The sequence below is a fragment of the Kogia breviceps genome, chromosome 9 (genome assembly GCF_026419965.1).
Source record: "Kogia breviceps isolate mKogBre1 chromosome 9, mKogBre1 haplotype 1, whole genome shotgun sequence".
Lineage (NCBI taxonomy): Eukaryota > Metazoa > Chordata > Mammalia > Artiodactyla > Physeteridae > Kogia > Kogia breviceps.
In genome coordinates this window covers 26,591,280-26,719,559 of record NC_081318.1, presented here as the reverse complement: position 1 = coordinate 26,719,559, position 128,280 = coordinate 26,591,280, and the positions used below count along the sequence as shown (strand labels likewise).

Sequence of the window (128,280 nt, the reverse complement as noted above, 5' to 3'; positions counted from 1 at the left end):
GAAATTCTTTTAATTTCAGGTACCATTTTGAAAAAGCAATTCAGAGTTTTGTTTTTTGAAGATATTGCTGTTCTGTAACTACTTATAAAATTGCTATAATTTTTAATTATTAATGGGAAATATATTTAAAAGTATTAGAAATCTGCCATTTTATTAGAAGGAAGTACATTTAGGAAAATACATACCCTCCGACCATTACAGCATACTGTTCACCTAGATCATGAAGACTAGACTTTTCACCAATATATATTACAATATGGAGAAGAGATCTGTGTTTTAATTCTGACTCTACCATTAATTACCTATCAGGGTAATCTTGGGAGTGTCTCTAATGTTACCCATGTATCTTCATTTGTAAATGGTTAAGGCACTGTTTAAAGAATATAATATTCAAAAAAGTAATGTGTTTTAAATGTTTATATAATTTTCATATTAATGATTCACATCCTTTATATTGTTTATAAAAAATCTTTCTTTTGTATAGGGTGTTTATGGAAGAGAAGGAAATCTAGAAACTCTGATTTTAGGTCCAACATCACTACTAATATTTATGAGTTATGACAGGCTCATTGTAAGTACATATTGTTATATCTTAGGGTATATTCATACATGTACTATTAGCTAAATGGACTATTTTTTAAAGCTATTGTATTGTATGTGACCCATACATAAAAGAACTTTATGGATTTAGCATGACTGAAGAAATGATGGAAAATATTTATAGTGATTTTCCAAGTGGTACATTGTGTTTGTGTGGTTTTTATTTTCATATTTTTAAAAAATTTCTATAATTAGCATGTTATCTTTAAAGTCAGGAAAAGTCATTTTTTAAAAGAAAATGGTTTGATTAGAATTAACCAAAGTTGGGTTCACTAATGCTCTTCATTCCACCTGTAACACACAGGCTGCAGATGACCTGTCCAATCGCTGAAAGACTATCGTCTGGGTAACATGGGCTCTTCTGCCATCCTTGCTCCTGGACCTATGTTGCTTACCAAAGTCAAAATCAGTTGTGCTTGTTTCTTTCCCCGTGAAAGCCAGTTGTTCTCGTCCCTGTAATTACATAAATTAACATTATATAAAAATGGTGAAGGGGGCTTCCCTGGTGGCACAGTGGTTGAGAGTCCGCCTGCTGATGCAGGGGACGCGGGTTCGTGCCCCGGTCCGGGAAGATCCCACATGCCGCGGAGCGGCTGGGCCCGTGAGCCATGGCCGCTGAGCCTGCGCGTCCGGAGCCTGTGCTCCGCAGCGGGAGAGGCCGCAGCAGTGAGAGGCCCGCGTACCGCAAAAAAAAAAAAAAAAAAAATGGTGAAAAAAAAAAGGTGAGATGTTTCTATGAAATAAAGATGTTTCTTGGAATATTTTATAAAGAATTGATTAAAATGCTATTAAATTAAGTGCGAGTGAGACAACTGTAAAATATTATGATAAAAACTTAAAATGCTTACACTTTTAGATTGCTTTACAAGTGTTAACTTCTTTTTTTTACTATGATGAAACTCAAACTGGAAATGTGAATGATGCATTATGGGTGTGGTTTGTGTAAAAGTGATGAGGACCTTCAGTCAGAAGACACCACTCAAATTCGTGGCCTCATCTCAAAAGATTGGTGACTAAACAATAAATGTGCATGTTTTAGATTAAAATACAAGATTTAAGGTATGTATTAATCACTTTTTAATGCTTCCTCACGTTCACTGCTTTTCAGTGATGTAACGAACAACAGGTTCTACTCATCAGATAAGAGAATTCCTATCACAACTATTTATTTAGATGCCAGTGTATTCAGTAATCATTCTGTGGCTCCTTTCTTACTATGTCTTACACTTGAACCTCTAATGTTTTCATTCCTTTCAAGTCCTTCTTTAATTATCAACGAAGCATAGATACACCCTGAAAGAAAAGATCTTGAAGATAATTATCTCAGAAGTACCCCTCAACAATCTGCTTTTAATCTTGACTAGTATTCTCATTACTGTTATTTTCAAGGGAATTCATCCCTGGTCAAATCAGTCCATTCACCCAACTTCGTTGCCCCATACAGAGCAAAGGATTGTTCCTCTAGTTGATAGTTTTGAATAGTAAAAGACATTTTTGTCTTGACCAAATTAAATGAAATGTTACTGTTTCTCAGAATGACTTATTAGAGGAGAAGTGTAAAGATTATGCAACTATTTTAAGAGCTTACTAATTCAACAAATATTCACAGACGGTTATGCGCAACAACAGTGCAGTGTGCTTGCACGTACATTTAATAAAAGAAGAAAAAGGAGATCTTATCTCAGGAAGCTCCATATGCCTATTGTCCTAGCTTTAGGGAAGGTTTCTTTTGATGATTTTAAAACAAGAAATATGAAATAGACTATGTAAAAAGTGAAGTGAAATAGTAAAGCTAAAAAATTCTCTGATGAAAGCATCTTTCCCTGAAAAATATAGGGACAAATGCATTAATTTTTTTAAATTGGCAAGAAAAATAAGAAAATAAAAATGACAAGAGGAACTCTCAGGATTTAAGTTAAAGGTTATTGTTGTTTTAATCTGTAATCAATATCCTGAAAATTCTTCGTGGTTTTCTGCGAAAACCTGTACGTTGAAACAATGCCTGACATATTTTCTCACTGCATGTCTTCAGCACTGCATGGCTGCTAATGACAGCATTTGCTCAGTCTTCCCTGCAGGAGATCTACAGCCTTTGGGGTGGAGAATTTTCTATAACAGCAGACCTGCCATAGCTGATCTGTCAGGGGGAGTCAGACAGGCATTCCACTCCCCGAGGACAACAAGAATACAAACAAAAATTAAGCAAGATGCAAATATTTTCATCCAAGGCACTCAGCAAATGATTCCCTAAGGAATCAAAAGCAGGGGCAGGAACAAATCACACTTCATTCACTGAAATCTTTACATTTCAATACTCCAAACAGATAAATTAAACCATCTATTATGTCTTCTGACATTCAATTGCACTAATATATGAGCCGGAAATTTGGCCAACATTACATGCTTTCACACACGGCTCATATTCACCTTTCACCCTTTCTACAAATATTTATCAAGCTTCTCCAAAGCACAGTGCTGGGCTCTGGGGGAATGTAATGGTGAGTAGAAACTGACAAGGACTCTCCCCTACAAACTCCACAGGGGGAGTTTGTACGGGGATGGGGAAGCTGGCACAGAAAGTGTTTGCACAAGCAAATGTGCAATTGCAATGGAGACAAATTTGATGGTGAGCTATGTGATGCTTAGACTCTATGAAATCCTGAAGGTCAAAGACAACTTCTATAACGAGGTTCTGAAGAATTCTTAGAAGTTAACTACTCAACAGGGGAAGGGAGGATGCACCAGGTAGAAGAAGAACATCCATGTCTTAAAGGTATGGTGGCAGGAGAGGGTATGATCAGTTGAGAGACTGAAAGGAGGTCACTGTGGCTGAAGCAGAGAGTGCCAAGGAATTGCAGAATGCAGTGGGGCTAAGAGCAGTGATGGAGCCAGATCATGAAAGACCTCATAGGCATGGTAAAGGGTTTTGACTCTATCCCGAGACATATATGAAGTCAACAGAGTATTTCAGGTGTGTGTGTGTACATGATGGTGTGTGTTTGTGTGAGGTGTCATGCTATTTGAGTGGCGTGGCATGATGAAGTTTGCATTCATACTCTATACTTTAATCATTTCTTAATTTTACTGACAGACAGCAGTCCTTATTAACAGTTTCTTCATATTGTAAGAGTAATTGGAGTTGAATATAAAGTGGTTTTATATCTAGATTGCGGAAAACATAAATATGGCATCCTATATAAAGAAAGTATCGGGATTCCCTGGTGGCGCAGCGGTTGGGAGTCCACCTGCCAATGCAGGGGACACGGGTTCGAGCCCTGGTCTGGGAGGATCCCACATGCCTCAGAACTGCTGGACCCATGTGCCACAACTACTGGGACTGCGCTCTGGAACCCGCAAGCCGCAACAACTGAAGCCTGTGCACCTGGAGCCTGTGCTCTGCAACAAGAGAAGCCATCGCAATGAGAAGCCCGTGCACTGCAAAGAAGAGTGGCCCCCGCTCACCACAACCAGAGAGAGCCCGTGCACAGCAACGAAGACCCCATGCAGCCAAAAAGTAAAATAAATTTATTTTAGAAAAAGTATTAAAACCGTATATATAAAAACACAATCCAAGTTTTGCATGTTTTCATTTGTAATGTAAGGCAACTGAATGGCTTTTTAAAACATATGATTTGCATTCAAAAATAGTATAGTTTGCTATTCTTAACATGAAGAAAATCAAGAGAAAACTCATTCTGACCAAAACCAATTAAATATTTGAATAATCATCTTTAAGCATACACACTGTTGTTCCTGAGAAAAATAATGAATAAAATATTATGCAACCACCAGTATTAGTTACATTCAAAGATGAAGGATTGCTTCATTGTACGAGGTTGGAAAAATCCGAATATACTCTAAGTATAGAATATGGTATATTAAATAATAATAATATATTAATAATAATAATATACAGAATAACAAATAATAATAAAAATAACAATAATAACTTGCTGTTAGGAGTGACTTTAGCAACAAAGAGAACCCAGTTCATAGAATATTATCTTTTCTTGTCGTTTTAGTAATATAGTAATATGAACAATATTATTCGTGTCACGGAATTCTAGTTTTGAATTGATTGGGTGCCCGTTATGGGTCGGGTGTTTTAAACGTTTCCATATCGAATCTCTGTGAGCTAGTTGTTTGCAGTAGGGACTCTCCTAGAGCTTGAAGCCCAGGCCTGCTGAAGCCTGATCATGGGTAATAGAACCTCGCTTCATCCCACCTCCATGTAAACACTCAGGAAGGTGCTAATTTTGTTTTGTGCTAGTTATTTGCACCTAGTCAGGAGGCAGGCATATAGCCAGAGTCTCCAGGACAGCCGGACTGATACCAGTAATAGGGTATTAAAAAACTCTTGAAAATGGCAAAGCAAGTTTCCCCCAGCTAGCAGGATCCTCACTCCATTCAGGCAGCATCACCCGAAGCTGCATAATCTCATTGGAATGTGGGGCAATATGAGAAGCCATGGGGTCTCTGAAACCTCACCGTGTAAACCTTTGCTTTACGTAACTATTCTGTTTTCCCCGTTGCTGTACATTTCCTTGCCATTTGCCACTAAAACCTTATGTCTCTCTGTCAATCACATTACCATTCCATTGTGACAACATAGAAATGTTCGCACTCACTTTAGAAATGAAGACACAGAGGCTCTGAGCATTTAGAGTAATTCATCCAAACTAACGAGCGACAGTGTTGACGTCCTGATAACACAGCTGAGGTCTTTGAGGATATATCTCTTTAAAAAGGTCAGGGAAGCTGACGGAACAGTTATAGGATAAGCGTTGTGAATGAAAGAAGAAATCAGTTTCATAAATGTGTACCTGTGACGCTGAGTGGAGAAAATTTCAATTGTTTCTTTTCATGCTGCACATCAAAACCATATGATCTCATGAATATGTTTATTTTAAAATCAAACTAAGTTCTAGGAATATGGGAAATCTATGTCATTCATCTGTGTGAGGCCAGTATCAAGCAAAGAGCCATGCATGTCATAGTCATGTAATAGGTACTTAAATTCTTAAATTTTCAAAATGTATTTGATCTGAAATATTTCATTATTTAATTAAGGTGTAAAGCTGTCATTTGTCATCTGGGGGATATATTAAATGTGATGTTTCTGTGAGGGTGATTTTGGATGAGATTTCCATGTAAATTGGTGAACTTTGAGTAAACCAGACTGTCCTCCATACACTGGGTGGGCCTCATCCAATCATTTGAAGGCCTGAATAGAATCAAAGACTGAGCTCCCCCAGGCAAGAGGGAATTTTGCTGCGGACTTCAACTCCAACTGGTGGACCATGCTGGTAGCTAATTAGTATGCTCCTATCTGGAAATACCTGAACCTGTTGCTCCCACATATACTCCAGCAGAACATCTATTAGAAAGTATTCTAAGGAGATAAAGCAACGGCTTACAATGCTTGGAATGTGACATTTACATTGAGTTTGTGCTAGATTTTATCGAGTATCGAATGAAAAAAAAGATAAGTTCAATCAACGTCGGCCACCCACAATGGTGGAAAAACATGTCCAAACTAAATTTTCATCTCCATGAGGTCAGAGGCTGTGACTGTTTTTTGCCAACTACTTATATCCTTGAAGCTCAGTGCCAAGCCTGACCTTAGTGGGCACTGAACAAATATTTGCTAAATGAATGAATACATGAGTGAAGGTTGCTGTGTCCACCAGGTTTCCAACAGGCTACCTATGACACACTTGAACTAGGATAATTTGAGGAGGGTTTATATATCAAAAATCTGATTAAAAGGGGAAGTGAAAGGACAGGGCAGAAAACCAAGCTAAAGAGATGGTGGGAAGTAAAGTTACCAAAACTCAGAAGGAAAGAGTGGGTCAAGCGGCACAGAGCAGTGGCCTTCATCCTGCATCCTCCCAGAATTCCCATTTGCTAAACCTGACTTGAGGGAACAGGATCTCTGTTGACTTCGTTCAGGCAGATTAGCCTCAAGGGGGTGTGACCAGGGGAGAGGAGGGTGGAGTGTGGATCCTGAAGAGCAAACAGAGACACTGCATTGTTGTCTTAAGGGAAGGGACTGCACTGCTCTCCCGAACAGATATCCAATTAACAACACAAGCGCAGTGTGCGCGCTCACACGCTCACGTGCGTGTGCACACCCACGCGTTGCACAGAGCCTTCTTTTAATTACTGTGGTTTGATTGCTGTTTTACCCTATTTTGAAATTAGAACAGGAAACAATTTTATTCATTTATTTTTAAACTATAGGTCCATTTTACATCGTCCTCAGTGAAGAAACAAGAAAGGAGATAGACAAAGGGAAAGGGAGAGAAAAAAATAGAAAAGGCAGAGAGACAAACTAAGAAACAGATCAAGAAAGATGGTAAAGGAGACTCATGGATCAGGGGACTTCCAGGAAAAGAACAGTGTGGACCTAAGGAGAGATGGTCGGGGGAGGGGAGTGAGCCAGGGAAAGAGAGGGTAAGGATGAGGGGGACACGGGGAGGAGGGGGAGGAGGGGGAGGAGGGGGAGGAGGAAGGGAAGGGGAGGGGCCGTAAGACATACCCTTGGACCAAGGAAATAAATGGGTCAGTTGTTAGGAGCTGTGCAAAAGTGTAGGACTGCAGGCAAAGCTTCAGCCTTTTAAGCTTGAAAAGATGTTGGGGCAAAAGTGCTTTGTAAAATTTATGTATTCGTTTCCAGAAAAAAAATATCCTTGACATTTTGACTTAAGTAATTAAGTCAATGTAATTCATTCAATTTGGAAATGAAACAAAACGCACTTCCATGGGACGAAAATAATGCTTACATAATTTTTTCTCCTTTTTAACTCAAGAAACTTGGAAGCAACTTTGCCAGGAAATAATAGAAGAGCAATATTACCCACAAATTGTTTTTCTCCTTCCTTTCTTACCCTTTACTTCCTGTTTCACCATATTGCCTTACTGGCCACGTGTGTGTATCTATATCTATCTAAATCTATCATATAGGCTTTAGTTTCTTTATAGCTATATAAATATAGATACATATATATATGTTTTTATTTGTTCTAATACATACCATATAAGTGTGAATAATTTTAACTCCTCAGATGACTTTTCCATCTGCAATGCCCCATCCTGCACATTTGACAGCTCTGTAGCCTGAGACTCAGCGCTGGAAATAAACATCACAGGGATACAGCTAATTAATGGATACAACTAATTAATACAGCTAATTAATTAATTAATTAATGGTGAGGAACCCAGGGTTCCTCACTTTCCTGCTTTTTCCTCTAGGGCACAAACTGCCTCCCTAGCTAAAGATTTTAGTTGAAGAATAGCTAGAGGTCAGTTTTCCAATAAATGCCTTTTCATTCCATTTTACTTACTTTTCTTTGAAAACATACATAACCCTTCAATTATTTTCTGAATGCTAGAAACCTATTGAAAGATGTATCATTTCAACATGATAACCTATGTTTATAGATGATTGTTTTCCATTTATTCCTGAGAACAAATTTAATGTGAACTATTTACCTCATCCTATCACAATTAAGTGTCAACCCTGTTTTTATTTTCAGCCTATAGCTGAAACTAAGAATTGGCCACTGATTTGCTAAAATCAAGAACATAGTGCTGCTCTTTGGGCATTAATAACAGTGAGTGAGATAAAAGGATGAGCATCTCAAAACCTCTATAATGTATAGTTACATAAAACTAATTCAGAGGACAGGATTAAAGGTAATAGTTCAGTTAAAAATAGACCTAGGGGCTTCCCTGGTGGCGCAGTGGTTGAGAGTCCGCCTGCCGATGCAGGGGACGCGGGTTCGTGCCCCGGTCCAGGAGGATCCCACATGCCGCGGAGCGGCTGGGCCCGTGAGCCATGGCCGCTGAGCCTGCGCGTCCGGAGCCTCTGCTCCGCAACGGGAGAGGCCACCGCAGTGAGAGGCCCGCGTACCGGAAAAAAAAAAAAAAAGACCTAAAAGTTATTGGTAGAGTCACTCACTCTTAAGGCTGGGAGTATGCGAATCTCCCTCTCATTGTTAACTAAAATAAACAAATGTTTCCATGCTATCAATACTACTTTAAGAAATGAGTCTCATGACAATCATAGTGCAATTTAAAGGAGGATAAAAATAATGCGGGAGAATTCTAGCTGTTGAGGGTCCCAAAACATAGAGCCAGAACCATTCTTTAAAGGGCAGAGATAGTTCAAAGCTTCAGCCCTCCAGAGATCATGAACTTTAATGTTGTATTTCAAACTGTTCAAGGAAATGTGAAGGAAGGGATCCAGAATTCAATGTCTACTGCATTTTCAGAGTTGTGAATTCCTCCACCTTCTAGAACCCTACTCAGGAGTAAATGCTGCCCTAATTACCTAGGGAAATCTAGTCAGAAAGCATTCATCGAGTTAGTATAGTTTGCCTCCAGAACACTTAAGATTGCTGGCTGGGAATGCGCTTGGATGCACTTATGGGTTGAAACCCTCCTTTTTTTAGTTCTGAGTGGACACTGTAACTTCAGTATTCCTCCAAAGCCATTTGGAATCTCTGAGAACCTCAACAGAACTGAGAAAGGTCCTCCCACCCGGAGCTGTGACAGGTCTAATTTAGTTTCTCGAGGTCTCCAGTAGGACTACGCCAAGATGCTGCTTGAACTTGTGCGGTGTTTCCTCTGACTGGGCTGGCTTCTCACACCTGATTTGCTCCTGGAGTTTTAAACCAAAATACTGTGGGGAAGAGCGCCCTCTCCTGCCTTACAGTAGGAAATGCACTGCGTCGGATTGCCAGGGTGGATCCATTTACCACGTCCCGCTGCCAAACTGTTGAATTTGATCGCAAGAGGTTTGCGTTTTAGTTTGGCTAGATCTTTTTTATATTTATAGTACTTGATTTGGAAACCCAAGTTTTATGTATAAACAAATGCATAATTAAAACATCAACTATATAAACAAAATGTATAATTTGCACACTGGCTACAGATTTTCTTCAGAAAAACAACAATTATTTCATATGAAGTTTTGGAATTAATAGAAATCTGTTCAGTTGTGACTTACATGCAATTCCAATCTGAGATTGTTACAGAGGAGATTGTGACAGTTAACCAACATGAAAATGACATGTTTATGGATGAGTTAAAATGAATTCTGACAGATGTACTAGTGGCAAATATTAAAATTTAAAGCCTTAATTTTGTAGTGAAAATGACACAAACCACAGAAAGATCTGCTTACCTGTAGACGTACTGAAGATCAAGAGAGTTTAATTAATACGTGTCAGATAATTTTTCATTTATTGATAAAAAGTGAAATATACAGTATAAATACTCAAAATGCTGAAAGTAAGAAAACACTCTAGTATTCAAAAACCTCACCTGCCACCTCCGTCACAATTGTTATAAGATTCACTCCAGTAAATAGAGGTTTTGGACTTGTCTGCAGAATTAAAGTGACTATATTTAAGTGGCCATTCTGTGACAGAATTATTTTTTTCAGTTCATAAATATTTGAAAATGTACTACTGTTTCTGAATCTTAATCATGAAAGTTCAACTTTCATTAGGAACATTACAAGATTCTGAATAAAGAAGGGAATTGTTCTGGGAAAGTATGAGATTAAAAGATAAACACAAAAGTAATTAATGTTCACCAGTGTCACTCATCTGTTCTTTATTTAATTCTCATCACTTGTGGAAGATCCTCAAATTAATATGAATTAACACTGAGTGCTCCATAAATATTAGCTGCTATTACGTACTAGGCACTGCGCTCATTGCATTACATTCATTATCTCCTTTAAACCTCAGGATTTCAAGAAAATTTAAGCAAACTGAGATCAAGTGAATGAAATAACTTGGCCAAGCTCACACTTCAAGGAAGTAGTGAAGCTGTGTTTTCAAGCAAGGCCTGGCTCCAGACCCCATGCACTTAACCACTACATCGTACATTTCAGACTGAAAAATGTGCTAACAACTGTGTTTTCTCCCACAATCCTTTGCCATTCATTCATACTGGTTAAAGAATTTGGTGTGGAACTAAAGTTGGAGGTAAGGTCCAGGATAGCATCTACAATGCCAAGAAAGGGTTCAAGATGGAGAAATACTAGCTTTTGATGTGAAAGACAAGAGAAAGTCAAAAGTGGATAACTAGAAAGAAAATAAGTGTATCTGGGCAGAGATGAACTTAAATGATAGGGCTTCAGTGAGATAACAAGATATGAAGTAGAGAATAGAATGGGTATTAAAAATGCAAAATGTCAAAGGTCAAATGTATATTAAAGAAATGTAACTCTAAAGTGAAGAAGAAAAATGAACCAATAATTGGAAAGGGGTGATTGGAAAGAACAAAGAGAGAAAGTAAAGGATGGGAAACTAAAATGTATCTAGAATTCCTCACGAGATAGGCATTTTTAATATCTTCACTCCATTTAATTTTCATATTAACTGTTCCAAGAACAAAATATCTTAAAATATTTTTCTTCATTTTTGTAGGTGGAGGTACTAAACAACATTTTGGAGAACACCTAGCTGATAGAATTTAAAGAGCTAAAACTTGAACCAACACCTTTTGATTCCAAATGCGTTACATATGTTTAAGCACAAGGAGAAAGGGAGTTAATAAGAGAGATGTTGTATATGATCTTGAATAGATATCATTTGGTTGCTATATTGGAAATAGTCTCTGTGTTATTTCTAATTGTAACCATTGTACATATTTATTTAAAGAAATGGGAAAAAAAATTTTCTAAAATTTCCTACTGCTCATTGCATTCTTTTCGAGAAGAAAATATTTGTACTTTTCTTTATATGAATTGGAATGCATTTTTATAAGTCAGGTGATGACCTTTTTCGTTTCTGTTTACTCCATCTTTTTAAAGGAAGGTCTGTTGAAATGGGGTCTATCAGATGTTCGTATAGCGCTGTCTCAATCTTTTGGGTCCAGAGGAAGAGGAGAGGAGTAAATCTAGGCTGTACGTTTACTTGACCAGCTAAGAGCTTCAACAGACTGGAGGAGGTGAAGAGGTGCAGACTTTTTCTTTGAAGATGTTATTTCCCTTGTTACGATTGGCCATGGGATGTTAATCAGGATAGGGCACTAGTTTCTGTGCACGATAAACCAGGACACGGTACATCTGGCAGATGCATCATATGCACTGTGACTTCAGCACCAAGAAGACCCCAGGTTCCCCAGATGGTAATCATCAAATATTTCTTTGCGATCACCACTTATTCCCAGGTAAGCTCTGGTATAACGTGGCCCCCTAGGTTTGCCCTTGATTCTTCTACTTGCCCTACATGGAGTAGAAATCTCCGTTTCTGAACAGTGGCTATCACTATTCCATATTCAGCTGCACTAATGAAAGGTTTCTTTCTTTCTTTTCCTCCCTTTTTGGTTAAATAATCCATTGGTCATTTTAATGGCAATGTCCATAGCGGGAGTTAGACATGTGGAAACGCTGCCATCGTAAATCTAAGTCCTTTTTGAGAGGACCATCCTCATACTTTTTTTTTTTTTTTTTTTTTTTTTTTTTTTTTTTTGCGGTACGCGGGCCTCTCACTGTTGTGGCCTCTCCCGTTGCGGAGCACAGGCTCCGGACCCGCAGGCTCAGCGGCCATGGCTCACGGGCCCAGCCGCTCCGCGGCATGTGGGATCTTCCCGGACCGGGGCACGAACCCGTGTCCCCTGCATCGGCAGGCGGACTCTCAACCACTGCGTCACCAGGGAAGCCCGGGTGACGCCCCTCATACATTTTTAATGAAGTAAACTTTAAACTAACAAATGTCTGTGGGAAATCATCCAAGTAATTATGTTTTTGCATATTTGCAAACTTACAGTATATCTGAAAATACTTTTAAGTACATTGTACAAATGAGAGAATCAGATTGTAAATGTTTTCTTTTCAAATAAATGGATCGAATGTTTTTGTCTGACATGTAATTATGTATCACAGACTAAAATCTTATGGGGCCTGCCTATTTAGGGATCCAAACATAGTGGGTCCTCAATACCTGTTTTTGCAGGAGTCTATGAAAGAGTAGGAAAACATTTTTTTCCTTTATTTATTCAAATTACATATTATTTAAAAGATTCCTTTTTAAAAAGCAGTTTAAAGAATTTTAAGAAGGAATTCAGTTCCTATAAAAAAGAAAAAATTCTAAGCAAATATTATTTTTGAAAGTGTGTTTCACTGCCCATGGGAAGGTTACTGTTCACTTCCTATCCATTTTGTTCCCGGCTACTAAGAAAAAAACACTTGAATTCCCTGTGGATGGATGATCAGTAAGTTCCCCCAAAGGCTGGGAATCATGTTGTTTGGAGGCATGCATAAACATTGTCACAACTCATCCAAAAGCCACGGACACACACTTACTGATTACAATTCCTTTCCTTCCTCAGGATTTCCATGTCTCATCTTTCCTCTGAATTCTTTTCCTTTTTAAATTTTCTGTTCCTCCACCTCTATATGTTTTTTGGTCTATCAGTTTTTTTCTTCAGGCAGTCTCTTAGTTTTTCCGGCATCTTCACTGTGTGTTTCTCCTAGTCTTCTTTCCTTTTGTATTATCTGACATTTATCCTTTTGTTCTCTTTTTTGCTCATGATATTACCTGCCATTTCTATCTTTTTAAAATGTTATTGAAATACAGTTGACATACAATATTATGTTAGTTTCAAGTGTACTACACAGTGATTTGACATTTGCATACATTATGGAATGATCACCATGATAGGTCTAGTAACCATCTGCCCCTATACAAAGTTATAATATTATTGACCATATTCCTTTTGCTGGATACTCCATCCCCATGGCTTAATTATTTTATGACTGGAGGTTTATACCTCTAATCCCCTTCCCCTATTTTGCTCCTTCCCAGCCACCTCTCCTCTGGCAACCACCCGTTAATTCTCTGTATCCATGGGTCTGTTTTCCTTTTAGTTTGTTTTGTGTTTTAGATTCCACGTATAAGTGATATCATACAGTACTTGTCTTTCTCTGTCCTATTTATTTCACTTAGTATAATACCTTCTAGATCCATCTACGTTTTCACAAATGGCAAGACTTCACATATTTTTAATGGCTGAGTAATATTCCATTGTGTGTGTATGTATATATATATTCATATATATGTGTATATATATATATATATATATAGATATATATATATATATACACATACACACACACCACATCTTCTTTGTTCATTCATCTATGAACAGACACTTAGGTTGCTTCCATATCTTGGCTCTTGTAAATAATGCTGCAGTGAACAAAGGGGTGCATATATCTTTTGTGAAAAGGTGAAATTGCTGGATCGTATGGCAGTTCTAGTTTTAATTTTTTTGAGGAGCCTCTGTATTGTTTTCCATAGTGGCTGCACCAATTTACATTCCCACCAACAGTGCAGGAGTGCCCCTTTTCTCCATATTCTCGCCAACACTTGTTTGTTGTCTTTTTGTTAATAGGCATTTTGATAAGTATGAGATGATATATCACTGTGGGTTTTTTTTTTTTTTTTTCTGTACGCGGGCCTTTCACCGTTGTGGCCTCTCCTGTTGCGGAGCACAGGTTCTGGACGTGCAGGCTCAGCGGCCATGGCTCATGGGCCCAGCCGCTCTGTGGCATGTGGGATCTTCCTGGACCGGGACACGAACCCGTGTCCCCTGCATCGGCAGGTGGACTCTCAACCACTGCGCCACCACGGAAGCCTTATCACTGTGGTTTTGATTTGCATTTCCCTGATTATCAGTGTTGAGCATCTTTTCATGTGTCTGTTCACCATTTCTATCTTCTTTCCTTATCGTTCATACTCCCCATTTTCTCCTTCAGAACCACAACCACTCCCTTTATCTCTCTTTTTTTCCCACAAAGATGAAGCAGTACTATCATTTTACTTTACGTCCCATGTTAAGTTTAATTTTCACTCTAGTTTCTTCTGCTTTTAGAGCACTTTTTCCTTTCTAAGGAATAAACATTAAATTCAAAGAAAAGATTCAAATTTATTATTTACTTTCATATTAATTATGATTAGCATATTATCTCCTGTTTAATAAAAGAAGGATATTTTACTGAATCATATAAAATGCACTCAATTTAGATCTCTGTCTAGATCAGATCTCTCAAACACTCGTTGATGAGAGGCAATTTTTTCTCCATGATAATATAAAATGCACTCTTTCTGCGAGGCACATTTCATGTGTCCTTGACACAAGCCAGCCTTTTTAAAAAATTTTATATTGGAGTAGAGTTGAATTACAAGGCTGTGAGGCCAGCCTTTTCTTACCACCCTTGTCTTAGTCCCTGATCATACCTCCACTCATCAAAGACTAGATTCCTGCCTTATCCTGAGTGAATTCGGTAGCTATGCCACACCCCTCTCATATCACTCCCAGTAGCATTTACCATCCGGCTCTGAGGAGGTCCGCGTCTTTTTTTCTCTCTCAGAAGCTGACTTCCTGCTGCTCAACGGTGAACTCAAAGGCTTTCAAGTCAGGTACCCTGAATGGTCCTCCTACTGGAACAACAGAAATACTAGACATAACATCAAAAAATCTTTTAGGGCTTCCCAGGTGGCGCAGTGCAGGGGACGCAGGTTCGTGCCCCGGTCTGGGAAGATCCCACATGCCGCGGAGCGGCTGGACCCGTGAGCCGTGGCCACTGCGCCTGCGCGTCCGGAGCCTGTGCTCCGCAACGGGAGAGGCCACAGCAAGTGAGAGGCCCGCGTACCGCAAAAAAAAAACAAGCAAACAAAAAAATTCTTTTAAAAACCTAGCAGGGCTTCCCTGGTGGCGCAGTGGTTGAGGGTCCGCCTGCCGATGCAGGGAACGCAGGTTCGTGCCCGGGTCTGGGAGGATCCCACATGACGCGGAGCGGCTGGGCCCGTGAGCCATGGCCACTGAGCCTGCGCGTCAGCTCCGCAACGGGAGCGGCCACAACAGTGAGAGGCCCGCGTACCGCAAACAAAAAAAAATCTTTTAAAAACCTAGCAGGGCTTACCTGGTGGCGAAGTGGTTTTGAGGGTCCGCCTGCCGATGCAGGGTACGTGGGTTCGTGCCCCAGTCTGGGAGGATCCCACGTGACGCGGAGCGGCCGGGCCCGTGAGCCGTGGCCACTGAGCCTGCGCGTCAGCTCCGCAACGGGAGCGGCCACAACAGTGAGAGGCCCGCGTACCGCAAAAAAAAAAAAAAAACAACCCCACAAAAAAACCCCCTAGCAGATCTGGCCCAAACTTGAGGAACAGAGAGTCAAATCTGAAGTGAAAGCAAGAACTGTGGGAGGTAAGTGACAAAATTAGCTTTGTTATTAGTGGTTTCTGACAACACCATGGCAGGACGGGGGAATAAGCAGGCAGGAGGTAAAGGCTAAAGTTTGAAAACGGCTCGGACCCCAGGACACGAAACCCTCAGAGTAAAGGTGGATAAGGACTAAATCCTCTCTTTAGAAGAGAATAACAAAGAAGTTTGCCTGTCTAGAACCTGATGCCTCCTCTGAGGATTTATAATCATGAGTAAGCTTTCACCTGAGCTTTAGTCCCAATCATCACCGCTTTGATTGTCTGAAGAAAGTTTGAGTGGAAATTTTAATTGAAAGTAGTCCTGAATTTAATTTTGAAAAAATAGAACTTTAAGAAACTGAAAACACAAACATTAAAGTTAGGAAACCCAGTGAAAAGATTATATGGCAGATTTGCATAGCTGAAGAGAGAATGATCAAGTCTGCGGGGAAAAGAAATTATCCAGAAAGTGAAAGCAAGAGTAGGTAGAGGGTAAGACGAAAAGGAATATGCAGCCGTTCAAATTCCAAAAAAGGATATCAGAGATATTTGAAGAGATGATGGCTAAAGATTTTACAGAACTGTTAAAGGACATTAATATTTAGATTCAAAACTCAATGGATCCCAAGCAGAAAATGCTAAGTAAATTCACACCTCAAAACATTATAATAAAATTGCAGAAACCTCTAAAGGCAAAGAAAAGACAATAAGGCACATTTTTTGCTCTCAGTGATCTCACAGTCTGGACACATGTAAAAGGCTCTGCTTTCCCCATTTTACAGCAGTTACTGTTGGAATAAGAGGCCCTCATGACGATCGTTTCTATAAATACTGTTTTTCCCTTCCATCCCACTTTCATTTCTCGCATGCCCTATCAACAGAAAGAGTGACTCCTGCAGACATGATTTCATTCTGGCTCCAGTGAAGTCCTGAGAATCCAGAATCTCAAATACAGCAACTGATCTAGAACAAAGTAGAGAATGACCATCTCTCCTCTCAGGACTGCTCTTCATGACTCTCTAACTTCTCACACGCTCAACCTTTAGAGCTTATCTGTTTATCTATATCTATATCTCTATGTCTATAAGTATAATACTGATTTTGTACACTTAGCTGACCTCTCAGACAATGACTCATTTCTTTTCTCTTCTGGACCCAGAGGATCATCATTTCTATGAGCCAAAAACTAAACACAAAAACTGTACAGGTAGAATGACCATCACCTCCCCTTAACACACACACACACACACACACACACACACACACGACACATGCTTGCACACATTTCCGAGGAGCTGTAAATGTTAGAAAAGGAAGCCATTAGAGTAGGACACCAGGAGAACTGGGACTTGAAGGGATGAGACAGTTGTGAGAGAGCAGAGGCTAGGTGGGGTTGAAGTGTCAAGACGTAACTAGGAAATAAGAGCAGCTACTGCGCTCATCAACTTCCGTCCACGAGATCTGGCACGCAAAGGAAGAGTGTTACTGAAGGAAATTTTTCTCTGCTTGTTTCTCCTGAGAAATACAGGCTGGCTTACTTACCATGATGTCATCTGGTCTGTGCTAGCCTCTACTCCTCCTTCCCTGTGTCACCTCCTAACTTCCTGGTACCTCCCTCTCATTCACTGAAGCGTTTATGCCTGATTCATGATTTTCATCACAGCCTCAATTCTCATTTAAAAAGAACTTTTTTTTTTTAGTGTGGGAAACTCATCCAGTGCCGTGCCTACTGCCTCTCCAGTGATCTTCACATCCCTCACCTTCAGTCACACGCTCCCAAATGCCACATCCTGGACTTTATCATCACCTGACAATTCTCCACCTCTGAAATCTTTTTTTTTTTTTTAACATCTTTATTGGAGTATAATTGTTTTACAATAGTGTGTTAGTTTTTCCTTTACAACAAACTGAATCAGTTATACATATACATATGTTCCCATATCTCTTCCCTCTTGCATCACCCTCTCTCCCACCCTCCCTATCCCACCCCTCTAGGTGGTCACAAAGCACAGAGGTGATCTCCCTGTGCTATGCAGCAGCTTCCCACTAGCTATCTATTTTACATTTGATAGTGTGTATATGTCCCTGCCACTCTCTCACTTCGTCACAGCCCACCCTTCCCCCTCCCCATATCCTCAAGTCCATGCTCGAGTAAGTCTGTGTTTTATTCCCGTCCTACCACTAATCTCTTCATGACATTTTTTTCCCTTAGAATCCATATATATGTGTTAGCATACGGCATTTGTTTTTCTCCTTCTGACTTACTTCACTCTGTATGACAGACTCCAGGTCCATCCACCTCATTATAAATAACTCAGTTTCATTTCTTTTTATGGCCGAGTAATATTCCATTGTATATATGTGCCACATCTTTTTTTTTTTTTTTTTTTTTTTTTTTTTTTTTTTTTTTTTGTGGTACGCGGGCCTCTCACTGCTGTGGCCTCTCCCATTGCGGAGCGCAGGCTCCGGACGCGCAGGCTCAGTGGCCATGGCTCACGGGTCCAGCCGCTCTGCGGCATGTGGGATCTTCCCGGACCGGGGCACGAACCCGTATCCCCTGCATCGGCAGGCGGATTCTCAACCACTGCGCCACCAGGGAAGCCCGCCACATCTTCTTTATCCATTCATCTGTGGATGGACACTTAGGTTGCTTCCATGTCCTTCCACCTCTGAAATCTTAACCTCGAAGTCCTACCCTGTGTACAAACTGTTTCTCTTCCAGCTCTCTCACTGTGTTACTTCCCTTAACATTGTTTTACTTCATAGTGGTTTCCATTCTATTGAAACCACTTTTTCTACATGAACTCCTGTTGATATCCACGTCGTTTATAACTCAGTTTAGATTCCAATGACCCTTCTCTTATATTGCAAGTCCTGCAATTCTGCCACTTAAATTTTCAGGAATCTGTACTCTTCTATCCCCTTGTCATCACACTAGTTCAAGTCACCATTGCCTCTTGTGTGGATTACCTAACAATATCCACGCTGACCTTCCTGACCCTGGTCCTTCCAAATTTACTTCCAGTCCATTCTCTGTACTGCAGCCAGAGTGATCTTTCTACAGGACAAGTCTGACCATGCCATTCTGCCTTTAAAACACTGTAAGCACTCTGGTCATTACAACAAGTTCCTAATATCACTTAAACATTTCCCATGATCTGGCATCTACTTTCCTCACAAGCCTCTCTCTCTCTCTCTCTCTCACTAATTAACCTTCTTGCTTTACCTAACCTCTTACTTCAGATAGCCTGAGTTTTGGGAGGCTTACTAAATTTTCTATGCTCTCTCTATGTCTAGGGTTTTGCACATACTGGTTCCCCTTCCTGGAACATTCTTCTGTACTCCTCCTCTTTCCCCATTAATCTTAGTCATTCTTTAAGTCTCAACTTAAAGATGACATCAACTTAAAGATGTCAACTTAAAGATGACGACTTCACTGGAGCCAGAATGAAATCATGTCTGCAGGAGTCACTCTTTTATTGATGGGGCATGGGAGAAATGAAAGTGGGGTGGAAGGGAAAAATCGTATTTATAGAAACGATCGTCATGAGGGCCTCTTATTCCAACAGTAACTGCTGTAAATTCATTCTTTTTTCTTTCTCTGACATCCCAAGTCTGAGTTACGTACACTTTCCTATGTGCTTGTAGTTCTCTATCACGGTACTTAACACAGTATCTCATAACTGTCTCTAACTGTGGGCATCCCTGATTGGACTGAGAGATGTGAGGTAGGAGACAGCACCCCAGCTGCCTAGCACAGAGTCTGAAACACATTAGCTACTCAATAAATATTGAGTGGTGGGACAAAATCCCAACTCAGAGAGTCAGATGTAGAAAAATTAAATTAAGTAGACATAACCCTAAATCAGGATATTAAATTAAGAACCTAGAGGATTCCTATGAGATTATATACTTGGACATATGGAAACTTACCTGCCATCCTAGAAGGCTACTGGGAAAAAAAATCAGTATTTCCAAAATGATTATAAAATTTTCTTTGTATTACATTAAATAAGCATTTATGATCCAAAAATTCCACTTAAAAAAAATCCAGGTTGAGATTTGTACATTTAATCTCCACACTTAGCACATGAACATTACCACTATAAATTATTTTCCTGATTTTAAATCAACATATTTTCTGAAGAGTTTCCTTTTTTGCCTCAATGTGATGGAAAGTGACATCTCAAGGCACCAGAAACAGGTATATATTCAATCCCTCGTGACTTGCCTTATTACACACTGCTGACCCCAGTGGACCAGCATTTCTGACAGATTGTCATCTTCCACGCAGCTTTGACTTTATATAAATACAGAAAGTGCCACAGACTTGTGTCCTTAAAACCTCAAGGCCAAACTTGCTCAGGCCACAAATGTGTGAGTCGACAGAGAATACTGATATACCCCTGCAGGTCTCCCTTTCCTGTAAAAATGGAAGTGTCAGATTATGATAAGTCTGTCTCCATCAAATGCCTATAAAAGGAAGACAAATTGAGGGAAGATAAAAGTTAGCAAGAGGTATGTAAGAATAAAAGAGGAAATAGCAAGCTGTTAAACTCTCCAAGGCCTTCATAACTGCTGTCATTTTGATAACATAGTTTGTGCAGACCATTAGGCCATAGCCAGCTTCTTCCAGCTGACAAGTCTGAGGTTCCTGATGCTCTTACAATTGAGTGATGTGTCTGTAGGAAGGAGCAAATAGCCTTGTGAGAGGCTTTGTGCTTTCATAACCACAGGAAGGGCGGTAAGGTCTATCTACACCAGTAGTTTCGAACGTGGATGAGCAACATAATTAGCGGGGCCAGGGGGGCATGGGCAGCGGTTGTTATCAAATATAAATTCCTGAATCCTACTCCCAATATTCTGATCCACCAGATCTATTGTTTTTCATTTTATTTATATTTTTTTCTTATGTTTTATTAAAGTTTTATATAGAATAAAAAGCATGATCTCTTTCCCTATTTTGGGTTAGTTAATACTAGTTAGATTCCATTTTAATTTGTTTTGGCTTTTAACTACACCTCTTTGCTGATTTTTTAGAAGTAATTTATATATAATTATCAGAAGCATCTTTAATTTATTACCATCTATTTAGAGTTAATATTTTTCCACTCGATCTAAAATGCTAGAGCCTAATAACAGCACGATCCTATCTACCCCATCTTCTGTGCTATTGTTAACATATTTCAAATTTACATACATTATAAACCCTACAATACAACCTTATATATAATATTTGCATTAAAAGGCAATGGCCTTTTTAAAAAGTTAAGGGGGAAAAAAAAGATATTCTTTTACATGTATCTGCTTATTTATCTTTCCTTCTGCTTTCCAATCCTTCCTGAAGATTTGAGTTCCCCAATCATTATTTTCCCTTAACCTGAAGAAGATCCTTCAGCATTTCTTGTAGTACAAGTCTGCTGGTGGTAAATTATTAACTTTTATTTATTTGAAAAGTCTTCATTTTGCCTTTCTTTTTGAAATATATTCTTTCCGGAGATAGAATTCTGAGAGAATTTTCTTTCAGCACTTTAAAGATTTTGTTCCATTATCTTCTGGCCTTCACTGTTTTTGATGAGAAGTCAGTCATCTTTGAATCATTGTTTCCCTGTATATAATATTTCACTACACACACACCATGCTTCTGGTTGCATTCAAGATGCTCTCATTACTTTATATTATCAGTCAGATTATGATATGTACACTTATGATTTTCTATGTATTAATCTTACTCAGGATTCTCTGAGATTTTAAACCTGAAATTTATGTTTTTCACTAAATTTGGGAAATTTCAGACATATTTTTAGTAGAGACTCTTTCCCATTTTCTTTTTTCTTGTTAGCAGGGGATTCCAGTATACGTACATTTGACAGCCTAATGTTATCCCACATCTGAATATCTGTTCCTTGTTTTTAATCTTTTTTTCTTTGTTCTTCAAATGGGATAATTTCTATTGATCTGTCTTCAAGTTCAATCAACTATTTCTTTTGCCATCTCTAATCTACTGTTTATCCTATCGTGTGATATTTTTATTTCAGATATTTTAATTTTCAATTCTAGAATTTGCATTATATTCTGTTTTATAATCTGCATTTCTCTGCTAAGATTCTCGACATGTTTGTTCAGTATAACCATTTTTTCCTTTCAGTCCTTGAAAACATTGATAAAAGCGGTTTTCAACTTGTTTTCTGATAATTCTGGCATTTCATCCATCTCTGGGTCTGTTGGTCCATTTCTGTTGATTGCTTTTCCTCTTGATGTAGTGTCATAATTTTATTTTGCATATTTAGTGATGTTTGTTATTATCTAGACATTGTAGATGATACATTGGTGAGAAGCTGGATATTGTTCTCTAAGAACCATTGATTTTTTTCCTAGCAGGTATTTACACTATTGGCTGCTCACCTTGAACTTGTGAAGGCTTGCTTTTACATATTCTTAGAGCAGGACTAATTTTGGATGGTCAGTATCTCAGGGAAAATCCCATAGGGCAAATCCCTGTGATACAGTTTTTAGTCTGAAAGCATGGGCTTTCAGTGGAAAACGTAAGGTATTTATCAGGCCATTTAACTTGCCGTGAGCTACTGAGCCTTTTAAACTTCCAAGCTATTGCTTTCCACTGAGTTACTTGGATTTTCCCTTACACTTACACAGTCACCAAGGGTTTGAGGAAAGTTTATATTTATACTGTGGTGCTCCTTCCTCCATGACTTTTCCCTTACTAGGGAGAAATTCTCAGCCTTTTAGGCAGCTCCAGATTCTGTCCCTTGACAACTCAATCCCCCAATTCTGCAGCTCTCTGCTTGAGTTTTTGCTGCCCTATACTACACAAAGTTGGGTGGAAAAGAAGGGCAAATGCATAAGTTCCCTTATGTCAAAGCACGAATTCCACTTTTGGTCATTCTTCAGTGGCTTCATTTTTCCATTAAGATTTTGTCACTTCTAAGTATGTGAGGTGATGGATGGTAACTAAATTTATTGTGGTAATCATTTCACAGTATCTACATGTATCAAATCATTACATGTACACCTTAAATCTATATAATGTTCTAAGTCGATTATATCTTCAAAATTCTGGAAAAATGTTTTTTAATTATCTGTGGATTGATATTGGGATATATTTGAGGGAGTAGTAAGAAATCAAGCAGACAATATTTGAAGCCAAGGCACCTTGTATATAATGGATGTCTATACCAAATCTTTTCCTGATAATCAGGCTTCAGCAGGGCTATCCCATGCCCCTGTTGTTAATATCGTCGATGTGGTAACAATTTTGGTTTCTTTGCGATTTATATAATTACTCTTGTATAGCAGTGCAACTGCCGTGGTTCACTGACTTTTTTCTTTGATCTCCAAATTTTAAGTTCCTAACTCTCAGCATCATTTAACTAGTTTATTTTCACTTTAATTAGCTCAATAGCTTCATGTGTCTCATGTAAGTAAAATTATGAATACAAGAACCACTACGAAGAGAATAAATAAATAAATTTCTTCCTTACGGAGATCGTTTATACTACCCTATAGTCTAAAAGTATTCCCTGTGGCTATTGCTAAAGTGAAGTGGCAATGTAATGCTTTTGCCAAAAATAAGCTATGGAAAATAGATCACTTTCCACGAGACTTGTTCGACAGGATGCATTATTGGGTCAATGAGACAGTTGTCATTGATTTAAGCCCCATAGGAGCTCTGACATCACCACTGCATGGCTTCCTTTGGCTGTCCCACAGGATGAGAACAGTGAAAGCAAGGGACTGACAAGAGAAATAGCCTGGGCAGTTCAGTGCAAGTCCATCCCAGCTTCTGAAAACAACTTGAATTGCCCTCTGTCCCTGCTCTGTCACACGTGCCCTTGTTCATCTCAGTTCTGCTCTGGATCCTACATTTCCACGCTTCAGTCACCATCAACAGAGTAGAGGGCAGAAGGGAGACTCCAAGGTACCCCTTTTCTGTCTTTGGTGGTGGCTACCAACACCTTCAAGGTTCCAGCTCCTTCCAGAGAAGCCCACTAGCTTCAGTCTTCATTCAGAAACTCAAGACCATGGGTTACGATCATACCTGTTACTCGTTTGTCCTTCAGCCTGCAAGTGGTGGGGGCATTGGCTTTGCAAGCTGTGGAGAGCCTCACGGTGCTCTAGGTAGCCTCTCAGCTTCTTCCATCACCTGATAACCCATTTTCTACATTAAATTCCTGATTTTAAATACTGGTAATGGTTTCTCTAGTTTTTTGTTTGGGCTCTAAACAATTGTGCCCTACTAATGGAGGTGCAGTAACGCTGTCTTTTTAAAGTTTTTACTTGAAGAAAAGAGTTCCTTTTAAAATGTATCCATAAAAACCCATGTAGACATACACACACACACACCAAAGAGGAGATAAAATTTTTAAAGTCATTCTAACTAAAATGTTGCTTAACGTCAATGTGCTTTGCTCACACTGAATTCTTTAACTAGATGTATACAAAATGTATACAAGGAAGGAAACTGTAAGACCGCAAGTACTGTATGTGGTAGATGGAATAGACCCAGATCAAAAACAGGAAGATGATCCATAGATTCAAGCAGCTCAAACATAAAGTTTAGATTTGTGGCCAAATGATTATCCTAATCATTAAAGGAGATTAAAATTGCAAAAAAGCAGGACTGTTTTCTTGAGATATGCATGCTGCTTATATTTGAATACAATTCTTACATGTTAAAATAGATGTATAGTTTATAATTAATTAAATACAAAGAATTTCCAGGGGCAAACTATAGCATTTTAAGTGAATCAGTGAAGAGATACCAATGTTTAATTGCACAAACACAGTCTTGGAGGAGACTGGAACTGCTGTTATGTAATATGGTCATCTTTTCCTAAAAGATGTCGTGTTTTGTTTGCCTAAATGGATTATGAAATTGTATATTATTAACATTTGTTTCTTTGTAGAGTCAATCATACTATGCCTGCTGCATAGAAGATGCTAAAAGATACACTATTACTACCTGATTCAATACATGAACTGATGTGCCCTGCCAGATATATGTTCCATAAATGTTCACCTAAAATTGCCAACAGAAACATTGCAGACAGTTCAGAATTGCAGTAAAATTATGTAAGTGTTTTTAATAGCTTTCAAGTTAACCTAAACCCCAAACTTGACGTTACAAATGGGAAGAGGAAAAACAAATAGTCTCCTATACCCTCTCAAGCTTATTGATAAGAAATGATAAAGACAAGAAAGCCTCGTCTTTACTTATCTATATTTTTAACAAACATGTAGCCTTGGTCAAAATATTAACTCTAAGAAGCACAGCTTTTTAAAAATTTCTAATCATACAAGTAAAGTCAACATTGCATTAGAGAAAGTCTAACACATCTTAAAAATCTCTTCCCATTTTCCCATTTTATTTATTTATTTATTTTTAAGTGACCATACAGAACTTGGAAGTAATCATATCAAGAACTGTTTTAGGAAGAGAGCAGAATTCATTACAAGAGCAGAATTCATTACAAGAGCAGAATTACAAGAGCAGAATTGCAAGAGCAGAATTCATTACATGGAAAAGTCGCACAGCTTTATTTGAAAAGCCTCTCTTGGATCTTCAAAACCAGTGCATGAAAACTTGGCAGCACTAAGTTTTGCAGGACTAATTCTCTTGTTATTTGAGCCTGTGCTCCGCAACGGGAGAGGCCACAACAGTGAGAGGCCCACGTACCGCAAAAAAAAAAAAAAAAAAAAAGTTCACTACAGAAGACAGGTAGTACGTCAGAAGGTGGCAAATATATTTATACCTGAACTCGAAAAAAAAATATAGTCCAAGGAAGCAACTGTTCGTGGTAGATCACATGCTAAATTAATCCCCAAACCACTAAGACATTTGAGTCTGGCTGACTTTTCTCAGTTACAAGAACATTACTGGCTCACTGGATATTTCCATTCTTGTTCAGAATCTCACATATACAGAGTTATTCAATTTGTTCTTGATAATCACAGTGGATTATGAATTATTATTGTTACATGGCAGATTCATGCATATATGTTAAATGAATGGACAAAAGACTCACCTAAATGCACCAGGTAAACTATCCAGTAAAATTCATTGCCTTAACAAAGCTTTCATGAAGAAACAAAAAGTGTGAAATCAAAGGTTTCTAAACCCATCTAAATTCATTCATGGTTTTTAACTTTTAGACAGATATTGGCTTTCCAATAGACACAATTTTTTTAGCTTATTTGTTCTATGAGGATAAGACAGGACAACAAGGACAATTTGGTTTGGATTTGATGCAAGATTGATCTCATAGAACTTCTGATATTTTTACTCAGATTTGAGATCAAAAGATCTTTAAAGAGAAAACCAGTTAGTATTCTGACATTCTCCCTCATATTCAAGAAAGACTCGAATGTTATGTTTCTGATACAAAGTCAACATTTTAAGCTGTTGAAGTTGAAAGCACATATTTGTAATATGTGTAATAAGTTTCTTTAGCATTCACAAGCCCCAAATTCATCCCCTTCTCCTTTTGGAAAGCAGTTGCAAATGAATTTCTGATGGAGGAATAAGCAAATCCAAAGGACACAAACTGTATTTGCTCAAAGTGGGTGAAATAGAAAATTTTGAGTACTGCAGAAAAGATCTATCAAATGGATTATTTTCTGCCTATCAAATTCAAAATCACGCAAGTGAAGACAATGAAATGTATTAATTACCTTAATTTTATGAATAAGGCTTAAATGGTCTACTGCCAGCAGAAATGTGAATTTCCTTGGTTATTTAAAGTTTACTGTTATTTTCTCTGTTGCATGATTTTGGTGTCTATTTAAGGGTGTAGCAAAATTTAATCATTGAAATCATGGCCTAATTCACAACTTAAAAAGCTCCTGTCAAATCTTTTAATATTAATTTGAACATATATTCATCTACAAAGTCCTAACAAAAATTAACCTTCTCATCAAGGACATAAGAAATAATGAATTATGCTTAATGTGAAGCTTATGCAAAATGTAGAAGACTTATTTTACATGACGTTAACTTAAAATCAGCAAGGCTTTTTTTGAATTATGCATTACATCTAGAAACCTAGTGGAATCAAAAAAGTTTTTCCAATAATAATTATAAATTGATAAACTAGTGAGATCATTAAATGAGATTTTTTATCATAATTAAAAATGACAGACTGTATGTGGTGTTCTACTTTATTGAGAAATGTTAAATTAAGTGATTTTATACAAATTTTGAATAGCCAAAGCATTAATAATATAGTACTCTTCTTCCTTTTTTTGTATCAATTCTCCCTGGAGACATATGACAATTTTTAAAGAAAGCCTCTCTTAGTTGCAAATGAAAATACCAGAAAATAGTATGATCTTTCTTCCTTTTTTTTTTTTTGGCTGCGTTGGGTCTTCGTTGCTGTACTCAGGCTTTCTCTAGCTGCGACGAGCGGGGTCTACTCTTTGTACTCTTTGTTGCGGTGCGCGGACTTCTCATTTCAGTGGCTTCTCTTGTTGCAGAGCATGGGCTCTAGGCACGCAGGCTTTAGTAGTTGTGGCACGTGTTCTCAGTAGCTGTGGCTCACGGGCTCTAGAGCACAGGCTTCAGTAGTTGTGGCATGTGGGCTCAGTAGTGGTGGCTCGCAGGCTCTAGAACGCAGGCTCAGGAGTTGTGGCGCACGGGCTTCGCTGTTCTGCGGCATGTGGGATCTTCCTGGACCAGGGTTCGAACCCGTGTCCCCTGCATTGGCAGGTGGATTGTTAACCACTGCATCACCAGGGAAGTCCAGTATGCTCTTTTTATTGGTTTTTCTTCTTATTCTAGAGAGTAGCAACATGTGAAGACTATTATAACTGCTATGATGTAATGAGACTGCTTTCTTTCTGCTGGCATTTCTTCTCATCTAAGCATAAAATGATTAAAGTTACAAAAATGAGTTTATGCTTTAGTCCAAATAGGAGTCAATACATGATCTTCATGGGATTCTGAAAAGTGTAGACAGGTTCAAAAAAATCCCAAACTGTTAGCATTCTGGTTGGTTCTACCTGTAATTGTTGGCATGTGTGTGATTTTGAGGGAAGGGACTGTTTTGTTGAGAGCTGTATTGTCAGTTCTCATCACAGTGCTCTGAACAAAGTAAAGGCTCATGAAATGCACTCATTGAATGTATGCACAGACACACCTACTGAAATGCGGTCAGATTGTTAGTATATGCCTTTCTTTTTACCTATAACAGTACATATAAGAAGGTTCTTAAATATTCTTCTGAAACATGTTATTTGAGGGCTGCATTATATTACAATGTGGGGGTATGACTTATAATTTATCTAATGAGTATTCTGGGATGTTATGGTTGTTCCCACTTTTCCTAAATAGTATTTTTGGGATGTTATTATCATTCTCAATTTTTCATAGTTCATAAAAGTAGAATAACCTGGAGAGAGGTAGACACTAAATAAACATTGTAAAATCATATTTATCCCTTTATCTATTTAATTCATATTGCATACATGGAAACGTATTTGTGAGTTCTCTCTACAAATAGAGAAGATCAGATCAATTATTACTGCAAGTTTGGAGCGGGGACATAAGAGAATCCAGGACAAATCAATATTACCATCTATACTCCATGGACATGCATTATAATTTGTAAAGGGTTATTTGAATGTACATTATTATTTCTTTAAGTCTGTAAATTTCCATTAAAAATATCACCTATTTCCTAAATGAACTGCCAAGAATTTAAAGAATATTAATGATTCCATTTTGGTTTGCCAGAACACTAGTGTTCAACTTGTTACAGATTGAAATTAATAGTAAAAAAACCCCATTCCGATGAAGAAAGATCTCAGTAATTAATTTTCCTTTTTCTTAAAACACTGAAATGAACACAGATAATCTACAGTTCTCCAAGAAAGATCTTTAAGATGCCAAAGAGGAATTCTCATCTTGGAAGAGGAAAGAAACCCAACAGGAAAGGAATTGTGAAACGAATAAAGGTCAGTGATGAATCTGAACTGGTGGTAGTATTTTGGGGTTCTATTTACCTTTTCCGTTAGGCTGCGTTAGGGTTTGTTTGTTCTTAAATGATGCCTGGAAGGCAGCCCTCTATTGTTTCCTTCCCTCTCTCCACTGAAAATACTCATTAAATTAAGCCTTTTAGTTAGATACTTTAAGACATTTGTTACTGGATAGAGGGAAGCCCTATTTCAGGGCAGCTAACAATAGCTGAATACAACAGAAGTGTCTCTGGCAAAACTGAAACCAAGATTCATTAAATCCAAGAAATGTGGATTTAAAATGGGAGGGATTTTAAAGATCATCCTGGTTCACTGGTTTACCATCTGGACTTCTGAACTATTAGAGGACTTTAAAGGACCAATGGGTAGAAAGTGGGGTTCTTAAACCATTTTCAACTTTTCAAAAAGCTTAAAACGTTGGACAATTACTCATGAGAAATCTGCACTGATTCCTTGCTTTTGCTTAGGCTTATATGAATTTAGTTAGACAGCACTAATTATATTAATCAGACCAAAAACACGTATTTACTGTTGTTTTCAATAAATAAAAATGAGAAACAAATTCTTACGTAATAGGTGAAATTTCACAGGTATAACCTTTTCAAACTAATCAGTGGTGAAAACTTGGAAACAAATGGTCTATAGATGAGAGTCCAGAGAAGTTAAGAGCCTGGCTCAGGATTAAGTGAATTAGTGTGAAGGCAGGGACTGGCTTTCCAGTTTGCTGACTTCCAGCAGGTGAGATGCAGGGCTAGCAACTTCGTCTTCTAGTTCTGCCTCTTCTTCCAAACTTCTTAGAGGCTGGTGCCACCCCACTGCAGTCTGTGAGGGGCCCTCCCCAGATGTGGGCTTCTTACTTCTGTACCTGGGAACCCTGCACAGTCCTCTATTTCCAATAAAACATCACTGAAGATTTTATACTAATTTTTTTTTTTTTTTGGCCGCGTCGTGCAGCAAGTAGGATCTTAGTTCCCCAACCGGGGATGGAACCTGTGCCCCCGGCAGTGGAAGCGTGGAGTCTTAACCACTGGACTGCCAGGGAAGTCCCAGATTTTATACTGATTTTAAATATTCATAACAACAAAATGTTACCTTCTTTCTAGACTTATTTGCATTTTATGAATGTCTAAGGCCTTGAACCAAAGAACTGAAGCTCTTCCGAGAGAGGTTCAACCTCTCACTAGGTATTCTTTTGGCAGAGAGGAATTTCTGGTAAAGAGCCAGTGATTAAGGCAAGTATGAAGTGGATTTTAACTTTCCAAAAGAACATTGATCTATTTAGAGTGGATCTAAGGAAATCATGTTATGAATATTTGCAGTGTTGGCTTCCCTTATAAGGGAAGTAACTGAATTGTGCCATGGGGTTTATCCCCCTCTGCCATGATCCTGCAGGTATGGTCTGGTTCTGAAAGACTGATTTTATCACTATCTTACAATAAGCAAATGTTGTGTCAGAAAGACTGAGGGATACATGGAAGCCAGGTTTCAGTAAAGTTTAGGTACCTAATATGTGTCCTCTCTATAAGAACCAAAGCTTATTTTCTGAGGTAGATAAATTATATGTATCACATGCTCTTTTTGTGATCTTAGAGTAGAAAGCAATTTGCACAATCAATACTGAAAATTCAATGCTTTCAAATAGGTTTTAGTTTCAAATCAGTTTTAGTCTGTGGAATCATAAAATAAGCATTTAAAATATCTCACCAGGGGGCTTCCCTGGTGGCGCAGTGGTTGAGATTCTGCCTGCCGATGCAGGGGACACGGGTTCGTGCCCCAGTCCGGGAAGATCCCACATGCCGCGGAGCGGCTGGGCCCGTGAGCCATGGCCGCTGAGCCTGCGCGTCCGGAGCCTGTGCTCCGCAACGGGAGAGGCCACAACAGTGAGAGAGGCCCGCGTACCGGAAAAAAAAAAAAAAAAAAATCTCACCAAATACACTGGTATAAAACATGCATTTTGATTTGCATTTAGATTTAATAAAACCATAGGGACACAACATTAGTAGTGTATTACATCATTATTCTTTGCTCAAATCGCTATTACATGAAGAAGAGACAGGTATGTGGAGTCATATAAGCTCATTCCCAAATTAGATCCTATCCAATATTAAGAAAAAATTTCCTTGATGACTCCCTGAGCAACTAATGGCTAGTGAATGACTTATTAAATATAACTACTTCTGAATGATATAAGCATTGGGAAATCTGTAACTTTATTTGTATTTTAGTTTTAAGTGACTCAAATGCAGAAACTGAAGAGAATTCTATAAACTGACTACAATGCAAAAAAATTCTCCATAAAATTTACATATGATTGTTTCTTCCTTTTCCACCATTGTTTCAGAGTTGCGGATTTTAATCAGAAAAAATATTTTTAACTTTCTCAGTGATTGCACACTTGGACATTCAGATTCCTGCTCTTGTCACTTAGTCAAGCTATCCCTCTACTTAAACATAAAAATCAGCCCTACAGACCCATAATGACTGTTGTTTATCTTATGTTTCTTTGTTTCTGTGTATTTTTCACAATAAAAATGAGATATTGGGAAAATAGGACTTGAAATAATAAAGATAAATAAAGATAATCCTCTTAGGAGAGGATTCTTTGGTCAATTGGTCCAATGATATTCACTCCATTCCATTCCCATTTTTGTAGTAGCTTCACTAGACTGGGTCTGGAGTGACCCCCAAGTGTGTAGCTCTTTCCCTTTGGCACCACAGCAGCAGAGCTTGCGTGGATGTTAAGGAATCCAAAGTAGAAGGATAAATAAATTTCAAATCTTGTTTCTAAGAGAATAGCAATAAAGATTGGTTTTTGTCACCAAAGCTTAGTAATCATATCTAATCCTTTATGAGGATTTCCTATGTGCCAAATTCTAAGTGTTTTACATATATTATTTCATTTAATCCACACTGCCCCACCCTTCCACTTCCCCATGGTTTTCTGAGGTGGGCACTATTACTATTCCCAGTTTTCATGAGAGGCTAACCAATTTGCCTAAGGTCAAACAACTAGTTTGGGGGTGTAGACAGGGGTTGAATCCATGCAGTCCAGAGCAAGAGCCCAAGGATCCAGTGCTGCTAAAGCTCCGTCCCAGGTGATTATAATATGAAGCCAAGGCTAAGAACCACAGATTGGTTCAGATTCTAGTTCAAGGTGCTTCAACTCAAATGCTTTCAAGACCAGGCAGGTAAATTAAATGAAGCAAGCAGATACAGACTTCATACTCTAAATAATTTCTAAAGTAATGGTTCTGAATCTTTTACCTGAAATGTATCACCTGGGGAGATTGCTAAAAATGCAAATTACTGAGCTTCAGACCCATAGAATCTTTGTTCAATCTGCATCAAAGTTACCTAGGTTTTAATTTATTTATTTATTTTAACATCTCTTCAAATATTTTCTCAATTCCTTTCTTTTTCTCTTCTCCTTCTGGGACCCCTATAATTCGAATGTTGGTGCGTTTAATGTTATCCCAGAGGTCTCTGAGACTGTCTTCAATTCTTTTCATTCTTCTTACTTTATTCTGCTCTGTGGCAGTTATTTCCACTATTTTATCTTCCAGGTCACTTATCCGTTCTTCTGCCTCCATTACTCTGCTATTGATTCCTTCTATTTTTAATTTCATTTATTGTGTTGTTCATCATTGTTTGTTTACTCTTTAGTTCTTCTAGGTCCTTGTTAAACATTTCTTGTAGTTTCTCCATTCTATTTCCAAGATTTTGGATCATCTTTACTATCATTACTATGAATTCTTTTTCAGGTAGACTGCCTATTTCTTCTTCATTTTTTTGGCCTGGTGGGTTTTTACCTTGCTCCTTTATCTGCCACATATTTCTCTGTTTTCTCATTTTGTTTAACTTATTGTGTTTGGGGTCTCCTTTTCACAGGCTGCAGGTTCGTGGTTCCCATTATTTTTGCTGTCTGCCCCCCACGGCTAAGGTTGGTTCAGTGGGTTGTGTAGGCTTCCTGGTTGGGGGGACTGGTGCTTGTGTTCTGGTGGGTGGGGCTGGATCTTGTCCTTCCCATGGGCAGGGCCACATCCGGTGGTGTATTTTGAGGTGTCTGTGAACTTAGTATGACTTTAGGCAGCCTCTCTGCGAACGCGTGGGGTTATATTCCTGTCTTGCTAGTTGTTTGGCTTGGGGCGTCCAGCACTGGAGCTTGCTGGCTGTTGGGTGGAGCTGGGTCTTAGTGTTGAGGTGAAGATCTCTGGGAGAGCTCTTGCCAATTGATGTTATGTGGGGCTGGGAAGTCTCTGGTGGTCCAGTGTCCTGGACTTGGCCCTCCCCCCTTGGAGGCTCAGGCCTGACACCCGGCTGGAGCCCCCAGACCCTGCCAGCCACACAGCTCAGAAGAAAAGGAAGAAAGAAAAACAAAAACAAAAACAAAAAAACAGACAGAACCCTAGGACAAATAGTAGAAGCAAACCTACACAGACAAAATCACACAAAGAGGCAAACACATACACACTCACAAAAAGAGAAAAAGGAGAAAATATATACTTATATATACATTAAAACAAAAAAGGAAGAGAGCAACCAAACCAATAAACAAATCCACCAATGATAATAAGCACTAAATATTAAACTAAGATAAACATAAAACCAGAAACAAATTAGATGCAGAAAGCAAACCCCAAGTCTACAGTTGCTCCCAAAGTCCACCGCCTCAATTTGGGATGATTCATTGTCTATTCAGGTATTCCACAAATTTAGGTACATCAAGTTGATTGTGGAGCTTTAATCCGCTGCTCCTGAGGCTGCTGGGAGGGATTTCACTTTCTATTCTCTGTTCGCACAGCTCCTGGGGTTCAGTTTTGGATTTGGCCCCGCCTCTGCATGTAGGTCGCCTGAGGGCGTCTGTTCTTTGCTCAGACAGGACGGGGTTAAAGGGGCAGCTGATTCAGGGGCTCTGGCTCACTCAGGCCAGGGGGAGGGAGGGGTCCGGATGCAGGGCGAGCCTGCGGCGGCAGAGGCTGGCATGACGTTGCACAGCCTGAGGTGCGCTGTGCGTGCTCCTGGGTATGTTGTCCCTGGATCACGGGGCCCTGGCTGTAGCGAGATGCACAGGCTCCCGGGAGGGGAGGTGTGGAGAGTGACCTGTGCTCGCACACAGGCTTCTTGGTGGCGGCAGCAGCGGCCTTAGCGTCTCATGCCCGTCTCTGGGGTTCGCGGTGATCGCTGCGGCTCACGCCCGTCTCTGGAGCTCATTTAGTTGGTGCTCTGCCTTCTGTGGCCACACGGGGAAGGAATCCACTATCCTGGCGCACCCCAAAACAATGGTCTCTTGCCTCTTAGCCAGGTCCAGACTTCTTCCTGGACTCCCTCCCGGCTAGCCATGGCGCACTAACCCCTTCAGGCTGTGTTCACACAGCCAACCCCAGTCCTCTCCCAGGGATCTGACCTCCAAAGCCTGAACCTCAGCTCCCAGCCCTGACCCGCCCCGGCGGGTGAGCAGACAAGCCTCTTGGGCTGGTGAGTGCTGGTCGGCACCGATCCTCTGTGCGGAAATCTCTCCGCTTTGCCTTCCGCACCCCTGTGGCTGCGCTCTCCTCCGTGGCTCTGAAGCTTCCGCCCTGCCCACTCCCCATCCCTGCCAGTGAAAGGGCTTCCTAGTGTGTGGAAACTTTTCCTCCTTCACAGCTCCCTCCCAGAGTTGCAGGTCACTAAGTGTCTGTCTTTATTCTTTTGTCTCTGTTTTTTTCTTTTTTCTTTGGCCCTACCCAGGTACATGGGGATTTTCTTGCCTTTTGGGAAGTCTGAGGTCTTCTGCCAGCGTTCAGTGTGTGTTCTATAGGAGTTGTTCCACATGTAGATGTATTTTTGATGTATTTATGGGGAGGAAGTTGATCTCCACATCTTATTCCTCTGCCATCTTGAAGGTCCCTAGGTTTTATTTTTAAATACAAATTTCTGCGTGCCAGAAATCCCTTTAAATGCGAGTATCACTTTAGGTGCTAATAAATTCTAGTATTGTCAGATTTTGAGTCTAAAATATTTTGTTGGTTCTAGGAATATTACTAAGCAACTATTACATGCCAGGAACTTCTAGGCACTGGGTAAACAGCAGTGAACAAATCAAACTCCCTGTTTCTAAGGAGCTCATTTTTTTTAGGAAAGCAAAACAGTATGAACTAGTAAAACAATGTCAGATGGATAAGTGCAATAGAGAAAATTAAGTCAGGGGTGGGGAATGAAGCATGATGGGTAGAGTGGTCTTTACATGATCAGGGGAGGCCTTCCCATAAGGTTAGGAAGGCCTAACCTTATATGTTACAGAGGATCAGGGGTGGGGGGGGGATGGGAAACAAGGAACCTGGAAGTGTTCAACAATGTCCAGACTAAAGTAACAACATCAAGTTACAAAGTCCATGAAGGGAGAGAATGCCTGGTACGCAAACAAGGGGACCAGGGGAGAGGAGTGAGAGGAAAAATGTAATAGTAAAAGATGTCAGAGAGGTAGTAAGGAAATGGATCGCATTGGGTGGTGAAGGCCATGGTAAGCTCAGTGTGTGACATTAGAGAACACTGGAAAATGATGGTATTGGCCTTAGGTTTTAATCAATCAGTCTGGCTGCTATATGGAGAATATTCCATGTGCAGAAATTGTGGAAGCAGAAAGGCCAGTTGGGGAGATATGGCTGTGGTCAAGGCAGAAGATGGTTGCATGGCCAGCATGGTAACAGAGGAGGTGCTACGTAGTAGTCAAATTCTGGATGAACTTTAAAGGGCGATCTATGATGATTTTTCAAATGGATTGGTTGTGGGCTGTTAATGAAAGAGAGGAATCAAGATGACTAGATCTAATATTTGGGCAGTTAGTGCTTAGTAAATCTGGTGTAGATAAAATACTCTCCCAGCAAATTCCCAGTTGGGCACCAGTGTGAAGCTTGTTTTACTTATGACTAAAGCAATACCTTCCCTGGAACACTGAAGGTGAAATACTGGAGCATATCATCTTTCTAAGGACTGAGATTCATTAAAATCCATATTCTTCCTGACATGAAACGTTGAATGTAAGACATCTCTTTTATTTCATTCCCTGCAACTAGAAAAGAAAAAGGTAAAAAGAGCTAATTTTCTCAGTGATATTTGCATCTGAAGGGAATTGATTTTTTTTCTCCTGTGGTAATTCATTAATGCTTCTAATAATTCTTGAATATGCATAGGTATTTGAAACACTTTAATCATTAATAACAAAACCAAAAAAAAAAAGTGCCTCATATAAGAGCCAAAAGGTGGATAGCCAGTGGGAAATTCCCCTGCTTTATTTCTTCCATTTGCAGAGCTTACCTCTCACCATTTTGGATCAAGTTTCAAGTACTATTAATTCAAAAATTGTTGTTTCACATTTAAAAAAATCCACCTTGTCTTAAAATTGAGACTAATAAAAGGTTTTTATCTAATAACATCATTCTTGTTATTTAATAAGAACTATGTAACCTGCTGCATCTTCATGTAGAAGTATTGTTCAAAACCTGTAGTAGTCCATAGGTTAGAAATTTTGAATTAACGCTCTTCTCTTTATTTAGCTCCTGTCTTCTTGCTCTAATTCTATCGGTTGTGTCCCATGTCTGTCTTTTATTATAAACCACATCCAACTCTTTTTGGATAGACACAGTACGAATTATAAATGAATGTATGAGCTGACTTTTAAGTGCCTATTCTGTACGCTGTATTCTTTATATTAACCTCCATTTAAGCTTTGATCATTGTGCAGAAATATTTGTTAATGATTCCAAAATTTAAGGGCAAGTTTATCATTTGAGAACCCCATCTAATGGGGAGTAAGCACATAGGACTTCCTATCCAACCCAATTAATCCACAACCATGCCTATCTATCACAAGCAATATTTTCATCTGACTCCAACAATTGTGATTTTTAAATGTTACCTTTCCTATGAACTCTAACGGCAGCTTGGGACAGAAAATCATTTATGAGGTAGGTAAACTTGGCAAGAGAAATTCTAGAAGGACTTTGCCCTCTAACGGAGGACAAAAATCTGCTGAGGAATAGAGTTATATGTAAAGACAAATCGGCTTTTATCTGGGAGTTCATATTTCACAGAAGGGAAAAATCATTCTAAAGGTACAGGAAAAAACAAAAGGTATATACCAGGGCTTCAGGGTTGTATATGAAAAGATACCTGTTTAGAAACTGCAACAATATTTGCTGGAATCTTTTATTAATAGAGATAAGGCTTTCAATAAACACATGCTACACATCTCTAAAGTATTGTGAACAGACGAAATAAAAGGAACTTTCACACAAGTTGAAAATGTCTTTCTTTGGCAGTTGTGGACGAGGTTGTCAAGTAAATTCCAACACAGTGCCCTGCAAAGTGCACTCAAAGCAGAGAAGAAACGCGCACGTGCGCGCACACACACACACGAATACAAATGCGACTTTGCGGCCTAGATTTCAAGGGGAAAAAAACAGACATTCATCAGGATGTTGTTGTGGTCTAAAAATAGCAGAGGGGTCTCTGAACTATCCATGTTTCACCAATCAGCACATTGATGCATTATCCTTATCATTGTAATTGATGCCTAACAGTCCTCTACCCATCAAATGCAGTCCTGAATGGAAGGGCCATTAATCTCCATGTAAGATGATCATCACTTTGAAACCCTAAGTGATCTCAAACTTTCTAACAGCTTAAATCACAATACTGCAGGGAAAAATAATACATAGGGCTACTGATTCATTTCCTGACTGCCAAAAGAAATGATCTCACATACCTGAGCATGCTGGTGAGTTCCGATACTATTTCCAAGTACCCGAGGGAAGAGAAGAAAGATCACTCTGCCCAGATTTTACAAGCTGTCTAGTTCCCCCTCTTTCTAGAATGGGTGGGAGGCTTTGTCACTATCCAGAGACACTGAGGGACCAGCAGAGGAAGAAATTTTTTTTATTTCACCTAAAATGATGTTCTAGAACTTGAGTGTGACTCATCGTATCATTCATAGAACCTGAATTTCCTAATGAAAAGCACTACAGGAGGCGTTTTCCTTTTTTTATATTAACATAATTCTTTTCACAATGAGTTCTTTAAAACATAAAAGAATATTTCAAGACAGCTATGTCATGGCAGCGTCCTAACCTGTATTAGGAAGTCTGGACAGGCTTTCAAAATTCTGATCACTTGAAAAACTCTAGGAGATATATAGTGAAACCAGGTCCCAGGGGCTCCAGATTTATTTAAAGGGAAAATACACCAAATAAAATACAAACTGGGTAATAAAAATAATATTATAACTATAAGGTAATAAATTCAATAACAGAATACATTCTATAAAAATATAAAATTCCAAAATTGGCATAAGAAGAACACTTAGACCCCAAACCACTACAAAAATAGAAAGTGAAATGATCGGAGAATTCCCCACTAAAAAGTGACTTGTGCTGAATGATTACAAACAAGTTTCTCTATGTGTACTGACATAAAAAACCCAAATCCACTCTACAAAGTGACAGAGGCAAGTTGCAAAATATATTCATAGCATAATGCTATTTAAAAAAATGTATACATACACATACTTACATATTCTCCAGGAAAACAGTCTGGAAAATTATACACCAAATTGTTAAAAGTGGTTTCCTCTGGGGTACTAGTTAAAGCACGAATTAGTTCAATCTTACATACTTTATGCTGTTTCAAATTCTTACAAGTACATATCACTTTCATTAAAAAAAAAATCTAGATAAAAACAAAACTTGACGAAATGCATGGTCAAAATTCAAAATACTGAAAATAATCAGAAGAATGTAGCAGTTCCCCAGGTAGCAATGAAAGCTTCCAGAGTATAGAAGAGATTGGCTGGATTGAGTCACAATTAGTGACAAATGCATGCTTTGACTTCGGAAGCAAAAGAGCAGTCAGCTGGGGAACAGGCAGGAGGAAGATTCTGGCCCATTCCTGTGTGTGCACGTAGCTTGGGTACAGGATCTACAGCTTTGAAAACCGGGCAGCCAGTATTGTGCGGAGACTGCTTTCCCAGGTAGTCAAAGATGCGTTCAGCTCCTTCTGTTCCAGCAACACCAGCCCTTCTCTATTTATTTAGAAACAACACCCAATGTGCAACATGACCAGGGTAAAATGAAATGGGGAATGATGCGCTCCTTCTCGGCAGGTATAGTTCCCTCAAATAAAGCAGTATGAGGTGGCCACAGAAAGAGCCTGTGAGCAGTGCACTTTTCATTATCACATCTAGACAAAGAGGAATCAATCGGCTGCCTCAGATTTTCTAAGACACGCACTCTCTTCCTCATACAGAACAGCACGGGGGCCTCAAGAGAATTCAGTAGTGTCTGAAATAATGGATGCTGCGGAGACTGGAGACTGAGGAAGAGGCTGTACACATACTACGTCCTTAAATTTATGTAATTTAAAATCTGACAGGAAGATTCTACCAATATTCACACGGACTACAAAGGGGACAGGGCTCAAATTTGGGCACGATGAACTATTGTCCAGTTGTTGCTCCAGAAATGGAACTCCCCTTACACTTGGGTTCCCGATTAGGGTAAGGCACATACATCACCCCTGGATAAACACTAGGGGTTGACAAACGCTTGTTGTTCAAAACTGAGAAGTTAAAAACAAAAACAAAAATGATGACAATGTAGGGGTTTACTAAACAAAAGGTAAAGAGAAATCATGAAAATTCATAGTTTTACTTTATTAACTGGCAGACGGCACAGGCTGACACGTGTGGCACTCCCTGCACCTCCGACCCTTACCCTCCTAGACTGGGTGCTTCCCGAAGGAAGAGAAAATGCCTCTCTCACTTTTGTGTCCCTAGCATACCACCAATACCAAGAATTTCTTAAAAGTTTTCCCTTGAATATGTTTTGAAGCAAGAGTGTACATCTCCAAAACAGCAGCATCGGCCTCTTTCATTGTCCTGAACAGGCTGATTAATTCGGCGATGGGGCAGATGGGTAGTTAGGTCTGGAGATGTGCTAATATACTCAGGAATTCGAATTTAGAGTTATTATGAGCAGAGGAAATCAATATTCAATCCTTTTGGCCAATAAGGTGTGAAAGGCCTTTTGGTCCTATCTGCGATGTTACTTCAGATATTTAAGGGAGAACTCACTTGCAGAAAACCCCATACCAGCTTTTGCTCCAGAGTCCTGAAGTGGCTAACAGTGCAGCCCCTGAGCAGAGACTACCTGAATTTAAGTGCTGACTGGCATTTAATAACTGTATGCATTTGGTCAAGTCAGCTTATCAGTGAAACCTCAGTTTTCTTATCAGGAAGATGGGTTGTTTAGAAACTAAAATACATGTTAAGTGCTTACTTAGTATGGTATCTGGTGTGTAGACAGTCCTAAATATCTGCTATATTGACACACTTGCTTTGATTCTTCACCTCAAATCATGGCTCAGCTCAACATAGGGCAAATAAACGAAACAGCTGAAATGTGTACATTTATTTATTCTTCACTAATATTGAACTAGGCAGATCTGTATCTCTCAGTCTTCAGCAAATAACATACATAAATCTTTACATATATATAAATATACAGAAGCATTTGTATAAAACTGAATATTCATGATTTTAAATTTGACAAATATCACCAGGTAAAAAGCAGACTATCATACTGAGTTAATTTCTCATTCAATGTTCAACCTGAAATATAAGTATATTTTACATAAGACCCTAACCAAAAGGGTAAGGTACGTAAGTCGCTAACACTGCAGATCTGACCACTTGATTAGGTTGAGGAGGAATGGAATAACTTCTAATATCATGTAGAGAAACAAGCAATCAAAGCATATAATTCAGGTCTGAAAAAATGGATTTATGCTCAATTGGTCAAAGTCAGCACCCAAAGAAAGCAATTCTGCTACTTCCACTTAAAGCAAATCACTCTTTTCAAGCACACTGTAGCTCACTCAGACAAGCACTTCTTCAAGGAGTACTTGTTCAAGCAGATCCCTTTGCATAAAAACAAAACAGATCAAATCCTTGCGCTCAGTAAGAGTGGAAGATTTAAGGTAAAGACATTTCCTAATCCCATATACATGCTAAACTCATCCAAATTGCTGATATAAAAATCAGGGCAGAAAAAGAAGCTCAACCAGGCATGATGGATGGCAGAGATATCAGTGGCTGATACATGGAAAAACCAATAGGGAGAGTGATTTTTAGGGTAGGGTAACAAAATAGCTTCTCTGAGAGGAGGAGAGTAAAGAATAAATGAAAACACAGTCCTTATTTATTCAGTGTCTCTCTTTTATAGCCCTCACAGCCATCAGACTGAATATTTTGGGCAACAGGAAAATTTTTAACTTATAAGAGGGCATTAAGATAACACAATGCCTATTTGTCAAAAAAATTTTAAATACTGGTTAAAACGGAAAATAAACTACAGAGCTAAAATCTCATGTCTTTTATAGCAATCTCATAGAAAATAGTAATGTTTTCCAAAATTATAGCATTTTACATATGCTAAGTTGAATGTCAAAATTAGATAAGATCTTCTGCAACTGTGGTGTCAAAAATCTGATAGCAAATTTGCTGCTCCACTCCACTTGTGACATTATACGACTTGATGAAGCATTCCAACCATGGATATGCATCTACAAATCAAAAAAAGAAATGCTATTTAACCATTAAAACTAAACAAATAACTCTGAAATATGTATCTAAGCATAATGCTTAGCTAGTAAAATTAACCTACTTAATTTAGCTTGAAAAGTAAACAAACACACTCACCACATTTACCATTATCTGCTCTTCCAAATACACACTGGATTCATGTTATTGTTTTGTAGCAATTCTGACTAATTTGAATTTTTTCCCGACAACAGGAAAAAGTCATTAAATGTGGGGTTTTTCAAAATATTTGATAGCAAAGGTAGTAATCTACATCATTCCCAACTTTTATTCCGTTTTTTTCCTGCTGATCACTTACTGATCCGCCCGTTTTGTTTTTCTTGGTTGACTGCAAAGAAACCAGCTCACCCTTACATCTGTCTAGTTGAAATTCCTGTCAGGTACCAGATGTTGTGTCCAGGCAATGTTGGCAGCTGTAGATGCCATTTCCCAAGCTTTGGTCATGACCACAGTAAATCTGTTTATAACTTCTGTTTTTTTTGTTTGTTTTGTTTTTATTTTTGTTTTGTTTTTTTGCGGTACGTGGGCCTCTCCCTGTTGTGGCCTCTCCCGTTGCGGAGCACAGGCTCCGGATGCGCGGGGTCAGCGGCCATGGCTCACGGGCACAGCCGCATGTGGGATCTTCCTGGACGGGGGCACGAATCCGTGTCCCCTGCATCGGCAGGCGGACTCTCAACCACTGCGCCACCAGGGAAGCCCTGGAATTGTTATAAAATGCAAAGACTGACCGGGGAAAATAAAACCTGACTTAAAATAACCTACAAACATTAAACTGACAACAGCTAGATCTGCAGGTGGTAAAATTTGTTACTGATGAAAAACTGTTAGAAGTCAAGTTGTCTTAAAATGACTTAGATCTGCAAGTTTCAATGCAAAGAGAAATAATGGCCACAGAAGGAAAAATCAGTGGCAGTAGGTGTAATCAATACAATTTGACCTGAAGACTGGTTGATGAATCAAATGTAACACAGAAAACAACTAAAGCTGACAAAAATATTTAGTAAAATAAAAACTTGTAAAATCTGAAACTAGTTAATATTGAATAGACAATTCGTCAATGAATTAAACAGGCTAAATGAGTTTGTTATAGGAAATGTTTCTTGTCAAAATTTCATCCCTGTTGGTTTAATTTCAACTGTTTGTATGCATAAGCATCATATCAAATGTGCTTGTGATCAAAATTGCCTCCCCCTTGTTATACAATATTTCAAAATATTTTTAAAAACTTTTTTCATTTCAGGAATTATGATTCATACCTATTTTATCCCTGCCACTATCTTCATTAATAGGTAGATCATACAGTATAATCAATCACTACTTAGTAATTTATTTGCATTCAGATTTCAAAGTTTTTAATAACTCTAAAAGTCCATAGCTTAGCCATATGCTAGGTATTATTTCAAGAAAAAGAATGAATGGATTGTTAAATATTACTGCCTACCAATTTTTACTCCTGGAGGACAAAACATATCCATGGTCATATCCATACTTTGCTGAAGGCCATCACTGATTAGGACTTCTGATGCTGGAATCTGGAAGAATTTTTCCTTAAGAAAAATATGAAGAAACAAGGAAATGATCTTTATCTTCTTCAGAAGTTATAATTAATATAAAATTATTTGAATATTATCTAATTAAAATAATCTAGACTATTTCACCCTATCAATATCATAGAATTCATAAACTAAAGTGCTAGTCTAAACTCTAAAATCTGACTTACTACTTTAATCAAAAAACAGCTATGATACATATATATAAAATCAAGTTAAACCGCTCTGACTTAATGATAAGAATAATGATTAGAATACAGTGAGGCTTACAATTCTCTTGATAGCATATGTATTGAGCACCTACAATGTCTAAGTGTTAAGTTTAAAAGAGTTTAATATATAGTATATATTTGTTTAATTTTTTTTTCTCCTCTCCTATTTATAAGTTCCAGGAGGGAAAGGAGTTTGCTTGTTTCACTCATTGCTACATCCCCATCACAAAGAGTAGCACTTGGCATACAGTAAGTGCTCATTAAATACTTATTTAATAAATGGATAAATAATTTATTTAGGTAGGAGAAAAACTGTTCTCAACCTTACCCAGATTTTTCCCAATGTGTGTAGTAAAATATTTAACCTCATTGGCCTTTGCCCTCGGTTTCTGAGAGGTAATCTAAGCCCTTGGAATGTCACGCCTCATAGGAGTATTCTTTTTTGCCTGGAGACCCTGGGTCACTCTAACATTGTGATTTAGGGTGGGGAGTTTGGAGCATGTGGTTTTAACTTGACCACTGGAGGGGCTGAAGATTGAGATCAGTCACATGGGCAGCCAACCATGACTACATGATGAAGCTCCAAAAAAAAACTCTGGACGCTAAGGCTCAGTTGCGCTTCCCTGGTTGGCAATACCTCACATGTACTGTTACATATCATTTTCAGGAAAGTAACACTGTCCACTACTCCATGGGAAGAGAACAAATGGAAGCTCCATGTTAGAAACTTTCCTGGACTCTGCCCTATGCACCTCTTCCCTTGAGGATTTCAACCTATATCCTTTAGCTGTAATAAATTGTTAACAGTGAGCATAATAGCTTTCAATAAGTTCTGTCTTTCTAGTGAATTATCAAAACTAAGGGTGCTCTTGGGGACCTCTGAACTTTCAACTGGTGTCAGAAGTAAGGGTGGTCTTGGGAACCTCCAAACTTGGTACTGTCAGAAATGAAGGTGGTCTTGTGGACAGCGACCTAGCTTCACACATAATAACTATCTCCCTATCAAAGTAATTTCATTCTTTCTAATATGAAATGTGGAGGCTTAAAAAGCCCAGTGAAATGCTAATAGATAATGCCTGAGGGTGTGGCCATACCTCTGCCTTTGGCTCCTGGAACAGAACTTCCTCAATTTTTCATTATTCACATATTAAGATTTACAGTGTCAAATCAAAAGAGAGATAAATACATAGACAATTTAAGATTTATGTGCCTGTCTTTTATTTATTCTTCTGAGTTGCCTTTAATCTCCTCAGTAACAAAGTAGGCATGAATATATTAAAATTTTAAAAAGTACTAGTTTTTAATTAGAAATATCTTCACTACCTCTATTACTTACAGAATCCATGAGGTAAGCTTCCAATACTCCAGTTCCATCATCAAAAGTAAATGTCATCACAAACACATGTTGGAGAGGTACAATGCCCAGTACTAATGAAGGAAAAAAGTTGAAACCATATGAATCTCCTATGCCTTAATCAAAGTAAAGAAAAAATTGTTTTATGATATTAGATACCTGTTAGTCTTGTTTACTAAAATAACTCAAGAGATTAAATTAAGCTCATTTTAGAAGGGTAATTTTGGAACATTACACTACACCTGTATAGGGATAATGACTCATGAGCAGTACTATCTTTTTTTTTTTTTTTTTTTTTTGTGGTTCGCGGGCCTCTCACTGCTGTGGCCTCTCCCGTTGCGGAGCACAGGCTCCGGACGCGCAGGCTCAGCGGCCATGGGTCACGGGCCCAGCCGCTCCGCGGCATGTGGGATCTTCCCGGACCGGGGCACGAACCCGTATCCCCTGCATCGGCAGGCGGATTCTCAACTACTGCGCCACCAGGGAAGCCCAGTACTATCTTTTTTAAATTAAATATTAATACAGCATTATTTTTAAAATGAGTTGATCTTGATAAAAAAACATAAAAAACATAAAAACCAATTCATGAAAGGCAATTCAGAAATAGCATACAGTTCAATAGTTAGGATTTTTTAACATGTCTCTCTCCTTTGTATTTTAAGCATAGGGATCGATTAATTTTTAAGAGATATCATCTGGTTGAATGATGTGAGAATCTGAGATTTCATAATTTGGTAAGATGAGGAAAAAGGAAGAAATTAAAGAGATGCTAAATCATATGAAAATTTATAGGTTAAAATGAACATCTTACTTTGTGTCTGGAAATGGAAGACATTCAATATGCTTATATAATGGAATATTGTCTTCAATTTGTGGAATCCATATTCAGTAATAAAGGGAGCAAGTAAAGCAAATAAATTAGGGCATACAGACATGAGAGAAATTGCTAATACAGAGGAATTGATTTTTAAGATTCAGAAGTTCTCGACAGGCATAAACTGTGAGCTAAAAACAAGAAGGATGAACATAAAACCTACCCCGAGGGACCATACAAGCAAACAAAAAACTACATTTAGTACAGGATGAGGAGACCAAGCTTGAAGCACATAGTAAGAAGCTCATGCAAAAGTAACCTGGAATTTCACTGGACCACAAACAAAATATGAGTTAGCAGTATTATATAGCTGGATTAAAAGAGAAAGAAAACAAAACCAAGTACACAAATAAATATCTACACAATAAAATTTTCAGGCAAGTAGGAGCAGTATCCAATCTTAGGTAAATAAAGGTTTTCTTCACATTCTGAATTGGCCAACACCTGCAGCTCTATTTCTAGCTTTGAGGACCAAACTTTGAGAACAGCATTGGTAAAATGGAATGTTTACTGAAGAGGAGAAATAAAATAGTAAGGAATGTGGGAAAGTACCAAAGGAAGTGAGGGCACCTGCTTGGAGAAATAAAGACTCAATGAAGACTTGACAGATTATCTTCAAATGTACAGTTTGTTGATTTTATAGAAGAGGGAACAGATGTACTTTAATTCTAGTACACAGAATGTGGCCCATGTTAAAATTATATGTAAGCAGACTTTGCCTCACTGTTAAGTACTGCACCTAAAAAGTAAGATATGTTACCTTGCAGTGTAACGAGTCCCCAGTCACTGAAGAGTTTTAAGCCAAGGCTCGATGATCACAGTTAATAATGTGATATAAAAAGATTCTTGTTGTTCCAGCTAAAGACTTGTATTGGGTAAAAAGTTGTAATAGCTACCTCTACAACTCTTTTCAATCCCAAGATACTATAAACTGGAGAGATTTTTCACAAGTTGTATTTATGATTACTAAGTTACTGAAAATTAAAATGTAATAATTGAAAAACATTGGCAGATGCTTGAAAGTAACTTTTCAATTATTTTAAACATTTATAGTTTTATTATGACCACTGTGAATGGTTTTGCTTAAGGACAATTAAACTTTAGTTCAGCCTTTGCTCTGGTTTTACAATATCCACAAATATTGAAATATTCTCAGTGAGATCACCTTATACAAAGACAGTTACAATGACAGGACACAGAAACTTAGCTAACCTTCTGCCACAGAAAAAGGAATCCACGATGTTTTATCAACCAGGGAATTTAGATTCTGTATTGGTCTCAAACTAGAACACTGTTTACACCTGAAATTAATAAAAGAAAAAAATGATTTATTATAAGTAATTATTACAACTCATTTAATTATTATAACATTTTTGCCATTCAAGCATGCAGTTTAAAAAGTATATTATTAAACAAAAGAGCACTGCACTTCCTATATTGTAATGTGCATATTACAAACAGAGTTATTAAAAAAATAAGCTTCTTACAATAGAAGCAATCTAAAAGGATAATACAGTTCAGAATAAACAACTCTAAGTTGACAATGAGAGAGGTTCCAGGTTGCAGATTGTTAATTAATTTGGCTAATTTCCTTATCTGGTAAAATAAAAAGTCTAAAGAGACAAACTCTAAGGACTCTTTCATTTTATGGCTCTGTGAACAATATGGAATAGCCAAGGTCTTAATTTTATAAATATAGAAATAGGAGAAAATTATTCTAAGGAAGTCAGTACTAGCACATATTTAGAGGATCATAGTTTATGATGCCTAGTACTACAGTTATCCTTTGTATACAAATCAATCTAAAATTACATAATACACTAAAACTACATATTATCTAGTATAGGTATTCTGCTTTACTTACATATAAACATTTTAAGTACAAGCAATTTACTTTTTACTATATGTATTAATGTTTAGGAGATGTTGATGAGAAAATATGCTTGGATAAAAATATAAAAATCAACATTCAACAGGTTCATGCATATTCCCTTTCATTTACAATCTGGGGGAAAACAGAGGGTAACTATATTAAATGTTATCCCCTTCCACTCTTTAAATACATAGTTTTTTCTTTAACAGAAAAAGGTAATTGAATGACGAGTATTAGTTTCTTTAAAAAAAAAAAGGCTGTGATATTAAACTTTAGACATTGATAAAGTATACAAATTAAAAATTAAGAGTAATAAGCATAAATTAGAGAATTCATTACTTCCAAAGTAATAAAAGAGGAAAAAGGAGAAAAATGAGAACATTTTAATAAATTAATCCAATAGAAGACTGGAAAAAAAAATTAAGTAATAACAAAAAAAAGGCTGGGAAGAGAAACAATAATAGTATAAGTGGAAAACAACAAGAAATACAGTATAGAAATAAAACCTAAATGTTTCAGTAATTAACATATTTTAAACTCATCTATTAAAAAACAACTAAACTCTACTGATAAGTATTTATTTATGAGACCTACTAAAATGTAACAACAAAGAAACTTAAAAGCAACAGGATGAGAATAAGATACACCATGCAATTACCAACCAAAAAAACTCCGAAATAGTAATAAGAAAATGAGAAAAAAATAAACCATACAGTAAAAAAATCACAATTAAAGATGAAGTCATTACATAAGGATATACAGTACAATGAATTCAACAGAAGATGAAATACCGAACCTGAACGAGCAAGCAAAAAGGACTCAAAACATATAAAGCACACATTGACAGAATAGGTCCCAAACCTACAATCACAGAGGATGTTAAGCACAGTCTCTAAGAAGTGATTAAACAGATAAAGTTACAAAGGAAAGATAAGCTTTGGATACGATTGGCAAGCTTGTCTAATGGACATAACTAAACACTATTAAACACTAAACACAACTGTTAAAGAATACACATTCTTTTTAAAATCTATGTAATATGTACAAATTATGAACAAACACATTCTAGGATAAAGCAAAACTAAACAAATCTCAAAGAATCATTATGAAATGCATCACACTACTTGGTTTAAAAGTAATCTAACTAAAAATACAAGCAAAAACATAGCACCTAAAATGAGTGTGTGGAAAAATTTAAAATACACAGTGAAATAATTCATGGGCCAAAGAAATCATAATAGGAATTGCGAAACATTTAGAAGTGACAAGAAAAACACTATGTATCAAATCTTTGGTTAAAGCTATGGCTATTTTCTCAGGAAGTATATTACAGACTTAAATACAAATATTTACTTTTTTTTTTTTTTGGTGATACGCGGGCCTCTCACTGCTGTGGCCTCTCCCGTTGCGGAGCACAGGCTCCGGACACACAGGCCCAGTGGCCATGGCTCACGGGCCCAGCCGCTCCGCGGCATGTGGGATCTTCCCAGACCGGGGCATGAACCCGTGTCCCCTGCATCGGCAGGTGGACTCTCAACCACTGCGCCACCAGGGAAGCCCAAATACAAATATTTAAAAACATATTGAAAAATAATGAATTAAATGAGGTAAGCATTCAATTAAAAACATTACAAAAAAGAAATACCAAGGAAACCTATAGAAAGTAAAGGAAGAAAATAAAGTTAAGAACAATAATAAAAAAATAGAGAGCATCAACAAAAACAAAAGCTAGTTGCTTTGGCAAAAAAGTCCAAGGGAAAAAAAGGAGCAAATAATATGAAGTGGATTCAAGAACAGATGAAGAGGAGATTTTAAAATCATCAGAAAGTACTATGAATTATTTTATCTCAATAAATTTAAATTTAAAAGATAAATGAAATACTTCTCTAGAAAACTTTCATTAATAAAACAGATTCAAGAAGAAACAGAAATCCTTAAAAGATGTGTAACTAGTAAGAAACTGAAGCATTAGTTTCTGTTCCATTAAAAAGCATCAGGGGCTTTCCTGGTGGCGCAGTGGCTGAGAGTCCGCCTGCCGATGCAGGGGACGCGGGTTCGTGCCCCGGTCTGGGAAGATCCCACATGCCGCGGAGTGGCTGGGCCTGCGAGCCGTGGCCGCTGAGCCTGCGCGTCCGGAGCCTGTGCTCCGCAACGGGAGAGGCCGCGACAGTGAGAGGCCCGCAAAAAAAAAAAAAAAAAAGCATCAGATCCAGAAATCTAAGTAAAGTTTTATAAAAACTTTGTCTTGTCAAACATTTCGGTAAATATGACTATATTAATATTTGAAAAATCTGTAAAACAAAAGGAAGCATAGAGTTATAAAGTACAGGACAGACTAGAAGTTTGATGAAATGCACATAACTGAAAAATGTTTTGTATCTCTCATATAGAAAGAATTTTTACAATCACCTAAACACACACACAAGAACCAAAACAGAGACCAGTAATTGAATAGAAAAATGTAAATATGGAATTCACAGAAGAGAAAACCTAAATAGCCAATAAACATGAGACTTGTTTAACCTCCCTAGTCATCTAGGAAATGCAAACAAAAACAACATAGATACTATTTGATGCTCATCAGTCTAACAAAATTACAAGTTAGACTAATACCAAGAGCTAATTGTGGAAGAGAACCCGGGGTTAACAAATTTTTACACACTGCTGATTGGACCATAAAATGTTACAATCATTAGGAAAACAATTTGGTATTTTCCAATAAAGCAGAAAATATTCTATAATCCAAGGTTTCTTAAAGCAGAGCACTTCCAGGGTGATTGTCTCATCAAGTGTAAACAGATTCTTATCTATATTGCCTCCTTCCAAACCTAGACATCTGTTTCTAGCTCCTAATGTATTCTGATATCTTCCAGTTTCTAAGTGGCAACTCATTAATAATTTTGTGGCACAGAAATTCTGGAATTCAATCACTTAACTTTTACTGGGATACAGCTCTGAACTTTCTCTGTAACTAACATCTAAGTTGTTAGGAAAGAAAGCAAATGAATATTAGCTTTTGGGACAGCCTTAAACTGAGCATACTGTAGGCGCTCAATATATATGGTATCCAAAGAATAGATTATACTAAAAAATCTAGTACCTATAAATTGGTACTAAATAAGTATCCACTGAATATATAGTAACAAGTGGAATAAAATAATAAATAAATTTTAAAATTCCCCAAATTCCCATTACTGAAAACATACCCATAGTGATGTATTTTTCCTTGTATAAGGAATGGTGCTGAAAGGTCAAGGACTTCCAGGTCTTCATGGCCAGATCTCACAGGAATTACACTATGAAACTTGTTTGAGAGTTTGCAGATTTCATTAAGTGTACCTCCTATTAAAAGAGAACAAATAAACCCTTCAAGTAGTACAAATATAAAGTAAGCAAACTGGGGTACTTATTAAATAACACATGAGCAACAGTAAAGGACTAAAGGGATTGACAGAAAAAGACAAATACCATGAATTTAAGAGATTTACTGCACTTATACATTTATTGTTAAAAATAATAATTTGGGGCTTCCCTGGTGGCGCAGTGCTTGAGAGTCTGCCTGCCGATGCAGGGGACACGGGTTCGTGCCCCGGTCCGGGAAGAACCCACATGCCGTGCAGTGGCTAGGCCTATGAGTCATGGCCGCTGAGCCTGCGCGTCCGGAGCCTGTGCTCCGCAAAGGGAGACGCCACAACAGTGAGAGGCCCGCGTACCGCAATAAATAAATAAATTAATAATAATAATAATAATTTGTAAGCTTAGGATCCTATTCATTGATTAAAGAAAACACTGAGCAAAAATGCTGAGATTTGAGCAAAATATAAGGTTTGTGAAATATGAACCGTCTTTTAAAATTTATACAAATTGCTCTTTATGCCAGGAATACTTTGGTTCAGATGATCTAAAAAGAATGAACTTGAGAGTCAAAATATGACAGGATTCCCATTATTAAATTTGCTATATACTACTAAGGTCTAGGCAAATTTAGTCTTGAGTTTGAAATAAATCTTTTCAGTTTAACACTGAATTTAAATATAGATGCAAACAGTTTATGTGATAGGAATTCCTGTAGAGTGTTTATTCATTTTTCCTATGAAAACCATTACACTTACCCTAATGCTACGACAGGGTGGGTATTAAAACCATCATGTTGGCTGAGGAGAAAGAGTAAAGGCAGCATTCTCTCTGATTACTCAAACCTACCGGCACCTTTTCTGGTGTACTTTTCACTTAGATTGATAATTCTTCCTCTCCAGGGAAAGAGAATATGATTTATAAAAACACTTCTGAGTATTTCCTAAAATTTGTGTAAAATTTGTAATGTTAAAATTCAATTGTGAGGGGGAAGCATTTCTGGCATAGCAGAGTAAGAACGTCCCAAAATACACTTCTCCATAATAGCAAAAACAACTTTGGCAAAAATTGTCAAATTCAACTTTTTCAGAACTCTAGAAATTAACCAAAGGCTTGCAACAATGCAAGGAGTATTTATTCAAAAGAAGTGGATAAATCTGATAAGAACAGCAAGTTTCATGGTGTTTTAACTTGCCCAGCTCCCATACCTCTTCCCTCAGCTCTGTGAGAGCTGGAAACCACAGGTTTTCCATGCCATCCTACAGTTGGATCTTACCCTATGCTTAGAGTTATAATACTCAGAAATATGATAAAATAAAAATGGCTTACATTTTGATGAAACCCTTTTAAAGTGCTTTCACATACACTTTCATTTGACTTCATTAAAGGGCTCTGGTAAGGTAAACTGTTACTACTTTGGAATTACTTATATATTCAATAAATATTTACTGAGAGCCAGTTACATGCCAGGTTTACTACTCTAGGTGCTGAAGATACATAGATTAAAAGAACATGTATTCTGACCTTGGGGAACTTACATTCTAATAAAGAAACAAATCTATAAACAGACAGATAAAACACAAATATAATATAAGAAGTGCTCTACTAGAAGTTCATACAGTATGCAGTAAGAACCACTCAAATTCTGCCTGATAAATCAGAAAAGTGCTTGATGCACGTAGGTGTTCATTAAATATTTTCTATGAATTGCTGAATAAAGGGAATTATTGAGTTTACTTCTGAAGACGTATTAGAGCAGGTTTTCTCAGAACAGTGAAGGAATGGCAAAGAGGCACAGAGGAATATACTAGGTTTAGGAATTATCACCAGTTCAACATGGCTAGAGGGTGGGATGGGAATTGTGATAGGAGGTGAGACTGAAAGTTTGAGGGTTGACTGGTAATTAAAGATAGGATCAGGAACTAAGGGGACTTCTTTATTCAAGCTTCCTTTGGACCGTCAAGGCCAACACGGCTTCAGCATAGAATTCTGTGGGAGGCAGCAAAGCACAGAAGGAGCCGAAGGCATATTTGACATCCTCTTAGTTGGCCCTACAAGGACAGTTCTAATAAAGCCTGATAGGATCACAGCTTTATTTTATTTTTAGGCCATATAAATAGATTTACTCCATCTGTATGTGTGTGTGTGTCTGTGTCCTTCTGTTTTTACATCTATCTCCTGGTACAGATTAAAAAACTGCTAATGGAATAAGATGTCACATTTCACTCATCAAAGTGGCCAAATTTTTTAAAGCTCTAGTATATTATGAGTAGGATAGGTGAACAGATCATCTCACATGCTGCTAAAGCATGTGCACATCATGATAACTTTACTAGAAAGTAATTGGGCAACATTCACTTAATTCCTTGTGCCCAATTACACTTCAGGGGGGAGATAAAGTTCATCACAGAGTTGCTACGTAAAAAATGGAAGCAGGGCTTCCCTGGTGGCGCAGTGGTTGAGAATCCGCCTGCCGATGCAGGGGACACGGGTTCGTGCCCCGGTCTGGGAGGATCCCACATGCCGCGGAGCGGCTGGGCCCGTGAACCATGGCCGCTAAGACCGCGCGTCCGGAGCCTGTGCTCCGCAATGGGAGAGGCCACAACAGTGACAGGCCCACGTACCGGGGGGAAAAAAAAAAAACAAAAAAAAACAAACTGGAAGCAATTCAGTTTCACCACCCACTACCTGTACTAGGAAGACATTTATCTCCTCTGTGGTTCAGTTTTCTCATGTATAAAAAACAGCTTATAATAGTACCAACTTCACAGGATTGTTGTGATGATTAAATTAATTAAAATAGTTTCTGGTATGCTATAAATGTATTAAAACAAGTGATGTTCATAAAAATAATATCAATGTTTATATGCATGTGTATTTGCATATATACATTATTTTCTAAAATGATTGTGTTACTTTTATAAACAGAAAAATGCCAGGAATAAAAATGATCATAATCCGGGCTTCCCTGGTGGCGCAGTGGTTGAGAATCCGCCTGCCGATGCAGGAGACACGGGTTCGTGCCCCGGTCCGGAAAGATCCCACGTGCCGCAGAGCGGCTGGGCCCGTGAGCCATGGCCGCTGAGCCTGCGCGTCCGGAGCCTGTGCTCCGCAACGGGAGAGGCCACAGCAGTGAGAGGCCCGCATACCGCAAAAAAAAAAAAAAAAAAAAAAAATGATCATAATCCATTGTAAGAAAGATCAGTTCATTCACAAAATGAAAGATTTCTCTAATGCAAATTAAAGATGATGGTCCCCTTTTATTATGGATTATTAGATAAATATTAGATAAAAATAAGAAAAAAGTATAAAAGAAATGCAAGATTAAATTTGACTCAAAGTTTCATTCTCTTAAAATATGTCAGGTTATCTTTACTTGATTTAGCTATCAATAGATGACTTTCATTCTATTTTTATGAAACAAGAGTGACATCCAGAGGCCAAGATAATAGCAACTATATATAACAAGCAGCTTCTTGATTATTATTCAGCTCAGCCATCACCTTGGGTCTCATTAAGATGACATGTATGTAGGAATCCAACAAGATGGACAAATGCAAACAGTTGAGTTTAGTGTGTAATTTCAAAATGTCATTCAGATAAATTTACACATATATGTGTATATGTATATATTTGAATCTAGTTGCTATATATATTACATTATTTGAAATTTAAATTAACAGTATTTTGACTTTGTATGTCTCAGGTTGCCCCTAAAATATATTTAACGATAATCAATCAGAGAAACACATAAGCAAAAGCTATATTCTAATAGAACAGCAACTTAAATATCATACCTTCTATCAAAATTAGACAGTCATTTGAAAGTGGGAGAATACCATTATTTTTCACAAAATGAACAGCTACTTTTCGTTCTCCTTGATCTTTAGTGGTCCAGATTTTTGAATCATATAATGATGTATTTTGTAGTTTGCTATCTGGGGTTTTGGTTGCACCCTCTTGCAAAATTATATCCAAATCACCCTCATGTGGAACTTCTTGCCTAAAATCATTGACAATGAAATAATACAAAAACAACTGGTATAAGCTTAGAAATTCAAATTTAACAAACTATCCAATAAAAAAATTGTTTATATGCTTATGAACTAGCTACTTATTATAAAACATGGAGGTAATTCACTCTGCAGATTACATGACTCATTCAATAGAAAGATATTTGATGACATTTTATGGCTAATTAGATCCACATCATAATTACATTAACCACCAGCAATTCCCTTGCCTGGTTTTGTGACACCATTATTTCTAGCACCAAACTGTTCTCCTCTGTAAGGAATGCTAAACTTCCCAGCAGGAGCCCCATCTTCCCTCCAGCTAAATATCCACTTACCACTTAAGTAATATCACTTTCATAGGGTACCTACTTTACAAACCAATATTCCATTTGAGTCCTTTTAATCTAGAATATAATTTTCAAAAGTCATATGGTAAAACATGATACAGTAGAAATCGCATAATCTAGAATCAAAAGGTCTATTTCCTTGTCTTTGTTCTGTCACCAATCAGCTGTGTAAATTTAGGTAAAACCTCTTAACATTTCTAAGATGATTTCCCTATTTGTTTAAAAAATTATCATAGAAGGTGGTTTTGTTTGGCAAAGCTATATGGTTTTTACAGAATTTTACGACGTATAATTTGATAATACTTCAAGAACTATCTAAAATCTGTACTTATATTTTAATTCCAACTACCATTTCAAGCCCAAATGGGTAGAAGATGGTCCTCTGTTTTATATAAGGAGATCTGATGATCAAAAATCTCAACAGTATTATACTTAGATTATGGAAGGGACAATATATGTACATTAGTGTACACAGCACACACACATAAATATAATGGAGATGTATATACATGTCCATGTTACATATATAGAGGGAAGACAGTCAAATTGCATAAAAAAGAAGAGGGATTAAAAATAATTTTCAGAATATGTCTTGAGTTAGTAAGTACATATTCATTCTAATGTCTTATAAATTTACTTATTTATAAAATAATTGATGTTTAGAATAAAACTTTTGAGGAATTAAGAAATCCTTAATTACCAATGAAAGTTCAAATTATGTCCACTGTATGGTAGTTATTAAGCAGGACAGGAATATTTCCAACAAGGCTTTCTTTTAACACTTAATTAGGAATTTCAACTAACCAGAAATCTTTTCTATTTAAGGATTTTAGCTAATAATGGTTTACTTTCAAGATTTTTTTGTGACAAATGAGAAAGTCCCCCCAAATATTTTCTTTTTAAAAAATTATTATATTTATTTATTTATTTATTTATTGGAGTATAATTGCTTTACAAAGTTGTGTTAGTTTCTGCTGCACAGCGAAGTGAATCAGCCATACGCATACACACATCACCTCCCTCTTGGACCTCCCCGCAGCCCCATCCCACCCAACTAGGCCATCACAGAGAACCCAGCTGAGCTCCCTGTGCTGTACAGCTTTTTAGTTATTATTTGTTTGCATATATCAGAGCTACTAAATTGAATTTCAGATCTGAAAACAGCAACTACTCTTATTTATTATTACTAAGAAACATCAAAAGGATTTATTTTCTAAGAATTAGTGTTTTCTCTTAAAAAGATTACCATTCTTTCAAAATACAATACATTAATATCACAATTTACTCCTTGTCAGGACTTAAACTGACACTTAAGAAAACATACATACACAAATTTCATGAAATGAAAACTTTGGTTTTGTTATGGAAAATACTTACAGTGAATGACACTTAGGACAATAAAGTTTAACAGACTGAAAGAGTCTTCTGGGCTTATATGACCTCAATTTTGCTCGGATACGGTATTGTTGAGGAGCTTTTTGTTTCAAAATAGCACACAGTGGGGTTTTCTCCAAATACTGATGATCCGTAAGTACTATAAAGAATTTTTGAATTAAGTTAGAGAAATCTGCAAGGATATAAGTATATTCATGACTTGAATCCCCGTGAAACAAACATACACAATCAAACAATTAAGTTGTATTAATTGTCAATTTTGGTAACATTTTGCCACATTTATCATCATCTCTATCTGTCATTATCTCCATCTCTCCATATATACATAAACCTTGCAGATACGTGATAGTAACTTCCAGACATTTTGTCCCTTTATCCCTAAGTACTTCAGTATATATTTCACAAGCACAAGCAATTTCATTAACATATTACAACGTAATTTTCAACATCAGAACACTTAACATTGATTATCACCGAATCAACAGACATTATTCAAATTTCTCCAACTATCCCCATAATGCTCTTATTTAGCATTTTATTTTCAGGTCTAGGACCCAATCCTGAACCATGTGTAGCATTTATTTTTCCTATCTCTTTGGAGTCCTTCAATGTAGAGAATGGTTCCTCAGCTCTTCTTTGTCTTTCAGGACGCTAATATATTTGAGGAGTAGAGGCCATTTATTTGGGTGTGTCTGGTTTTTCTCATGATCAGATACCAATTACGCATTTTTGGTAGGAATACTACTGTGTAAGTGGCCTTCTCATTGCATGACATCAAAAGGCACATGGTATCAGTGCTTCCATTCCTGGGGATGTTAACTTTGCTCAGCTGATTAAGGTGGTGTTCAGCAGGTTTCTCCACTATTAACTTATTATTTCCTCCTTTATAACTAATAAGAAAGTATTTGATAAAATATAAATATCCCAATTTCATTAAACATTTAGGATCCTGCTAGTTTAAGATCCATTGACGATTAGCAACTAAATAATTACTATCATGATTGAAAAATGGTGATTTTTCCCTAACTTCATTATTCCTTTTACATTTATCAGCTGCCATTCTATTTTAAATAACAGCTTTCCATTCAACCTCATTTATTTATTTATTTGTTTTGTTCATTTATTTACTATCCATATGGACTAACAGATTCCTACTTTATTCAATCAGTTCTATGCCATCACTAGTAATTTTTATTTTGATACTCAAATTATATGAGATTTGACATCTGCCACCATTAACCTGAGAAATTCTCTACTTTCTGGCACAACAAGATGTTCCAGAATCACTTTATAATTCTCCTGTCCCAACCCTGGAATCTGCTATTTCTCCAAGAAGTCCTGATTGGGGATATTATTAATAAACTAAGATCTGTACACTAGGTGTACTCATTGCTACTGGGTGTCCTTGTTTTTATGCCCTTTCATCAACAGAGCTCGGGCACATATGCACACATGTTCATACCTATACTTATACACATGCACCTGCATGTGTATGAATGTATACGTGAGTGAATACATATATACAAACACACATATATCTATTTCTGTATCTGTCTCTAAAACCATGAGTACATACTGACACCTCCAATTCTAATACAATACCACAGCTTCTTTCTTCTAGCCCATTTCATAATTATATGTCCTTTCTCCAATAATGAGAAACTCATATCTTTATAACAGTATATTACAGAATTTTATTTAATAGACTTCTGCTTAGAAATAGTTAATTTTTAAAAAATCTTAGCCTAAGTATCAGAAGGTGGGTATGATAGATCAACTATCATTGCTAACATTAAAGTTTTGGGGCATATTTTAAGGAACTCCTTTACGGACACACCACTAAATACATAGTGTGAATTGATTAAAATTAACACGGATATGTTTTTGCCCTCGTGGATAGATAAGTATAAGGACAGACTTCATAATACTCACTATTGTGCCCATATTACAAAAATGAAAATGGTCTTACTTGTAGCCGACAGTTGTTGACATCTTTCTACTTCATATAGTGATACTGATCCAGAGCCTATTAGGAAAAAAGGAAAGAAGAATTACAGTTTTAAAATCCATTAAAAGCTCAATGTGGCATCGAAAACTATAAAACATTACTGAGAGAAACTGAAGAAAATCTAAACAAATGGTGAAATTTGTTTATGGATTCATATCATTTGTTCATGGATTGGAAGGTTCAATATTGTTAGGAATTGATATTCTTCCCAATAGATCTGTAGATTCAATGAAATCCTAATCAAAATTGCATAGGCTTTATTATAGAAAGAGACAAGCAGATTCTATCACTTAAGTGGAAATGGCAAAGAATCTAGAATCTAGAATATAATCTTGAAAAAGAACAAAATTGGAGGACTTATACTATATGACTTCAAGATTTACTATAAAGCTATAGTAAACAAAAGAATATGGTACTGACATAAAGAATGACAAATAATATTATCAGAATTAAATAGAAAGTCCAGAAATAAACCCACATTTACATGGTCATTTGATTTTTGATAAAGGTAGCAAAGCAATCCAAATGGAAAGCAAAACTCTTTTCAAAAAATGGTTCTGCAACAACTGGAAATTAGTATGAGGGAAAAAAAATGCTTACTTCACATCACATTACTAAGTACTGAAAACAAAGCTCAGAAGTAAATCCACATTTATACTCATTTGATTTTTGACAGACACCAAAGCCATCTTAAAAAAAAAAAACAGTGTTGTAACTGGAAATTCATATTTTCAAAAATGTCTGTCATACCATAATACTAAGCATTAAAAAGGAATGAACCACTGATATATGCAACATGGATGAATCTCAAAAACAAACAGTATGTACAAGAGTATGTAACATGTTATTGCATTTATCTGAAGTTCTAGAACAGGCACAATTAATCTATGGTGGAAAAAATCAGGACTTCTGGGGTGGGGTTGGGGATGAGGATCTACTGGGAAAGCACACGAGGGAGCTTTCTGCAAAAAGTTAATGGTCTCGATTTTAAGAGGACTTAGGTTATGCAGTTTATGTGTTAGCCAAAACTCATGAAATGATACACCTAGGTTGCCCATTTCATTGAATATAATTTACCTCAAAAATAAAAGAGAATTCTAAAATATTTAACTCTAGGTAATGATGTTCATTCATTGAAGTTTTAGGAGATGTACTTATGTCTGCAAATTACTTTGAAATGCATCAAAAAATAAACTGGGTTGATGCATTAAAAAGAGATAAATGACACAGCAAAGAGAATAACATGTTAACTGGAGAATCGGATGGTGGGTATATGAGTGTTGACTGTACAATTGTTTCAACTTTTCTGTAAGTTCGAAAATTTTTCTTATGTTGAAAAAATACATTGTGAAGGGAATAAAGGGATAGGTGGATAAAATAATAAATTTACCAAACTTAATAGGATGACTTGAGGAATACCATAAAATATGATTTTACTTTAACAAAAAAAGCAAAAGTAGTGATCATAGCAATAAATCTTTTTTTTTAACATCTTTATTGGAGTATAGTTGCTTTATAATGGTGTGTTAGTTTCTGCTTTATAACAAAGTGAATCAGCTATACATATACATATATCCCCATATCTCCTCCCTCCCACCCTCCCTATCCAACCCCTCTAGGTGGTCACAAAGCACCTAGCTGATCTCCCTGTACTACGCGGCTGCTTCCCACTAGCTACCTATTTTACGTTTGGTAGTGTATATATGTCCATGCCACTCTCTCACTTCGTCCCAGCTTACCCTTCCCCCTCCCTGTGTCCTCAAGTCCATTCTCTACGTCTGCGTCTTTATTCCTGTCCTGCCCCTAGGTTCTTCAGAACCATTTTTTTTGTTTTTTAGATTCCATATATATGTGTTAGCATACGGTATTTGTTTTTCTCTTTCTGACTTATTTCACTCTGTATGACAGACTCTAGGTCCATCCACCTCACTACAAATAACTCAATTTCCATAGCAATAAGTTTTAATAATGCTTTCCAAAATGAAGAATTTAAGACTTAAAAAAGTATCCATATTTTGCAAGTACTTTAGCTTACTACATTCTATTATATATAATAGTATGTTACATTTTTATAATTTATTACATGTGGCATCATATACAAACATATGTATTACTTGTCCATCTTCCTCAACATCACTAATAAATGGCATAAGAATCCATGGCAAGAGAACCTTAAGCTAGCAAAGTATAATTTCAAAGAATCTGATTACTTAATACCTGCCTTTCTGCACAAAGTGAAATAATAATAGAGAAAATATTGCAAAATACATACAACAATCTCCCACAAAACTGTTAAGAAAAAAAATAAAGAACCCGACAGAAAATCAGGTATAGGGTAAGAGCAGACAATTCAAAGGAGGAGTAAAAAGGGCCAATAAATATATAATAAGATTTTTAAGTTTCCATGTACTCAGGGAAAATAAATAAGATATCACCTTATACCTACCAAATTGTCAAAAAATTACTTATAGTGTCAACGGCCAATACCACTGAGAGTGTAAGGAAAGGATATTCTCCCATTCTCCCACAATGTTATTTGCATATGAATCCTATGACATTTTGGCATATAATCTGGCATCATCTATGAAAATAACAGATGTACTTACTCTTTGATCGTTCAACCCCACCTTTAGGAGTTTATTTTAGAGAAACAATAAGCATGAAAGTACAATTGTTCAAGGGTGTTTATAAAAGAAGTATTTGTAAGAGTAAGAAACCGGAAACAAACTGAATGTCTATCAGATGGAAAATGGCTTAATTAATAATGTTAGACTCATATAAAATATATTGTAACTATTAAAAGAATGAGTTTGAGCTATATGAATTACCCCAGAAAGAGGTCTATGATACATTGTTAAATAAAGCAGCTAGTCTAGTATGGTCCCATTTTTGTAAAAATTTTAAACAGAGGGAAAATTCATATCTGTTTATGTAGAAGTATATATATTCATATAAACATGAAGATATTGAAGAAATCACACTAAACTCATAACTTTACCTAAGTGAGTGGGCATAAAGGCATGGGAAGGCTACGTAGCTTGATATTGTCACATGTACTACTTTTGTAATTTAAAAAACAATTAGAAAAACCTTTTAAAAGGAGAAAAGAGATTTCCAAAAGTATAATTACAAATTAATACTGTCTCCAAATGATTGTCAATTGAAGTAAACTGGCCTCTTAACGGCAGCTTAAATAATCACAAATTAGGCTAAAATGCTATCACCAGTGTGCTAGGAAATATGAAGAATTCTAAGGCAGAGAAAATGAAGAAATAAACATGTACAAAAAATCAAATAGCCTGCATTGAATCTGACTGACTTTGCCATCAGTTAATAGCTAAGTGACCCTGGACAAATTATATGATTCCTATCACTCAAAGCCTCAGTTTCCTTTCTGTAAAAGGGAAGAATAATATCAACCTCATAGGAGTGCTGTTAGGATTAAATAATAATGGCTGTGGGCACTGACTAAGTGCCTATCAATCCACACATGTTAATTTAAATGCTTATCATTACTGATACAGAAAGAGAGTAAATACTCATAAAATAGATCATAGTAGGGAAGGAGTTAGGTTGTAAAAAAAAAAATAAGGCATAGAAACATGACATAGTTCTAGGTGTCAGAATGTATAAGCAAATACTGAGACAAAATGGTAAAGAAAAAAATCTTACAGATTGAGTGTTTTAAAATTTAGATTTGAATAGTCACCTGTTCAGGTAGGCAATAACATAAATACACAACTGTTTGTTAATGTTTTGTAATTAGGTACTTAACTCAATAAAACTGGGAACTCTAAGATATGTATGATCAAAAAATACTTGGGCTATTTGAAATAAAGCAGCAAAATCAACCTTTGTTCTTTTTAGAAACTGACAAGCAAAATAGTTTACTAGGAAATAAATACAGATTTATAATAAATACATATATATAAACATTAACACTATGTATATCACAAATCAAGTAATCCCTACCACCCCAATTTGAAAATGTAACTATACAGGTAAGGGAGGAGTAACGTTTACCTTTGCACAGGACACTGATAAAGATTTAGCATGTTTCTTTACAATGCATATGGATTTAACAACCAAAAAAATAGAGATAGGAAGATATTAAAAAAGAGAATTTATGTTGATAAAGTCATTTTACTTAGCAGAAACTAAACTGGCAACATTAAAAATTATCCTTACTCATTAGGAGCATGGGATTAATAAATACCACTATATATAAAATAGGTAAACAACAAGGATTTACTGTAAAGCACATGGAACTATATTCAATATCTTGTTAATAACCTATAACAGAAAAGAATCTGACACTGTACACCTGAAACTAACACAATATTGTAAATCAACTGTAGTTTAATAAATTAAAAAAAACTGTCCTTACTTGAAATATTTGAAAAGCTGTCCTCATGTTCTGATTGACATATACCCTCTAAACACTGATTGGCTGGCAAATCTACAGATTCTAAAACCCTGTAATTGAAAGAATATAATTTTTAATTGCATAAAACAAAGTCAAACAATGGTCAGTTTAGCTCTACCCAAAGAAACCAAGAGCTCACTGAAATTGTATAAAAAATTCTGTGTGTGTATGCATTCTTCAGGAGGACTATAGTTTTTTAACAGATTATCGGGGGATTCCAAGAGACCCTCCAATTTTAAAAACCTAAGTCTAGAAAGACACAAGTAGAACAGTGGGATGATGAAATACTGCAAATAAGCTGGGTATTTAATGGATGACATTCTAAGTCAGAACAATCTCACTCTAGACTCAAGCAATGAAATACTATGGGGTTATATATTGCAATATGAGAAATAAAGTAGGCAAACTGACAGAAGGTTATTAAAATAGCTAATTTCATTGATGATAAAGTCATATTGATTTCAATATATTAAAACTTGGAAAATAGTTATGTCATTTCAATTTACTGAAAAGGACATTTTCTATAACTCTTTGAAAATATGTAGAAGAATTTTTATTTCCTTAGAATACGGGTCAAAGAGTTTCTGCACACATCACTAACAGGAGTACTTCAAGGAAATGGGAGCTGCAAGTGTAGCAGGATTTAAGGTACTATTCACTTTCTGGGCACACCTAAAAGTTTTAAAAATACATTACCCTGAAATATTTCCATTACCTATTTTCTCAGTTATACGCACTTTAAAAAGGCAGTATTTTTTCCATGACTGATCAAGTATGTTTGGCACCCTAGACATATATATCAAGTTTTCCAAACTTTAGCTAAGCTCCAGTTTCCACTGTTTGTTTCTGTACTTGGAGAAGGTGGCAAATGGTAGAAGAACATGAGTGCAAAGAGTAGAGGTAAGAGCATAAGTAACTATTGGAAAACCTAGACTATAAACCAAGCTCTGCTACTATGTAGCTATTTGAACCTACAATCACTTGATTTGTTTCATTTGGTTCATCTATTTAAAAAAATGAATAATGGCAAGGAAGGCTCTGAGGATCAATTACAAGAGACCTCTTAGAGCCCCTCTTCCCACCTCAGAACAATATTATCCCAGAAATCAGCTTAATTAATACCTTATTTACAATTTCTAAATAGGTTTATAATATGCTTACCTTTTCAGTTGATCCACGTCAGAGTTACTTTCTGGCAAGACTCTGATTCCCCGACCATAACTGGTGCCTCCATGGAGATGAAACTCTAGGGCTAAAAATGTTGCCAGGTTCTCTGAATTGACTGACTGAAGTTTGGTATGGAGGCTATAAATTCTAAGAAAGCTTCCAACCTAAAAGTAAATGATTTATTATTTAGAAAATGGAGAAAAATCAAACAACTTTTGATACAATATTTAACAACTAATATGGGGCACAGACCAATAACCGGGAATGTTGACCCATCAGAAAGGAAACTGGTATGTTCTACTAATGTGTACTCAATACCAGCCCCAAGGACACTGTAACAAAACCAAAACTTGTGTGTGTGCGCGTGTGTGTGTTTGTATACATACATATGCAGGTATAGATATGTATGTATTTTCCAAATGTAAAGGCATATTTCCATTTTAGAGATATTAAAATGTTAAATAAGATTGAGTCTTAGCATTGGTAAGATATGGTAGCTAAGAAACCTATTACCTAAATCAAATCCAAGCCCTCTATTTGATTAAGAAACCTATTTGGTTAAGGTTTCTCAAAATAACCTGCTTTAACTAATTTAAGGTAAGATTTAATTAAATATGATCACTAAAACACTCTCATTATGAGAATACTAGAAAGTGTGATTAAATGTGCCACTCTATCAAAATAATAAACTCCCTCTATTCCACAAGTTCTATGGAAAGAAAACTTCTGTAAATACTTTTGTCTGTGCACCATAATGTGAAACACCTTCTGTGAGTTCAAATATAGATTTAAACCAATTATAGTTTTGAACCAAATGTCCTATAATTTTAGAGGTTTTGCTAAACTTAGTCTTAAAAATACCTTTAATTATGGAGTATTTGGTTTTTTTTAATGTAGAAGACTTAAAAAGAGACAGATGCAGAATGTTTATTAAAGAAACTGACACCTACTCAAAGGAAGAAGCTATATTACCTAAATCACATTTATTTTTATGAAGAAAGAGTTATAAACAAAAGGAGTTAGTTACCAGCTAAGAAATTTAATTCATTTGTGTAAAGCAGCACTCCTGACTGCTGATGACTGTGGGACTACCATTCTCTTTTTTTCCTACAAGGTCAAGATTAACAGTGGTGAGATTCTGTGTAACAGAAAAGCTATACATGGGGGAATATAAAGAAAAAGAAGGTAGTAAACCAACCTCCCACCTCTGCTTATTGCTGTTTCAGTTCATTGTATTTCTCCTCATCACCCTCTGGATGTGATGGAGGAGAGAAATGAGGGGAAAAATAAGGGGAAAAAATCCACACTCCCAGAGCTACTCCTTCATTCTCAAGGATCTTTTTCCCATCCAATCAGGGGTTTTATGAGGAGGTAAGGAACTTAGTCTTTTCTTCTCTGACTTCTTCCACTGACAGAACAGCAGGGGAGCAGGGTAAACAGAGTCAGAGAAGGAAAACACACACACACACACACACACACACACACACACACACACACACACACGATGACAAAACTGATTTTCCTCATGGTCTCCAAAGTAAGATGATGGAAGGAACTATGTCTATTTCTATTTACTTTTATGTCATTCTTTTTGAACATTTATTACTCTGTAATTCTTTTTAATATATATATTAATGCAGTAAATGTATATAATCTACAAAGGACTTAAAGACGGCCAGACACAAGGTGAAAGATACCATAATCATAAATGAAAAGTTTCAACATTATAAAGATAATTTCCTAATTAATTATTCTTTAAAATCAATGCAATTTCTATCTAAATCTCCAGTGCCTTTCAAGGAATTGTAAAAACTGATCTGAAAGTGAACAGTCAAGTTAGTTTTGAAGACTGAACTGGGAGTGAGGGCTTAACCTATGAAATATCATTTAAAAATAAAGGTATGATAATTAAGACAGGCTGGTATTAATGCAGACACATATATGAACACAGGTAAATCTTACAAATATAATGTCAATGGAAAAAAGCAAATTATAGAATGACACATAACCATATGCGTTTTTCAGACAAAAGTACATAAAATAAAAGCATAATAAACACGGGTGTGCACACGTACATGTTAGGGTAAATAAAAGGATATTGGGGAGTAAAATTTAGAATAAGCAGAGGTACTAAGAAGGTTCCACATGTAGAAATTTCATTTCTTAAAATTAAAAGTACCTGAAATAAGTGTGCAAAACATTTAGAAATGTTAAGTTTGGACGATAGGCACATAGATGTTTGTTATACTATCTTCTTTACTACTGTATTTCATAGTAAAACCAAATTATACTTTAAAGACCAAGAGAGAATTTTATATATATAGGCTATAAAAATGACAAACTGTTATTTCCAGAAATTCCTTCTGGAGGCAGCATTGTATATTTTTTAAAGCTTGCTAAATATATTATAAAATGTGCCAGAATGCTCTGTTATAATAGACAAATATATAACAAACAAATCGTCTTGCTGGTAATAACCAAAAAACTATAAAACATACCTCTAAAAATTGTTGTAAATGCCCTTTTTAATACAGAAACAGTAAAACTAAAGCAAAGCAAACTGGCTATTAAGAAATGTTTATTCCTTTAGAAATAATTTAATATTCCTTATAAACTTTCAAAAATTTCCCTTTAGGTTTAATATTTTTAATGACCTGTATATGTCTGAAAATAACCAAACTATAGTTCTTGGGTCACTGAATGCCAAACCTAATTAGAACTACGTGTGTTTTATAATTATTTTTAAATTGTGTCAGAATAAGTCTGGGGATTGAAAATACACTGCTTTTGTTTGTAGACAAAAGGTTTGAAGTGTGTGTGTGTGTGTGTGTGTGTGTGTGTGTGTGTGTGTGTGTAAATGTCTAGGGAAGGAGATAACTTACTTAAAAAGCAGGGTTTAGGAAAAATGTTAAGCGCAACTTTAGATGTAAAATGTGTCGTATATAGAGTTCAATTATATTGTACTTTATAACTGCCTTAACTGTCCTCTTTATTACATAAAATAAAAATCACATTTTTTTCCTGTTCCTATTCAACAAAAATACATGTATTCCATGCATTTCAATATAAATATGCAATTTTAAGCAGTTATCGTCAAGTGGTGACAAGAATTAATTGATATCAATATCATTTGACTCTGGGCACTTCTTAAATAAATATGAAATGGTTAGTATAGAGGTTGCCTCAGAACAAATAAAATGTGATGTCAAGGTGCATTAAATAAAAGCCTACAGTTATATTACTTACACATAGAGAAAATCCTTTTCATTTTTCTATTACATTGTAGATAAATGTCATGATATCTTTAGAGAAAAATTAATTGCCCTACGTTTTCTTAATTATGTGTGCTCATAGCACCCTCTAGTGGGTGAGATAAAGCAGACAAAGGAGATGAAAAAAATTCACAGCGCTCATTGATTCATGCATTCACCAGCAGATATTATTTACTTAACCCTTACTACATGGAAAGCACTGTGGCAGGTGCTGTTCAGGACTTGGGACAAGGAAATCAGGACAAGAGAGAGGAACAAAAGACCTATAGAAACAGCATAGGGAAAGAGAAGGGAATTAAACAGTGCAAGTCGAATCTAAAATGTAAATCTTTTTCATTCGTAAAAGAACTCTGTGTTTTAAAAAGGCTTTAGAATTGGCTTTATCATTACATTTATTTTTGAAATAAGCTAATCAATGCAGATAAAATCAAGGAAAAGCATCAAAAATATATCTTCAACAGTCAATTTTCTGATATGAAAGGTATGAACACACATAAAGGACAGAAGAGTACAGTTATCACCTTCCTTGACCTGGACTTTAACCTAATTTATTGAGTTGGGTGGGCTTCTTTGTAACACAGTATAAAAGTGGAAATATTTCCTTCTCCAAGAACGTTTATTTGCAAAAAAGAAACCGGGCACTAAAATTCAGATCTAAAAAAATTACAATTCACTTTCCCTATTTTCTTCCTATAAGTAGGTTATATAACTCCCTAAATGTAGGATGGAAGCTATATGCAATAAAGAAATTCATTTCTTTATACTGCTTAAGAAGATTAGCTCTGGAAACAGACATACGTTCAAATACAGGCTTCACCCAAGTAGCTGCGAAATCTTGGGCCTCTGAGAGCCTCAGTTTTCTCATTTGTAAAACAGAAATGATGATAGTACCTACTGCACAAGACCTACTGCTAAATACATATGAAGTGCTTTAACAAATGTTACTATCATCATTAGCAGTGACAGCATTCTTTGCAAGAAAGGTTACTTGCAAATAAAAGACATGGTAAAATGAAGAAAAATATTCCTTAAAATGTTATTGATAAGCAAGAAGTGCCAAAACTAAGCAGCGTTATTTTACCTAGAAAACTGCATCTCAAAAAGTGAGCAAATTCTAATAAACTGCATGGTACACACAGACAACTTATCAATATATTTTAGAGGTAGATTAACAATTTCTTAGACTAGTGAGTAAAAAGTTAAAGACTGGATTTTATCAAACCAAGTAAAAGAGCTTATCATTTAAGTTTACAAATATTTTATACATCCTTTGTTATTTTAAAGCAAATTTTATTGCAGAAAAACATTTTTCTTTCTTATTTCCATAGTAAAATTGGGCACAGCTTTAAGATATTCAGGAAACATTCTTTAACTTTAAAAAAGCTGTTCAAACCATTATAATTTAATATATCATCTAATAATTTAAATACATATTTTACAAATTAAAGAAAAAAATTAATTTGGAGTTAATTTCTAGACCTCAAATATCATCTAACATGTGATTTATCCTAAAATTTATAAAAATACAAAAGAGCAAAACATGCTTGCTACGCAACATCACCTTTAAAGATTTGGCCACTTGAACATGGTTGTCATAGACTAAAATGTCTATTGTCAGGTTCTGCACCCGGTGGATGTGACTTAAATCACCTTCAAGAACAAGGTCTTGTATTAAGACTCTCCAAGATGGGAATGGGGTCCTGGTGCCATCCCATACCTGCATAAGAAGTAGAACAAAAGTTTAATGATCTTTTTGTAAAATTGTGGAGGCTAGAAGAGTTTCATTTGCTGGTGACATAGCTTAAAAGTAATTAAATATATTCCCCCAAATATCTGTTAAACTTTGAATATGATGTATATTCTTTCCTGATTGTAAAAGGACTACGTATGTATAGGTAATGAATAAAATGTAAGGAAAAAAATTCAAACAGCTATGAGCTTAGAAAAACTATTAACATATTGTTGAATTTACTTATCTTTTTTTTCTTCTATGTATTTATAATATATATGTCTTTTTTTCTTTTTACCAAACTGGCATTGTATTCTGCTTTTCATTTCTTAATTTATTGCTGGGCAGTTTTTCAGGCAATTTAGATATTCTTCTAAAATAGGATTTTCAATGGCTTCACATTATTTTACATTATAGATGCAAACAAATTTATTAAACCAATCCCTTTTTTGGCCTTTTGACTTGTTTCAAACTTTTTGCTATTTTAAATAATTTAGTAATTACCATCTTGTATATAAACCTTTACAAGTATCTCTGCTAATTTTCTTAAGTATAAATTCCCAGCTTTTAGGGAACTAATCTGACCTCTGCCCATTTTTCCACTTTGTTCTGATTTGGAAAAGGCCTTTGAAATCACAGATATGAATATTTTGTTTATGTTAGATGTTATGAACACAAGTGAATGACAATCACGGGTGATGGAAAGGGAAAGGTAGGTTGGATTGCTATTTAAGTCACCTTGAGGTAAGGATGGGAACAGGGGCCCAGGACGAGTATGCACTATCCCATCCTTAAGACCTGGGCTAGCCTGTGCTGTGCTAGGGCTGGAAGAGATGAGCTTGAGGCTATGCTATGCTATAACAGGGTGGGACAAAAGACATTTGGAGAGAGGTGAGAATGCCTCTGCATGTCAGAAGTTTGGCTGGGTAAGAGTGAACCATCTACTTAAATTGAAAACACGATGTTTCCTTTTTTTTTTTTAACTTTTTTTTTTTTTAAATTGCATTATAGTTGATTTACAATGTTGTGTTAGTTTTAGGTGTACAGCAAAGTAATTCAGTTATACACACACATAGACACACACACATATATCTTTTTCAGATTATTTTCCATTATAGGTTATTACAAGATATTGAATATAGTTCCCTGTGCTATACATAGGCCCTTGTTGCTTATCTATTTTATATACAGTCGTGTGTATCTGTTAATCCCAAACTCCTAATTTATCCTTCCCCCCATCCTTTCCCTTTTGGTAACCGTAAATTTGTTTTCCATGTCTGTGAATCTATTTCTGTTTTGTAAATAAGTTCATTTGTATCATTTGCTTAGATTCCACATATATGTGATATTATATGATGTTTGCCTTTCTCTGACTTACTTCACTTATTACTATAATTTCGAGGTCCATCTATGTTGCTGCAAATGGCATTATTTCATTCTTTTTATATGGCTGAGTAACATTCCATTGTATATATACACCACATATTCTTTATCCGTTAATAGACATTTAGGTTGCTTCCATGTCTTGGCTATTATAAATAGTGCTGCTATGAAAACTGGATGTATCTTTTCAAATTAGAGTTTTTGTCGTTTCCAGATATATGCCCAGGAATAGGATTGCTGGATCATGTGAACTCTATTTTTTAAGGAACCTCCATACTGTTCTCCATAGGGGCTGCACCAATTTACATTCTTACCAACAAATATGGAGGGTTCCCTTTTCTCCACACCCTCTCCAGCACTTGTTATTTGTAGACTTTTTAATGATGGCCATTCTGACCAGTCTGAGGAAGTACCACACTGTAGTTTTAGTTTGCATTTCTTTAATAATTAGTGATGTTGAGCATCTTTTCATGTGCCTGTTGGCTATCTGTAAGTCTTCTTTGGAGAAATGTCTATTTAGGTCTTCTGCCTATTTTTTGGAAAACACTGCATATCTTTACAGGTGTCTGCCAGTGTCAGATTACAGAGAAAGTACTGAATAATGTTGGTGACAGTGCTAAGTTGTAAATAAACAATCACGAGTTTGTGTCACTCACTCTGTTTCCTAAATTATTCAAAGAACCAGGACAATCACTTTGGGAGTAGTAACATTATGCCGCATTTTTCTTCACTTGGAATTTGTTCTTTCATTTTGTGTACATGTTTTTGAGACTTTCAAATGGCTTTATAGACCAATCCATGAGTCTTCTGAAGGAGGGGTTGAGAGAGTAGAGTATAAGTCAGACCTTGTGTTGAAATTCTGGAACTTTTGTAATCTTGTATCAAAACTCAATCTGTTAGGTATCTGCATATTTTATACAGATCTAATTCTTCTTTCCAAATAGATAACAATCACCGTTTAATAATCCTTCTTTGCCAATTTGAAATGTTAATGTTATTTTTATTATTATACCAGCATGGGGACAAGACAGAAAGTCAAGGAGAGAAATTTTTTACTATATATCCCTTAAAAATATCTTTTAAACTTCTGGGAAATGTTAAAATTACCTATCCCCAAATTAAATACCTTACTAAAATACTACCTCATACTTTCTATAATTCTGTTTGTTATTTTTTCAATTTCTTGACTTGAAAGATTATTCTGTTATACTGTGCTTTCTTTCCTTTGTTCATGAAGACATTTAAAGCTCTAAATTTTATCTTTGAGTATATCTCCAACCATAACCTTTAAGCTCTTCTTATTAACATTATAGTCTTAATAACCTATAATTAAAATTAACTTCTTTTAGAAACAACAGTATGTGGGGGAATCATATCTACTAGAATAATTAAAATGAATGTATTGTAGTTACTAATAAAGAGACCAATCTAATATTAGCATCATATCTCAGTTGAGACAGGAAATAATTACGCTATATTCCACGCTGACCAGAACTCATTTGGAGTAAGGTCTGGCTCCTTTTGTTTTCAAAACAAAATTTTAAAAAATTATTCCTAGTTTGGGATAGGAAAATCAACTTCAGAAAAAATAATCACTTAAAATTTGACTTCCCATAGATAAAATGAGCAAAATATTGCTATATAGTCCTCTCAATATATTTTTTGCTATGCATATAATACACTTTTAGTATATAAATGAAAGTACATTAATCACTAAAGAGAATATTGTGAATTTCTGTATCAATAAGTATATGTCTACAATGTCATTTTATAGTCAGAGTATTCCACAACACATAAATAATTCACAAAATTCTCTATTGCTACTATGTGAGTTTTTTCTGGTTTTTGTTACTACAAGAAATATAAGGATAAATATTCCTTTAACGGCATTTTTCCACATTTTAAATTATTACTATAAAATTAATTTATGAAAATAGAGTTGTTGAGACAAAGAGCATAGAAAGACTTGAGATTCTTTTAAATTGTCCTCAAGAAAGTCTTACTAATGTAATTTCTTACATTCACTTCTGAATGCTGTATTTTAAAATAATATCTGCATAAAAGCTGTTTTTACTTATCTGAAAAGGCTATCTATAAAAATGGGATGCAGGCATGTTTTCTTGCTTTAGAAGGAAAATGTAGATTCAGCTACGTCAGCTAAAAGGTGGCAGGTTTTATCTCAGAATTTAAGAATTTACACTCAATATAGCAGCCAAAAGGTTGAGAATACTTCTCTGCACAGCCGATTTTTGTCATTGGAAGTGTTCAGTGATTAGCAAACACTCATTTGTTAAATATGTCACTTTGGGCATAAAGTATGACTGGCTGACCTAAGATTCCTTCTCATTTTGTTTGGATGATTTTATGTTGCTCTAGCTTCAATTTTGTCATACTTAACTTATTTATGTTTTTTTATAGCATGCATTTACTTTTTCAAAGTATTCCATGTGTATATAAATATGTGCTATTTTCAACTTCAAAAACTTTGTTTTTTATTCAATAATTTCTATCTTCACTATTCTTTAATATGGGCAAGGTATAACTGATAATAATGCTAAACCTCAATATTTGTCCAAGGGCCACTGTACTCCATTTCCTGTTCCATCGTTCCAAAGAGTGAGAAGCTAAAGAAAGAACCAGAGAAGCAGGGCTGAAGCAGTGTTTGTTTAAATGCATCCTGCCTAGGCTAGGTAGGTGAGGATGGTATCAGACAACTGTACCCTCCAGAAGCTATTCATGAATAAATTGGGATAGGGTAAACAAAGATTAGATGGGTCTTATGGCACTTTTTTTTCCTGCAGATTTAAGAACAAAATAAAATATAACAAGAAAAATAAACACTTCAAAACCATCCATGATCTACCTATGAAGCAGACAGTGAAATAACATGGGAAAAGAACCCAACATCAGTGGGCCAAGAAGAAGGCAAATGAGTGAGAAGGAAGGCTACATCTTGAGAGGGAAACAGAAATATGCATTTTTAGAAATGCAACTTAAAAATAGCAATAGAAAACAACTCATTTTGTTAGTACTAATAAGAAATATATAAATACAATGTACACAATACTATATTTAAAATGTAGATCTTCATAGTAATAATACTATTTTTCTCTAGAAGTATAGGATATAGAAGAGAAGTTCAGGAGTAAAGTTACATAGAAATTACAGGCTCATTAAAAATGGTTAGATTTTAAGTTGTTAGTACACAGTATGCATATTTATTCCATCAGAATGCTGAAATATAAGCTCTTTACAGGCTTATAGGTTCATGGTAACTTACAATACAATTTCAAGTATTTAAAAATATCTACCTTTAGAAGAAATGATGCCCCATCCACTTCTGCTTTGCCCAAGAGCTGACAAGTCAGGTCAAAATACTGCATTGGCTGCACATCACACAATTTCACTAATGTTGAGGCAGGTGAAATATGAGTAGATGCCCAAACACGTAAGGCTTCTACCATTTTGTGGTCCTCAGCGGTAAAGTTAAAACACTTGCTTGAAGTACGAGGTATGATAGGAGCTCCCAAAGTTCCCTCAAATGTCAAAGACGCAAAGCCAGAGCTGGTGATACCTTGAGTCTCCTTTTTATACACTTGGATCTAAGAAAGTGGCAAAGTAGAAAACAAAACAGAAATAAACAAAACAGGTTACTGATGCGGAACCCTAGGAACTGGAAACACTTGTGAGATTATAAAATCTTGCCAGCATAGTTAATAGAGGACATAATTCTTTAAATATTTCATTTAATTAGCATATGACATAATAAAATCTACTGGGCTATATCAAAATCCACAAGCACCATGTAAACTGTAAAACACTATGCAAAATTATTTTTATTTTTTAAAGAGCTAGGTGGCAACCTCCCTAATACTATCAGGCTTGCAGTTTTACTAACAAAACGTTTATTAGTTTTTTTAGTAACGTATAATTTATAAAAGGATAATAAGTAACAGTTATTTATGAATATTATAGGGAAAATTAGAACACTTAAAATATAAGAGTTTGAAGTGAGTAAAATGCAGCTGAGGCTAAGGGCTCATCAGTCTGACTGAGACAGCTGGGATATGCCTTAAAAACATTGGCTTTCTGAATTTCAAGGCTCAGTTATTAGATGCACATGCATTTATGACCGTTATGTCTTCTTCATAAAGCAACCCTTTTGAACTTATGAAATACCCCCTTTAGTCTCCTGTAATACTGTCTGATATTAATAAATGTATTTATATATTTATTGGAAATTAGAAAATATATTGAACTGAATGATACTTAAGTTGTGATGTGCTAAAACTTGTTGGCTATAACTAAAGTAGTATTCAATACATAGAGAAAAAGTTATAGAAATAAGTGAACATTTTACAAAAGAAGAAAGGTTAAAAATCAGAAATTTATGCTTCTATCTCAAGAAGCTGCACAAAGAATATTATTTCAAATCCAAGGAAAGTAGAAAGAAAACATAAGGTAAGAGAAATAGAAACATACAATAGAGAAAAATCAAAGCTAAAAACTGGTTTTCTGAAGAGATTAATAAAAATGATAAACCTAGAATGACTGATCTGGAAAAAAAAAAGAGAAGAAACACAAATTATAATATCAAGACTGTAAAAATGGGTTTATCATTACAAATTCTATAAGCATCTAAAAGATAAGTAGCATTATCAATAAATTTGACAATTTGGATGAAATAAACTTTTCTAAAAATTATATATATCAAAGTTGATAAAAAATAAAAAATCTGAATGATCTCATTCCTCTTAAAGAAATGTTAATTCATTAATAAAATCTATTAATAAAGGAATCACCACGCTCAGATAGCTTTACCAGTGCATTATTCCAAGCATTTAGGTAAGAAAAAAAAAATAGTAATCTTGCACAAACTCTAGAAACTGAAAAAGAGGGCACATTTCCTATTTTCATGAGGCAGCAAAACTTTAATTTCAAAATCTGTGAAAGACATTATAGGAAAAGAAAATTACAGATCTAAATATGAAACAGGAAAATAATAAATGACCTCGAGGAAAACTTAGAAGCTATCTTCATGAAGTGAGTAGACAAAGAGTTCTTAAACAGGAAATTAAAAAGTACTGACCATAAAACAAAAGTTAATAAAGTAGACTATATTAAAATAAAGAACTTTTGTTCATCAAAAGACATCACTAAGAGGGTAAATAGGCAATCCATAGAGTGGGAAAAGATATTCACAGTCCATATACCTGACAAAAGATCTGTAGCCTAAATATATAAAGAACTTTCACAAATAATTAAAAAATGAAGTTAAAAATTCTATAATGAGCAAAAGGCTCAAATGAACACTTTTAACTTCAGAAAACATACAAATTTTAAAAGGTTCTCAATTTCATAAATTTTCAGGGAAATTCGAATTAAAACCACAATAAGATACTGATACATATGCAACAGAATGGTTAAAATTCAAAAAAATGGAAAACATCAAGTGCTGGTGAAAATGTGGAACAACTGGAATTCTCTTATATCTCTAATGGGAGTGTAAGTTGGTAAAAAAACACTTTGGAAAACTAAAGGCTAATATATGCACAACCTTGAACTCACAAACCATACTCCTTGGTATACAATCAACTGAAATGCATATATATCTATGCATTATACAATATATAATATGTAATATGTAATATATAATTACATAATTACATATAAATGTATATATTATATTACATATAATTATATATATTCAGTAAAAGGTATGTACTAGACTGTTTATAGCAGCATAATAGCCTCAAACTGAAAACTACCTAAACAACCAACAGAATAAATATATAAATTCTGGTGTATTCAAACATTGGCTGGACAGAATACCGTTTAGCAGTGAAAATGAACAAAGTAAAACTATATGCAATAGTACAGTTGACTCACACAAGCATAAGCCAGAAATTAAAACAAAAACAAAAACCCAAAAAACTATAGTGTATTTCCTTTATATAAAGAACAAATACATATGAAACTATATATGTTGTTAGAAGTTGTGAGATTATTTACTCTTGGCGGGGGGAAGTGTGAATGACAACCCCAGGTAGGGGTACAAAGGACGTTTCTAGAGTGTTAGTAACATGAGCATGCTAATACTGTGAAAAGAGAGATGTATATTTTACTTCAATTAAACAATAGCAGGAATTACAAATACAGTTGGCCCCTGAACACGGGGGTTAGAGGCACCGACCATCTGTGCAGTTGAAAAGCCCCTTATAACTTACAGTCGGCCCCCTCTATCCTCAGTTCAGTATCCATGGATTCAACTAATCATGGGATCCTGTAGTACTGCACTGTTTACTACTGAAAAGAATCTGCACGTCAGTGGACCCAAGCAGTTCAGAACTATGCTGTTCAGGGTCAACTGTACTACAGGAAACAGTAGTGTGTGAGAAATAAGCTATTATTTTGAAGTTTGGATAAGCCTGTAATATAGTGCTACAATAGTAATATTTCTAGTTCTCTTTATCTTTAAGCAAATGTTCTCCACTATTCTTCTATTCTCAGGGAAAAGGCATTAGTAGAGCAAGAGAATTATTTCACACCATATGTTCAGACTAGAAGACATCTGGACTATTGCACTCATTAATGAGCATCAGTGACCTTGAGGACCACAGATAAACTGAAGCATTAGAAGAAAAGACAACCAAGATAGTGAAGGGGTTGCATGGAAACCCATGTAACAAAAGCAAACTATGAAGGGACTGAGATGTTTAAAACCTAAAAGTCTGAAAATATTAAAGTGTTAAAAAGCTGATTTTAAAAAAATCATCACATACTATTTAATAGCTCTACCTTTTAATTAAATGTTTTCTAACGGAATGCAACTAGTCCGAATCGCGGCAGCTAACACATTTCTGTGGAAGGAGGTCAGGTAGTTTGCTCAAAAGAAGAGGTTTCCTAATGTAGATCATTTGAGGTTTGATACTATTTACATTTCTTCTTGTCTCTTGAAATGCCTGACGTCATGTTCTAACAAAGCAACCACATAATTAGTGTAACTAGTTTTAGTGAACAATACAGTGTTCTGTTCAAACAAATATAAGTTCTAAACAGTATGAATTATACCTTCAGCCTGTGAAAGCGAACAATATCTCCGTTTTTATAAATCATTGGAAGGGCTTCATAATTTCCACTAAAGAACAGGCAGGTTAACTTTACATGTGTCTGGTCCACAATTGTTACAACTGAGCAATAATCTGGAAAACACAAAAATATTTTACCTGACTTTTCGTATTTCAAAGCATTTGACAAAATAATACCGAGTTCAAAACACCAAACATTATTCTTCCCTTTAATCAAGTCTTCTAAGAATAGGATCAAAACATAAAGAAATTTTGTCTCTCAAAATGCACTGCCAAATTATTTTGCAAAAGTGTTCCACAAAAATTCATTTTAGAAAGTTTAATGAAACAAAAATAAAAACCGTACTTAATATGAATTGTCTGGAGGTGTAATAACTTTATTACCTCAAAGTTTAGAAACCATGAAGCAGATAAACATATTCAAATAATATAATTTCTAAAATAAACATAATTAAATTTAGAGTGAAAACAAAAAACTAGAAGATATTTGCAGCAAATGTGATGAAGAGTCAATATACTGCATAAAGATACTATGAAAATTGGTTATAAAACCCAGATTTTACAGTAAATATGAAAGTCAAATGAACAAACAACTCATAGAAAACTATATAAGAACAACTCAAAAGGGAAAATGATGGTTTGCTAGTTATCTATAAAAGGTTACACATTAGAATGAGAGCAACTTTATATAATTTAAGCTGGCAAAAAAACCCCACCAAATTTAATGATAGTTGGGCTGCCATGAAAACAAGTTAACTTCAATCACTGGTGGCAGCAAAAACTGTAATAGGTGCTACCTTTTAATATACATGTTTCAGAAAATTGCACACTGAGAGTATGTGTTGACTTCCTTCCTTCTCAGTAATATACTCAAGACAGTATAGACATAGAAAAGGATAAACCCAGAACAGTGAAGGGAGAGGAGAGGAGAGGGGAGTGAAGGAGAGGCAGAGACCATATCAACATATTTCAGGAAGTTGAGAAAGTAAATGGTTAAGGGATCAAATGGACAGAGGAGGATGCATCCGTTAGATACTCTAAAGTAGCTACAGCAAAGATGGCAGCCGTTGGGATTAACGGTGACAGTGAAAAATAAAGCCCCAATCAGGGCTCATGCAAAGTTTACACATAGGACAACTGTTTCAATGAGCACCCATCCTAACCCTCACTCTCCTTGAAAATAACTTCAGGTAGGCAGGTAGGGTATCTCAGTCTTTAACACCAACCCCTTCCTGCAACACAGGCTGCTTTCCAAGGAAGTTTCACTGATAGACCAGGAAGTGGTACGGCTTCTAATGAGGGTGTGAGCACCCAGAATAAATCCATCCGCATGATCACATTAGGGGGTCTACAGTCAGAAGGCTCTCTTCCCACCCACCTCCGACTGACACTTTCAATGTGCTCTATGTAAGTACTATTTGCCTCTGTCAGATTTCCAATTCAAAAAAGGAGATTAAGTTGAAAAAGCAAACGCATTATATACAAAGCAAAGGAAACAAATGTCTACAACCTAAAATAAACCGTACCTACATTTGTAAATTTGTAAACAGTAAACCATTACCAGACACAGAACAATACTGGATGGAAGGAAGGAAGGAAGGAAGGAAAGAAAGAAGGAAGGACACTGGGGAGGGGAGGAGGTGGAGGAGAAGAGAGGAGGAGTGGAGAGAAAGGGGGAAGGAATGGGGGAAGTGGGGAGAGAGGAAAGGAGAGGGGAGAGGAGTGGAGGGCAAAGAGGAGAAAGAGAAACCTGATTCTGTGAGGAGGGGACGATAATTAATTCAGAGAACATAAAAAACTTTAAAAACAAAACCTTAATAAGCATCTTCAAAAAGAGTAAAAGGATATTACATCTTCGTCTCTTGATATACAGGATCTTCTGGACACAATTTTAGTTTTGGAGTTTCCATTTTCAGTAGTTTTAACTATTTGTAAGGAGTGTTATTTCAGGACTTTTTTTTTTTTTTTCTCTCTTATCAGTCTTCCAAAGATTAAATTTTACTTATTTTTTAATAGAATAAAACACATTCTTCTTGTGATGATCATATGACTCTACTGTACCCTTTTATAAATCTAAGATACATTACAGAATGTTAGTCATCTATTTTCCTTTACCTCAAAATATTTTGCTATTTCACTATCCTATAAATTATTTCATCATTATTCCTATCTATGCTTAAAAAAGACTAAATTCATTTTTTAATGGGAAAATGAGAAACTTGCCTAGAGGAATGATGCAAGAGTGAAATTAATCATCCCTATTGCACTGCACTGCTCAATGTGTTATAACACCTTTCAAGAAGATATAAACCAAGTTTGAAAACTATCTTTGAAGTTTCTTCTTCAGCCTTAAGAATTCAGTTAAGAATTCAGAACTGAAATTTTTTTGCCAATAGTCACAGAGAAGAAAATCGACCAAAGATGTCCTTTAAATCATTATTAGATGGATCAGAAGCTGAATGCAAAGACAGGTAGCAGCACGTTAGACACTATGGATAATGATGAATGTACTTTGAATAAAATACAAATGCTCTGAAGGTTTTAAGTTTCATATCATTTCATGACAGACTAAACACAAGGGCAAAGAGATCACTAATCTAATGAAACTCAATTCAGGTACACATGATCAAACTTGGTGTTTTTACATTTTTGTTTCCTGGCAGCATCTGCAAAATCACGTATCACAGATTTATTTGTAATAGAATACACAAACTCACATTTCATATTTATACCAGAGAACTATTTACTACTTATAGTGTTATTTTAAGCTGCAGTGATTCTAGATTACTCCTTTCACTTTATTATTATTTTTTTTTTTGCGGTATGCGGGCCTCTCACTGTTGTGGCCTCTCCCATTGCGGAGCACAGGCTCCGGACGCGCAGGCTCAGAGGCCATGGCTCACGGGCCCAGCCGCTCCGCGGCACGTGGGATCGTCCCGGACCCGGGCACAAACCCGTGTCTCCTGCATCGGCAGGCGGATTCTCAACCACTGCGCCACCAGGGAAGCCCTCCTTTCACTTTAAATGCTTCACAATGAGCCACTTTTGTAAATTGGGGCTATAATACACCAACAAAGCTGCAAATATAGCAGGCATAAATAACAATAGCTGAATTTAAATGTTAGCCAGGACGAACTGACAGAGCCCAGTCTTTGTAGCATGTACATGACACTGAAGAATAGAGGGTCTTCCCTGGTGGCACAGTGGTTAAGAATCTGCCTGCCAATGCAGGGGACACAGGTTCAAGTCCTGGTCCAGGAAGATCGCACATGTTGCAGAGCAACTAAACCCGTGCACCACAATTACTGAGCCTGCGCTCTAGGGCCCGGGAGACAACTACTGAGCTCATGCGCCACAGCTATTGAAGCCCACGTACCTAGAGCGCGAACTCCAAAATGAGAGAGGCCACCGCAATGAGAGGCTTACACACCACAAGGAAGAGTAGCCCCTGCTCGCCGCAACTGGAGAAAGCCCACGTGCAGCAGCGAAGACCCAAAGCAGCCAAAAATAAGTAAATAAATCTATATTAAAAAAAAAGAATGGAATAACTGGGAAAAACAAACAAATAAAACCTGGGGCTTTAGTTAAAAAAAAAAAAAAATCAGGCTTAACCTAAATTTCAAAATATTGAAAACTGTCTCATGGTTTCGTTTTCCCTGGAAAATGCAAGCCTTCCCAAAGATGACTTGATAGATTGCAAAGGACTCCAGATGACACTTTGAGAAACACTGTGTAGGCCCACTGTCTAGAGGGTCTAATATAGGGTCTCCATTCGCTTTTGCGGTATCTTTGTACAGATTTAGGAAAAGACTCCTCTTTTTCAAATAGAAATACTGTACAACTTAGCTTTACAGAGGAACCTTACTGAGCCCAAGAGAGTAGCAGCCTTGGCACATACATTCTGGCCTTTTTTTTTTTTTTTCGGTACGCGGGCCTCTCACTGTTGTGGCCTCTCCTGTTGCGGAGCACAGGCTCCGGACACGCAGGCTCAGCGGCCATGGTTCACGGGCCCAGCCGCTCCACGGCATGTGGGATCTTCCCGGAACAGGGCACGAACCCGTGTCTGCTGCATAGGCAGGCGGACTCTCAACCACTGTGCCACCAGGGAAGCCCCATTCTGGCCTTTTAATACAAACCGCCAGAAACAGGGACACATGTGGCACCTGCAATGCACACATTTCTTCTCTAGGCCCTTCCTCCTTCCCACTCCCCTTGAAGTGTCTGTGTCAGGTTCCAAGTTACGGTGGGCAGGGACTGCTGAGAGAGGGAAGTGACCTCAGGGGATTGCACAAAGAGCAATAGAACAGGCGTGTGTGCCAGGGTGTGTATGTGCATGCTCAGAATTGACTGGGTCAAAGGGATGGCTCTACGTGCTGGTGTAGATTTATGTAGAGGAGGGCACTCCCCAGTTGCATTAGGACTTGGCCTGAAATCTACACGGGTGTGCTTTCATCTAAGTGACTCCGTGTGGATGAAAATGGCATCTCCTTAGACGGTGCACACTTGTGCACTGCATACATGAACTGTCATATGTTAAGTCTCTGTTCTTTCCTTTCTTTCTCTTTCATCAGAAGTACTAACAATGACTTTTCCCAAGTGCAAGCCAAAGAGACTCACCTGGTGCTCAAATCCTTTTATAAAGTAAGATTTTATTAACATAGAAAGAAAAAAGAGAATCTTTCCATAGAGCAAGAGTTCCGTGAAAGCAAAAAAACATCTACACTGCATATATATATAGAATGACAAAATACTGAGAATTTGTAGGCAAATAAGACTTAATTCAGTAAGGATCTTAATAGTGGTGGGAGTGGAGTGAATGTTATGTAACAGCAGAATCGCCATAGATACTAACTATAGGTGAATGACCAAGCTTGCATAGTTTGAATAAACCTCTCTAGAATTTAAATCTCCGTAGGTATTCCCTCCACCACCCTAAAATGCCAAATACCTCAGTGCTGGTTAGAATTTTGTATTTTAGCAGCAAGGAACCCTACTTAGTCTCTGCTTTACTGTTTTCCAATCCAATTTAAAAAAATTTTTACATAAGTTAAACTAAAAGTTTTTTGAGTGTCTACCTAGTGCTAGATATAGCTACTATTCAGGAAGAATATTAAATGAACAAGGCTTGGCACCTTCTCCTATGAAGTCTACATTTTCCTTTTATTGATTTACATCCTTAAAAACTAATGCTATAATCTCAGCTTGTGTGTTATTTTATATGCCAACATTTGCTAGTATATAGAGTTTATACTCCCTGTACATGTAATGACTCATCACAGTAAAGGCAGAATTAAAGATCCAGATGACATTTTCTAGAATAACTGGAAACTGACATTTAAGCTTGGCACTGGGTAAGTAGAGAGCCTTAAGACGGCCCCGGATCCTTGGTGAGCAGTACAATAAGCACTCATATTTTAGAAAAGTGGTGAAAACAAAAGGTTTTACAAATTTCACACCCAACCTTGCACTTCAAAACACAAGAGACCTTAAATTAAATTTCATACCATGACTGAAGTTTAATCAGAGTCTGAAATTATGTTTAATGTTAAAGAAGATATTTTGGTAAAAGGTATTTACAGCCTAAATACAGTTTGGGGTTATCAAATAATAATTAATAATGTGTAAAATATCACTATTCTAAATTAATTTATAGAAATGGAATAATCCACTTTAATTCTGACAGGAAACAAAACAAAAATACAGTACTTATGTTAGCAAGTTATCTTATTCCCAGGCCTATAACTAGGGGGAAATTACATTATTTAGCAGTCAGCAATTACTGAGGGCTTACTATATGACAGGTAGTGTGCTAAGCAATTTATATGCATTATCTCCCTGAATTCTTAGATAGTTGTATGTAAGTTTACAAACGAGAGAACTTAGTTTCTTAAAAAGTCTAGGCAAGGTATCCAAGTGTGAATGTCTTATAGGTCACATATAACTCAGCATATCTGACTCCTGTTTCTTCATTTAACCAGAATACCATGCTGTCTCCATGTTGCATGCTTTTTTTAAACATCAACAACAATCCCGAAGAAAGTAAAATATTACGCTTAAAACTGTGATGGAGGGTTGAGAGTTTTCCTAAGTAGGTAAAATTATACTGTATCTTAACTCTATATTATTTATTATTTCATGCATTTATCTTGAAACATACTAAAGGAGAGTTTATTACTGAAGAATAACATATCATTATAATGAAACTTCACCTATAATTTACTCCAGAGACATCATAGAAACCCCACAAACATCACAGAAAGATTCTACAAGAATTCATTCTTATGAGGCTCATATGCATTTGTACATTCTTTGTAATAATTATTTTTTGACTCATAAACTGAAAGAATAAAAAGGAGACAAAAAAAGAGTATCTCCTGAGGTAGCTGAACAAGAGTTAAATCCTAGTGGACAGACAAAAGCAATAAAAGAAGATGTATGTTTAAAGCTACTTAAAGAGGAGTTAACTAAATTGTGAGTGTAAGAGCACAAAGGAGAGAGTACAGTACTATAAATCAGCAGTTGGCAAACTATGGGCCATAGCCAAATCAATCCCACCACTGGCTTATTATCTTTACAAAGCATTCAACTTAAGTTTTCCAAAAAAAGTCTTTTCACATTCATATTCATTTGGTTACATAAGATTTAACGAAATTACTTAATTAGAATAACAAGTAAAAGGAGTACAAAGAGATTTGGGAACCAAATGGTAAGAATGCAATTCTTTCGAGAATACAGTTCCAGTAGTGGGAGTAGAAATGGACAGGAGCATCAGGGCTAGGCAATTCCCAGTCATCAATTCCCAGTTGTGAAAGCTTAGGATGACAAAAGCATCAGTAACAGCGTTTTACAGATGGAGTGTAGAACGTTTGTTCATTGTCAAATTAGGTAAGAAGGTGCTTAAGAAAGCTTCTAATTTAAATAATAACTTAGCTGTAGGAAAACACCCAATGTGCCATGAAATAAATTACATATATTTATTGTGTAACAAAGATATATGTGTACATAGTAAATAATTTTCAGAACAGTGATTGTATATAGAAGATTTCTAAAGAATGCCAGAAGGAAAGTAGACACTCCTTAATCAGAAAACACAAAAAGATAGGCTCTTCCAGATTTAGTATTATGTCTTCATAGTTCACAGCATCTATAACACATAGTAGCTGATCAACCAACCATCTTTACTAAAATAATGCATGTCATTACCTACAGCAAATATACAGTACTTGCAAAAATTCTCCCTCTCTGAAGCCTACTGCAGACACTGAAAATCATTTAGTCTCTTTATGCCTCAAATTCCTTATCTAAAAAATGGGGAAAATAATAGTATTCACCTCATATGATTGTTAAAATTAAATAAGTAATTACATGTAAAGTATTTAAAATAGCACTTAGAACATGGTTAAATGCTATGTATAAGAGGTGGCCAGTGGTGGTAGTAGCAATAGCAGCATTTCTATTACTGATAATTAATCATAACATTCTTTTCTAATGAACACAGACATGATCTTAGAATCTGTCTTAATGAAGTACATGAAGATACTTTGCCAAACGGATCACAGTCAGAACATAAAATCAAAAGTATAGATGTAAGGGATTGCAAAGGAATTCCAATTTTAATTTCCATTGGAATCTCAATTAGTTGTTTTTAGATATGGTGCTGTCAACCTTCCACAGAGAAATATCTTGTAGTTAACAAGAGCATCTGTTCCTCAAGAGAAATTTCATTTGGAACACAAAGAGTTTCTGAAAAAGCTATAAGGTGGAATATAGCACTAACCACTTATTCAAAATTTACAATGTTGAAGATAATATAGAACAATTTTAATGGATCAAAATGGTAATCAAGGGCCAAGAAGATCTAATACCTCACTTAAAAATTAGGATAAAGAAGTTCACTGTGTCAGCTTGAAGAAATGTTCAAGTTCCTGTAGGGTAAGGGTTCTCAAAGTTTGGTCTGCAAACCACTGGAGGGCTCCAAGATATTTTTATGGGGTCCATAAATTCAAACCAATTTTCAGAGTAATATTAAGATGTTATTTGCCTTTTCAATTGTGCTGACTTTGGACTGATGGTATAGAAGCAATGGTGAGTAAAACTGCTGGTGTCTTGGCAAGAATCAAGGCAGTAGCCTCAAACTGTAGTAGTGGTCACTGTATCTCACTGTTTTGTATCTCACTTTTTCAACTAGTAATAACATCCAAGCATATACACAAATCCTATGAAGTCCTGATACTGTTTTCCAAATAAAGCAAATATTTCAAATTCCTAAAAGTAAAGAATTAAAAGTACAAAATAATTATAAGAAATACTCCAATGCATAAGCTACTTTTTACGGGTTTCTCTATTTCAAACTCCTACTTTTTTTCTTAATTCTTTTCATTTTTTAACCAAAGAGAATTTTTTGTGTTTTCATTCAGGGAAGGGGAGATGGGAAAGTGGGGTAACATTAATATATCCCTACCCATTGTAATTCTGTGTTATGTTAACTCTTCCAAAAAGCATTTCAAAAGTATTCACAACAAAGCTTAGGACTCCACATCAATAAATTAAAATGTTTTGCCTTATTCAAGTAATTACAGCAGTGTATTTTATAAACATCTGGTGCAGTGACTAAGGGAAAGGGTACATAAATTGCACTCACAAATACTGCACACTGAAAAGATAAACTGAAAAATTATAAAATCCCCCTGTATGAACATTATTTCTCAGATTTGTTTTATTGCTCTATTTCCACAGCTTAATTTTGGATTGTTATAATCTGGAATTATTTTTCCTACTCATATTTTGTTCTCCCCATACCAAATTACAAACAATTAAAAGAGCATTCTTGAAATATGTCACTACTCTTAGCAAAGACTTTTAGTGCTACATTATCTATGGATATTTCTGAGTTGTTAAAAAAATACTTATATGTAAATATATATACAGATACACAGATGTGTATATAGTTAGAGAACTACCAAGTAAAAAACTACTTTCTTAACATCAAGGATTGAAAAAACAGAATTTAAAATGACCTCACTTGAAGTTTACTTCTTAGTATATTAAATCTAACTTTAAGTATTTTCTTTACAGGCATGCGCCCACACACAATCAATTCAATTACTGAGCTGCAGGCCCAGACAGACTACTGTAGCAATATTTTTCAAAATATCATCTACCTGCTACAAGGTAAGCTCTCTAGAATAGCATAACTAAACATGAGGAAATTCTCAGAGTCTCCTAAGGTTATCTATAAAATAATGAGGAGTTTCAAAATAAAATTTTATATACATATTTTATATACCTATTTTGGGGTTTAGATATGTATATAGTTATAAAAGAAGGAAACAAAAATTCAGATTTAAGAAACAAGTGGCATTAAAAAAATCTGTCCAATAATTTGCTCTCAAGAACAATAAAGAAGTAATATAAATGAAATATTAAATAGCTTTCAGGTTCTTTCACAAATTACCATTAGATTCATGACATAACTTGAAACCAAGCTACTCATTTTAACAAATACTAACAAGGCAAACTGCTAGAATAAGTTTTTTTTAACTGCTCCAAAGACGTAAAGTGTTTCACCAAGTAAATAATCCTTCAATAGTGACTACATAAAATGACAAAAATATTTATTTTCCCCATGCGTCATTTTTTATTCATTCCCAAATGAAAGAAAAATCATCTTGTGAAGTTAGAGTCAACTTACAAATAAATATTTTATTTTATTTTTTTCTTTTGTTTTGTTTTTTAACATCTTTATTGGAGTATAATTGCTTTACAATGGTGTGTTAGTTTCTGCTTTAAAACAAATAAATATTTTAATAATAAAGTTACAAAACCAAGAGGTAATTTAAGTCTACTTTCTTGATAGCCTGTATCAGCAGGGAAGGTAGGGAGAGTAGAGAGACATTTAATAAATCAGTATTCTTTCTTAGTTTATCTAAATAACAACCTCTAAAAATACATATTTAAACTTTGATAAAGAATTGACTTTAAAGCTTCAGTAAGACTTCATGTTTAAACTGTTGACAAAGTATTTTAACTACTTTAACACTTAGGTAATACTTCATTTAACTTGATGTAAATCTAGAAAAGGTAACAAATGATAAATTAAGCCCTATATTCTGCGATCTTCAGCAATTCACCTGATTTCCTCAGTATGATTAAGTGTAAACTGCCTTGGAGTTTTATTATAAGGGAAAGCTGGTAGTTCATCTAAGTAAGGTCTTTAATCAAAGAAGCATGCATGCATGCATGCTTATATATTTATATAATCCACTAAAAAATAAATTATATAATCTACAAAAAAATTCCTCCATGAAAGTTGCTTCACCACCTTTTTATCTACTAGGGCGCTGTTGTTTGTATTTATTTATTTTTTTGAGGTAATTTGGCATTTATTTATTGAAAGTAAATTGAAATCTACTCTGTTCTATTATATATTATTACAACAAGTGCTGTTCTTCACTGAGGCAATCTGCCATTGATTTTCTAACTATGTTTTCTACATATGCAATTCAAGATTTGAAAATTAAAATAATATTTACCTTACAAAGAATTCACATATCTATTAATAGCTACTGCAAGTGGCTCTTACCATATTACAGGTACAGTTGCATATGTTACTTCAATTGTTACAGCGAATTCCATGAGAGACCATGACCATCATCATCTCCATTTTCAGATAAACAAATTAAGCAAGAGAAGCAGAGTAAGTTGTCTATGGTAAAACAACTAAAATTTTCTCTTAAGCTTCTGTTGTAGAGTGTTGTTGTTTTTAAACCAATCAGTACTTCATCCACAGTTCTCCATTTGTATAAAAGTTTATTATTGAAATACTAAAGTAAAAGCCATGAAGGCAAATCACTGAACTAAGGCAATACTACATGTTACAGTCGTACTTGTTTACAAGGATACTTGCTATACAATACACATAGAACAGCACTCTCTTTATTATGCTGGTGGGAGGTTAACATAATTTCCACTCATGTTTTTATAATATTGAAAAAGATCATGGGAGGCAGGAAAGAGAAGTGTAAATATTATGATAGAGATATAGGTTCTAATATAGAGATATATATACATGCACACACAGATGAGATAGATAGGTAGGTAGGTAGATATATTTATGAGTTCATAAATGTTACTGTGAAATTACACCTGGGGGAGTTTTCCTCTTATGTTTTACTCTATGTATTGAGCAACCATAGGTCATAGATGGTATACCTAGGTGTAAGGATTTCAAGTAAGACTAGCAATGGTCTTTATCTTCACAGGGTTTGTGTTTAAAATAAGGGAGACAAAACAATAAGAATAATTTTTAAAATAACTATAAAAGTATATTGATATTCATCAATAAAAAGGAATAAACTATTGATACATGCTATAACATGGAACCTCAAAATCATTATGCTAAGTGAAAGAAACCAGAAGCAAAGTGAGCCTATCTACATGAAGTGTCCAGAAAGGTACAGAGATAGAAAGCAAGTTAACAGTTGCCTAGGACTGGGGATGTGAATGAGGACTGACTGCAAACAGAATGGAAATTTTTTTGTATGGTGTTGCTTGCTCATGGCCATAAAAATGAAGTTCACTCTTCGTGGTTGAATCAGTTAGCATCCATCATACAAATGTCAGTATATGAAGTCTTGCTGATATCTTTTGTTAACTATGATCTCCTCATCCATTTGATTTGACATTGAAAATTATATCTTTTAAAATCATCATTTTAATTGTAACTTGGGAGCAAATATAAACACATGTGTTGTACCATCTGAATCCTTCTTAAAATGACAAAAACCATAACCATGAATGAGACCAGAGGTCAGCAAACTATGGCCTGTGGGCCAGCTGACTTCTGTAAAATCAAGTTTGTTTTCATGCTACAAGGCACAACTGAGTAGTTGTGACAGAGACTACCTGTCCTGCAAAGCCTAAAATGTACACTATCCAGTGCTTAAGAAAAACTCCAATTCTTAAACTAGATTAATGGTGGACATACAAAAAGGATACTGGAAATAAAGGACTAATAGCATACTACTCTGAAATAGGAAAAGAAACTAAAGTACACTACAATGTCTTTATTTAATACTTAATCTTTCAAGAACTCAATTTTTCAAAGTAATGGTACTAGTATGTAAACAGCCCAGCATCAAATGAAGTAATATTTACATGACCAATTTAAGAAATTTCAAGATGAACTTAGTATAGAAGGTAAAAGATCATGATTCCAAAGCAACTCAACAATTATTTCTGATAAGAAAAACTGCCTACAAGAAAAAAAACACTCAAAAAGACTGTCAATTCCACTCTTAGGTATATACCTAAGAGAAATGAAAACATATGTCCACACAAAAACATATATATGAATGTACATAGCAGCATTATTTGTAACACCAAAAAACAGAAAGTACCTAAATGTCCATCAAGTGACGAATGGATAAATAAAATGTGGTCTATCCATGCAATGGGATACTTTTCAGTAACAACGAGAAATGAAGTACTGATACATACCCCAACATGGATGAACCTTGAGAGCATGCTAAGTGAAAGAAGCGAGTCACAAACTATCAGATATTATGATTCCATTAATATGAATAGTCTAGAAGAAGCAATCTATAGACAGAAAGTAGATTAATCGTAGCCTAGGGCTGGGAGGAATAGGGGGAGTTTGGGAGCTAAGAGATGCAGAGTTGCTTCCAGAGGACATGAAAATGTTGTACAATTGCCTGTGGTGGTAGATGCACAACCCCATGAATATACTAAAGCTACTGAACTGTAACCTTTAAATGAGTAAATTAGATGTGAATTAAATCTCAGTAAAGCTGTTTTTTAAAAAAGGGACTATCAGCATCTGGTTAAACAGCTGCTTTAAGGCACTAAATGTATGTATTACAGTTTAAGTGCCATGTAATTTATAGATATTATTTATCTGCCTTGTTCATATTTTTCTTTCAACTCTTACGTACTACTAAAACTACTCTTAACCTATTCTTAATCACAACAAAACTCTCCTCAAATTTCAAAGAGGAAGTTACTAGTACAGCTACCAATTAGATTATTATCCTAGGAATACTCCCCAACTAAGCCACCTGACATTTGTTTTGCTGATTCTAAGACTCATAAAATTGGGCTTCAAGCTTCATATTGATGAGCAACAGCCAGGAATGCCCACAAAGAGGCATTCCTGAACAGTGTACGATACTGCGAGCTGGTAACTAACTGGTAAAATATGTGATTTGCCTTTTGGAACAGGAGAAAGCATGACCAGTGCCACTTCCAAGTTTCTACATCTATAAAATAGAGGCGATGCAACGCCACACTTAAGATATTTTGTAAAGCATAAATGATAATCATATGATAGACATCATAGAATTTAGTAAATAAGAGCTGCAATGTTATTATTTAGATGGCCATGCCCCTGAAGAATGCAGGCAATACAAATTTTACAGAACAAAAGGGTCAACCTCTGTGGTACACAAACAGAGGTATTATAATACCTCTAATCTCTTTTTATTCTTAATTTTATATTAAAAAATTTCACTAGCTGGAGATGGGAGTGAAATTAGCCTCTCAGTGGAAAGAAAGAGTCTTCTTCATGACTTTAGAGTCTTATATGGTTTAAAGTGGCAACAGGTTCCATTATTCAAAGATCAAATCTATTGTGGAAATAGGACAATTAATAACATATTCAGCAGAACTTCAATATACTGGACTAGATATAGCAATGTTTAGCATTTATATGCATTCGAGCTTTCAAACAATTTCGCAATAAATTTATAAACATGAACTTAGTATAATGTCATTTTATTTACGTCTACTACACTTCAGCTTCATTTAAAGGCAAATTTAAAAGCTATATAAGTATCTCAAATATACAGCATATTATACTTCCAAAAGAAAACTGACACTTGTAGAAATAAAAATACTATGAATAATGTATAAATAATATAAGAATAATTTAAAGTAATAATAAAAGTTAAAATGAGAGGCGAACTACTTTAACTTCTAACATATTCCTTTATAAGCTAAAACTCATTATACTTCTTCATTAAAATCCAAGCACTAGGACAAGTGACTAGTTCCTCTAGTGAATTAGATGTTATTTTATGAATTTTATATTCATTCTATTAAGTATTGATAAATTATTAATAATACGTATGTTTAACATTTATCTTACAAAATGCACTAGGGATATATTACATACACACACACACACACACACACACACACATCCTTTAAGAACCTGACACCATTTATTCTAGCTGTAGGAAAAAAATAATCACAACTTATGGTAGAGTTTCATATAAATCCTAATCTGATTTCAAATATTTTAAAATCCTGATACCAGTATGTATATGGCAAATGCACCCAATATATTCCTGTAAGGCTTAAAAGTATACTAAAATTATGAATGAAGAAACAAGAAAACTAAGACTAACAAGCAAACTATATTATTACACAGTAAATCAGAATTGAGGATAAAGAATCCTACCAACCCAAACATCCTCAAAAATTCATGCAGATGCCGTGGAGCGGCTGGGCCCGTGAGCCATGGCCGCTGAGCCTGCGCGTCCAGAGCCTGTGCTCCGCGACGGGAGAGGCCACAACAGTGAGAGGCCCGCATACCGCAAAAAAAAAAAAAAAAAAAAAAAATTCATGTAGAGATTGTAGCAAATACTCTGCCTAATGATTAAAAATTGGGCAACATAGAAATAGTCCTCCTTGTTTTTGAGGAGACCTATTGCAGGTCACATATTGAGAGAAGAAAATTCACCTCAGGCTCTCTGCCAGGTGTTGCTCCATGGATCTTTATAGAGAAGTATAGAAATTATACATGATTTAAACATGACATTATTTAATAAATTATTTTGAAACAAGGCAGTTACCAACAAAAAGTGAGATCACTGCACACTACATAAAAAACAAAATTCCAGGCAATACATGCAGTTTTAAAAAATATATAATAATTTTAAGGTAATATAGGGTAATATTTTTAAGATCTTCTAATAGGTAAGCCTTTCCAAACAAACAAATTATGACTCCACAAGCATTTTAAAGATTTAAATTTCAAAAACTACCAGCACAAAACTAAAATGCTGCGAAAAGCATCTGTAACATAATGACAAAAAAGAGATTATCATTAATATATAAGAAGCTGCCAGAAACCACTGCAAAAGGACAAACAAGCAAACTGAAAAATAAGGAAGAGAATATATTTTGATTTTCTCAATTGATGATATGTAAAGTTGGGAGGGAAAGTAATATACTGAAGTAGAAGAAAATCCTAACAATGCAGATGGAAATCAAAGTAATATGTAACTCTAAAGTAATATTTGGGAACCTAAATATTACTAGAATCCATTTGACCTGAGAAGTAATGTAACAAAGCATTCCACTGATAGCCACTTAAGATATATTTGTAATAATTCTGAACACATAATCTTTCAAAGAAAATTGCCAACTACATGACAGCTATAGCATATAAATAAAGCTGACTGCATATATAACCAATACAATTTGAACAAGCCAGTTTTACCACATATGGAAACCATAAAATATAGAATTTAAAAGAATATAAACAAAATGTACACCACAAAAGTATCATAGGTCCTTAATAATGATCCCTAAATAAAGACTGCTACAAGAGCATAAAATTACGCATCAATATATTGTTGACATTCTATTGCTTAAAACTATATTTAGGTCAACTGCTTCAGCACTAGTTCACATTTTCATTATATAGCTGACAACTTTTGTTGCTATTTTCAAACTCTGGAATGTTGGCCTCTTCTTCCTCATCTATTAAAATCCAATTTACCCTTTAAAGTTCAGCTAAAATGCTACATCTCTTAGAAGCTTTTCCCCTGTTAGCATTAATCTCTCCATTCCCACTCAGAAAGCACTTTGCTTATTCCTTTAGTCACAGCATACAACTGTACCTTCTATTAGCTAGCTGATTACATTTGGGTCCCCCTCACTTGTAAACTCTCTGAGAGTTATTTTATCTATGGACAACAATCTATGAGTCTATAGAAAACAACTAAGTACAGTACAGTGCTACACAAGGCTAGCAAACACATTTTAAAATTTAATGAATAAAAGAATATAACACAAGTTTCAAGAAAAAATGGGAAAACAGTACTGATTTTATGATTCACGAAAATAATTCAAATTTAAAAACTCATGAAACATAAAGGTAACATCCTAAATAAGCAGGCTAATAATTTTTTAGAGGAAAAGTTCATGAGAGACAGATTCTTAGGATATGGACAGGAAGCCAGATAGAAACCTCAAGCTTCATCAAAGAAGTCATTCTTGAATATAAGAAAGCAAGCCATACAAAGGTTCGGCGACAGGGGAAGAAAGATCTTTCTTCACCTTCTTTCTCCAAGTGGAAACCTATTTCCTACTGGCATGGACAGAATAGCTGGAAAACAGTGCTGAACAGAGGCTTAGCCCACCTTTCCAAATCCTTAAAGAGATAAGTGATGACTAGCTGTGCCCTGGATGCCCTCCATTCCCGAAAGCAAGATAGCCAAGCACTTGAAGATTCTTACCTCACTCAACTAGATATTATCATTTTTTAGCTCTTGGGAAATGGAAAACTCTGTGCCTGCCCACAACCTGCATCTTATGTAAAAGGTAAATCCATCCTTCAACTTTAAAACACACATTCAAAAAGCACGGTACATTTTACAATGAAGATTCTGCCTTACGTAGTCAACAATAAAATGGACAAGTAGAGTTTTACAAATTGGGGAAAGACTAAAATCAAAGTGAAATCATGAATAATTATAATCATTGTATTATAATGGTTATCTAACTACAGACTTTAATTTCTTGAGGGTGGAAACAATTACGTAAATCTTTGAATGTCTCATGTCTATAAAATATAACACCTGGCACATAGAAAGTTCTCAATAACTGTTTGTTGAATAAATGAACAAATGAGCAAACTGAAAAGCAAAACTGTGTATTTATTTATTTTGTTTTAAATGCCATACATTAAACCAAAATGTATGTTGTAGTTTTGATATTAACTGAATAGTCAAATGAGTGAGTATGAACATACCACAGATCAGGATTTTGCAATGTGAGGCTCAGAGGCAGCAGGGAATGAACCTTTGATATTATATATTTAAGTCTTTAAGCATGCATGTGAATTCTTCTAGGACAGGCTCTATAACTGTCATCACATTTTCATAAAGGTGTAGGACTACAAAAGGGTCAAAAATTCTAAAGATGTGTTACCAATTACAAAAATAAAAAATATAATTAAATATTACATACAATTTTATGTTGTACTATAAGTTTTAATCTCCCTTTGATGAATCAGAAAGGCTCCTGGATCTTATGGAGTACCAATGAGTCGTTAATCATTCAGTAATTAATAAATTCTTTTTCATCCATATTAATGTGGAATATGTGGGAGTTAATTATTATTCTTTAAGAAATTCAAAGACACTAACTACATAATCATTAATAAGCAACCAGTATTACTCAGGCAAAACAAAAATATTCAAACAATTATGCTACATAACATTAATGCATAAATGGCAAGTCATTCTCATAAGTGAAAACAGTATTTTTACACAGCCAAAATTAGCAATCCAGAGTTAGCTGGAATGTTTAACAGAACAGGAAAAGAAAAAAATCCTAGGACTCTATACGCTATCACTCTATCCTAAGAACTAAAAGTAAGTAAAACAGATAGGGGCTCTTAAAAATCCAATGTTTTGGATACAATTTTAGTAATTTGATTATAATGCTCAGTAAGTAGCTAAAACAGGTGTCCTTTTTCTAAGAAACTGAATAGCAGACGTCTGCTTGTAGAAACACTGTAACATCCAAAACTGTTCAGTTTGACCAAGCTGCTTTTCTGATATTGAGAATTTTTGATGGGAGGAGGTATGAAAATAGTTTAGCAACGTAAAGCAGTCCTGAGGAAAGCTAGGGAGCCACAGGTGATGTGCCACATTATGTGGCATGAAAAGGCTGAGACCTCTAGGGTCTCAAAGTTGGACAGAGAAGAAAATAAAAAAAGAGGTGAACAGTAAAAACTGATGATGTGAATGCTCTGACTATTCTCTCCCTTCCTCTGGACTCAAATATTAGGAAGAATAAGCACAAACAGGGTTCTCTCTACTCTTCCCATTTGCTCGGGGTGAGCAGGCATTATGATATTAACCATGCAAGCAGGACCACATACTATTAACAAGTCGGGATGGATATGTTTTATGGCCTGCCTCTACTTACCTTATTTAGCAAGAACAGACAATAAGAACAGAGTAAAGGTGTCTCAAGTTTAAAAAAAATTAAGATACTTCTTAAAATCTTAGACAAAGCTAAAATTAAACTCCTTTATACATGTTACCTAAGAAAAATGACCAATGTTATCTGTGCAGAGCAAAACACTGCATACATAGCTCTACCTACCCAGCTCTTCAAAGCAAAAGTAACTGTATGGCTTTCAGAGAAGGTAACTGCTATAAAATCTCAAAATCCCAAGAATGTGGCAATAATCTTGTCTTCCTATATGAAAGAGGCCATATTATGTACCTCTGCTGAGTCATGATCAAAATTAATTTTTTTTTTTTTTTTTTTTTTTCGGTATGCGGGCCTCTCACTGTTGTGGCCTCTCCCGCTGCGGAGCACAGGCTCCGGACACGCAGGCCCAGCGGCCATGGCTCACGGGCTTAGTTGCTCCGCGGCATGTGGGATCCTCCCGGACCAGGGCACGAACCTGTGTCTCCTGCATCGGCAGGCGGACTCTCAACCACTGCGCCACCAGGGAAGCCCTCAAAATTAATTTTGATGATACGATGATCTTTTAATATATGCTGAGAAATTCTCAGCTTTCATGATGAATCTTATCACAAATGAATAAGAATGTGAGCATCGATAGTCCTCTTACAAACAGGACTCATAGACTTCGGTAAGAATAAAAGCTACAACTCCTCCAAGACTGAAGATAAAGCTTGGGAAATAAAGCATTTGCTACAGAAATAAGATAGCAGTATGCTACAGGTCATGTGTAATCATTAATTATTACAGAGGATGAAAGGAAAGTCCTCAAGAAAAATTTTAGTCAAGAAGTAAGGATGCTAAATTGCGCCAAATTGCTTCTACTGCATTGAATTTAACATTTATAAAATGAATTTTAATGAAAAATTCTAGCTAATGATATATGAGAATAAACTTTTTTCCATCTATCTAAATTTGAGTTGCATAAAGGTAATTTTCCTACACATAACTATTATGTACATCAAGATGTAATATTTAAGTTGTGTATTTGTGAAATAATGTTGCTTTATATAGTACAAAAAAGGCTCAGCTGTCAATTAATTGAATGAAAATATTTGAGAAATTCAAACAAAATTTCTCTGCTTCAACCTTAATGTTTAATTCTTCTCCTCCTACTGAAACAACAGAAATCAGGGTTTTCAATAAAACATCCTTTTCCAGTCTTCAGACTTAGCTACCACCTATTTCAAACTTCTCATCTCTAGATTCAATAGTCTTCACATAGTCACTTTCACATAAACTAAGTCTTTACACATTAACAAAATATTCTGTCAACTATACTCCAATAAAAGTTAAAAATAAATAAATAAATAAAAATTAAAAAAACTGAAGCAAATATGGTAAAATCTGCCCAGTAAATATAATATAGGGGTCATTTAATTATTTTCTGCATGTTTGATATATTTCATAATGTAAAAAAAATCAAATAATGCTCAAAATAAAATTTTAAAACACACTAAAAAAAATATGCTGACGACATGAAAATGAGACTTTTTTCCCCCCATCCACCCCACCAAGGAGTAAACTCAGAGCTAATCCCACAATAACATTTGCATGTGTATAATTTAATAAATTAAATCTTTTAAAAATATTAGCTCACTGAGAGCATCTTTGTGCTCCCAGCACGAGCCACAGCAGCTGGCAGGCATACAGTCGATAGAGACAGTATTTCATCAACACCACCACTGTTTCACATTTTTAACATCTCTAAAATATGGTTATATCTTACAATTGACAGTGAAGCATAGCTTTTCTTAATGATACATAAAATAATGATGCCTCTTACAAATGTTGTTGTTTCAAATTAGACTAAACAGAGCAATAAACGTTAAATTTCGTTGAACTAAATTAAACCAAGGTGAAAGTGCCTGTCTGTTAACTACATTCACTCTCAGAAAGCTGAAATCCACGTTTTTTTCATTCATTCTTTTACATGTTAGTCTGTTTAAAAGCTTACATTTTTATATAGAATAGGTTATATCTCCTTAATTATCTTTAAAAACAACCCAAGTACTATGTCTTTTGACCAGGATGTTTAATCCTTTTACATTTAAAGTAACTACTGATAGGGAAGAACTTACTCTTGCCATTTTGTTAATTCTTTTCTGTCTGTCTTGTAGCTCTTTTGTCCCTTGTTTCCTCTCTTATGGTCTTCCTTTGTGTTTCACTGATTTTTTTTTTTTTTTTTGGTCGTGATCTACTCTGATTCCTTTCTCATTTTCTTTTGTGTATCTTCCATAAGTATTTTCTTATTGGTTACCACAAAATTTACATAAAACATCTTACAGTTATAACTATCTTAAACTGATAAAAAATAAATTTCTATCATACACAAAAGCTCTATACTTTTACTCCCCTCCCCCAACACATACTTTATGCTACCGATGTCACAATTTACATCTTTTTATGTTGTAACCACTAACATATGTTTACAGGTAGCTCTTTTTTTATACTTTTGTCTTTTAACTTCTATACAAGAATTAAAATGATTTACATAACAGCATTACATATTCTGTACGGGTCTATATATTTACCTTTTCTAGCTTATTCTATACTTTCATAGGCTATTTTATACTTTCCTATGCTGTCATGTTGCTGCTTAGCATTCTTTTCTTCATTTATTCTCTAGAACTTATAGACTATACTTATTTTATAAGTAAAAATGGCCAAAAAAGTTGCATCAGTATTGTTTGACAATTAGAAATCACAATAAAGTTTCTAAGACTTAGAGTACTGAAGGAGCTGTGTTCCTGCACCAATAAAACAGTTCCAGTCCATTAAAATCTTGACCAATTTTAATAATACCTACCTGTTCCTTTGCTCAGATATGGAGGCTTAAAGAACTTCACAACACCATAGACATTGACAATCATGCCACTCTTAAGTTGATTCAGGGGTGTATATATATAATGTGTGGCTGGAACCTAAAGAAAGACAGTGAATGTAAGTATTAAGATTTTAGAATCATGTTATGATCAAACTTGTAAGTTAGTAAACTGATCTGCATTTTTTCCTTGTAAGTGTCTAAAAAGAGACTGTAGCCTGAAAAAAGGGAAAGTGCACAGCTTATAAAGGTTGCTATATAAACCATCTAGTTTTTCATATATTTATTTATTTATTTTTATTTTTTTCTGTATGCGGGCCTCTCACTGTTGTGGCCTCTCCCTTTGCGGAGCACAGGCTCCAGATGTGCAGGCTCAGCGGCCATGGCTCACGGGCCCAGCCGCTCCGCGGCACGTGGGATCTTCCCAGACCGGGGCACGAACCCGCGTCCCCTGCATTGGCAGGCGGACTCTCAACCACTGCGCCACCAGGGAAGCCCTAGTTTTTCATATAAATAACTGATTATAAATGGTATAATTTCTATACAACTCTAAAAAATGCAGTTTAAGAGACTTTTGTTCTGGTTTTTAACCTTAACTAATATCACTTCAAAACTTGTGGCATATATTTATTTATTTTCCTATACTGCTATGAAGATTTTAATAAGGCCTAAATAAAGCCAGATTTTGATTATAAATGATATAAAGACATTAAAAATGGTAATAAAAGAAAAAAATTTTTCTGAAATAACTGTACAGAAGTTTGGAAAGAAAAGGGGAAGTGATTTCACAAGAATGTCTGATGTTAGTCAAACAATCCTGAAAAGGGTTCAGACATCTGGCCCCATCACCCAACCACTTCACTCCCAATTGGAAATAAGGTTATTTATCACACTAAGAGTTAAAATTTTAAAAATCAAATCAAAATGAATTGGTTTTTTTTCAAAGAAGCTGATCCCTCAGGTCAAACACAAGGGTAAGGCTTGTTTAGAAATCTCATCAAACCATGATATTAAAAAAAAGTAATGAAAGAAAAACAATGGTCAGCATATGGGACAGAATAGAGACAATAGGTACTCAGCTGACAAACTAACTGGATCCAATATATTATCTTAACAAATATCTCCCTAATGTGGAGATGAATGGGAAGGCCAGCACAGCTCAATGACCCTAACCATTATGGTCTTCCAAGTAATGTACTTGTTAATTCACAATCAGCAATCAACATCTTGATTGTAATTTGGCTCTCAACGTAAATAAGCCAGTATGTGTGTGCAGAGCAGCTAATAGTTGAGAATATTCTAATAGTTGAGAATACCTGAGCTTCCTGAAAAACCATTTTTGCCAAGTACAGAGGCTCTCTCATTTACTTCTGCCTTATTACAAGTGCATGGATGTATCAAATATTTGAAGTTGACCTATCTGTAACAATTTTGAAAAACACTAATATCAGAGTTAATTCATATTTTTAAAAAAGTACATCAATACTTTTATTGGTTACAGTTACCCTAAATAACAAATTTAAGTTATACTATTATGGTAGTATTCAGAATTTAAAACCTGTATCCCATAGTCACTGTCAACTAGAAGCAAAGTCCTTGAACTCTGTCCAATAGAAACTAAAGGTTTAAGAACATAGGTAGAACATAAAATTTATTTTAAGGAGCCCACGGGTCGCAACTAAGGAGCCCATGTGCCACAACTAAGGAACTTGCCTGTGCAACTAAGGAACCATGTACCATAACTAAACTTTATCAACATATTACCTTCTTTCCAGTTTCACTCAGCTACAAGTAGCTCACCTTTAAAAATGGGAACCTTCCCATTGCTATGAGATGATAAAATTTTACAAAATATTGAAAATATGATTTAAAAGAAAAAGCAAAATGTATCAAAAGTATAATAAAATTCTTTACTTAAAATTACATAATTTGTCAAATCACAATTCAGCACATAATAATCTGTTTAAATATAAGCTGATGAAAAGCAAAAGAAATGAATTTGTCTAAGATTTAAAAGGAGTAAAAATCCCAGTGTCTTCACACAATAAAACTTCTTTTCCATTTCAATTTTCTTGTGTACGTAACTTCTGCAAAATATCAGCAAATATTCCAGACAACAGATGAACCAGGTATTAATTACTAGGGAAATATATAACTCAAATGTAATATCATGATATATCAAAAAAGTCGAGATTATGTTTTCCCACTGTATTGATACTATTTCAAAATCAGTCTATAAAGTGGATCAAATACATATATGTATGTGTGTGGGGCGTACATTTCTAAATTAAAATGAATATCATCTTACCAAAGACATTGATTCTGTAGAAAAATCTCTTACGGATTTAACATAAACCTGAAAAAAAAAGAGAGGACTTATTTGTATATAAACATGTCCAATGTGATTACAGACCTTTAATTGTAGTAAAACTACACACTTTATAATATTCCAGTTCACAGAATGGCATAAAGTTATAGCTTACAAATTAAGAATGGCAGGTACAAAGTTGTCTAAGCTAAGCTTCAGTTTAATTCACTAATTTTAATATCACAGAACCATACCTGGCCCATAAAATGCCCTGTTCAGACAACAAAACAAAACAAAACAAAATAGGCAGATGTTGGTCTGCAGGCACATTGCTTGACCCAACTCTACTTCTCCACCTGACAGCCTTGACCAAACAGGTCGTCTTCAAAAGTGTGTGTTTGTGTGTGTGTTGAGGGGGTGGGGGGGGCGGGGGGAGCAGGCGGGGGGTGGTTAAGTGAGAGGGAGAGGATGAAGACCTTAATAAGAATGAAATAGGAGGAAATCAGTTTTACCTAAAAAGGGGCACCTGATCAATTTAAGATAAAATTAAGCAGACCATCAAAAGAGGATGACAGTATAACTGCAAAGAATATATTGATCAGGTTTAGAGTGTCTGTGAAGCTTTAAGAATTTCAGTAACAAATAACTATCTTTAAGGGATCCTTCTCTGCTACCTGGAATCATTCTAAATATAAAGCCAAGAAAAGGATTTTTATTTTTTAAACTTAAAATATTTAATTACAATAATTCAGTTAGACTAAGTAGTTTATCTGCAGATACACAAAAATACTACTTCTATTCCGTTACTTTAGCTCATTAAAACTACAATTAGAGACTAAAAAGTTGCACACTTACATAAACAGTTGATTTAAAGTCCTCAGATGCTTTCAAAAATAAGCAAAGGTTACCATCTCTGCTTGTAGATGAAGATGCTGACAAAATAACAAATCCGGCCACTGCAATGGTGTCCTAAATAGAAAAAAATAATTTTAAAATCATCAAAATACCATAATTCTGAATGCCATATAGATTCTTAATTTTATTACTATGTAAAAACAGGAATCATTTTTATAAAATGAAAAGCTGGTTAGCCTAAACTTGTTTAACGCTTTCTGAATATAAGATTGAGACTACCACCTCCTACAAAAGGGTATCAGCAATGTAGCCAGAGATAAGTACAGTGTTCCTCTTGATGGACCAGGAAAACACTACCTAAATCACTTAGAAATTTTTGTTTATCTAGTAGGGCTTCAAAAATCAATGTTTATCTCAATTTATGTGAATAAGTGTGCATGAATAAACACAACGAAGAGATATTGATGAGCCAACAGTATTAAGAATGGAAATTAAATGAAACTAAATCTCTGAGAGACTACATTGAGAAAGACATGTCATTAGTGCAAAAACTCCATAGTTATAAAACTAACATGAGCATAAAGATCCAGGGTATGAGACATAAATAAGACATTTCCATTTATATATTAATAAGAATAAAGATACTTTCTTCCCACGTAGGTTTATAAGAAGAAGCCAATCTCCATTTATTCCTGCCTCTCTCATTCTTTAGCTAAATCTCTTTCTTATTTTCCAAATACTGGAACATCCACACTTAGTGAGTCTTGTCTTGCTGTATTTTTTATACACACACACACACACACACACACACACACACACACACATATTATTATCTTACTCCCCTAATTTTAACACCAAAACCTTAAGATAAACAGAAATTCCTGGGCTTTAGGCAGCTTCCTTCAATAATCTTAATTTCTACCAAATGGAAGTCTTCTGCATTACTGATTTTTATTTTGCACGTATAAGAGTGTGGTGTCAACCCCAAGGATTCTCTATTTAGATCCATTAATTCAGCTGTAAGCACCTTGAAGACAAGGGTCATGTCTTATTCTGCTTTGTATTTACAAAGTAGGCCCTCCATAAACTATCTGTGAATCAAAGGAAGGATCATAAACTGCCTTTCTAAAATCTCTGGCCCTATCCAGATATTTTAGCTCTGCAAATTTCTGCATTTTATTTTCTTCAGGTGAGACTGCAAACATAATTGTGTCTGTGCTGTTAATGCTAAATAAACACAATTCTTCACAGTTAAGTGGGAGAAAATTTTCCTTCTCACTGAAGATTTTCTATGTTTGTACCATGGTTTAGGCAGTTTTAAAGGGGAATAAAATAAAGAGCAAGAGTGCTTCTGGAATAAATTACTATTATAACTGAAAAATATGAAGTTTTTCCAATTTACCTTTGAACAGTATATTCTGATTTAAATGAAAACTTAAGATTTCAGTCAAAGATGTAAAGTTGTTTAATCAAACTAACACAGGAGAATAAATAGAAGTAGGGAAATCATTGGTCTGTCAGTTCTAAATTCTCTTCAAAATACAAAAAATAACCTATCTCATGTTATTTCCTATTTTACTTTAAAATGTCTTAAATATACGGAGTGATATACACTAAATGAAAGTGTTATGGGAAGAAATGCATATTTTTCAATTTTTCTGTATAAACCAAACTTTTAAAGAATAAAAGTATTTCTTTTATGATGGAGAAAACATTTTTAAATAAAGAGAATAAATCATTAAAAGCAAGACATCAGTATTCATAACAAAAATTTTTCAAAAGTCTATTCTAACATTAGCAACACAACTCAGTAAAAAGTTAACTTTTCCTCTAGCATACAATCGACAAAATGGAAATACGAACCAAAAATACTTTTTAAGAACCCAAATGCCCATCGACAGACGAATGGATAAAGATGTGGTACATATATACAATGGAATATTGGCCATGAAAAGGAAATTGGGTCATTTGTAGAGATGTGGATGGATCTAGAGACTGTCCTACAGAGTGAAGTAAGTCAGAAAGAGAAAAACAAGTATCGTATATTAATGCATATATGTGGAACCTAGAAAAATGGTACAGATGAACCAGTTTGTAGGGCAGAAATAGAGACACAGATGTAGAGAACAAACGTATGGACACCAAGGGGGGAAAGTGGCGGCAGGGGGCGGTGGTGGTGTGATGAATTGGGAGATTGGGATTGACATATATACACTAGTATGTATAAAATATATAACTAGTAAGAACCTGCTGTATAAAAAAATAAAATAAAATTCAAAAATTCAAAAAAATTAAAAACATAGTTATTTAAAAAAATTTAAGCTACAGAATAAAGCTATAAAAAATAAATGTTCAATTTATTATATTTGTTTTATTTTAAAAATTTAATTTAATTTTACTTTTAATTTTTATTGGAGTATGGTTGATTTACAATGTTGTGTTAGTTTCAGGTGTACAGCAAAGTGAATCGGTTATACATATACATGTATCCACTCTTTTTTAGATTCTTTCCCCATATATGCCATTACAGAGTACTGAGTAGAGTTCCCTGTGCTATACAGTAGGTCCTTATTAGTTATCTATTTTATATATAGTAGTGTGTATATATCCATCCCAAACTCCCAATTTATCCCTCCCCAATTTATATTTATAAACATGAATTTATATTTAATTTACATATATAAATTGCATCGAAGGCCCTCAGTGATCTCATCCCAACTTACTTTGCCTGCTTTATCTCCATATACTTCCATTCAATACAAAATAAATAAGATTCTCTTATACACCCAATGTTTTTCCACATATATTCTTTACATTTTCTGAGTACCTATCTTTTAGAATCTGGGCTGTAAATGCTTCTTCCCTGTGAGGTTTATCTTAGCTTGTACCCCAAAGAAGGAAGAAGGAAAAATAATTCTTCCTTCCTCTGAACTCTCCTATGCCTCATTTTAATATTTTTCATGTGTGTTATTTATATACTTTCTTAATGTTTTTACTGCCCCTAAAACTCTGTAAGATCGTTGGGACTAAGAATGTCTTATCCATCTGAATATCCCACACAAGTGACTCGTGGAGGCTTCTGTTCATAATCAGTGGTCAACAAATATCTGTTGAATAAATTAATCAACATTGGTAGAAACTGAAATACAGATCTAAACAAAAGAGGAAAAAATAAATGGCTTAGGATTCATGTCCCATGAATTTATTAATCACAATGACTTTCAAATTAATTCAAATACACAGAGGATAAGAAACATAAATATATAATAGGCTGTTTTAGCTTGTATAAACACTCATTAGATTGAGTTGAAAATGAGATTTAATACACATTGTTCTAAGTTTCTGAGAAAAGCATAGCATGCTGAAGCCATTCAAACAAGAATGGGAATTACACAGTTCAGTGGTGAGACTAAAGTATTCTGATATGTCTGAGTAGGTGCCTATCTCAGTCTGCTGAAAACAGTATTAGAAAACCAGCTTGAGAAGCATAACGCTGCTGCTAAAAATGATAAGGTTTTAATTGCTATCTTTGCATCCAGGTTATAAAAGTGAAAACACATTTGAAATGAAATCTTTGAAATAACTCAGCATACTCAGTATCAGCAAAGCAGTCATTTCCCTTTTGTCACAGTGCCTTAGATAGATTGAGCCCTCATCATTGAACAATTTTCAGTGTAGCCAACAGGAATATTTCTACTGCAAATGAGTCGCAGAGAAAATGAATGAAATCAGTACGGGTCTTTTTAACATAACTGTTCTTTAAAAATGAACATTTAAAAGGAAAAAAAATCAGACAACTTACTTGCATATAAACAACCCTGGTTTTTACATGCTAATATCTCCTAATGAGGAACACAATCAGTGGTGAAATAGGAAGCATGAACCAATAGGTAACAAAAATGTAAATCACAAAACCAGTGTGTTAATTTGCTTATTCTTAATGGATAATATACTAAAAATTCTCAAGTCATCACTGAGCAGGAAAAGGGCAAAGAAAATATGAAACAGTTGATAATCCAAAAAGAAAAACTTATCTGACTTTAACAGGAATTAAGTAATTTTTACTATACTGACCTTGCAAATACTGTTAGGTTATCACATCTTAAAACACTGTTAAAGAGTGAAAGGGTACAGGGAAAAACCAGGGACCTGATGTCATTGATAGTACAGTGACTGACAGAAAATGTTTCTTTAGCATAAAAAATGTATTTCATGGGTATTAGAACTTATTGGATCATGTAACAACAAGGACATAATTGGAAGTAATACAGGTAATATTAGCATAAAAACCAAAATCTTTAAATAGTCTACAAATCATTGTATGATCTGATGCCCACCCAGCTCACCAGCCGCATTTCGTGTGATGCACTCTGGAACTCTGCCTTACCATAATTCCTTAGCACTCCAGGATCCTCACTGAGGGCCTCTGTATATGCCGTTCTCTCTTACTTATCTACTCTCCCCATACCCCTATGTTCATTCTTGCGGCTGTTTTTCTCATTCTGCTACTCAATCTTCTTAGTACATATCATATCTGGATAAAATAATTAATTACATAATAGTTGTTTAATTCCACTCTTCTCCATTGAGAACTATTCCATGAAGGCAAGGTCCATAACTGTCTTATTCAGTTAAAATGTCTCTGACATCGAGCATAGAAGACAAAAAAACATTCAACAAGTGTTTAGACAACTCAATGAATACCTAAATATATGAATATACACACACACACACACACACATTACATAAAATATACCTTCATTAAATCTTAACATAAACTATACAACTACTACAAAACTTACTTCATAGAATCTTAGCATTTTAGAATTGTGAAGGACCTTAAGGACCTTAGAGATCACATAATCAAACACCTTCATCTTTCAGATAAGAAAATAAGGGCCGGAGGGAATAAATGAGCAGTTTAAGGTCACACACAGCTAATTAGTTGTAGACTAAGACAAGAACCCAGATCTCCTGACTTCCATGGTAGGTACTACTCTACCTCCTCTTTCAGAACTAAATCTTACAGGAATGGGAAAAAAACATATTAACAAATGTCTGTAACTTTGACAGTTTTGTGATAAGAGCTTTTTTTTTAAACTTTTAAAATACTTTGGAAAAGTCTTTCCTATTTTATATCTACATATTAATGTTAAAACTTTCTTTAAACGAAAGTTAAAACTGAAAAAAATGCCTCAGATGGAGGGAATTTCAATTAGACCATTTGTATTCCCACAAAATGTACCATTAATCTAGCAAAGATGTTTTAGGATTGCTGTATTCAAATACAGAGCTAATCTTAAGGGAACAAGTGACAAAGAAGAAAGGTGTAGAATCGAGCTATACCCTGTGTATGTCCACATTTATTTATTTTTTATTAAAAAAATTTTTTTTATCATCTTTATTAGAGTATAATTGCTTTACAATGGTGTGTTAGTTTCTGTTTTATAACAAAGTGAATCAGTTATACATATACATATGTCCCCAAATATCTTCCCTCTTGCATCTCCCTCCCTCCCACCCTCCCTATCCAACCCCTCTAGGTGGTCACAAAGCACCCAGCTGATCTCCCTGTGCTATGCGGCTGCTTCCCACTAGCTATCTATTTTACGTTTGGTAGTGTATATATATGTCCATGCCACTCTCTCACTTTGTCCCAGCTTACCCCTCCCATTCCCTGTATCCTCAAGTCTATTCTCTAGTAGGTCTGCATCTTTATTCCCATCTTGCCCCTAGGTTCTTCTGACCTTTTTTTTCTTTCTTTTTTCATTTATTTATTTATTTATTTAATTTTTAAAAAAAATTTAGCTTCCATATATATGTGTTAGCATACGGTATTTGTTTTTCTCTTTCTGACTTACTTCACTCTGTATGACAGTCTCTAGGTCCATCCACCTCACTACAATAAAAATTCATTCTTTTATGCAAAAAGTTTTACCTTTGATTTGCAATAATCTTTAACCTTAATACCATAAACTCTAAAATAAATAGCCTAATTAGACCTCCCAAATGATCAACATTTGTGATTTTAAACACAGAAAGAATTTAAACTAAATTGTGACCTCAGTCTTCTCACCATTATATTTTAAAGGGAGAAACCTTGACTTACCATTACCAACATCCTATTATCTGACAAGTACTAATTAGTTGTATGGTTCTATTCTATTTTAATGAATACCTATTTAAAATATATTTCAAAAGCAGAAGACACCTTTCATATCAGTTAGGAAAAATACTAATATCTAATATATCATACATGTTTTATAGATACATGTACATGTTTTGCTAACTCATTATATTATAAACCTTTTATATTATTTCTCAGGTAAGAATTTAATAAATACAAGAATGTTAAGGAAGGATAAAGATAAAAACGTATTTAAAATATAGGCAAACAGATCCCTAATAGTCAATACCATGTATTTATTTATTTATTTATTTATTTATTTATTTTTGTGGTACGCGGGCCTCTCCCTGTTGTGGCCTCTCCTGTTGTGGAGCACAGGCTTCGGACGCGCAGGCTCAGCGGCCATGGTTCACGGGCCCAGCCGCTCCGCGGCATGTGGGATCCTCCCGGACCGGGGCACGAACCCGTGTCCCCTGCATCGGCAGGCGGACTCTCAACTACTGTGCCACCAGGGAAGCCTCATGTATTTATTTTTAAAACACTTCTCTAAGACGTCCAGAATACGTTGTGAAATAAAGCAATTTATAAAACATGGATAGCATGTCATTTGGTAGAAAATGTACATATATGTTTATATATATATAAAGATACATACATACATATGTAAGTATACATATATATACACATATATAAAAGCTGGAAGGATACCAAAAAAAAAGACATAGCAGTGGTTTTATCTAATAATGGGAGTAGGTAATGAGAGTGGGTTCAGAGGGAGTGGGGCAGCTTTTGCTTTTCTGGTTATGCCCTTCCATGCTGCTTGAATGCTTTTAAAACCATGGCCACACAAGAAGAACAAAATCTTCTAAGGCAAATATTTGCAAGACGTAATTCAAGTCCACAATATCTCCTTGAGGCAGGACAAAAATACAGTCGTGGAGACAGTGTAGCTTCTGTACTTACTACAAGGTTAGCTTTAGAATAACAGTACTACTGACCATCAGGACAGAGGGTTACTAATGGCTCAAACGATAAACGTATATGGAAGCACTTTGCAATCTGTAAAGTTCCATACAAATGTAATATATTCTCAATAAAAGATTAGTAATATAATATATAAAAGATTAGTACCATATTTTAGTAAAAGATTCCAAAAACCTGATTAAGCATTAGAAGCTAGGTTTAATAAATGTTTGAAAAATAAACAAATGTGTTTTGTTGCCTAAGCTTAAGCAAAATCTAACAGCTTCTTAAGTATGGCCTTTGCTATTGAACTATGTAAAATAAAGGACAGAAAAAGAAACAGAAAAGTAAGTTCTTTAATCTCCCTACATCACTAGAAATTAGAATTTACGAACTCTTTATATCATTTCACTTCAAAACATCCAAACATGCCAGCCAGAAGAGCTCTTTAATTATGAGTAGATTTTTTTTTTTTTTTTTTTTTGCGGGCCTCTCACTGTTGTGGCCTCTCCCGTTGCGGAGCACAGGCTCCGGACGCGCAGGCTCAGCAGCCATGGCTCACGGACCCAGCTGCTCCGCGGCATGTGGGATCTTCCTGGACCGGGGCACGAACCCGTGTCCTCTGCATCGGCAGGCGGATTCTCAACCACTGTGCCACCAGGGAAGCCCGAGCTCTTTAATTATGAACCTCTCCAAAAACAAAACACACACATTCATACGCACACACATATACACAGTCAGAGACACCCAGAACTAATGAGGAGGAAGGAAGTATAAGATACAAAGAGATCCATGCACTAAGGTAAAAAAATATATATGTATATGCATAATAAATGTAATACACACAAACCTCTCTAATAGCAACTCTACCTAGAACATTTCCTCCAAAGATTCTTTTGTATTGTCTTTGTAAAATGTTTCAAAAAATTCTTTAAGAAGATTAAAACATTACATTCATATTAGCACTTGACTTTCATGAACATAAAACTTTTCTAAAAATAATACATGAAGATTTTTGTAAGATACCAACTTCTAATATTAGATCATTATTATTTCTGTATAATGTGGGCAAAGAGCTAATTGCTTTTGGAGTTCAATGTTAACTATATACTGCGATAGAATCATGAAATTGGGCCTTTAAAAAGCAGTTCTTGATGATCATATGTTCATGGATCTCTTTGAGAATGAGATAAGAGTTACAGATGTCCTCCTCAGAGGGGGAAAAAAAAAATACATTTACATACACTTTTAGTTGACTGAAGAACCTTTTTTGGCTATCTATACACTGTTGGGGATTCTGGAGACCCGAGCACCCTAGGGTCTCATCTTCATCTATAAACTATAGGCCCTTTCATAAAAATGAGGCAGGCTTTAGTTTTATTGCCAGTTGACTCTTAAAACAGGATGATCTTCCTGATCATGCATTAAAATCAACTTTTCTCCCCTGAAGGAAACTGAAGCAGAGAGTGTAATGTTGTACTTATTAAAAAAAAAATCAGGAGCAAAGAAAAGAAAGGCAACTTTAACGATCTTAGCAAATTGAAAGGAAGTAGGCTATTATTTCCTGGCCCAGGTCCTCAAAATCTCTAAGACTGTTAAAAGTGTACTTCTTTACAGAAAGGAAAGAGTTCATCTGAAATAAGAAGATGAAACTACATTTAATGTATATTTCAAATATTCTATAACCCATGAAAACTAAATATTACTAATTCAATGTACTATCGCAAAACTTGCCTATGCATACCTAACAGCCTGAAGAATGAGAAAGCTGTTAATACACTGATTTGGGGTTGGTTTTTTTTGTTTTGAAGGATGGGCAGCCAGAGAAAATATCTGTTATAACTTAGTATCCACATGCAAATTAGTCATTAAACTGATTTTTTTCATTTTCCCCTATCTCATCAAAGTATTATAATAAAGAAATTGTTTTCTAGTTCAAGTGAAATATATGTAAGTTATTTTTCTAAATAAGTGAATCTTTCCCTGTTAACCCCCTACTTAGTATTCTCACTTTCATTCCTCTCTCTCCCTCCCTCTCTCACTCTCATCATTTCTGAAGAATATCTTCCTTAAAAAATGGTATGATTTGGGGACTTATTAAACACTGAATTCTTAATAATTCAGAACTGTCATCATAAATATTATTTTAACAAAGCTGAAATAAAGTCATGCCTTTAAGGGCAAGAATAATAATAATAAGGAACAATAACAGGCCTTTACTGGAGCCATCCACAAAAGTGCCTCATCAAAATAGCTATATAGAGATACTGGATCCTACCCGACCTAAACGGCCTCAAGCAGGTATGATTTTGTGTGTGTGTGTACACATGCTTTATATACTTTATTTCCTAGTCCTCTTTCTTGATAAGACTGTCAGATACTACTTTTTTAGTATACTTGCCTCTAGAACTTCACAGTGCCATACCAACCATATTAAAACTGTATCTCATTCAAAGTTTCTAAAATTGCACCAAAAATTAGTCTAGTTATCATTCTGAAGAGAAACAATCTAATGAACTGTCCTAGGAATTTCTGGACATGAATCGCATGGCAACTATTTGATTTCCTCAAATTGTGAAGTAAGATTTTAAGATATACCACTGACTTAATAACAGCTTTTCACTGAGAAAAAAATAATCACTACACCAATTCTTTTCTTTGTTCAAATTATAAATTAAGAAAAAATTAACTGATTTACCACCTCCTTACAGAAACTTAGCAAAAAACTTCTAGGAGAGAACAAAGGCAAAACGTTCTCTGACATAAATTGTACAGTTTTCTTAGGTCAGTTCTCCAAACTACAAACACACACACATATACAACTAATCAATTCTATGTCAATGCAACAAATGCTTTAGTTTTGGTCTTTATACATCCACAATAGCTTCTGAATTACTGTTAAGGTCTCTTCACTGAGTTCCCTACCTAAAGTCTCCTCCTGGTAGAAGAAAATAAATTTAAAAATAATTTATGAGATAATCAGGGAAATTGGAACACTGACTTGATATTTGATTATATAGAGGAATTACTGTTATTTAGGCATAATGATGAAATTGTGTTTATTCAAATAGACAGTAATACACATAGATATACATAGATATGTGTGTATATATACATGAATACATTGATGATATTTCATGGTTTATAAAAGCTGATATTAATATTTCAGTAGTATAATTGTACTATGGTATGTATTCATTTGTATATATAATGTACACATACACATACAGTTTTAGGATGTTTTCTCTTTTACAGACTGAAATTTTTAGGGTTTAAATTATATAATTCCTGATATTTGCCTCAAAATAATCTGTGGCAGTAAAATGAAAAGGCGAAACAGATGAAATAAGAGCCTGAATGTTGATAACTGAAGTTAGATATTCGGAATATGGACAGTTGTTATACAATTCTCACCACTTATATATATGTTAGAAATTTTTCATAATAAAAAGTTTAAAGACTAACAAATAAAATATTCCACTAAAAAACTAAGTGCCTACTCTTTGATGTTTTTCCCCAAATCCTCCAGGCAGATTCAGTTTATTGAGGCTGCTATTCCAGTTCTATTATAGTTACCGCCATTAAATGATTTTCCATTAGGCTAGAGATAGTGGACTCCATAAGGTCAAGCACTGTGTCTTATTCATTTTAGTTTCTCCAGAGCCTAACACAGAGTCAAGCAAAATGTCAGTCCTTTAATAAATGTTTACTGAACCTAAATGAAAAAAGAGACAGAGTACAGACAATCTCATCTGACTGTGTCGTTTTGCAGAAACCATTGTTTTTTCCCATGTCATTTACTTGTTAGTAACAACCATAAATCAAAAAGGATTGAAACCATATATCTACTATTCCTGCAACATCATTATAGAAGTACTGTCTAACTCTGAGCAACTTATTTGGAGACTTATCAATGACTCAACAATGTTTTACAGCTATATGCTTCAATATTGGTTAATTGCCAAAACTGGTTTTGCAAATATCTAGAGGATCTCCAATTAACATCAAAGATGTTATGAGATTCTTACAGAAAGTTAATTTTAAATCACTTTAATATGCATACAGAAAAAAATCTGTAAGATTAATACACCAAACAGTGGTTAATTTCTGGAGATGTGCTGTTCAATACAGTATCAACTAGCCATATGTGGTTATTTAAATTTAATTAAAATGATATTATACCAAGTTTAAAATTTAGTTCCTCAGCTGTACTAGCCATATTTTAAGTGCTCATTGGCCAAATATGACTAGTGGCAACCATACTGACAGCACAGATATAGAACATTTCCATCATCACAAACAGTTCTACTGGATGGTGCTACTGATTTTACTGTGTTGATCTTGTAACCTGCAACATTGCTAAATTCATGTATTAGCCCTAGTAGCTTTCTTTTGGATTCTTTAAGATTTTCTATATATCAGATCATGTTATTTGAGAAGAGAGATAGTTTTACTTCTTCTTTTACAATTTAGATGTCTTTTACTTCTTTCTTATTTAGTTGCTCTGGCTAGAAGTTCCAGTACAACGATGAATAACAGTGGTGAAAGCAAGCATCTTTGTCCTGTTCCTAACTTTGGGAGGAATGCTTTCAGTCTTTCACCACTGAGTATGATGTTAGCTGTAGGGTTTTCATAATTGATCTTTACTATGTTGAGAAGTTCCCTTCTATTCCTAGTTTTCTGAGTGTTTTGATTATGAAAGTGTGTAGAATTTTTCAAATGCCTTTCCTGCATCAATTAAGATGATCGTTTGTGTTTTTTTCCCTTTGCTCTATTACTGTGATGTATTACAATGACTGATTTTCTTATGTTGAACCAAACTTCATTTCTGGGATAAATCCCCCTTGGTCATGGTGTTTACTCCTTTTAATAGGCTGTTGTGTTTGATTTGGTATTATCTTGTTGGGGATTTAGCAGGCATTTATTTTTATAACAATTATAGAAAATATAAAAATATAGAGTTATAGCTCATTATTTTTTAGTTAGTAACAATTATTTTTTAATTAAGTGAAGAGAAAATGTACATATCTTTAAGATATTCTATTGAACACTAAAAATTAAACTTAAGTGAGAGGAAAAGTTGTCTCTTTTTATGTCAATGATAAGTTTGACTAACCTCTTATGAGTGTTCAATTTTAAAGATGTTGCTTTTTTAAGTACAATTTTTCATATACCTACAAATATATAATGAATCACTAAAAAATGGCCTATAGGATAAATACAGCATCATCAATAATTCTAAGTCTACTGTGAAAAAGATAAGTAATATAAAAATACTTTACCCCTTCATAGAAAACTTTAGCACAGTCCTTTGCTAATTTTCCAAAAAATAATACACTGATGGTGTTGATCTCCGAATTTGAATTTTTTTGTTCTGTGGAGAAACAAAGACACACAGAAAAACACTTTAGATATAAAAGTGTTCTAGACAAGAAAATTGATGACAACTAAATTCTAAAAACTATAAATACTTCAAAATATAATTATGAAGAAGAGTAATTAAAATGTTTATAATTCACTTGTAGTTTACTCTTAACACCTTAAGCATCGTAAAAATAATGTATAGAATGTTACTAGGCGTTAAAACCAAAATTATAACTAGTTTCACCTAAAATATGTTTTACAAATTTCTGTAAATACTACGTTAACATCAACAGAATGACCACTTTCAATTTATTTTCACATGGTTATGATCAAAAGAACTGAATAAGTTACAATTTTTCAATTTTTATAGTGTATAACATATCACTCCCCAAATACTTCTTTTACTGATCTTCTGGTAATCTGTAATTATTAGAACATGAAGTTTTAAGCTAGGGAAGTGTGTTCTTGTCCCCCAGCACCCACATATTGAAGAATAAAAGAGCATGTGTGTGTAAAAACCAAGCTATCTGTGATTTTGACAATGAAAATTACTTGGAAAAGAAGAAACAAACACTTTACAATAATCTCATTTGGATATTCTAGGCTTTGATGAAGAATCTCCACAATCTTCATTCTTCAGAGGCCACCTCCTAGAACCACTGAAGCAAGTTCAAATGCTAAGATTCAATTACTATCTCATCTGAGGGAGGTCTCATTAATATCAGCTTTCAAACATTCAACTACTCAAAGAAACTGCCTTCATATCAGACTTTCATGCATCTATGAAGTACATGAAAGAGCTTTCCAAAATTTGCAGTGTAACTTAAAACTCTTGAATCTGCTACTTTATCACCAGCAATGAAACAACTACATCTGCCTATTGCCTCCTTTCACTTACCTCTTTCATCCAACTCCTCAAAACAAGTATATACATAAACTGAAACACTAATGTTCCTTAAAAACAAAAATACAATGGCTTCTAATCAAGATATAACTTACTTCTTGAATATCTTAAATGACCTATCAAATGTCTATTTCTGGCCATGACAGAGTAACAGGGAGGGGATTTGTTCTCTGGCCTTAAAGCAACTAGAAAACTAAGAAAATATATGTAAAACAACAGTTTTCAGACATTGGGCAACAGTAAGTGCAGGTAAGTGATCTCTTTGAGAGGGAAAACAAACAATAGCCCCAGCTTACTTCCTGGAAAGAGTTTCCAGGCAGCAGAAAATGGAGGTAAAAATCCAAAGAAAGCCCAACAGCCTCAATGAATTCAGAAGAGTTCAGATTTGAGGACAGCAAGGCAGCTAGAATCTGTATGACATGGTGCTGAAAGGAAGACAGCAGCATAGATAAGAGTGCTCTGGAGATGGGTGCCTTCTGGTCTTTGGTTGAGTACTGATCTCCAAAAGCATGGGAGGAAAGGGATTAGAACCACTTGAAAGAAACAGGCAGAACAATTCTGAGACTCACACAGGGCTGTGAACTGTTCTGGTTCCAACCAGCCAGAGTGGAATCCTCATACACAAAACACATAGTAAACTTGTCAGAAGGGCACTTCCTTAGTGATAAGGGTAAATTAGCCCCCAAATAAAGGCTGCTCTAGACCCATCCTAACAAAGCTAATCAAACTGACTCCAAGAGAATTTACAGTATTCCAAAACAAAGACAAATAATATTTAAAGGATTACAAATAAATCCAATATTTGATAATATAAAATTCTAAATGTCCAGGATCCAGTTAAAAAACTGCCAACCATACAGAAAGGAAAAACACATGAGGATGGGGGGTGGGGGGGCAGGGAATCAATAGAAAAGAACTCAGAAATGACAGCGATGATAGGATTGCCAGAGAAGATTTTGGAACAGTGATTAAAAGTACATGTTCAAAGAAGTAGAAAAAAATAGATGAGGAGAACTGGCAGATATGAAAAAACTCAAGATGAACTTCCAGAGTTGAAAAATATAATATTAGAAGCTAATAGTACACTGATTGAAGTTAACAGCAGATTAACAGAGAAGAAATGTTACTGAAAACTGGAAAATAGAGAAAAATTAATGAAAAGAAAGGCTGATTTTAAAGATCAGTGAAATAAATCTCTAGCCAGAATGATCATAAAAAAAAGTAAGAGAGAGAGAGAAAATAGTCACAGATTATTAAATCAGTGAAATGGGACACCACTACAGATCCTACCAACATTAAAAGCATATAAAAAGTATATTATGAATGACTTTATACCAATATATCTGACAACAAAGATGACCTGATAAATTCCCTTAGAAACATAAATTACCAATCACTACAGGAAAAGACAGATTCCTATCATATTTTTCATAAAGTTAAATGCAAAAATCCTTAACAAAATATTAGCAAATCATACCTAGGAATATATAAAAGGATAATACAACAGGCATACCACCTTATCCTGATCTATTTGTCTACAAACCACATTTCTATCAATTATTACTTTATAAAATTATTTGTTGAATTTATTTATTCCCCTACAATGTAAACTCCATGAATGCAAGAATGTTTTGGTCACTGCTATATTCCCTGTACTTAGAACAGTGTCTGATATATATCTGGTTTTCAATAGTTGTAGAAATGTGGTTCAAGGTTTGTTTCCCATTCACTGCTGTAGACCATTCTTCATTCATTCAACTAATTTCAGACTTCAGATGAGATTTACTTCGGTCTCCAAGTATTCTAAGCTCTTATCAGGATTATTTAAGGGTTACTAGAAAGAAGAATTATCTCTCACGTAACTACACCTGGGTAAGAAATAACATGCTGAAAGTAGCATCTTCTTAAAATTTGCTAAGCTGTTTGGGTCACATTAGTGAAACTAGAAGCAGGGGGATGAGTTAGTTATTGTAATAGTCTAGATAGGACGTTAAAGGAATCTGAAGTAAAACAGAAGCAATGGGGGAATGGGAAGAGGATAGACTTCAGAGAAAAAAATTTAGAGAGGTAAAGAATAACCTTCCATTCCAAAGATTTTTATACTAGAAATGATTTTTGTGCTTGTGTGTATATGTATACATATATAAAGTTACCCATTTCTAGATTACAAGCAAAAAGTTAAGCAGAAATGGTCTTATATACCTTGTAGTCCAATCTTCAAAAAAGCTCTTCTGTTTCCACAAGTTAAAGAAGAGATAAGTGAGAGTTTTCCCTGAAACGAGAGAAAAACAGTTACACAGAAAAGCCAAAAGAGATTATAACACCGATACAAGTAAAAATTAGAATAAATTTTTAAATTTGCTTTATTCATCATTACAAAATACTGGAAAGAATCCAAGTACTGCTACACTGGGGAATGGATAAACAGACTGTGCTGGAATTCTAGCAACCAATAAAAAGTAATACTATTATTGATAAACTCAACAACCTGAAGAATCTCAAATGTATTGGGTGAAAGAAGCCAGAATCAAAAGGCTACCTACTGATACCTGTAACATATAATGTTGCACATCAACTATATTTCAATTAAAAAATAAAAGGCTACATACTGTATAATTCAATTTACATGGCATTCCTGAAAGGCAAGAATACTATATACTCTCAGAAAACTGGTCAAAAGTGGTTACCAGGGACTGAAATTAGGGTAGCAGCTGACTATAAAATTTTGGGGGGAGGGTGATTGTCTCTTCTATAGCTTGATTATGGTTGTAGTCATACGTTTTTATGTATCTCTCAAAACTCACAGAACTGTATACTAAAAACAATGAATTTCACAGTAAAATGTATTTAATAAAATTCAAGAAACATAAATATGTTTCTTGAGATATCTACAGACACGTGCAGGTTAGACAAAGGAATTTAAGAATTCAAACTGACATTTCACTTATATCTCAAAGGGTTTATTTTAGTAACACTAATAAAAGTGCTAGAATTTTAAAAATATTTCATTTAAATGTTTCTATATCAAACACATAAAATAAGAGAAGAATGATAAAGTTAGATACAGTTCAGTAATAATTACTATTAATGACTTGTCACAGAGAAAAGGAATCTAATCTCAGCACTTTATTAATACAAGTATGCAAGAAACATCATCCGAATCAACCAAATGCAAAATGAGTTTGCAAATACTAACACGCATTTGATTAGGAATTTAAATTCAATGAAGTAGAGAAGACCAACTGTAATACTCAATACTCTATTTGATATGAAAGAAAATATAAGGAAAATGGAAAATAAACAAAGGAATAAAAGATAAATGTCTACATGGAGAATATTGATTAGAAGGGCAAAACTGAAGTGTGGCATTATTTCTCCTTCTTTTACTATCAGACCCATTTTATCAGTAAGCCCCTTACCTCCTTCCCAGCATTCTTAACTTTGTCCAAAACTTAAATATACAATAACTAAAATTAAAAATTCACTAAATATGCATAAAATATTGGATATAACAAAAAAAAAGTTCAGTAAGCTTAAAGACAGAACAATAGAAATTCCACAATCTGAAAATCCCTCTCAGCCAAAAAACAAAACAAAAACAAAATAGTACTGAAGAAAAACAAACCACCTCAGAGACCAGAAGTACAATATCAAACAGTCCAACATACAAACATACATGTAACTGACATCCAGAAGGAGGAAAGAGTAATAATATACTTAAAAAAAATCCAAGAAACATTAGCCAATAATATCCCTAATTTGATGAAAAACATTGACTTGTGGATCCCAGAAGCTCAGTTACCCACAAGCAAGAGAAATTCAAAGAAAAACCACACCTAGGCACTTGACAATCCAACTGCTGAAAACAAAAGACAACTATTCTGAGTTATGAAAATTCTTACCTCGATATATTTCCTGCTATAATCACAACCTGGCTGTAGGTATCTGAAATCTACTTTGTGTAATTTACTTAGCAGATCAACTTCAGGCACTCCTTTGACTTCTTTTATTAATTCAAGTGGCATATCAGATCTGCTTCACAGTGCCGTGGAAAGCAAATTCAGTTAGAGAAGTTGATAGCTTACTGCTGAAAACACAAAGCCCAGTGTTTTATCCAAAATGTAGTCAATAATTTGCTTTTAGCTTCTTTGATTTAGTTTTGCTTTTCCTTTCCTTTAAGTTAGTCATCACTGTTGGGGGAGAGGGAGGAAGGATGGATTATTCTATAATTTTATTACAGGGATCAATACACGCATCCTCCTAAGGCATTGAATCTTAACCCGTTTTTATTTAGTTTTGTATTTAAAGAACTACTTCTAAAAGCCAGTTTTAGGATCTGTGAACACTGCACTAGCAACTGCCTTTACCACTGTGTTTTAAAATGTACAAACTATTGAGGAAGGGAAGGGAGGTTGAAAAGTTTTCGGTTTTTTAAAAAATTCCTTTGGCAGTTGTAATATTGTGTGGGCAAATTGTGCACCAAAAGCTTATTACTCCAAAATATATCAGTTGCCTCCCCCCCTCCAGGCCCTATGCAATCGAAAGAAACGACTATTGAACTGATGTTAACTTGTGCACTGCAGGTTTAATCGTTTTTCTCAAACTTCTTGCCTGGGACACGAGGCAGTGTCGATATTTCATTTTAGTGTGTGCCCACCAAGCTTCTCCAAGCTAGTTGACCGTCTAGAGGGCGGGGACCTGCATTAACTCAAGTCAGCTGCTCACAAAACGCCAAGCAAGATGGCTCAACACAGCAAGCTCACGAAAAAGACAAGTACGAACAGTTTCTCTGCAGTAACGCCTCCAAATTTTTATCTAAATTAAATCAGCCTCTTCATAATACTGGTTCAGGTCCCGACTCACCTTCTACCCAAGCAACGAACTCCAAACGTACTTGGAAATTGACCAGCGCTCTAAAGAGAAACTAGGATGAGTTCAGACTGGCGCGCCCGTGACGTCACACGCACGCTAGCAACTCAGTCCCACGCATGCGTACACGGTCGGTAGCGGGGTAATATGCCCCTTGCTCGTGGGCGTTTGGAAGGATGAGTTGCGAGACGGTTTCCAGGCCTAAAATGCCGTGGAAGTTTCACGGAATACCTAGAGGGTGCGGCACCTGGGGAAGCGTGGGGCGGCTGTACTTCCCCCGCTCCCCGTAATTTCCTCAGCTTCCCTTAGCCCCGCCCCCGCCTATTTTGGGCAAGCAGTGTGGGGGAGGGGGGTGCGGGGCGGGGGGAGACGGGAACGCTATGCTCCGCGTTTCCTAAATCCTGTAGCCAATGAAAAGCCTTTCCAAAACCACAGCGGGTTTTAAGATTCCGTTTGGTAGGCTGGAAGTTCCCGTGGGCAGGGCCCTTATTTTAGCTTACATTTCTCTCCCCCTAAAAAGAAGCGCTCAAATGCAGCTTTTACAGTGAAATAATTCCACCAATGAGTAATGCTACTTTTCAGACAGATTTGATTAACCACTTCATTGGTTTATAGGACTATGATTTTTGTGCTATAATTAATGAGACATAGTTAAATGTGAATCCTCTGCTAATTTCTGATTTATGCCTCCAGTCATTTGATTTAAGCGAAACCACCTCAGTGCAAAACTATAATGAAATGAAGAATTACATAAATATTTCCAAGCCTATTTGGACTAAAATATCTGCTGTACATATATATTTGCAGGAAGAAATAGCTAACTATATTTAAAGAAAGTATTTTTTCAGCAGGAAGCACTTGGTGTTAATCCATCCTCCCTTTCTCTCCCACCCCTGGATTCATATACCACCAGTTGTGGTAACAGTCTGAGCTCAGCAGCTGGCCATTAGAGCAAAACTTTCCTAAGTAAGGTTTAGATCCTCTCCTTGTTCCTACCCGGGTCTCTACAAGCTCATAAAAACTGTTCTTCTTGCCTAAGTGAAGCCCTCCACCTTAGCCTTGGATCCTTGCCACGTTCGTTTCACCTCTGTCATAAATTATGTATCTTCTCTCAACCTATTTTCAACTTTTCCTTCTTATTCTTTGTCTTGATCTGAAACAAAGGAACTACCGGATAATTCTCCAGCAAAGATGGGTTTATTTGGGATCAGCAGAGCATGGCAACTCAGGGTCTGCAGCCAGGGGGAGACATGCAAGACCCAGACTGGCAAGGGAAGAAGAAAGCTGATACAGAGGGGGAAAGGGAGTTGTGAGGGTTTTAGTAAACAAAGAGTCCATGGCTTTTCATTGGCTGAGTCTTTGCCAGGAAAGAAGTCTTTCTTCTTCCTGTTGAGGTCAGCAGGGTGTGAGAGCTCCCCCTTCTGGTTTCCCAACTCTATTTAATTGAGGTTTCTGTTTATTAATTTTTTACATTTGCCGTTGGCATTTAAACGCATTCTTCCACAGCCTAAGCTTACTAAGGGTAAGGAGAACTGTTTACTATTGTATGCATAAAACTTGAGCAGTTCTGGCACATTGTAGGTGCTAAATATTTGTCGAATAAACGAATGTTCAGGAAAAAATTTTCTCTTTCCTCACCTCTGGCTTCCATCATTCCATTTCACCCCCAATTCTACCCTATTAACACTGAAATTGCCTTTCCAAGATAACTGAAGACCTCTTTGTTGCTAAGCCAAAAGGATGCTTTTTAGTCTTTCTTACTCATCTTTTTAAGAAGTATTTTCATTTTGCTACTGTAACTGAGCAGGACCCTATGGGGCCTTCCAGGGACAGGGCCCTCCCACCCCCCACCGCCAATGTCCTTCACCTGCTTCTTGTCTGTAGAGAACCTTTAGCCAAACAAATTCAATCAGAGAAATGAGAAAATGCAGAAACAAAGGAAAATAGTCAAATAAGACAAAATAATGATGGTTTAGCCATTAAACAAAGTTAAGGACCTTTGGTTCCTTCTTAAAGGCTATAGAAAACATTCTGAGCCATATCCGTTGACCTGTCTTGCAGATAGTGAAACGCCCACTAGGTGGAGGATGTTAACTGTATGCTGCCCACAAGCATGTAGACCCCCAAACCAGTTGGAACCAGAAGGTTGATGATGTTGACGCCCAGTTTCCACACCACCAAACAATTGGAAGAAAGTTCATGTACTGATCATGTGCCCCCAAACCCTCTCCTCAGCATGTAGCCCTTTTCCTCTTTACCCTGTATAATCTCCAAGCAAAACCTAGGGAGTTGGGAGTTGGTTCTTTGGCCATGAGTCCACCTTCTCCCCAGGACTGCTAGCTTCCTCAATAATGCTATCTTTTCTTTTACCCAATATTTGCCTCTCAGTATTGGATTCTTGAGCAATGAGCAGCCAAATTTGAGTTTGGTAAACACTATCACATGTTCTTAGTTTTTCTCTTATCCTCCATCAACTGAACCTTTTAAAGTTTTTTTTTCTTTCCTATTTAGCCTGTAAATGTCCATATCCCACTGTGATACTGATATCTAACACAAGTGTACATAACTGCTTTTTTTTGTTGTTGTGATTGTTCTCATACTCTAGAACCCAGATGTTCCCTACACATCCAAGTAACTTCTAATCTTGTTTCTTCTTCACAGCCTCCCAATTAGTGGCAGAGCTGGGAATGCATCTGGCTCCAGATCCTATATTTCTTTCCCTGACATTAGCAATTAGTTTGTCCTACAAATGAAGAAAATTGGACATGAAATACAGCATAATTTAAGACAATAAGAGGAGAAAAAAAAGAAACTGAATCAACTAGATAAGGTTACTGAACTCATATAATGCCACAACAATCCATTACTGTTTTTCTACGTCCATAGGAGCAGCATAAAAAGCTGCTCCAAGACTAATAATGCAATAGCTATTACAAGTTATATTTTTTAAATGTGCAAAGAAGAAAGTTTTGGTATAAAATCTACAATGTAAAAATGTTCAATTTTTAAGAAAAGTTAAAATGAGATTGTCACTAACAAATAAAGAGCACTCAAAGTAGAATTTTTTTAATTGAGAAAAACATAAATATAAGGATTCAGTGCTGTTATTCTCAGTAATTGACCAAAATGAAAGAATCTACAAATTTCTGGTACTTCTTATCTCTCATTAGCATTTTAAACTGCTCTTTAATATTTACTTTTTAATGTTGAAATTTTGAATTGAATTTTCTAGACACCCAACACTTCAAATTTACTTCCTTTGCATTAATTGTGGGGCCATTAACCCATTCCTATTGCAATCAACTATCTTCCTGCAAGCATTTGTTATCATGTTGCATCCCAACAGCTTGACAATATCATGTTCTACTTATTCCTGAGATTTCCCAACAGTAATATCTAGGCTACATTGTTTAGCGTTCATTTCCTTATAATCCAATAGCATTTCTGTCCAATCCTATTGAAGATCTCAATAAATGTATAAAATCCTATTTCTAAAGCATCAAATTTTTATATTGTTAAATAGTTAAAACAAGATATCTCAAACAAATTTATAGCAAATTTACATTTCAAGTATAAATTTAAATATGTAATAGGTATGTAATCACAGTGCATATCAGGAAAACAATAGAGACATTTTTTAGACATAATATTGAATATCACAAATTGGGGAAAAAAATCAATGTCTATTGAAGAGATTGCCCAATAACTTATGTATTTTAGTAGTATTTTTTAAAATTTACGTATGACTTCCAGTTTTCTTCAAACGAAATTCAGTGAAAAGCCCTGTCTGAGAGGAATACTAAGGGACAAACCACACACTAAGGAAAAAGTGAATGGTTGGAAACAGAAAATAAAAGCCTAGTTAACATTACAGGGATACACATGTGTGAAGCAAGCCTGCACTAAGCAAGAAGGGCCATGATTTTATCATGAAGAAGAGTGGGATATTCTCCTCTGTTGGACCATGCCATGAGGCACTGAAGTAACTCATAGTGTCTAAGAGGCACAGGGTTGACTGAGACAGGCTGTCTCAACAGAGATAATCTTTAGCTAAGTTACACCAAAGATATATATTGAGATGAAAAAAACCTGCATTCACAACATCAACATGAGTTAATTCAGAATAAGATTCTCTGACAAAACCGTTTATAGAAAAAACAAAACAAACAAACAAAAAAACCCCCAAGATCCCCAGGTGCCAATGTGTGGGAAGAACCACGTTACCTAAGAAAATGGTTGGTTCTTCAAGTTTCTCTGTAGAGGTGGGGAAGAGGGAGAAATTGAGAAGGAACCAGGAAAAAGCCAGAGGGTATGCATGATTCCCTGAAGATATGTCATTTTTTGATGCCTGTGCTGTCCTTTATTCACCCATTCAAAAAAAAATCTTTAATAAGGTAAAGTTATTGAGATCACAGTAAGGAAGTAAGGAACTTGGTCTATGTTCAGATTGATACAAGTATAATTGAGGCAGCACACACAGAAGAGAGATAAAGAAAAATAAGAAGGAAAGACCTGCTGGAAATTAACAGACATGAAGAATAGATTAGTCAAAGGGGAACTTTCAACTTCTTAACACTGTAGATGAATGGGTTTATGCCTTGAGTTTAGAGTCCCCATTTTCTGAATGCCCTATGCTTTATACCATGAGGATATGTCCTGGAAAATCCTGCAATACTACTCACATATAGAACTTTATATCTATTTAATCTTAGACTAAAAAATTGTGTTGATGGCTTGTTTTAGAAAGACTCTGGTCCAGTTCTGAAAGTTGGAGAGCATGGTAGCAGGTAGCAGTATGTAATCTGATATTTTTCTCTTTTGTTCCCATCTTTTTTGAGTGATCAAAAATAGGCACATTTTAAAAACCTTTATAATAAATCGTTTTAAATAATGGAACATTGATTAGGAGGTTGCATGTTTTTAAAATTCATCATGGTTATTTGGAATAATTGAGAACCATGTGCTTTAGGTTCAAAATGCATTTTTAACACAAAAAGACATTTGTACCTTTGTCAGATCTTTCTTCTATTAGTTTAAATAAAATCTGCATTTATTCATTACCTTCATACATTTTTTTTCAGGAAATGGAAAATTCAACATCATAGAGTCCCCTTGATGAACATTGAGGGTATCTAATCCATTTTTCACTTGTGTACAACAACGAGACTTTCTATAGCTAAATGACAGTTTTACTTTTCTCCCTATAATGATAGATTATAGCTACCGTATTAATTAGAGAATAAAATATCATTTGTGTTGGCCCTACTTTTATCTAGTTCTCAATAGTAAAAAATTAGTCCAAGGTATCTTTCCTATGATTAGAGTGGAATACAAATGATTACCATATAATCACATTTGAAAAACTTCAGTTTAATTAGGGTATATTCAACCCAGAGTACAGTGTCAAAGTCTGGTACAGTCAAAGGAATAGAACAGATAGAGAAAAATAAATACTTTGCCATTCCTAATTATTTTATATTAAGATGGTGTAAATGAGTCCAAAGTCTAGAGGCATGTTTGTTTAACAGAGTCTTGTAAGTCTATTAGAATGTAAGGAAATGGTGAAAAGGAAATTTATTCTTTTTGCCTTGTCATTTATATCTGACCATGAAGAATTTTTTATGTACTCCAAGTAATCTGCTAATCAATTCTATTCATATTAAACTTACAAATACTAATAACATTAATCTTGATAAATCTCCTCCTTAACTTTTCCTTATATTAAACATTCTTTTCTTTCAATCTCTGCCCATTAGCCTTTATATCAAACCATTCATTCCTCCCTCAGAAAAATCCTATCCTCTATGCCACAATTACAGATTCAGGAATGAGCATGTGACCCAATGCAAGCCAAGGAGAGATGAAAAGATATTTGATGGATCCTTCTGGGAGAGATTTTTTTCCTCTCTCTGTAGTGACAATATGACAAATCAGCCTCCCATCTTCCTGATACAAAGTGAGGAAACATGTAGACTAATTACTCCTGGATGTCGTTCCATGACCAGAAAAGAAACAGATTTAAGATGAAGCCAGTCTGTGGTAACTGAGCAGAATGTCAGATTAAAAAAAAAATTCTGCAAACTTGATAGCCTTAAGCCCTTGAATCAATTAACTCTGAAATTCACATGCCTCTGAATTTCTAGTCATATGAGCTTGTTTCAGTCTTACATGACTGGAAGTCGAAAGAAGGTTTCTTTCAGGCAAGCAGAAGGGAATTCACAGGTACAAGACATCTAACATCGCTAATAATCTTCAGTTAGCAAAATCTGAGACGACATGGGAGGATTTTAAAAAAAACAGCCTCTAAGATCCATATTTCCAAAATTCATATTTCTCATAAATTCCAGACTTATATTTTCAGATGCATGCTAGATATCTCCATTCAGATGTCTAGAAGATATCTCCAACTTTCAAACCATAACAGGCCCAAGAGAGAACTCAGGATGTTATGAAACTCCAAATTGCTCCCTTTTAATATTCCCCAACTCAGTGAACAACACCACCTTCATGCAATTCATTACTCAGGCTAAATCACCTTAATTCTTCTTCTAACACTCCACAACCAATCTGTAAGTCCTTTGTCTCTGTTTTCAGATCATGTCCTATCCTGGATCCAGGCACTTGCCACCACCTCCATCAAGCCAATTATCTTTCACTGTTACAAAGCAACAGCCTTCTAACTATCATTCTTATCCTCTTACATCCAATTCCCCACATAGGACCCAGAGTGTTTCTTTAAAAAATATATTCAGAAAATGTCACTTCCCCTTGCAATATCTTTCAATGGTTTTTCATTACACTCAGAAAAAAATAATCTGGTCTCTCACCACCTCCACCTTTACATTCTAATATTCTCCTCAGTCTCTCTGCTAAAAAGTACTGACCCTCTGCTGGTTTTGAAACATCCTAATAAACACACTGAAATTCTCTTCTCCAAATATCCATGAAACTCGCTCTCTTCCTTCAGGTCTCTGCTGAAAAGTCACCTTACCAGAGAGGGCTTTCCTAACCATTTGTTCACTAGTCTTTTACTATCTTGTGTTAGTTTTAAAGCAAATAGGTGACTATATGTTATCAGTCCAAATGACAATGTTTGATCTCCAGATCTGTTGATAACTGATCATCTACTCTTAGACTTTTCAGTAATAAGAGCTAATCCATTTTTGCTTATGACATCTTGACATGAGTTTTGTTTTGTTTTTTTTTTTTTCATTTGCAACAAAATAATTAGTACAAATTTTTAACTCTCCATGAGCCAAAAACTGAGCTTGGCTATACTATGTAAACCTCACTATTAAAACTATTGCTATCTCCTTTTCTTTACTAGTGTCCTTACTCTTTGTGAAACTTGAGACCACCTGTGTCAACATGTCTTAGTAAAGCTATAGACCACCTGTGTCAACAGTAAGGAGAATGAGCAGTTCCTAGATCTTAGAAGGAGAAAGTCATGTAGAGAAGACTGCCTTGAATAGAGATGTGACCTTCAGTGTAGTGGTGAAGTCAGCTTCAAGCCAAACCACAGATCCATAGTCCCCAAGAAACCAGAAACCAGAGGGTATGGGGTAGAAATGATGTGGTCTACACATGCAAGCCTCTCCTGGCAGACAGCAGGTCAAAGAAGAATAGTGAGAATGTACAGAAGGGCAAAGAGAGGATATATGGCATATCCTAGGTATCTTTATCTCACTTTTTAAAGACTAATTCAAAACTATCTATTTCCAGGACACAGAATTAGGAGGTAAAATACCCCTTGGGGAATACTGAGCAAAAAGAAAAAGTCCAGACAGTAAATGCCTCAAGGCAAAGAAAGTGTCATCCAAACTATTTGTTTTTGAGGATGAATCACCAATCTGTGAGAAAACAGTAGTAAATACACTTTTCAGGACATACTGGGACCTGTAATAAATTGATAATCTAATTCCGGTTTCTTAGAGACCCTTCGGTAAATACAGCTATCTATTACCCTAGTTTAGCACTGTTTTAAATCCTGGAGGACTGTAAAAAAAGAAGTCATGTAAACTATTAATATAAAGATGAAATATTAAAATTGCAAGACTTCCCCCAAGTAGTATATGGGGCAATTTCCACAGGCCTATATAAACTTCATAATTTTCCAGCTTTCCCCAAAATCAAATAGTAAAATACACACTACAGCCTGAGTCATATTTGTAGATTGATGGTTTAAGCATATTCTAATTATAATTGCATAGTTTGATTACTCTCAGATAGCTCCATGTTTTAGTATTAGACTTTCAAAGCTATCTTTGACATATCCCCCATTT

General features: G+C 35.5%; 1 protein-coding gene across 4 annotated transcripts; it reads right to left on the bottom strand.

Moving 5' to 3' along the window:
• Positions 1-40,229: 40,229 nt before the first annotated feature.
• POT1 (protection of telomeres 1) lies at positions 40,230-120,291 on the bottom strand. 4 transcript variants are annotated; one of them, XM_059074083.2, is made up of 20 exons: positions 119,993-120,286; positions 119,032-119,319; positions 117,332-117,401; positions 114,144-114,235; positions 101,772-101,885; positions 100,917-100,964; positions 98,594-98,708; positions 77,477-77,607; positions 73,717-74,007; positions 68,855-69,010; positions 64,016-64,185; positions 62,816-62,904; positions 58,390-58,446; positions 56,403-56,559; positions 54,460-54,665; positions 50,515-50,650; positions 46,648-46,736; positions 44,544-44,635; positions 42,887-42,992; positions 40,230-41,408 (listed from the first exon to the last, which is right to left on the bottom strand). In XM_059074083.2, the coding sequence occupies exons 2-20, from the start codon at positions 119,152-119,154 to the stop codon at positions 41,296-41,298; spliced, it is 2,355 nt and encodes a 784-aa protein (XP_058930066.1). In that variant the 5' UTR covers positions 119,155-119,319; positions 119,993-120,286; the 3' UTR covers positions 40,230-41,295. The 4 variants fall into 4 exon arrangements, with proteins under 4 accessions (XP_058930066.1, XP_066898362.1, XP_066898365.1 ...); XM_067042261.1 differs by having other exon boundaries at positions 40,239-41,408; positions 119,032-119,216; positions 119,993-120,071; XM_067042264.1 differs by lacking the exon at positions 119,032-119,319 and having other exon boundaries at positions 40,239-41,408; positions 119,993-120,291.
• Positions 120,292-128,280: the final 7,989 nt, after the last annotated feature.

What these genes read in the sequence shown, in the direction of transcription:
- POT1 (XM_059074083.2), bottom strand. Translation starts at nt 119,154, where the DNA reads ATGCCACTTGAATTAATAAAAGAAGTCAAAGGAGTGCCTGAAGTTGAT. An exon ending in ATAGCAGGAAATATATCGAG is followed by an intron (nt 117,402 to 119,031) that starts GTAAGAATTTTC and finishes CTCTCGTTTCAG; the next exon opens with GGAAAACTCTCACTTATCTC. An exon ending in GGAAAAATACATCACTATGG is followed by an intron (nt 46,737 to 50,514) that starts GTATGTTTTCAG and finishes TATTAATTTCAG; the next exon opens with GTGTAAACAGTGTTCTAGTT.